Source organism: Ylistrum balloti, unplaced genomic scaffold (genome assembly GCF_031769215.1).
Source record: "Ylistrum balloti isolate Yb309-2 unplaced genomic scaffold, AGI_CSIRO_Ybal_v1 Utg370298, whole genome shotgun sequence".
Lineage (NCBI taxonomy): Eukaryota > Metazoa > Mollusca > Bivalvia > Pectinida > Pectinidae > Ylistrum > Ylistrum balloti.
In genome coordinates, this window is record NW_026782224.1 from 1,003,734 (window position 1) to 1,107,214 (window position 103,481).

Here is a 103,481-nt window from a genome sequence, read left to right on the forward strand (position 1 = left end):
ATATGGTAAATGTATATATGACTGTTCTGAAAGTTCGTTTTTAACTTGACAGATTTCATACAGAAGTTGGCAAGTCCCGTTACAGAAAGCAAAAAAGTTCAAACTTGATAATGCAATCTTGTTTCCTGGACATTAAGGTATTACAAGCTTATAAGATGATAGCTTCCTCGGCATCAAGTTGTTGATACTGCCAGACACTATATTGATATGGCAAAAAAAAACAGAAAACAAAACTTGGAACTAGCCAACAATTTGTCAACATAATCACCTGTCGTCGCTTATATCCATACCAATTTAACAAACTATAACACATTGGTACATTGGTAGAAATCTGTGTATCTTCAATGACTATTTATGATAGCCAACATGAGAAATTCATTGGCCTAATAATCGATACTGGCAACAAACATGACTCCGGATTGATTCCCGTCACGCTGCTCTACATACACCGCACGTTTGTCTCTCGCGTCGAAGAAAAGAAAACAATGCGCGTGCGCGGTAAAATGGTTTTGCAGCAGAAGCAGACGACATATAGCGTTTCTCTCAGTTACAGACGATGGTGGTGCGTCAGGTGGATTTGCAGGATGTCATGGAAATGTTTTGGAGGGTGACAGCAATTCTACTCCTGTTGTTCGCCGATACGAACTGGTGAGTACCTCTATTGAGTATTTTGAGGCTCAAGTCCGATGTTTTCTCTCCAGTGGCCAACACTCGGTCAGACACCACATACGCAGAGATTGACGTGAAAGCTTACTCCCATACATTTCTCCAACTTATTGGCCAAAACCAATTCAGAGTATTGACAGGGTTGCAGAAATTTGCTTGCTGTTACTTTACTTTATTCATTCTTTTAGCGTCGAAATGTCAACATTAATTCATTGAAATGAACATTGAGTTACGTCTCATTCGTTCGGATATGTTTCTTCACACAAGAATCGAAGACCTTGACAGGCAAGCAGTGCTAGTTTTTGTCCGAAATTGGAAGTCTCGAAGGATTTCTCACCATTTCAAGCTGTGCACACTAGAGGTGATATTTTGTCGGCGGACCATCGGGAGCTTGATCAAGGGAACAATTGTCTAAACATTTTATACAGAGAACAGTTTATATGTCTTCAGATTTTATCCACTTCCATTAACTGATACAACACTGTGTTTTACCCTGTCTAACTGTGGCCCTGTTATCAGATGTAGACAGTCACCGCTTTGTTAACCCTAAAATGCTCCGGGACATACCCACAGTAGGTATCGATGCAAGCTCGGGCTTAAAGTAACTTTCTGTTGTTATAAAGAGATGGTCACCAATTACTGGCGTTGGCATGAAATATTTCTGATAATTTTTGGTGATAACATTTACAATATGTTTGGGAATATGAAAATGGAACGGACTTTCTTGTAGACCCAAGAACCGGAACAGGAATGTAGTCTTTTTTCGAATTATAATGTATTGAAATCAAATCTAATTCGCGAATTGAGACGATTTTGTTGGTAAATCTGGACACCTAGAACTGAACCTTAAACATTTTTATATAAATATTGTCATACATAACTAATCCTTGGCCGAGAAAGCTTTCTAAATATTGACACCGAAGTCTGGTCTTGGTATTTATGATTGCTAATTGTCAGAATTATGAAGACTTAAAATTATTTCCGTTGTACAATAGTTTTTCCTCGCCATGAGGAACCCAAATTTTGATTCGAAAGATAGGAATATTTTTGTTAAACACGCAATAATGAAAAAATATTAATCCGGTTTTCCGACTTGATACTTATATTGGTACAAATGTTGTCAACAAGTGATGCTGCAGTGGTTGTAGACGACAGTAAACATTGGTCTGAGAATTCTTGTTTCGTAATATGTAGTCACCCATACTTAATCCTATTGTAAGCTGACTGGTCTTTTGATTTTCAGCTCTCATTTTTTAAATGAATAGAATAACGGAATATCATTTGTATTCCCTCTTAGAGATATTCATGTCAAGATATAATTGTAATTTTTTATAACTTGAGGCTAGGTTTGAAAGATTTTATGATTTATTTCAACTATACATTGAGGAACAACGCCATATCATATAAAGATAAAACCACATGTAGATATATAAATTAGAGGTACTTATATTGTATATATTAAGAATGTAACGATCAATGATATTACTTTTTAACGTTTCTTTGGTTTCAAAAGATTGAATTGTTTCAAGTTCTAAGCATTAAACAGTATTGTAACCGGGTTAACTAAGTAAACATATTTACAACAATTAGTCACATGATTGAATATAATGAATTATGATCAAATCATTTAACAATTCATTTGTTTCCCTGAAAATTTTTTGAATAGTTCAGGCTCAAAGTATTGAGAGTGGTGCGACTGGTCTTATTGATAAACCTTTAGTCTTTTATAAAAGTTGTGCTTTAAACTCAACCAAGATTTCGGCAACAAGAAATTCAATCCTTCTCGTGATTATAAATTTCTTTTTTTTATTTTTTTGCTTTTAAAATAAGCATTCTTTGTTCTTAGAGATATAAACAGCGCTACAAGCTTATAATTGTGACCTACACTACTGCGTATATCGCTAAAACAAATCCAAAACATACCTGCGCGTGATTTTGTTGTCGTATTTTGGTAGCAAATATTGTGATAGAATATTGACATAGTCATAGATATTAATTAAAATATAACGTTAGACATGTACGATGCCCATTTGTTTCAGATAATAACTCGTCTCAGCTATATCATCTCTATATAAACATTTATAGGAGCAAACTTTCCAATAAGGATCATCTTCGACTTTTAAATGTCAAAAAGATGAGGTAGAGATATTGGTTAAAATTACATTTCATCAGGTATCATATTTTCATAAGCAACAGCATGGAAATGATTTTGTCAAAGGGAACAGGTTATTTTCTTATATAAGGTTTATTCTGGACAAACCCCAAAACTAAACTTTTATGAGCGTTTCTGACTTTAGCTTGTAAGATAAAATGTGGTAATAATGACATGTTAAAATTTCCGTTAATGTGCATTTGTATGTCAGTTACAATTGTGTTCTTGTCGACCACGATCGTTATAAATATTCCCTAACTCATTGTGACATCCTTTCGTGGAAGGGTACACAGTGTACTGCGAAAATCACTATAGTGTTTATCTGTTAGAACGTTTGCGACGTAGAGTAATCTGTTCAACGTGTACATTGTACCAGTGAATGTCAAGTTGTTGTCTGTAAAAATTAAATATCACCGATTTCCTTTAACCTTTTAATCATGGGAAGTTCCGAAGCATACTATTTTTATCATCGTTCTTATACAATTGATACACACTTTCATTGCTAAGCTGTACTGCAATGTATTTGCATTCAAATGTCACCTGCTAGTACGACACTTATCGAATTTATTTTTTACTTAAATATCCAGTGTATTGCACCATTATCAACCATGTCTATTTACAATAAAACTTTTCTGGATTATCCAACATGATTGCATTGCTTTTTCTCCATTGATGAAAATGTAATTTACCAACGCCTATCCCGTCAGGCATTGTACAGCCCGGATCTCCTCATGGCGTGTGTTTCTACTCCAAGTATTAGCGTTTGCCTAGGTATTTGAAAGTTTTAGTTTTAGATTTAGATTTTATTATTACATTAGAGATAACTATGTCTGAATGCTATGTATGAAAAAACTGTAATTCATATTCAGGTTTAATTAAACGATGACATGGTGTTCACAGAAGATCGATTAACACGGGGAAATAACCTGGCGACAGTGCTGAAACATACGTTGGAGAAAAAGTGCTGATGGCATTGTATAAAGTTTCATTGATGACAAGTTTAAAAGTGTACAACATCAGCTAAATGAATGAAGCTCGTATGAAATTCCTAACAAATATATAAATAATATTACCGAGCACGAACAAGGGTGTGATTTTACATCAGTCACTGAGAGGTCAACCATACATAACATGGCATGATATCATGACGTGACGTAAAATCGGTTTGTTTATACAGCTTGCGAACTCATGTCGGTTATAAAACGTTCTGCTTCTACATGACAAGCTAAGTAAAAGTTCAAAAGATATGTTTTATATTTCCACCTTCCAAATTGTTTGAGATAGTCATATTTTTTCTTTACAACAAAAAAGTTTGAAAATGAAACATTTTTCATACTTTTGTTTCTTCGTAGAATTTTCCTGGTTTTTCATTGTGTGTTATAGGATATTAGGCTCGATGTTGTACGGTTGGGAAAAGATCACATTTCTTTCATTCTTTCATTGCCTTATATGTCACGGCAAAAAATGACATATTTTCAAACTTATGAAAAAATTTTATTTTTAACCTACTCATAAAGACCAATAACAGGGTACCCCAAACCTAGCGTACAGGAGCTCCGTCAAATAATCATATCTAAATATGTCCCACCCGACACTGACAGCCAAAACCTAGCGTACACGAGCTCCGTCAAATAATCATATCTAAATATGTCCCACCCGACACTGACAGCCAAAACCTAGCGTACACGAGCTCCGTCAAATAATCATATCTAAATATGTCTCACCCGACAGCATTCAGCATTTTACATTCAAGAAATATGCCTAACATTATTATTATATCTATCTGTCATTCAGATTACATCTATATTGAATATAACTACAATCTGACGACCCTTCGATATCCATATTTACATTTCAGATCCTATTTTTTTAATACCATCGTTTTTATATTTGATCAAATTATTAATGTTTTGTCCGTATGTTTGTCTACTGAAACAGTGTCATCTTTTAAATCCTAATCGTCATTTCAACCGTTACCATTCATTAGAGTCACAATACATATGTATATAGGGTGCCACAATGTACGGTGGAGGAGATTGATATTAGGGTGCCACAATGTACGGTGGAGGAGATTGATATAAGGGTGCCACAATGTACGGTGGAGGAGATTGATATTAGGGTGCCACAATGTACGGTGGAGGAGATTGATATTAGGGTGCCACAATGTACGGTGGAGGAGATTGATATTAGGGTGCCACAATGTACGGTGGAGGAGATTGATATTAGGGTGCCACAATGTACGCTGGAGGAGATTGATATTAGGGTGCCACAATGTACGCTGGAGAAGATTGATATTAGGGTGCCACAATGTACGCTGGAGGAGATTGATATTAGCTGTGTCCACCTGTTTGATCAGAGATGCACCATATGTACTTAAGAGAAACAACAATGACTAACATGGGGATATTTTAAGTAAAAATACATAGTAGATTAGACACAAACTGATCTAAACTGATTCACAGTACAGGTACATCTGTAACGGCTTCATGATTCATATTGTTATAAGACCTGCACAAAAAGTGAAAGTCACACAAAAATTTGACTTTAAACTAAATCATGTTGATAAAAAAAAAACATACATATTACAAACATACAAAGGAAATTTCCTGGTAGAGGTAAATCCTGATTCTGGTAACCATGATAACGACTTAGATGGAAATAAAACATCAATGCGAGACAGAAAAGCTGGAGTTTAACAGAAAATGTCATTTTAACTGCAATGGGTTGATAAAGGCATAAAGTTGAGAGTAAACATACTATTTTTGTCGTTAGTATGCATTGTCCTTGAAGCCTTTCTATTTACAGCATATATATGTGTTGTGGTACGTCTGATAGTCGAGGCAGTAATCATTGTTTACTCATGGCCATTGTGCAGTGCTATTTAGTTTGTAGACAGATGGAAATTTCATCCCTAATGGTACGTAATATTCCATCGATTTCTGGGGATATATTAAATGCCAACATTACTAGACTTTATATGTCTGATATGTAGCAAACGTTTTTTGGCCTTTTATTGATGTTTATCCCTGAACAATCTTATTTCACTATTAAGTAGCTTTCCATTGAATTTCAATCTAATAATTTTCCATCTTTTTTTCCGATCATAAGTATATGTATATAATGAAAAATTTTATTATGCAATATGAAGCTCATTAAATGGACCACATTTTACGAACAATAACCTGATATTTTGTCATGATTCGCGTTTTTCCTATGATTCGAATAATAATGTATATTTTGAATAATTTTACTTCTGTGTAATGTCGTTAGAGATATTTCACACTCACAAAATATCTTACTTCTCTTTAAACAAAGCCACGTCCGGTGATTACAAATGCAAATATGTAAGGTGTGTGAACCATTTAGAAGTAGATTCTTTTATTTAAGTGAGTTCCATTAATTAAGGCAAATGAGCTGTCATCACGCATGCTTTTATCTGAGTGAGTTACATGAATTGAGGCAAATGAGCTGTCATCACGCATGCTTTTATCTGAGTGAGTTACATGAATTGAGGCAAATGAGCTGTCATCACGCATGCTTTTATCTGAGTGAGTTACATGAATTGAGGCAAATGAGCTGTCATCACACATGCTTTTATCTGAGTGAGTTACATGAATTGAGGCAAATGAGCTGTCATCACGCATGCTTTTATCTGAGTGAGTTACATGAAAATACATGAATTGAGGCAAATGAGCTGTCATCACACATGCTTTTATCTGAGTGAGTTACATTAATTGAGGCAAATGAGCTGTCATCACACATGCTTTTATCTGAGTGAGTTACATGAAAATACATGAATTGAGGCAAATGAGCTGTCATCACGCATGCTTTTATCTGAGTGAGTTACATGAATTGAGGCAAATGAGCTGTCATCACACATGCTTTTATCTGAGTGAGTTACATGAATTGAGGCAAATGAGCTGTCATCACGCATGCTTTTATCTGAGTGAAATACATGAATTGAGGCAAATGAGCTGTCATCACGTATGCTTTTATCTGAGTGAGTTACATGAATTGAGGCAAATGAGCTGTCATCACACATGCTTTTATCTGAGTGAGTTACATTAATTGAGGCAAATGAGCTGTCATCACACATGCTTTTATCTGAGTGAGTTACATGAAAATACATGAATTGAGGTAAAATGAGCTGTCATCACACATGCTTTTATCTGAGTGAGTTACATTAATTGAGGCAAATGAGCTGTCATCACACATGCTTTTATCTGAGTGAGTTACATTAATTGAGGCAAATGAGCTGTCATCACACATGCTTTTATCTGAGTGAGTTACATGAAAATACATGAATTGAGGCAAATGAGCTGTCATCACACATGCTTTTATCTGAGTGAGTTACATTAATTGAGGCAAATGAGCTGTCATCACGCATGCTTTTATCTGAGTTACATGAATTGAGGCAAATGAGCTGTCATCACACATGCTTTTATCTGAGTGAGTTACATGAATTGAGGCAAATGAGCTGTCATCACACATGCTTTTATCTGAGTGAGTTACATGAAAATACATGAATTGAGGCAACTGAGCTGTCATCACACATGCTTTTATCTGAGTGAGTTACATGAATTGAGGCAAATGAGCTGTCATCACACATGCTTTTATCTGAGTGAGTTACATGAATTGAGGCAAATGAGGGATCATCACACATCCTTTTTCTTAAGTGAGTTACACCGATTCAGGCTGTGTCAAAAGACCTATCTTTGTAACATGCCTAACTGTATTCTTTCTAGGATAAAGTCATCCATGAACACGATTTATATAATGAATTTCCAATAAAACAAAACTAACAATTTTAGGTCCCACCTTACAACTGACGTCAACTGACGGACAAACTCGTATCACTGGGGTTTTAAAGATGCAGGTTGATGTAACTTTATGGGAAGTTTAATGGTTGCCATAGTTACCTAATTAAGAAAACATAAAAAAAACACCAACATGGTAAAATATTTTATTTCTTTGTGTGAATGAAGCTGGACATGCTTCATTCGAGATTGTGACTTTGCTTACTTAAATGGACCAATATTTACATGTTTGGTGTCCTCGATGAAACAGAAGACGCTTACTCTTCCGGATCTCATGTTCTTATTCTCCTCATACGTTTTTCAGGAAACTCCGTGTAAATCTTTCTTTTGTCCATATTGTGCCCTGGGTCTATGGAATTTGAGTTTGGTTTATGATTATGCTGACATAATGATATTTTCTTGATGTTTTTACACCCGTTTCCTAAATACAAACCGGTTTCGAGTATCCTCAGTGAACAATATTGATAAGCGATGTATAAGATGGCACATATACAGGGAATGATATACTTAATTATATACGTCGCATTCTTCTGATATACTTGATAACAACAAAAATAAAATGATAACCTTTGTTGTTATCAAGTACACTGGAATCAGTTGCAATACCACTTTACAACAGGAAATGTGTTGTGTTATGAAGTCATTATACTACTTTCAGGGCGTCTGATACTGTCCCTCTGTCTAACACATCGGCTATTATACTACTTTCAGGGCGTCTGATACTGTCCCTCTGTCTAACACATCGGCTACAATAGAAGACATGCTGGAAGGTTATGACATCAGACTTCGTCCAAACTTTGGAGGTAAGCATTTAACAAGTCATCTTTGTATTTTTCTAACAGACTCGGTTATCTTCATATTTCACAGACAAAATATTCCATGATAAATATACCAGATATTATGTAGGAAAGTCAGTGACTACAAAGGTCAGACTGACCACGAATGTCAGCGACCACGTGGGTTGTTTGAAATTCTTCATTTGATAGTGGCATGATTGAAGTTCTTCTAAAATAATCAGACATATGACAATTAGGAAGATGATTTAATCATGGAGCCAATGTATCTTCCCATTAAGCATTCGATATTTCTTCAGATTACTGCTGTGATGTAGTTTTAGTCATTGTTTTGCTGTGTTCAACCTTGATTATGTATTAAAAGGTGTTATTCATCTTAGGTTTATGTTCGAGCATTTATCAACAATGTAACACTTCAGATATGTGTTTCGTAACAAGGTTACAGATGATAAAGGACGTTCTCTACTCCTATAAATGATATTATAAACTCGGTTTATACAGCAAAAAATCATTTACACTGGAGAAGGCTTGCTGCACAATAATTTTGATCGTTGTTGTTGTTACAGTAAAACTCATAACCCATAAACAATAATACATCAGTTATCTTGTTACGTATGTGTCATTACGATTGTGTGTGCATGCAATCTTGTCGTTCATAAACAGATTGGTAGCTGTCGTTTAACACAGATCTCAAGGTCGTTTTCCCAGTAATACGTTCAGACACGCACACTAGCTCAAGAATCACTAATGATACAGATCAAACCAGAATGTCATTAGTTAAGACCTGTTTTAAACACAATCAAGGTTGTGATTGCACTATCAAGAAAATACATTTATATGCAGTAGAATGCACTCGTTTTAACTTCACATGACCCCTTTCTCTGTCACCGGGGAACACAGGACCTTGGCCTGCATGTAAATAGGGTTCATTAGTTTTGGATCGCTTGAATCCGAATGGCAACAGCAAACAAGCTAAAGACGCCCAGCATCATATCACGTAAAGAAAATAGATTTCTCAATGAGATCCCTCTGACGATCATTAAACATATTCCGTTTGTCACTTTGCGACATCTTGCACGAAAATCGTTTTATTGAGACCAGACCATTGGAATTCGTAACAACTGCGACATGTAAATACCAAAGGTTGGAGATGCAGGGATGTTGTTATCCAGAAATGGAAAGTTCACAATAGGAAAATTGGAATCATTGCAGCTTGGCGGAAAGTGGTCAATGCTGGTTTCGTTGATCGTTGATTCGAGATAATGGGTTGATGTAGAAATCATCTGTGGTCTTGTTGATTTCCAATTCTGGTAGGTATACACGATGGACATTGTCAATATTTTTTTAAACAAGTCGTCAACAATATATCTGAAAGCGAAGGCCTTCTTTTGGTTTGTGTAACCTGTTTTAAAAACCCGGTTATATTTAGTCACACATGAAAACAAAATCAAGTCAACCAGAAGAGAGTTAGTTCCTATATGTAGCCCAATAACCAGGTGGAAGATCTTACCACAAAACTTCCTGTGAAGTTTTTAGCAATTATGTGTAAGTTCGGATCTTTATCATTAATAGGACGTTGAAATAATTGTAATACTAAATAATGATTATGAAAATATCTTCCTCGGGAATATTGTATCACGTACATGTGGGATTACCTTTGTTAACAAGCAGTCCTGCATGCAGTTCATGTTTATGATAATCGCTTGCTTGATCTGCAAGCATCATGGTACATCTGTCATGTAAATCTTCAAGTGTTGATTTCACATTGGACTCATTGACCTGTGTTTTGTTTTCAATTTGGATTCCAAGCTGCTAATTCTTTTAAGAATGATAAACTGAATACATTTAACCCACTCTGAAAGTGAATCGAAAGCAACATGCTTAACCCACTGGCATAGTTTTCAACGGACTCCATTAATGTTGAAATTCATATTCCCATGAATGAATGGGAATTAATCTCTCGTGGTTTAACATTTTGTATAATGTATAAAACGCAAGTTACTTTGTGTCTAGTTATCAGTAGTGATGGAACAAGAACAAGCTGACGGAGGGGTACCTGTAGTTTGTAGATCTCTACAATAACATACCTGAGTACCTGAATGGTGAATTTTGTGTTATTTCTATACAATGTTCAGATGTAATGAAACGAGGGTTTTTGCAGTATATTTTTAATTATCACTGTAACACGTAACACGGGACGGCTCTCTCTCTCTCTCTCTCTCTCTCTCTCTCTCTCTCTCTCTCTCTCTCTCTCTCTCTCTCTCTCTCTCTCTCTCTCTCTCTCTCTCTCTCTCTCTCTCTCTCTCTCTCTCTCTCTCTCTGTTTGTGTGTGTGTAACTATATATCTATCTGTGTGTGTGTGTCTCTCTCTCTATCTATCTATCTGTCTGTCTGTCTGTCTGTCTGTCTGTCTGTCTGTCTGTCTGTCTGTCTGTCTGTCTGTCTGTCTGTCTGTCTGTCTGTCTGTCTGTCTGTCTGTCTGTCTGTCTGTCTGTCTGTCTGTCTGTCTGTCTGTCTGTCTGTCTGTCTGTCTGTCTGTCTGTCTGTCTGTCTGTCTGTCTGTCTAATCTGGTGTGTGTGGTGGTGTACGTGTGGTGGTGTGTAGTATTTATGTGTGTGGTGGTGTGTATGTGTATGTGTGTTGGTATGTATGTGTATGTGTGGTGGGGTGTAGGTGTGTGTGATGGTGTGTATGTGTTTATGTGTGTGGTGGTGTGTATGTGTGTGTATGGTGGTGTGCATGTGTATGTGTGGTGGTGTGTATGTGTATGTGTGGTGGTGTGTATGTGTATGTGTGTGGTGTGTACGTGTGTGTGTGGTGGTGTGTATGTGTATGTGTGGTTGTGTGTATGTGTATGAGTGGCGATGTTTATGTGTATTTGTGTGGTGTGTATGTGTGTGTATGTGTGTGTGGTGGTGGTATGTGTACGTATGTGTGTGTGGTGGTGTGTATGTGTGGTGGTGCGTTTGTATGTGTATGTGTGGTGGTGTGTATGTGTGGTGGTGGTGTATGTGTGTGTAAAAGTCGTGTGCGGAGGAACAATCAATCTAAAACCTCATTTACACGATGGTCATAAAAATATCGACTATTCTTCCTCTTTAAAGCTAGCTTTTCCCACTTAAAGCCACACAAATATCGAATAATATATAAAGTATTTACTGTTGGGACTACATGGATTCATCACCATCTGGTATGATGTCAAAATGTAAGGGGCGGCTGGCGTCGCTTTTCTACGAAATCTCGTACCTATCCTGTAGTATTTGCCATTCTGTTGGGTGTCAGTCTAAAACTGGTTATCGATAAGTGAAAGACGGTGTATTTCACTCTCTGATCAGGTTTTAGTTCTAATCTGTCTATATCTCTAACGGGATGAACGCTGGAAGAGTTTTTTTATGTAGGAAAAAAATCCAACGTTGTTACAAAAAGAACTATTCACATTGTAAAGGGAAAATGATATTTTGTATTTTAAGAATTCTTACCGATCGACAATACAGAGAAAAATCATAATGATAAAAGAGATATCATATATTTATATTTACCAAACGTTACCATATATATTACAAACGATCATTAACAAACAGAACGCTGACGGGCTGTTAGTGTGTTCTTTCATTCCTGATGTCGGCATCAACTGACCTAGAATGATAATTCGATTTTCCTCAAATATCTATGACAATCTTATTGCCGAAACTCGACTACAGTTTTTTTTTTTTTTTTTATCTTTTCAGTCGTGTGTTAAACTGTGATACGTAAGGGATACAGAGTGTATTGACGTAACGTCTGATAATAAGTAATTGTATTACGTAAGTTTCTCTTCGCCTCTAAATGTAGAAGACTCCAGGAATATCCATCTAAATAACACATCCTAAAGTCAACCCATTAAATATACCATCACCACGGTATCTGTGTTAGATACCAACACCACGGTATCTGTGTTAGAGACCATCGCCACGGTATCTGTGTTAGATATCGTCCTACCATCACCACGGTATCTGTGTTAGATGCCATCACCACGGTATCTGTGTTAGATACCAACACCACGGTATCTGTGTTAGAGACCATCGCCACGGTATCTGTGTTAGATATCGTCCTACCATCACCACGGTATCTGTGTTAGATACCAACACCACGGTATCTGTGTTAGATACCATCACCACGGTATTTGTGTTAGATATCGTCCTACCATTACCACGGTATCTGTGTTAGATACCAACACCACGGTATCTGTGTTAGATACCATCGCCACGGTATCTGTGTTAGATACCATCACCACGGTATTTGTGTTAGATATCGTCCTACCATCACCACGGTATCTGTGTTAGATACCAACACCACGGTATCTGTGTTAGAGACCATCACCACGGTATCTGTGTTAGATACCATCGCCACGGTATCTGTTTTAGATACCATCACCACGGTATTTGTGTTAGATATCGTCCTACCATTACCACGGTATCTGTGTTAGATACCATCACCACGGTATCTGTGTTGGATACCATCACCACGGTATCTGTGTTAGATACCATCACCACGGTATCTGTGTTAGATACCATCACCACGGTATCTGTGTTATATACCGTCCTACCATCACCCCGGTATCTGTGTTAGATACCATCACCACGGTATCTGTGTTAGATACCATCACCACGGTATCTGTGTTAGATACCATCACCACGGTATCTGTGTTAGATACCATCACTACGGTATCTGTGTTAGATATCGTCCTACCATTACCACGGTATCTGTGTTAGAGACCATCACCACGGTATCTGTGTTAGATACCATCACTACGGTATCTGTGTTAGATACCAACACCACGGTATCTGTGTTAGATACCGTTCTACCATCACCACGGTATCTGTGTTGGATACCATCACCACGGTATCTGTGTTAGATACCATCACCACGGTATCTGTGTTAGATACCATCACCACGGTATCTGTGTTAGATACCGTCCTACCATCACCACGGTATCTGTGTTAGATACCATCACCACGGTATCTGTGTTAGATACCATCACCACGGTATCTGTGTTAGATACCATCACCCCGGTATCTGTGTTAGATAACGTCCTACCATCACCACGGTATCTTTGTTAGATACAATCACCACGGTATCTGTGTTAGATACCATCACCCCGGTATCTGTGTTAGATAACGTCCTACCATCACCACGGTATCTTTGTTAGATACAATCACCACGGTATCTTTGTTAAATAACGTCCGACATTTACCCTTTTTGTCTTTGAGGGATAACAATCTCTTTCACCGGCATCAATTTCAAAATGACGCCATTTGATCACGACTTTGACTGTTTTAGACAATTCCCTGCATTGGCGCATCACCAATGTGAGAGAGCGATTCACAAGGTAACATGCGTCCTTCCATGTTTTATCATATTTACGTTTTTGTTTGTTTATTGCCCTGTTTTCAGAATTTTGTTGAATTGTTGACATTCAGTATTCCTTAATTGACAAATGAAATGAAGTAGTTATATGTTACTGATACCATCAACACAATCCTGACTGTACAAACGACTTTGATGCTTGTAACGTGAAATGTCTGCGGTCATTACCTTCATATTACGTCATACATTGTATTTAAATGTTTCAATTAATAAGAATTTTATTATCCAGTACCTTTCCATTACGCACAACTATATATATATCGCTGTTCTAACACCAGAAACGGAATTCAATTGCTGTCTGACTTCATGAGGGAACCATGAGCCCTACATTATCTGCACATCAATACCCCAGCGCGTGCCGGAGACAAATTGACCACCGACACAATGTAGTAGGTGTTACGGACTAAATATTAGTGGTCAAGACTGACCATCACTGTTTGTCTAAGTGGACCCGAGAAAACAATGATTACAAGTATACATGGCTGAGCTCGGATTGTGAGCAACACTTTGAGCATAGTTTTATAGAATCTGAGATATTTTTAAGAAGGCCTGGTTGTTCCAGAGCTACATGTCATCATTACGGGAATGAATACAACCGATAAAATCATTGGAAGTAATGTCCTTTGAAACTTGAATATCGATCATTGGCGAAATGATGATGGATGAAAACAAAAAATGTCATGACAACCTCCATCGACAACAACAATTGTCAAGTGTTATAGGAAGTATTACAACGGACTAGAATGCATCATTCTTCAAATTAAAAAAAACACACAAAGAAACATGGTCATTTTGCTGCTGTCTCACAATGTTGACTATTTCTCTCTATTTTCATCTTGTCGGTTGTTGTTGTTGTTTTAAGTCTGGGATCGTATTTTCATCTTGTCGGCTGTTGCTGTTTTAAGTCTGGGATCGTATTTTCATCTTGTCGGTTGTTGCTGTTTTAAGTCAAGGATCGTATTTTCGTCTTGTCGGTTGTTGTTGCTGTTCTAAGTCTAGGATCGTATTTTCATCTTGTCGGTTGTTGTTGCTGTTTTAAGTCTAGGATCGTATTTTCATCTTGTCGGTTGTTGTTGCTGTTTTAAGTCTGGGATCGTATTTTCATCTTGTCGGTTGTTGCTGTTTTAAGTCAAGGATCGTATTTTCGTCTTGTCGGTTGTTGTTGCTGTTTTAAGTCTAGGATCGTATTTTCATCTTGTCGGTTGTTGTTGCTGTTTTAAGTCTGGGATCGTATTTTCATCTTGTCGGTTGTTGTTGCTATTTTAAATCTAGGATCGTATTTTCATCTTGTCGGTTGTTGCTTTTTTAAGTCTACTTGGTTCTTGTTTACTTATTTTCTCGGACAGGATATTCACTTTGTCGGATACTATTTTGTTTTCACTGTCTGTTCTAGTTTTTTCTCCTTTCCTGTTCTTGTTGCTTTAATGACCAATCGGGTTTCATTTCTGTGTTTGTCAAGTTCTTGAATTTTGTTGTATGTTCTCAGAATTTTTTTTGTAAATTTAATTTACTTAGGTTGTTTTCGCGTCTCTTGTTTTTGTTGTGTTCGTGTCACCGCAGATTTGTTGCGTATATGTCTCTGCTTATTGTTTTCGTGTCTCCTCGGTTTTTTTCCTCCAAGGTTCTTTTTGTGTTATATCTTCTGCGCTATTTTTCTACACATCCGATTTTTTTTTTTTTTTTTTTTAGCCTTCTTGGTTCTCGTAATCATATCTTTTTATTGCCTTAGTGTCTTTCCGGTTTTTGTCCGTTTTCGTATCGCCTTCTCCTGTTTCCGTACATCCGCAAGTGTAGTTGTTTCCATGTAGCCTCGGATCTTGTTGCCATATCACTTCGGGTCTTGTTGTTGTCACAATGCCTGCTTATGTATTCATGTAATCTCGATCTTCTTGTCGTGTTACCTAGGCTTTTGTGCGTGAGTTTGTATTGCTCTCTGTTGTTTTCGTGATTCCGTAGTTCTGGTCGTTTACATGTCGTCTTGGATACTTTCCCGAAGGTTCTGTTTTCTTTTTGTGCCTTTTCCGCTCGCGTTGTCTTCTCGGTGCTTGTTTACTTGTAGATATCTGTAATTTTCATGAGACTTAAATTTCTTGTATATGTTTTATTTTTTATTTATTGTGTCTTCTCAGCTTCTGAAACACATCCTGAGTCTGACCAGGATGATATCTATCAGTCAACCCAGCAGAAACTCCTGGTACATCCTATGATTTTATGGTGATGATAACGTAGTTTATAGAGAAAACTGTACAATATATGATCTTTAATATATAATTTGATAACAAAGCTGACTTCGTAGGTCAATACGGCACTTACGCCAGAACACTTCTGCCAGCATGCGGAGTCAGCTTTCGTACAAATGTTCACACGAAATCGATGCTTCTCTGTGAAAACAAAAATCCATCATTAGATTGAGTACTCTCTCGGCTGCGGCTACTTGGTACAACGTCGAGGTAATAAAATATTTTCTCATAGTTTATTGAAGCTGATATGACAAATCCGCGTATCTATTGTAATTTAAACATTGTAGAATGTGACGAGTGTGTATCTGAATTTCCTCATCTGTGATTTCCTAGACAGATCACGTATATTGAACAATGTCAAGGCTGCGTGATGCAATACCAGACTATATAACCGTGTTAAACAAGAAACAAGAAGATACCAACATGTCAATACAGTCATACTCCAAACTCAAATTCAACAAAATTTGGACAAAGTTGAACAAACGAGATTTAACGAAGACTCTTGAAAAAAAAATCAAGTAGAATAACACCGGGTGTTCCAGAAGAGTAAGCGTCCTCTTCTTCATTGACGACATCCGCCATGTAAATCTTCATAAATCAGGAGCGAATAATATGATTAATGAATGCGAACTCGAAAACTAAAACAAAATCTTTCTATAATAACACAGCTATCTTCGTTATCTCATCGACCAGGCCTTAACCATAATGCCAGTTATCTCACCCTTGTCGTAACCATAGTATCAGTTATCATCTCACCCTTGTCTTAACATTAGTATCAGTTATCTCCCCCTGGTGTTAACCATAGTATCAGTTATCTCACCCTTGTCTTAACCATAGTGTCAGTTATCGCACCCTGATGTTAACCATAGTATCAGTTATCATCTCACCCTTGTCTTAACCATAGTATCAGTTATCATCTCACCCTTGTCTTAACCATAGTATCAGTTATCATCTCACCCTTGTCTTAACCATAGTATCAGTTATCATCTCACCCTTGTCTTAACATTAGTATCAGTTATCATCTCACCCTTGTCTTAACCATAGTATCAGTTATCATCTCACCCTTGTCTTAACATTAGTATCAGTTATCATCTCACCCTTGTCTTAACCATAGTATCAGTTATCATCTCACCCTTGTCTTACCCTAACCATAGTATCAGTTATCTCACCCTTGTCTTAACCATAGTATCATCTCACCCTTGTCTTACCCTAACCATAGTATCAGTTATCATCTCACCCTTGTCTTAACATTAGTATCGGTTATCATCTCACCCTTGTCTTAACCATAGTATCAGTTATATCATCCTTGTCTTAACCATAGTATCAGTTATATCATCCTTGTCTTAACCATAGTATCAGTTATCTCACCCTTGTCTTAACCATAGTATCAGTTATCTCCCCCTGGTGTTAACCATAGTATCAGTTATATCATCCTTGTCTTAACCATAGTATCAGTTATCTCCCCCTGGTGTTAACCATATTATCAGTTATATCATCCTTGTCTTAACCATAGTATCAGTTATCTCCCCCTGGTGTTAACTATAGTTTCAGTTATCTCACCCTTGTCTTAACCATAGTATCAGTTATCTCCCCCTGGTGTTAACCATATTATCAGTTATATCATCCTTGTCTTAACCATAGTATCAGTTATCTCACTCTTGTCTTAACCATAGTTTCAGTTATCTCACCCTTGTCTTAACCATAGTATCAGTTATCTCCCCCTGGTGTTAACCATAGTGTCAGTTATCTCACCCACATCATACTGTGGCCTTTGACGAGCCTGTCGGATTGGAATCTTTACGATACAGTGTTCCTCGTTTCGTTTTCCTAAAGATCGATTTAATATCAAGCTAGAAATTGTATTCCTCGTCATATTTGTTGTAAATGTTGCGCACATGACAAGTTAAATTTCTGTGTAGTGTACTTTTATTTTCCTGATGTTTTATACACAAACAGATAAATTGACTGGCCGTGCGTATTCTCAACCAAATCCTTGCTTATTGTCTACCATGCCCGCCCTCCCAACCCCGAGAACCAAATGTCTTCAAAGCAATGTCTGCCGAACGAGCTATCAGCATACCAATTTATCTCAACTGAATTCAACATTTGGAATTCCGTCCTTGTTTTCCTTTTCTTTATATGCCATATCAGGATTACTCCGCTGGTCAGAATGGTATCATCAATCCTTTAGGCTGAAAACAGAGCGGTTTCCGTCTCACAAACCAGCGATGGAAATTCCGATCAGAGGCAACTTCCACATTGTAGAAATGATGTTTTGGACCGACAACAGTTCAATCAAATTGATGAGAAATGTCAGAAGACAGGGATTCATGTCTTGGTATCATCGCTACCGGAGCCGGATTCAATGATCCAACCAATTGGTGCTTAACCCATATTGTTAGTCAGTATCGTTTTGCTATGTTGTAGATATTGGTGTCACCCATTGATCAACATTTATGTTCTATACGAGACAAATCTAGCAAATGAACAGAAAGAACAATTGTCTTTGAAAATACGATATCTGAACCATAACGTTCCCAGTTCAAAGAATATGGTTACTGTGAAAGAGGTGGGGATATATAGCAGTACGTGAACCTTTTTCTTCCTTCCGTTCACTCACCAGCCCCACCCCCTCCCTCCCTCCCTGAAGATGACAATTACTGTCCTTATTTATGTCTACGAGCTACGTAAAATGTAATGATATCGTCTATGTTTAGGACTGAGAGTGTTTAGAAAGCTTTGTGATAAACAACAATATATACGTTAATTAATGTATTACTTTGATTGACCCACCTTTATGATAAGAGAACTTTATTGAATATGGTAAAACACGATGAACCGAATTCCATTATGTAACCCGAGACACTTAGGTAAAACATTCAAATAAAACATGGGCATATCATTGATAGCTTCACATTTTACAACTCACATCTTGCATTAAAAATGTCTTGATTCCAGCTTAACACAGCTTAGCAGATAAAAAAAAAACATAAACTTCAAATTCATTGAAGTACTGGTTTTTCATATGACATGTACAACGATCACGTACAAAGTGTCTACACTGCCCTTCCAGCAAATGTTATAATAATAATTTATTTATTCAGGATAAAGATGTACGTATTTGTATACAAAACATATGAATATATGGCACATATAACATGTTATACATAATCATGAATAAGTTGTTTGCTACATCTTTAATGTATCAGCTAGTGATATTTGTAAATAAAGACAAAAGTACATATATCCTTGGATTTCCCAAAAAGCGTTGAAACATAAGCTTGTTTGGTATACTTTTAATATAATCTGGAAGAGGATTCCATTCTTTTGCGCCTGTAAAGTAGAATGTTGTAGATTCTTTACCTTGTACTGATGGGAGACTGAAATTATATGCCGAGGATCGAGTATTTTGTAGACATGGATTCTTGTTAAAGGAAATATACATTTAGTTTGGAGCCTTTTCATGGAAAGCATTAAACATATGATTCATTCTGATTTGACTAACCCTATAATTAATGTCTAACATGTTTGTACGCAAAAAAATCACTGCATCTTATACTGTGCCTATTTTGAACATTCAAAATAAATCTTATTACTTTGTTTTGAGCTACCTGTAATTTATATTTTAGTTTTTTTGACAAACCTTCATACCAACCATCATTGGCATAGTCGAAATGACAAAGAATCAATGCCGAGCAATTAAGATTATGTTGACATATTGTTTCAGAATATATTTTACTTTTTCTGCATCATAAGTTAAGAATGTTTTATATGTAGAAGAATGTGGCAGATCATGTTCTGAAGGCAGACATTAGTTAATACGCATTGAAACGACAAGTAAAGGGGTGAGGTTAGATACGCTTTCCTTGTGGAGTTGAAGTTGACCCATCTAAATAAATAACTTCCCTGATATCGCTGTTCAGTTTCAGTCAGAATTGATACATTCGTTACTTGCATTCTTTTGAAGGGGTAGACGTGTCACACGTGTGACATCATGCAAGGAACCTCGATTTTGCTAATCGCAGTCGTCGCCGTCTCTTGTGGCAATATAACCGTAATTCTCGCCCTGGTGAAATCTGCGTCTTTCCTTGGTCATAGAGCAATCGTGTATTTGTTCAAGGACTGTTTGTTATCTATAACGTGATTACTTTTGTCGTAGCGGGCAAGCGTTCAACAGCTTCATGACATTTTGAAATGCTAAACACGTCAGAGGGATACTTCACCCATCTGTCCAGGTGCTGTTGTTTGTGATCGTTTACTACACAAAGATTCTAGTAGAGTTGCAATGTTGTTCCATGTTCTGCCTGGTGTCTTCGAAAGAATCCTTAATTAATGGTCAGCTGTCATTTGAATGTTATGTAAGATTTGTCGCGGGGACGTATTTTCTGCTAAACTTTTTAATGTTTTCTACCTGGTTTTTCGAACGCTTGGCGCGAAGCCCAGTAACTGTTGTTCGTTTTTCAGCATTGACGACCGCCTTCTACTGTTACACAAATAAGATCAGTGATATTTGAAAGGAACCAATCATGCGTCTTTCCGGGATTTGCGTAGAGTTTATTTTTCAGTACATGTAACGTTGTGTGAAGGAGTGTTCTATCTCTATCTATAGAGGTGAAATCTAACAATAAACGAAATTTCGATAAAACTCCTGTGACGATAATTGTCAATATCTCGTTAATGCGATTAATTTACCAAAAAGTTTCAAAAATGCTAATTGGTGTGAGTAAAATTGCACAAAATTATTATCAACGTTAAATCGGGGCATCGTCAGACCTAACACAGCCTTTGGAAGGTTCATATAGCCAAACAACTTACCAGAAATATTATATCGTATAAGGGACAAGTTTGAAGTATAATGAAGCCTTTAATGACGATAAAATGGTGTGAACTTTAATGTTAATGTACAATATGTTTCTATCCAATATTCATTACTGGTATGGTTCTATATCATTTCCGGATTTTTCCTGATAAAGCAATACAGGTAGGTATAACTCATTTACAGCTAAATGAATTGTCGTCATCTGGTTTAGCATCTATATCAGTTCCATTTGTAGAATTAAGGAAATGTTGATATTAAATTGACTAAAGTGCCGAGGAACAACAACACAAAATACCAACATGTCAACATGACCATATTACAAACTCTCAATAAAACCAGGACAAATATGAACAAAACAAAGACTCCTGAAAAACGTGCGTAAACCTTGGTCAAGCCAAGTTAGCAATATCGAGTTCTTAATTAACAAGTATACAACAACATAACCAACAGACAATCTAACGAGTATCAAAAACGTCCAGACTCATATCGCACGAAAAAATAGCATATTTATCGATGAGATAACTATCTGCTAAACTGCCCCAAATTTTGATCGATCTGCATCTTTTGAAACCATGCGTTGCTAGTTTATCCGTCGGTCGACGATTTTTGCATGAAAATCGTGATAAGTGGAACATGCCGTGAATATCGAATCAATTGCGACATATATACACCATAGGTTGGGGATGTTAGTATGTTGCTATCTGAAAATGGAAATTTTACAATAGGGAAATTGAGTTGATCATGCTTATCAAACAGTTTGATGGGAAGTTGTCGATGTTGTAGGAACAAATAGAGATAAGCTACTGAAGAGTTTGATCCATAGTATTGTTCTCGTTAATTGTATAATTAATTATATTACACTTCACGGTGGTTCTGCCATACTGATTATTTTTAAACATAAACACATATCAACAAAAATCCTTTCACACTAATACAACCTTAAATGTCTAACATCCTAATAGGAACTAAGCGAAATCCAATACCTTTCTGAGAAACTCAATGTGGAATATTATTGTTAATGACTAAATATCACAAGAAATGTGCTCATGGTTATATCAGAATAATGCCTGGTCGCCACGCTAATTTATCATATCATGTACCTATTGTCCTGAACCCTTTTCAAGATTCATACAACACAAACAGGTACTTATACAATTGTGTCGCTCCCCCCAGTGTTCCAAGTGCAAGTATTTAGCAGCAAAAACATATAACGGGCTGTTTGGAAGGAATTGTAAACTAACCTGTTGCAGATTTTCTGTAAAAGACGTAGGTACAAAGCTAGGCTATACGTTTTATAATCGATTAAATACGAGTGTTGATTGATACGTTGGGTGCCTCATATTTAAGGGATTGACTTTTAGCAGACATATTGCATTATATTTTTCTTGACCATTCAGAGAGACCTAACTGCATTTGTAACGTCATCATCTGACCGAAAGAGAGTACCGGAAACGGCCTTTTTAAATTTTGGAAACAGATAAAAGTCTGGTGGAGCGAGATCAGACGAATAAGGCAGATTTTCCATCAATTCAAAGCCACAATCGTTAATGACAGCCATGGCAATGAGAGACTTGTGAACAGGGGCATTGTCCTCGTTAATTAATATATCGTTACTGAGTTTTCCGCGGCGCTTGAGTTTGATATTTTCTCTAAACAACATAAGAAGTGATGCATGATATGTGTCATTAGTTGTTTGGCCCTATTGCGAATAATCTACCATCAGAATACCATCCGTATCCCAGAATACCGAGGCCATAACCTTTCCAGTTGATGGTGTAGTTCTTAGCCTTCTTTGGCGGGGGAGAACCACGCTGTTTCCATTTTTAAACTGTTTTTTGGCTTCTTGGGTGAAATGATGGACCCACATTTGTATGCTTCTGATCAACTGACAGAAGTCTTGATACCATATGGACCGAGAGTCTTCTCATTGCAAGATCTTCCGTAAGAAGGGAGTGTACCCGTCCCTGTGAAATCTCATCTGTATTGGCTGCATATCTCTCTGTAACTCGTCTATCAGTCATAACGATATCACAGACTTTATTGACCAACTCTAGGGTTGCAATAATGACATGCCTTCCAGGACGAGCGTCATCCCCAAGGCTCGCTTTAATGCCACAACCCCCATTCCCTAGTGTTTCTACCATCTCAGTATGGATATTCTTAAGTACTATACCCTTCTTAGGCCAATATTGAATCACTGCTCTTTCTCTGATTTCGTCAGCCATCATCAATCAGTCCTCGTAGATCAATTCAATATTTGCATATCATGTAAATAAACAACGGATCTATTTTACTTCTTTAAAACCAAAAAGCAATTTCAAAGACCTCGATGTCAAATTTAGTCCTCCAATGAATCATACGTTGGGGGTAAGTACAACATTTACAAACTACCTACAGAGCCATCTTTTTATCAATTTTCATTATTGTAGCATTTCCGTACCCTAAACAACAGAACTTTCATCATGCATTTTCAAGGTTGCTTTCAGATTTTCTTGGTATAAGGTGAATTAAAAAAAAACAAACAAAAAAACCTATTGAAATACATGTATGTAAGTTAATGAACATTTTGGACAATTTGATGGTACTTTTCTTTATCATGAAAAACTATGCTCTGATTTTAAAATATTGAAGTTGACATCAATACAAATGTGATGACTATGTTTAATAAGTCAGGAGACACATACCCCAGAACATCTGGTGTTACGCATGTCCTTCATTATACGTAAATCTATTTATGTTAATGTTTATTGATTTTTCGCTATAATTATTGTTACATATTCGTTTCCTTACTCTCCTGTGCCTGTCTAACATTGACATCGGATTCCATCGATGTAAGACCTTTCTTCCCTTAATTTTTTTCCACTCAAGTGTTGCGAAAATTTTGAAATTGAATTACCATTTTCCAAAGAAATTTTGAAGTTTCGAGCTTTGTCTTGATCACGTGTAGAATCTTAATCTGAAGGAACGGCACAATGGTTTTAATCAATGATTTCATTTAACAAGAGTTTTTAGATAATCGATCCTTGTATCGTTGGGGAAATGACATGATTTCGTTTATATCACCCTTGTCAGACATATTCAAATCGTTCGAGTCAATGACGTGACACTATTTACAGCCTGTGGAATATTACCATAATTGTGTTACGTTGCCAAAACTGGTGATGTGACATTCTAACAGTACTGGGGGACGTTATAAGGCAGTTTTCTTAACTTATCGGACATGTTTGGCCGGTTTTACAAATACCTACTACAGGTTTGTTTACACATAATAACTTGACATTAGCGAATATGCTCCATACAGTAAATGCATCTGAAACTGTTTAATAAGATATGATTTGATAAAGTGCGTTTACTCGTTTACAAGGAAATATAGTACAGAAATATTGACATAACGCCTTACGTCATAAGAGGTATTTTAAATTGTGACGACGTTATTCTGTATGAGGGGATACAGAGTCTGGAAGCCATTGTTAGCTCGGTACATCTAACACCATACATGTCACTATACACCATTATCATCTCTTACACCACGGTTTATGTCTCACATAAAATCGGGGTTTAATCAAGACATAAACCAGACTGAAATAAGTTTTCTGTGACATTTGAAGAGGGCGACACGTCCGGGGAAGTAACTAAGGATTTCTGTACTGTACTTCACTAATGTCAACGGAAGAGATTCCCGAGGGGTTACATGGCGGTTCAATAAATACTAAAATGTTAGACAGTTAATGGAAAATGTTATCAAACTCTGTCACACAGCTCAAATTAATCATAAATAAGTAGATAGAATTCAGGAATACGTCTGTCTGGTTCGATTCATTATCATATGACATCCGTATATCTGTCTGTCCGGATGTACACTCAGTGCAGAAATGTATACATTAGGAAAGGGAACCGACATCTTGGACTAGAGATGCCATGTTAGGTCATTCAACCTTGACCTTGCACGGCAATACATCATGTTCAAGGTCTGGAACAATTTTTTTTTCCAGTCTTTTCAAGTTTTATCGAATTCTATGTATACTGTTTCTTTGGCTTTTACAGTTAATTCCACATCACCGCTGGAATTTCATGTATGGCTTCAGAATCAATAGCAAAGTCTAGGCAAGGAATCTATAGGGTTTCTCATACAATGTAGTTTGTAGCCCTATATCAACTCTGGTAAAAGGTTTTTTTTTCTCTTGACTTAGTCCGTATCAACACACATGCTATTATAATGGATTATCTCGTTTTTTCCTTACATTCCGACGTTTCTTTGTACTAATACCTGTTTTTTCAGTGGATTCTATCTAGTGCAATCTTTCTTTCTGTAGTTATCCTACATGAACCCGCTTTTTCACTCAACTCTGGTCGACATATAAAATTATCATCTTCTTTTTCTGTATTAAGAAATCATCTTGCTTTCATGTTGATTATTTGTGGGCAATATTCATACCTTCCTAAAGTTTTCATAGATTTGCATTATATCGTAAATCACTGGTGATCATGAATGACCAGGAGACAATTCTAATTTTTACATGTTATCTGATGGAAACTTGTAAATAACACAATGACGTCTGAACAAAAATAATGGCCATTTCAACATTGTTATCTGGAACGAAACACGGTCTGTCCATTCTCGACAGTTATTGTACAAAGCTGTTTCCACTTCAAGCATCATTTGAAAAATGTTACCTAAGGTTCAACACAGTCTGTCTAGACGATGACGATATGATTTAGTTAAAACGAGAATACGTAAAGGTATACTATCTGTAGAAAAGTCATAGTGGTGTCTCAGTGCGGACAACTACATTACTCACTGACAAAGTAAATAGTCCCTTCAATTCCATTTATCAAGCATATCACCAGATATTTAATCACCTCTCCTATAAATAACAATTACATACGTAAACTCTCTCATGACAGCTAGAAACAAACTAAATTGCTTTCGATAAATAAAACTTTTTAACGCATCATCAGTAAGTGTTTGAATTCTCCTTGTATCAACTGTTCCTACTGGAATCATTTTTTTTTTAATAAATCATTCATCACGGAAAATCAGTGTAAGCCTTACCTTGTCGATCAACCCACGTTATATTTGATAGTTAGCCGTGATATAATTACTGTCTGTTGTTCTCTCAAATAGAAATTAGATTTTGGGGAATTCCATTTTATCGTTTCAATGAAAACAAATAACACTGACTGACATTGAAATCCAGAAGATGTATAATGTTTCGTAGCAAATGTAGCAGCTTTTAATGGGTTATTTCTGTACAGGCCCGGATGAGGGCCGACTTGGATGACACCAAAACACATTAAACCTCATACCAACGTTAATCAATTTCTTGGAAATCCATCATGGAAAAACGTTGGCATTGATCAAACTAACTGATCAGGCATATATCAAAGGATTCTTCTGCGCATGAGCACGACTGCACATTTTATATAAAAGTCATCATACCATATCCGAGATATTGTCTAAAGGGAGGTTCCACCGGGGACTGTGCCGTTTCTTTAATTTCAATATATTACATTTTTCGTGACATTAGAATACTATTGTAAAATACAACTAACCATCATAAATCTGTAATTCTGTAAATGAGCAGGTGTATATCAGTAACACTGTCGCTTGTCCCCCTCAGCGTGTTTCCAAGACAGTAACACTGTCGCTTGTCCCCCTCAGTGTGCCTCCTAGACAGTAACACTGTCGCTTGTCCATTCAGTGTGCCTCCAAGACGCAGTGCTGTATAGACGTGCCAATCAGGAAACATGCTTGATGACTGACAGCGAGAAAATTGTTTCTTATGCCACTTGACAAGTTTATTTGACACTTTGGATGATAAACATGAATACGTACCTTACCACAATAATAGTTGATGGTACGATATCATGCCCAGAGTACCTATACTTAAACATGTAATTCGCTTGTTTGGATATATACAGTTTCATATGTTAAAGGAATTTAATGAGGTTGTTAAAATAGGGAGAATAGTGGGAAAGTTTCCTTATCAATCATATTAAAGAAGAACTCACACTGCTTCTGGATATATGCCGTAGTGGTTACATATCCCATGTTTATGGAAGTGATGAATCCCAATTCAGACGACAAACATGATGTTATTGAAGTTAACATACGTTACCCTTAAGACTGCGGGATGTTGCTTCATCGACAACAATCACGATGTGAACCCTGGGCAATCAAACTAAACAATATTACGTTCTCAAATGCAAAAATGGTATAGAACAAAGGAACCAACAGTCCAACTAACGAGCACCAAACTTTCCAGGGATATTTTCTAGTGAAGTTAGATGTGTTTAATGGTCGTTAATTTACCCAATTGTTTGGTTATCATTAACATGGTACAAGTATAGGAACGAAACATTACTTACCGTAAGACACCTAGCGGGTGTCTTCAATGAAACAGAAGACGCTTGTCCTTCCACAACACTTCTGACTTATCCTACCTGTACTGTACACAGTGATTACCATGTTTTCTTTCTTCATTGTTCCCTCGGTGAATCGGTTTTAAGCTTTCCTTTCTTCATTGTTCCCTCGGTGAATCGGTTTTAAGCTTTCCTTTCTTCATTGTTCCCTCGGTGAATCGGTTTTAAGCTTTCCTTTCTTCATTGTTCCCTCGGTGAATCGGTTTTAAGCTTTCCTTTCTTCATTGTTCCCTCGGTGAATCGGTTTTAAGCTTTCCTTTCTTCATTGTTCCCTCGGTGAATCGGTTTTAAGCTTTCCTTTCTTCATTGTTCCCTCGGTGAATCGGTTTTAAGCTTTCCTTTCTTCATTGTTCCCTCGGTGAATCGGTTTTAAGCTTTCCTTTCTTCATTGTTCCCTCGGTGAATCGGTTTTAAGCTTTCCTTTCTTCATTGTTCCCTCGGTGAATCGGTTTTAAGCTTTCCTTTCTTCATTGTTCCCTCGGTGAATCGGTTTTAAGCTTTCCTTTCTTCATTGTTCCCTCGGTGAATCGGTTTTAAGCTTTCCTTTTTTCATTGTTCCCTCGGTGAATCGGTTTTTATCCTACCTGTACTTTACACAGTGATTACCATGTTTCCTTCCTTCACTTTTCCCTCGGTGAATCGGTTTTAAACTCGAATAAAGATTTTAACATGTTGGTATTTTCTTTTTTTCCATTAATATAATTTGTCGTTGGTTATTGTTTAATTCATGTAACGCGATAATGCTTGCTAGTAAAAAGGTTAGCTTGCTAGTAAAAAGGTTAGCTTGCTAGTAAAAAGATTAGCTTGCTAGTAAAAAGGTTAACAACCTAGTAAAAAAGGTTAACATCCTAGTAAAAATGGTAACTTCCTAGTAAAAAGGTTAACTGGTTAGTAAAAGGTTAGTTTGCTAGTAAAAAGATTAGCTTGCTAGTAAAAAGATTAGCTTGCTAGTAAAAAGATTAGCTTGCTAGTAAAAAGGTTAACAACCTAGTAAAAAAGGTTAACATCCTAGTAAAAATGGTAACTTCCTAGTAAAAAGGTTAACTGGTTAGTAAAAGGTTAGTTTGCTAGTAAAAAGAATAGCTTGTTAGTAAAAAGGTTAGTTTGCTAGTAAAAAGGTTAGCTTGCTAGTAAAAAGATTAGCTTGCTAGTAAAAAAGTTAACAACCTAGTAAATAGGTTGATAACCTAGTAAAAAGGTTAATAACCTAGTAAAAAGGTTAGTTTGCTAGTAAAAAGGTTAAATTGCTAGTAAAAAGGTTGAGTGACGAGCATATCATCGTCTAACTGAATCAATCTGGTACAGTATAGATAAATTCCAGAACATGCTACGGATTTTGAATCAAATGTTCTAACGTCATGCACACAATATGTGTTAACATACTATTCATTTTTTAATAGGCGAACGACTGGACATTGGAATAGAGTTGATCATCGCTAGCTTTGACACAATATCGGAAGTGGACATGGTAAGTACGGATTATCTGTACGTTTGTATCATAGATCACTGTATTGGTAGGGGTGTGTTGCCTTACTTCCTATATAGGATATTGTTAATACGTTATACTAAAATTACTTGTATTAATTTAAAAAGATAAAAACTTTGTGTATCGTATATACAGAGAGAATTAATCACTTAACATGACATGATATATTTGTTTGTCATGTTAAGTGATTAATATATATATATATATATATATATATATATATATATATATATATATAATATTGTTAATACGTTATATTAAGATAACGTGTACTACAATATAAACAAGGTCGTAACAATTGTCCACATTAAATGCTTTTTGAGAAGTTAACAGGTAAAAGACAAAAAATGATAAGTTTTAATCAATCCTACATTTAAGTATTGAGTGTACGCTGTTTGTATTGTCCACATGAACGACATCTGAGTGAGATCAATAGTCGTGACGTCATCGCGCCATATTTATACTAATGTTCGTTATTATCGTAACTGTGATAGTAACGTGTTTATTCACATTTCATTAATAGTTTCAACATATTTGCGTGTCTGTTTAATTAAGATAGTTTGAGATAATTGAAGATAAAGCATCCTTGTATGTTTATATACTGGAAGAGCTTACTAAAAATCATAATAACCTGATTGAATTAACATATGTCAACATGACGTCAACATCAACATGACGTCAACATCAACATGACGTCAACATGACCGATTCTATTGTTTTTCTATCAAGACCCCTGTGATTACAATTCATATTCATTTCGAAGCCTAAATGCAAACTGTTACTTTTTCTAGACCTTGGAAAATTCATTAATCAGTCTAGTGATGGAATGTACTTGCCGTACTTTAAATTTTTTTCTTATTACTGGTGTGACATTTGACTTTAGAAATCCTAACAGTATACTCTAAAATAGGTTTCCTTGGTAACGAAAGCGCGGGTAATTGCAAGCATGGACACGGTCGTTTTCATAACTTTCCTCTCTAATCATACATTCTTTCGTCGGGAGAGAATTGACATGGTGAAAATAAGACCGGATAAAACGGATTTATGCTAATATTGTCTAAAATATTATATTTATGAAATCTGAAATATGCCTTAGTGGTTATTTACTTATAGGTTTGACATTTGTGAGGTTTTTAACTTCGTCACTATAACAATGGAAAGCATATCACGGTAGTTATACAGCCGGTCATCAGTCGACAGACGTTGTCTTGGTCAGGAACGATATGATTACCAGGAGAATTCATCAATTTCTAGTGATTTTAACCTTGAGAAGCCAGACTCTCCCTGTTCGTCATGATCAACCGGTAGCTTGACAGCTAAATGGCTCATCAAAATGAAGGGATAACCGACCTCGGACCTTATACACAGCTAGGGTAAATCATTTGGAATATTCGCCTTGAAATATATCAGTTATTCAATTATATGATGTTTCTCGTAGGACTATGTACATGTAGATATGGTACCGTAAACGGGATCAGATGAAAAGTAAATAGGAAGGAATGCTTACTACCCATAACGGTTATGGGAGTAATCGTTTGACTTGGCATTTTTATATTTTGCTGATCCCTATAGTAACAGTTTGTCAGTAACCTTCTCTAGTTACATAGTAATATTTTGTGGATCCCTATAGTAACAGTTTGTCAGTAACCTTCTGAGTTACATAGTAATATTTTGTGGATCCCTATAGTAACAGTTTGTCAGTAACCTTCTCTAGTTACATAGTAATATTTTGTGGATCCCTATAGTAACAGTTTGTCAGTAACCTTCTCTAGTTACATAGTAATATTTTGTGGATCCCTATAGTAACAGTTTGTCAGTAACCTTCTCTAGTTACATAGTAATATTTTGTGGATCCCTATAGTAACAGTTTGTCAGTAACCTTGTCTAGTTACATAGTAATATTTTGTGGATCCCTATAGTAACAGTTTGTCAGTAACCTTGTCTAGTTACATAGTAATATTTTGTGAATCCCTATAGTAACAGTTTGTCAGTAACCTTGTCTAGTTACATAGTAATATTTTGTGGATCCCTATAGTAACAGTTTGTCAGTAACCTTGTCTAGTTACATAGTAATAGTAACAGTTTGTCAGTAACCTTGTCTAGTTACATAGTAATATTTTGTGGATCCCTATAGTAACAGTTTGTCAGTAACCTTGTCTAGTTACATAGTAATATTTTGTGGATCCCTATAGTAACAGTTTGTCAGTAACCTTGTCTAGTTACATAGTAATATTTTGTGGATCCCTATAGTAACAGTTTGTCAGTAACCTTCTCTAGTTACATAGTAATATTTTGTGGATCCCTATAGTAACAGTTTGTCAGTAACCTTCTCTAGTTACATAGTAATATTTTGTGGATCCCTATAGTAACAGTTTGTCAGTAACCTTCTCTAGTTACATAGTAATATTTTGTGGATCCCTATAGTAACAGTTTGTCAGTAACCTTGTCTAGTTACATAGTAATATTTTGTGGATCCCTATAGTAACAGTTTGTCAGTAACCTTGTCTAGTTACATAGTAATATTTTGTGGATCCCTATAGTAACAGTTTGTCAGTAACCTTCTCTAGTTACATAGTAATATTTTGTGGATCCCTATAGTAACAGTTTGTCAGTAACCTTGTCTAGTTACATAGTAATATTTTGTGGATCCCTATAGTAACAGTTTGTCAGTAACCTTGTCTAGTTACATAGTAATATTTTGTGGATCCCTATAGTAACAGTTTGTCAGTAACCTTCTCTAGTTACATAGTAATATTTTGTGGATCCCTATAGTAACAGTTTGTCAGTAACCTTGTCTAGTTACATAGTAATATTTTGTGGATCCCTATAGTAACAGTTTGTCAGTAACCTTGTCTAGTTAGTAATATTTTGTACATAGTAACAATACCTTGTCTAGTTACATAGTAATATTTTGTGGATCCCTATAGTAACAGTTTGTCAGTAACCTTCTCTAGTTACATAGTAATATTTTGTGGATCCCTATAGTAACAGTTTGTCAGTAACCTTCTAGTTCTAGTAATATTTTGTGGATCCCTATAGTTACTAGTTACTATAGTAATATTTTGTGGATCCCTATAGTAACAGTTTGTCAGTAACCTTGTCTAGTTAATAGTTTGTGGATCCCTATAGTAACAGTTTGTCAGTCTAGTTACATAGTAATATTTTGTGGATCCCTATAGTAACAGTTTGTCAGTAACCTTGTCTAGTTACATAGTAATATTTTGTGGATCCCTATAGTAACAGTTTGTCAGTAACCTTGTCTAGTTACATAGTAATATTTTGTGGATCCCTATAGTAACAGTTTGTCAGTAACCTTGTCTAGTTACATAGTAATATTTTGTGGATCCCTATAGTAACAGTTTGTCAGTAACCTTCTCTAGTTACATAGTAATATTTTGTGGATCCCTATAGTAACAGTTTGTCAGTAACCTTCTCTAGTTACATAGTAATATTTTGTGGATCCCTATAGTAACAGTTTGTCAGTAACCTTCTCTAGTTACATAGTAATATTTTGTGGATCCCTATAGTAACAGTTTGTCAGTAACCTTTCTGTACATAGTAATATTTTGTGGTACCTTGTCAGTCTAGTTACATAGTAATATTTGTGGATCCCTATAGTAACAGTTTGTCAGTAACCTTGTCTAGTTACATAGTAATATTTTGTGGATCCCTATTAACAGTAACCTTTTGTTACATAGTAATAGTAACTATAGTAACTTCTCTAGTTACATAGTAATATTTTGTGGATCCCTATAGTAACAGTTTGTCAGTAACCTTGTCTAGTTACATAGTAATATTTTGTGGATCCCTATAGTAACAGTTTGTCAGTAACCTTCTCTAGTTACATAGTAATATTTTGTGGATCCCTATAGTAACAGTTTGTCAGTAACCTTCTCTAGTTACATAGTAATATTTTGTGGATCCCTATAGTAACAGTTTGTCAGTAACCTTGTCTAGTTACATAGTAATATTTTGTGGATCCCTATAGTAACAGTTTGTCAGTAACCTTCTCTAGTTACATAGTAATATTTTGTGGATCCCTATAGTAACAGTTTGTCAGTAACCTTCTCTAGTTACATAGTAATATTTTGTGGATCCCTATAGTAACAGTTTGTCAGTAACCTTGTCTAGTTACATAGTAATATTTTGTAATAGTAACAGTTTGTCAGTAACCTTGTCTAGTTACATAGTAATATTTTGTGGATCCCTATAGTAACAGTTTGTCAGTAACCTTCTCTAGTTACATAGTAATATTTTGTGGATCCCTATAGTAACAGTTTGTCAGTAACCTTCTCTAGTTACATAGTAATATTTTGTGGATCCCTATAGTAACAGTTTGTCAGTAACCTTGTCTAGTTACAGAGTAATATTTTGTGGATCCCTATAGTAACAGTGTGTCAGTAACCTTCTCTAGTTACGCAGACAGTTTAATTATATGACGAGAGGAAGAAACCATACGGTGCATTCCTAAGACAGTAAGATTTCAAGGACGCAATGGGCGGGTCGATGAGTTCAGGGCTTCCTTTATCTCGACCAAACCGTGACCCAACATTCGCAGACAAAGATGGCCAATTTCTTTGGAATTACAGTGTCATTTGATATAACCTCGTGTCTAAAACGAATCTGACGTCAAGCCTTGAAAGGCTCTAAACCTTGAACGAATTACATTTTCGATTTGAAGACGCCCATGCCGGCACGTGGTTTTGTCCAGACTCCGTGGCGGCATTCGAATCCTATCTGTTCCAAACGCCAAGCGACAGAACAGACGGCTAGACATTTCTATCTTCCACGCGTCACTTACAAAACTATTCATATGTTTTGGGTAGTCATGGTTCAGACCATGTACAACAATGTTTTTATTAATACATATTACAAAGTAAGTAAAGGCTGACCTCTCGAGATAACCACAAGTTGGGAAGTTTTCGAACTGTCCATTACCCTATTACCGCGAACCTGTGTACATTTTCTCGCTATTTCGTGCGTAACGTACCCCGTTCCGCGGTTTATAATGATCACGTTGATTTCCTATTTTAGGAATTAATTCATGTAACATCTATATTTCTATTACGTCGAGACGTTGAACTATAAATGGCGAGTTTGCTGTCCACGCCTTCTCTCTCCCGATAATGTGATAAACAGAATCTTCAATTGCAATCACAACACTATTTTGTTCCTTTCAGATTTTCGAAAACTAATTAACGTATTAATTTCTGGAAATATACCTTTCCCTCGTGACATAACCAATAACATACACGATTTCCTGTAAGTCAGATTACTGGTATCGTATGTCATCGTTTCTCTGTTTAACAAAACAACCCTCTTAGTCGCGGTTCCATAGAGTATACCGGATATTCTCAACCTCTAATTCGCGGTTCCATAGAGTATACCGGATATTCTCAACCTCTAAGTCGCAGTTCCAAAGGGAACACCGGATATTCTCAACCTCTAAGTCGCAGTTCCAAAGGGAACATCGGATATTCTCAACCTCTAAGTCGCGGTTCCATAGGGAACACCGGATATTCTCAACCTCTAATTCGCGGTTCAATAGAGTATACCGGATATTCTCAACCTCTAATTCGTGGTTCCATAGGGAACATCGGATATTCTCAACCTCTAATTCGCAGTTCCAAAGGGAACGCCGGATATTCTCAACCTCTTAGTCGCTGTTCCATAGAGTATACCGGATATTCTCAACCTCTAATTCGTGGTTCCATAGAGTATACCGGATATTCTCAACCTCTAATTCGCGGTTCCATAGGGAACACCGGAAATTCTCAACCTCTAAGTCGCAGTTCCATAGGGAACACCGGATATTCTCAACCTCTAAGTCGCGGTTCCATAGGGAACACCGGATATTCTCAACCTCTAAGTCGCGGTTCCATAGAGTATACCGGATATTCTCAACCTCTAAGTCGCGGTTCCATAGAGTATACCGGATATTCTCAACCTCTAAGTCGTGGTTCCATAGAGTATACCGGATATTCTCAACCTCTAAGTGGAAATACTATTCCGGAACCAAACACTTATATCACTTTTGTACTGTCACGTGACCAATAAACGATGTTCTCGAACCAAACTCTTATATTACTAGACAAAGTGACTGGTTTACTCGTAATTTGTCACATAACTTCGTTATAATATGGAACAACACTTTACCTGCTGGAAATATGTTAACAACCAAATTTGAACAGTTTTCGTTTATTTGTGATAACTAGAGAAGTGTGAACAGCAACAGGATTTCGTGTAATTGACGTTCAGGCCTATAATGAATGATAACTGAAATCGTCACCATAAAGGAGACGGTTAATATGAGGAATACTCAATGCTTCAGCGCTGAACGGACCATACAGTATACTAATCCCTGTCTCTGACCTGGGAATTGACTCGAGCACGGTCTCATCGATATCAAAGTCTGATTAATTATACCAATTACTCACAGCTTCAATTTATCTGTGGGGCGCTGTGTTAATACGACAATCCAGTGGCCGAGAGACACGACTACACCAGTGTATTTGAACAGTCTTAGGAGAAGCTTAAATGCATGCCCCCAGCCCCTCCCTACTTTCCATTAGATTTTGTTACGTTAACTTCATGTTGACGATTTTGTGTTTCTCTTATAATCACAATATGCTACGTCAGCATTTCAAAGAAATGTTTTTCAAAAGTTTTAATTATGGAATTGTCAGGATATTGTCTGTATCTATGACAAGTGTATAAAATCTAATATCCGAGATAGCATAGGCAGCAAAATAATAAAAAAAGTACCACACATCAGAGCATTGTATAAACGGTAAAGGCATGTGTCTTGTTTGTCATTGCAACTACTTCAGATAGCACCGAAACGCGTCATGTTGACAGATCCTGTTTGCTGAAATCATCTGCTCGCAGTTTTCTGTAATTAGAGATTAGAAATAATTGTACGTGTGGGGAATTTAATGTGAATTTTACTAAATTCAAGTAAACTGTATATATGGTACACATGCTGTCACGTGAAGCTTTTTAATGCTGAACTCATTGTAAATACCTCCTATGTTAATCAATAGCAGTGTATTTAAATGACAACGTTCTTCCCTGGTGTATAATTCACTCGCAATTTATATGCCAGTGTTGAACGAACAAGTTTTACCCTACCATTGCAAAATTCTCGCACATATCTCGGCTCGTTTGAAGTTCTTTGTTTCGTTTTCCTGTTTTGTAAATCGTTAATTTTTACACAACACATCAGGTATAAAGTAGTTCGAAGTATCAGTAGCCTTACAGACTCGCAACAACTTAATTTATAGTGGTAAAGGAAATTAACACGAACTCGGTGCTACATCGGCTTAGATGCTTATTTTCTATAACTGTTTTCCTGATCTACATCTCCACAGCAAGAAAAATCCGTCTGATTTCTCGAATCTCGACAATCTCTAAATCAATATGTCTTTCTCGCCTTTTATTTTAAAGCGTTCCTGCTTGAAATACCACAATAGCAATGTACGTACACAGTTCAAATACTGAAGACTTCGGTGAAATGCACACTTCTGAATATGAGCATTTAGAATATTGAATGTACAGTACCATATTGACGATCGCACGCATACAAGAATTTCAGTATTACGATCACTTGAATGTAAATCTAGTAACGGTATGTTTACCATCATAAAACAGGCGGTTTTTATTTTTATGTAGAGTGTTACCGTTTTACAGCCCAATGGAAGACGTGCTTTCCCATTATGATAAGTGTTTCTTATTGCGGTTACCATTCAGCTTCAGAAGTGTCAGATAGATTGATTGGCGATAGAAATCGAGGTCAAACCTCGACCAGCGGTGGTTTACGTAAAAAAATCTAGGTCAAACTTCAACCAGTGTTGGCCTACTTAGAAAATCTGCATAAAACATAGGCCAAAGCTGGTCTACTGGGAAAATTTAGGTCAAACATCGACAAGCACTGGCCTACTTAAATAAATTCAGGACAAATTTCGTAAGTGCTGACCATCTTAGAAAATCTAGGTCAAATTTAGACCACTGCTGGCCTACCTAGCGTTCTAGATAATTGTCACGGTATTCACAAAAGATGGTTCCTAGCTTCATAAAACACGATATTTTAGCCGTGCATGGGTGGATATCAATATAATAGTACATATAGTTTACAACAGAGCGATAGTTACAAGTCAAACAGCGATGGAAAGACAAAACGTTTTCTACCAATTTACTTATGTGTCCAAGCACTTATATGTTGTTAATTAAGTAATCTACTTCCCAGAATGTTTAAAATGGCAGCAACTATACGGATTCTTTCTAGACTTTTCCAAATAAACCTACCATTTCCGCCGATTTCGCGAGATTTTTGCTTCTTGGTAAGTTTACAAGGACAAATCTAGAGAGGATCCGTATCGTGGCGACTGTTGTAAATATGCTGGAAAGTGAAGCTGTTTGGAAAGATGAGCGTAACTACATCGCCGTAATGCCGATCCAAACACAGGTTGCTAGAATCCCGAGTTTTTATTTTAGAGAGGAATTCTGATTATCGACCACGCCCAATACTATCGCAGACTAATGGCCGGACGACAACTGATTTCAGAGAGGCACTTTTATAGGGGGGGGGGGGGGGCTACTGAAATCAGGCGACTATCGATTAGGTTATGATCTCAGGCGATTTTATTAGTGTGTAGCATGCCTTGTACCTATAGACGACCTTAATTCCGACAAATCTTTAAGAATGTGCTGGTATTGTCATTTCATACCATAAATGGCCTACCACAGATACGTTATAATATACATTTATGTTAACAGTCATATACAGTGAAACATCTTCTATGCGAGTCTCTTAAATCAACTTTAATACTTTAAATTGTAGTAAAGGTCATTTTTCCCTAATATGTAAATATTAGGTCAATGTTCTGGTAATCTTGAAGTAAATATTTAACATTGTTGTAAAGACGTAAGATCCGACAATCAAGGGACCATTTAACGAGAATATACATCAAGATAGAGTTTAAATCTCGAGGCAGCTTCACTGTTAGCAATCACACTGTCATATACATTCTGTTTATTTTGAAGAATGGTTACATAGTTTAAGACAAAGAGAAATCATCCATGTCAGTTCCCTGATTTTATGACAGGAGAAACGTCATTTATAAGATATATCTGTAGGAATTAAGTAGTTAGCTGTGTGTCACAGAGCGTTAGTGATGATACATTCCATGTTCGTTTAGAGATGTTTTTAGGATGATTTGTAACTATTTTACATTTGAATTACGTCACTTGTGTTATTTCCTGGGGTTTGTTTTTCATCTTGAGGAATGCTTGTTATCTATTTTAAAATTTCATTATCGATGAAATGGCTTGTTATGGAATTTGTTGCCGCCAAATGAAGTAAATTTCCCGCAAAACTCAGTAAATATCACCTCAAGACAGTTGTTTGATTATATTCATGTCCCACAGTTTGTTGCTCTGTGGTATACCAATATTCATGTCCCACAGTTTGTTGTTCTGTGTTATACCAATATTCATGTCCCACAGTTTGTTGCTCTGTGGTATACCAATATTCATGTCCCACAGTTTGTTGTTCTGTGATATACCAATATTCATGTCCCACAGTTTGTTGTTCTGTGTTATACCAATATTCATGTCCCACAGTTTGTTGTTCTGTGTTACACCAATATTCATGTCCCACAGTTTGTTGTTCTGTGTTACACCAATATTCATGTCCCACAGTTTGTTGTTCTGTGTTATACCAATATTCATGTCCCACAGTTTGTTTTTCTGTGTTATACCAATATTCATGTCCCACAGTTTGTTGTTCTGTGTTACACCAATATTCATGTCCCACAGTTTGTTGTTCTGTGTTATACCAATATTCATGTCACCCAGTTTGTTGTTCTGTGTTACACCAATATTCATGTCACACAGTTTGTTGTTCTGTGTTACACCAATATTCATGTCACACAGTTTGTTGTTCTGTGTTACACCAATATTCATGTCACACAGTTTGTTGTTCTGTGTTATACCAATATTCATGTCACCCAGTTTGTTGTTATGTGTTATACCAATATTCATGTCCCACAGTTTGTTGTTATGTGTTATACCAATATTCATGTCACCCAGTTTGTTGTTATGTGTAATACCAATATTCATGTACCACAGTTTGATGTTCTGTGTTACACCAATATTCATGTCCCACAGTTTGTTGTTCTGTGTTACACCAATATTCATGTCACACAGTTTGTTGTTCTGTGTTACACCAATATTCATGTCACACAGTTTGTTGTTCTGTGTTACACCAATATTCATGTCACACAGTTTGTTGTTCTGTGTTACACCAATATTCATGTCACACAGTTTGTTGTTCTGTGTTACACCAATATTCATGTCACACAGTTTGTTGTTCTGTGTTATACCAATATTCATGCCCCACAGTTTGTTGTTCTGTGTTATACCAATATTCATGCCCCACAGTTTGTTGTTCTGTTTTATACCAATATTCATGCCCCACAGTTTGTTGTTCTGTGCTATGCTTAAATGCATGTCCCTCAGTTGTTTCATGTTTTTTGGCTTACCAAGGTATATGGTCCACAGTTGTCTCCCGTTCTGTGGTATACAGATATACACACCCTACAGTTGTTCCTTGTTCTTACGAATACCTAATAAATGTCCCACAGTTGTGTTACATTCTGTTGTTTACCTATATACCAGCCCCACAGTTGTCTCCCTTGGTGAGGTTCATTCACAGATTACAGGGCAGGCGAGTTTCTGCCGCACCATGGTAAAAGATGACATAAATGCACTTTTCCAAAAAAGGAGATGACATGATACAGTGCACGTGACTTGTACTTTATTACATAAAGCAGCGTCATAGAAAATAGATGCTTTAGATAACTTACATCACCTGTCAGTTTTTTTCTTTATCATTAGGTCATTTGGTGGCAGAGATGCACCCAAGTGTTTTACTGCCGTAAAGTTCTCTCAAATATTTTTGGTGTTTAAATTGCAATTAAATCATCGTTTAATAAATCAAATATTTGTTTCCTTTCTAAGGATTCATTGCTACAGTAGCCTGTTGTGTTATGATGTATTGATAGTCAACAGCTTCATATTTCATATCATAGCTTTCCTAGAGATTATCACATCAATGAGATCAGCTGATAACAGCGCCCCCGTCAGTACGGAGGTGACAGCGACCCTACGAACCAGTAATTCTTCTTTCCGGGACAATTACACGAGGACGTCCAACCAAGATTTGAACTGAAATTTGAAATTGTTTTGATAGGTCACCGAGATTTTGATTATATGAATTGTCAGTCATAGAACAAGCCAAAAGCCTGGGACAGTATATCTCTGCCGAGGCACTCGCAATCGCTTTTTATGGCGCTGGAAATTGAAAATAACATCGGTTTTTGTCACTGCGTCACGTTGTCTAACCCGAGCGAAAGCCGAGATTATTGCAATGACATACTAATTAAGAATGCCAAGTGAGGGAATATTTCCAATTCATGGCGAATCACAGGACAGTATTACGCCTCGAACACACATTGAAGTGTTGTACGGAGCGCCTATACTGCAAATACGTGGTCACATACAACATGGTAGTCATTTAATTTACATCCCTGAAGAAGCAGTAAAATCGGTTTCACTGGTCTCTGTAACTGAAACACTTAAATCTTTCACAGTTATTATTGTTTGGACATTTTTAAGACTGGATTTTGTTTTTACGACTGCCGTAAGGCTGTCGGTGTGTGAAAGGTATTTTTACAAGGTTTAGGGTTTATTATTTTTAACATTATGCTGTGAAACATGTATTGATATTGTTATGAAGTGTATATCATGGCACGAAGTTATTGATTTTATTGTCAACAGTGATGACTTGTATTTTTGACACTGATCAAAGTTTAAATTATAGATCATATTATTTACGTCAGATTTGGTTACAAAGTATGTCTTTTGAAGAATTCTGTGATAATGTTCCCTTTAGGCGTTACAAAGGACTGTCTATATATCCATGTCCTGTATTGACCATGCATATACATTACCAAAAAAATCCAACTACGATAGCTGTACAAGATAAGTCGTTCTATTGGTTATAATGTGACAGTAAGATACTGATAAATTCCTACCAAAGACACATTAACTGACTGTGTCCCGTTCTGTGATTTTTTAAAATTCCATTTAAGGCTTAGTGTACTTAAATTCTTGTCAGAAAAAAAGCATCAATATCACTAGAAGACAAATTGATTTGTTGTTTTTTTTTTTTTTTTTACATAAGGAGAATTTTATTGATCATACCTCTTACTTATTGACCTCCTGCACAGCACTTGAAAACAAGGTCACAACAAAATCTTCTACATCGGTCACTAACTTCATTCCTCACTAACAGTAACAGACACAGCTTTCCGTTGTCTTGTGTGATGGGTGTGGTTTAAACATATTTTATTTGTATCAATACATACAAGAAGGTAGGCCACAAGTTTTCAATGTTTTAGCTACGTGAATATGAGAATATAAACAACAACAGACATGAAGTTTACATATCGTTGTTGATTCATTATTGGACAGATTGTTCAAAATCTCAAAATTACGTTAAAAAAAATGTCAACAGCTTACAATAGGTTTTACGAGATACAGATTGATGTGAATATTTTGTTTGCAATCACGATCTCAAATGTTAATATTCTGGGTCATTGTATGTTATTGCGATGGATATGTCCGATTGACTTGCGCAGTGCTCTCGTTTTTTTTGACCTCGTTCTGATTTCGAGATTTCATCATTGAGGATTTCTAAGTCATGTCAACTGTGGCATTATTTAATCGATATTTGAGTAGAATTTACTAATTTGATTACTTGTCGTGATTCTTTTTACTTAAAACTGTAAGTAGATAAAAATGCTTATCCCTCTGATGATTAAAGTTTATTGCTGTTAACATCTACAGCACTATGTTCTAATACCATCGTGTGAGTGTGGCTTTCAAACCCTGGAGATATGCATGGTTACTCTGATATATACTTAAAGAAAACAAACTCAGCTTTAATTGAAAGTTAAATACAATATCATATTACTTGTCAAAAGCTAAGCCATTACTCTGTTCCTTAATCAACAACAATATTAATTAAATATACCAGAAAGCTTCATACAGTGAAAATAACAGTACTGCTATTCCCGTCGTACACGAAGAACATGTACCAAATTTATACCTACTTCAAGACATTGTCTCACATATATATGTCTGATGATGAATCGCACTACAAATGTTAACTGCTGAGTTATGGTGTAAGCCTGTGGAATTGGATTTCCATGTTACGACCAATTTATTACAGCGATAAATTAAAATAATTTCCCAAATGACTCGTCGTCAATAGCTCGCTTAATTAACACGATCAGATTTTTTTGCTGTTTATTCGTCCATCGATTTCATCGCTTAGGCTATTTTTTGAACAAGAATATTTTTTTTAACTTTATCCGCTTTTCGTTAGAAGTGGAATTACCTTCTGTATATTTAGGTACATATCAATATCAGGCATCAGGTTACTGTAATATAGTATTGCTAATGAAAGTCTAAGAACTTATGTTTTCTACTTGACGAGGATATAACAACAAGGAAGTGTTCCTTGTACAAGATGTAACACATTAACACCTGCGTTTGAGCACGTTCAAAGGAGATATTATGATATCATGCACGTACAGGTTTATGTGTTGTTACATTGGTGCAGCAGGTATAAAACTATCAGGATACCTTTAATGATGATTGTAAAAACCTGGTTACCTAATGGTTTGTAACAAATTATCACACGATAGAAAGAAATGACAGTCATAAAACTTCATCAATTACTAGTAAGACATAAACGATCCTATAGAGGTGTGACAGATATATCAAAACTGCTGACAGTAATGTTACACACAAGTACAATATCAAGATATATCAATTTATCAGTTGAATAGTTTGTACACCTGTAATACACCCCATGTATGATGAAATAATACTGATACACAGTTTCCTGTAATCTAGTCTTTGCATCTAGTCATCCTTATCGTGTCACATCTGATAAACACTGAAGTATGACTAGTTCTTTCCTAAATCACGGGTTATGTCTTTCCTTATCAAATCATTGCCGTTTATTTCACTGTCTGGGGACTGTCGAATGCGTTCTGATATATATATATACCTACCACTGGTTTCCTTGGATATATTTCATTTTGGTTTATCCAGGAACGATGAACGCCAGCAAACACCAGTTAAATCTAGTTACTGGAATACTGTATGACTTGGGTGTCCGTCTTTGATATTGGTGGTTCTAATTGGTGGTTTTGTAAAAATGAATATTTTTGTCTACAAATGCAATGTAACTACCGCCTACGGTAGAAAGTTATGTAAAGATAACAATCATGGGCCTTCTGTAATGTTATCTACTGCACCCTATTGTCTCCTTCAAGACTTCAACAGCCAAAAATCTATGTTCAACATAAGACTGTGTGATCTGTCACAGAGGGCCACCTTATCGATGCATATACTGTTAGATAAAAGTAGTTGTAGGCGAAACTATCCTAGTAGTTTCTACTTTGTGTCTTATAGCATTACAACATTTATAACAGAATGTTATTCGCTAGGGTATGTTCATCTGTGCACCCGAATGTAATTGACTGGATCTATAAGTTTTTATTTATGAATCGTCTGTTGCTTAAAACCAATGTATGAAACCTATTAATGAATTCTTTATATCTGATAACCAAGCTATGTAGTCACGATTTACATCTAGGTAGTCTTATGTAACCTTGATTTAAAACAAACAAAAAGCACAAAATGGAAAGAAAACAATTGACATCTTCGTGGTGGTAATTGTTCCGGGATACCTAGCTCTTCTTTCCCTTCTTTCTTCAGACCTTCTTGGCAAAGAAGTTGTTGTCATGGTCAATCGATATAGTATATACTATGCAAAGCGTGAATGTTGTGGTCCCAGGTCCAAGGTTCTCCAGACCTTCTTGGCAAAGAAGTTGCTGTCATGGTCAACCGACATAGTATATACTATACACACAGATTGAATGCTGTAGTCCCAGGTCCAAGGTTCTCCAAACCTTCTTGGCAAAGAAGTTGCTGTCATGGTCAACCGACATAGTATATACTATACACACAGATTGAATGCTGTAGTCCCAGGTCCAAGGTTCTCCAAACCTTCTTGGCAAAGAAGTTGTTGTCATGGTCAACCGACATAGTATATACTATACACACAGATTGAATGCTGTAGTCCCAGGTCCAAGGTTCTCCAGACCTTCTTGGCAAAGAAGTTGTTGTCATGGTCAACCGACATAATATATACTATACAAAGAGTGAATGTTGTGGTTCCAGTACAATACATCGTTTATAGATATACGGAATAGTGTTTAGATTTTCTCACAATTACGACTTCAATAATAAGCTGAAGAATAAACCTAATGCTATTCTATTGTGTTTGTAATTCGTCTTACTCTTTCAGTAAAAAGAAAAGCTCCACCAGCATCTACTCCATTTTTGATGAATAAGACATTTCTGTAAAAAAAAAAGCTAACCATACTTAAAATGTCTTTCAAATCATAAATGTAATCATTTTCATAACCTTAATTTTGTGGGAATTGTTTTTTATCAGTTTAAAGTAAATGTTGACAAATGTGACCAGCCGAACATACAATACTACTAACGCCTACAAGTAGCATATATTATGTTAATGATCACTTCTGATACAGCAAAAAGACTACAATGCTTGTACGAGACATTTGTTCTCCAGACTACTGTAACGTATACAGGGAGCGACATGACTTGATTGCTGTACAGAAGGTGACTTTTTGTACATTCTCACTATAACAAAGAGATTGGAAATATACATTTTTCCACATAGAATTAAATAATAAAAATAAAAAAGAACGACCAGATTACAGCATTTTCAGATTTTTAAAAAGTGCATTGTGATACCATGACAGAAAGTCAATCGCTGTAAAGATTGTGAAAATATTGCTCTACAAAACCGAAGGCAACTTAACTGTACCATAATAATCATAGTCAGTTTGATTTTTTAGAATACTAAATCACATGGAACGATTTACTCTTTATTTTTAAATCAATTTAAGACTTGTGCATTAGATACAGAACTACTTGTATCATCCAGTGCTGTAAGCTTGTACAAAACACACACAACTGAATAGCACCTTTTGATAACTTAGAGTTAGGGACAGTAGAGTCAAACAATGAATCTAACTGCATCATACACCTATTTCGCCCTTCTTGGACTCGTCAGTGATTCTAAGGGTCTAAATTCTGAAAACTAGGAGGCGGCAAAGGATAATCCTAAGTGATCGGAAAAAAGGTCAAAATCTCGGCGAGGAGGTGATGAACAAAGCGCACGCAAAATAGATAGATCGGCAAATTCAAACTGGCATCAATGAAAGGCGTGATAAAAATGAATTGATTATTTTTTCATGAACAGAATACAAGAATACAACAGATCCACTATTATTTTTTTAAAAAGCGAATTTTTATTCATGATATTCAATCAAGTTTTCCAAACGCATTGGTGCGGTTTACAGCAATTTATGTAGACGTTTAATCTTTTTTTCATGTATCAACAATTACAAACCTTTCAAGGATCATCTGACTTACAAGGTTTTTCGTGGTGTTTCTTCATTCGCTTGGAAAAGGAATTATTTTGCTTACAAAGTAGCACAAGACAACAACCTTTATCAAGAAGGAAGCATGAGCACACACTCTATTAGGTACCAGAAGTCTAAGATCTATCTACTTTCCATCCATTCATTAATGTTCTCCATGATGGGCAAGCTGGATATCACATTTAGAGAACTTTTGGTTGACAGCCAGTGTATCACATACCGTGATGTTTATGACTTTGGTAACCTTGACCACTTGGTTATGTGTCCGGTGTGTGTGCTTTTCTCAGTTATCATCCAGGTCAGGTCTGTAATTCTAGGACGCGTTAGTCATGTATCTGACTGCGGTATCCGACAATACATGTATATCAACATGTTTGTTTCAAGCTTCTGTCTGAGTGCATATTTTGCGATGATAGCGATCAAAGTTTCAGCTATGTCATGGTTTTAAACTTAGGCGTCGGTTATATGGTACAAGGAAACAGTATCGTTGTGTATGATAAGATAATACATTGCCATGACGACCAGAGTCTTTGTATGTGTATAAGGCATGTATTTGACATGATCTGAAGTATGGTATGATCATTCTATATGTAGACGGTGTGGAACTAGACAATTCGATAAACAGCTAAAGGCTAACACCAACAGACTGAGACATGGTGAAACGATTATAACATTATCGGGGCCTCGCTGCAGATTACAAAATTAGATCCAATGCAAAATGCATTTTGGAGAAGATTCACAAACTAATTTGTATTCATAGAACATCTTTGTAAGGATAACAATGTGATTGACATTAGTGTCCTTATGCAGTTAAACATCATAATGAAAAAATCAAAGAAAACATTGTTTTAACGAATACGGCGTCCTTGATCCTTGATAGGGTGATGGGACTGTTGTTTAAACAGTAAACTGAATGCTGACAAACAGAATATTTCTTTCAGTCACATTTCGCTACATGTGAAAAAAACCTTATCCTATGTTACAAATCTGGCGAAAACCAAAGTTACGTTGACAAGTAATTTTTCACTAATATTATTTCCATAAGCAGAACGATATTTTGGTCCGACGTGCTGTATAAGCCACCAGTACATTATCACGAGATCTGTTACACCACATCACACTTTCGTTCCCAAGATTCAGAAATTGTGTACTTTTTTTGTTCTTCAATGATAATAAGGAATACTTAAACACATGATTTTATGTTATCGACAAAATTTCAAAGGTGTATTATGCAATAGAAGGATTTATTGAGAGGGATTAGATTCGGTTTCCCAAATAGACACATTTCCCCAAAACTGTATGATGAGCACGATGATATCGTTTTCGCTATTGTGGATTGTCTAGTTAGCAACAGGTCAACTTATGATGGTATTTAAGAGATGCTGACCTGACCATTGTCATAATAAGAAATTTTCCTTATGTGATATGCAATTAGACGTGATTGGTGCTCGTAAGTTCTGATTTGAGATCGGGACATTACAGCTCATTCTTTCTTTTGTTTTACGAGAGTCTCCATGTATATCAACTTTTGGTCATATCTTCGCTTACTTTTATCGAAAGAGAGTTCGAATTTCTTTCAATTTTGTTGACAAATCAGCATTTTCTGTGTGTGTTTTTTTTTTTTTTTTTTTTGGGGGGGGGGGGGGGGTTTGTTTGTTTGTTTGTTTGTTTTGTTTTGTTTTTTTTGTTGTTCATAACCTTTCCCCAGTGTCATTATTATCCATAACAATAAAATATGTACAGAATATTTTTAATAAATTCAAACACGTTATTATTCAGGAGAGTTTTTTTTCTCTAAAATCGTACATTCCCTGTTTTGATATGTATAAGAAAACACGAATATTAGATTCAGTTTTATTTTTATTCTGTATATAAATGCACATTTGTGTATGATTTTTCATTTTCTTATTTTGTGTATCCATTACGCACATGTATATGATTTTTCTTCTTCATTCATTGTAATGTATATCAGTTTTTTATCTAAATGTTTTCACCGATAACCGTCATGTATATGAAAGTTATGCATTATGTTCCAAAATACAATTTCTATTATACTTATTCAAATAAACTTCAACTTATTAAAAATTATACAACTAAAATGAGATTTAGCTATTAAAGGTTCCCTTTTCTAATATTTATCACTTTTATTAACTCTATATTCAATAACATATCAACACCAGTATTCTCCTTACAAATTTCTATGAAGACTTAAAGAATATTTTGGGCCACATTTTGATATCAAAGCGTTAGAAATCGAGTTGCGTTAAACGCCGGATGTTAGACCCCTTAATTGCTTTAAAGAGGGCAGGAGGTACATGGCCTGTGTTGCTATTTTGCTGTGTTATCAATGTGCCTAAATTAGAATTCCGATCTTCTTTACGAGAACATTTAATACGTGACATTATGTAATTTGCGATCTTATGTGACACGAGTTTGTTATGATAGAGAAGTACAGCATAACCTTTGATCTGTGTATACCTGTTAAACAAGAATATCATTATACATTGGACCTGTTGATATAACACAAATGTGACCCTATATTCAGCATAGCCAATCTATAAGACGAATATTGAACGACGTTGATTACAAGCAAAATGCTCGATTGGGAATATTATTTTACAAAGTCTTCCAGCTAGGGAATTCAAACACATCTAAAACACTGATTAAGAGTTGTTTTCATTATTAGGTTTTGGATCTGAACCGCACTCTGCAAAGGATTTGTTTCTCGTGTGCCTTGTTAATCCACATAAACCTATGAAATACATGCCTGGTTTGCTCTTTATTACCCACTCTTGCAGAATACATACATGGCAGAGTTAAATGTGGCGTGACTGTTCATTTCTTAAACAACACTAATTCGATTGGTTTCTGTCGCCCTAATGCGGTGTACGATATGTTATTACAAGTATATATAATATGAGAACTATGTGTTACAATCAGAGATCAGAGAATTCTAGGTCTCTCTCTACAGGGATAATGTATTAATACCGCTATGAATTGGTCATCAATTGTCCATACAACCCAAAAGACCCAATGTTACAATTCATCAGTGTCTGGTTCATCAACTATTTCTCTAATAAATATGATGTTACTAATACACGTGGTGTACTTATTAGGAAGTCAATTTGTTGATCACATCTGTCACGTGATATGTATAGTAAAATGTATATCAAATTTGACGATATGTTACATCGAATCGTGTCGGTAAAAATCTTTAATCAAAGATATATTGTGTATGTTGTGTTGATGATTGGTGGGTTTGTCCACGAATGTGATTGTAAACTTGCCCTTATCTTGCTAAGTTTCTTGTTCCCGGAATATTATTAAAATGGTGTCACAGACTGATTGTCTTTAACGTTAAACAAACACGAGTGATTTTAACATGGTAAGTCCTATATCAGTAAGTGAATTCCCGTGAACTAAAACTGAATGGAAGGATTTAAAACAATACACTCATCCTTCCATTTGTGTGGTTCTAACATTCATTTCATGCACTAATGATAACACAAACCGATGTAGACTTTTGTTCTGTTTCGGATTTTTAGTTCTAATTATCACGATTTTCATGTAAGAAGTAGTCAACTGACTAGCACATTCGTAACACAGAGTTTCAAAAGATACAGGTTTGTTGGCTTATCACGGCTTAGTTTTATGTTCGTCATAGTAATCTTGTCGAAAAATGTCCTATTTCTTTGTCCGATATGAAGCTGGACGTGTTTAATGCTCGTTAGTTTTCATGTTGGATCCGTTGTGCGATATGAAGCTGGACGTGTTTGATGCCCGTTAGTTTTCATGTTGGATCCGTTGTACGATATGAAGCTGGACGTGTTTGATGCTCGTTAGTTTTCATGTTGGATCCGTTGTGCGATATGAAGCTGGACGTGTTTGATGCTCGTTAGTTTTCATGTTGGATCCGTTGTACGATATGAAGCTGGACGTGTTTGATGCTCGTTAGTTTTCATGTTGGATCCGTTGTCCGATATGAAGCTGTACGTGTTTGCCTGTCGATTTCCTTGTTGTATACCTTGTTCTCATTTGAGAACACGGCATTACTTTCTTGGATTTACCTGATGGGTGTCGTCGATGAAACAGAAGACGTTTACCCATCCTGAACACTTAGCCTTATTCTTCTTTGATCTTGTCAGGAGTTTTAGTGTAAATTTTGTTCACATTTTGCGCTAGTTTTATTGCCTTCGAGTTTATTATTATGTTGATACGTTGATATTTTCATTTTTTAATCACACAAAGGTCACATGTTATGGATATGTCAGGATATGCCCTTTTCAAATATGTTCTCTCAAGCCACATCTATAAAATCGTCTGTGTAGTCGTATTCCAACCAGTGCCATGTCAAAACCTCATTGTTAGAGGCTATGGTTGGCCGTTCCCGAAAAAACAATTTCATCTAATCACACGGAGACTTTTTTAAGTGTCGTATTTGTCCTTTGTTCGCAAGGGACACGACCTACATAGACACGCTCATAAAACTCATTCCAGGACGATTTAATCTATGGTTATTTATACAGGCTTGGGACCACTTGTTCTCCCTACTGTATATTTTATTTGTTAATTTTACATAATTGATTTCGCTTTCTGTAATCTTAAATATTCATTTCATTATTAATATATTATGTTGGTATGAACAATTACAATTTTAAAAACATTTGTCAATGTGTAATTGGGTCCTAGACAAGTAACATATTAGTATAGTCACTTAAGGATGTATATAACAATGGGAATAAAGACTGGCGTCATATCTCTGATCTCCTATAAGTTTTTGTGATGTCAGCACTTCTTTTCAGAACAAACCATACGAGGGTGTCCGATTGGTGAATATACGTTCATTATGTACATAAGAAACCATACGAAGGTATCCGATTGGTGAATATACGTTCACTATTTACAGTGGAAACCATACGAGGGTGTCCGATTGGTGAATATACGTTCACTATTTACAGAGGAAACCATACGAGGGTGTCCGATCGGTGAATATACGTTTCATTTACAGAAAAAAAACATATGAAAGTGTCAGCGCTGAATATACGTTTTTATTATTTTAAAGAAGAAACCTTATGAAAATTCTAGAGTGACGAATGAAACTCCATTCACAGAACATGTCCTCGGTCTTTGATCATCCTGTATATGTTTTACAACACTTGTCGCTCTTGTCTTTATTTAGGATCATGATTTTCCGTCTATGTGTTTCTTTGTCTCTTTTGTTTCAATTTGTTTAAGACTACAAATGTTATCAAAGTTCTCTGGAAAGGAAATTTTCCAATATAGAAATCTTGGATTTCATTTCAACTTAACGTACTGTGTTTCCAATCAAGTTGGCGATCACTGGGCAGTCTCCATGGCTGGAGCGAGTCAGTAACCTTGCCCTGACGGCGTGACACCTGTCAGATATGACATTGATTGAGATGTACGAGGCAAGCAGTCTGGTGAAACATTACTATCCATTCCTCGTTATCTCAAAATCATATCTCGATGTAATGTTACATTTTATGGTATTTCACTGTACAAGACTTACTTAAGATAAATATAGATTTTTCGTCTATGTAAGGCCTCATTATAGGCATCAATTTCTTTCTTTGTTCCATTCTGCTCTTGATAATCCTGATTTTGTCGTACTTCATAGTGATCTCAACGAAATCTATTTGTGTGATATAAAGCTGGACGATGAGATATGAAGTTTTAGGTCACGCCTTCGGAAGCTAGTTCTACAACAGTACAGTATTACAACAATATTTCAAAATGATAATAATCCTGTTCTTCTGATTTATTATGTGTTATGTTTATTATGACGAATCTGATGCAAAATTCCGGCAATTGAATAAAAAAGACAAAAGTTAAATTTAATTTCATTTACCTTGCTGTACATCGTGACATAGCGTGGGTGGTTGTCAAACCAAGCATCACAAACATCTTCATTGTTGTTGGAATAATGCAAACTCACTTTCATTAAGACAAGCACTTAATCGGTATAATCATATTATACTTGATACACGAGGTGAATATCTAATCGCAGTGATTATTTTTTTAAACTCAATAATTCAATGATATATTAGGATGCCTTTGACACGATCAATGTCGTTTCCTTATTATTTTAAGGTGTTTTATTCTTCTTTCAGCAGCCCGTCGTATACCGCCGCTACTACATTGATTCTTTCATGCATTAATGATATATAGGTTGTTGTGTGGAGCAGGGAGTTTCACGTGCTATACATATACGTATTTAGTTGAAGTGAAATCCGCCGAGGCGCCTCCGAGGCAAACCAATTAAGCCAAGGATCGGAACGTCGTCAACTGCCGTAGTTGGTGTGAAGGTCTATCTTTGTCCATTAATGAATAGATATATCCCGAGCGTAAAAATGGTTTGGCTTTCATAGTAGAGAGGCGGTTAAAACCATTAAAAGGATTACCTCAGCGCAATGAATATCTGGGTCGCGTGAAATGTCCTGTTTTTTCACAACACGCACCCGCGCTCCCAATATTACTTCTGAAATCGTCTGACATTGAGTCGTAGCAGGGGTCCTGGTTTGCTTTCCGAAAGCTAAGGCAGGTCTTTTGCATCGAATGTCTTGTTCAATGGTCCAACGAACGAAAGAAGGCGCCGTGGGAGCTTCATTCCTGTAGCGTTATTTTGTGAGTGGAATCGCTACAAATAGATTGGGTCATTTTCTCCCGTCTTAGATTGGTGGGATATCGGCATGCTATTGGTCACCTCGCCCATTATTATTCAGCACAGGTCATCAATCTAATCCGCATTGCATATTTTCAAAGACTTAAATCTTCCTCCTGGAATGGTTTATGGTTTCCAGATCAGCTTAACGATATTGCCTCTCCACACTTCATACATCTTAAATACAAGCTTTACTCCTGTTTCCTTAACCCACATTATTTACAGCATTACTACTAATGAAGGTAGAAAACAGGCAGAGATTTCTCACAAAGTACACAAAAACGAAATTGTGAGCCACGGACGTGTAGGAAGGTAATTTTGTTTGGGGAACGTTACAAAAAGCTACCATAACCCTGTTTGCAGGATTGGAGTTGGGCTATGAGATACGGATGGGACCGTCTTGGGACGTTGTTAGGTTTTATCATTTTGTTCGGTATTGATTGCTTGCATTGCAACTCTTTTGTGAGGCGCGAGGTTTAGGATTTTCATCATTTAGATCTTTTATAGTTGTATATAAGGTTTCAGATTTAACTAGAAGAGAAAGTTTAGATATCAAGGACAAAGCAGTCGTAATGAATGAGGTGTATACCTTAGATAATAAACAGCTAAATCGTTTGTTTCATATCACAAGCCTCATTAGCATGTAATAAATATCGTCTTGAATTTGCTATTTCGATTGTTGATGCTTAAAGGATTCAGGATACATACAGCATACTTACCGGGTACTTACCACATACTTACCGGGTACTTACCACATACTTACCGGGTACCTACCACATATTTACCAGGTACTTAACACATACTTACCGGGTACTTACAATATACTTACCGGGTACTTACTACATACTTACCGGGTAATTACCACATGTATAATAACCAGATACTTACCGGGTACCTGACGCAAACTTTCAGGGTTATCTCCGGACACTAACAGGGTACCTATCGGTACATACCGCATGATCATCGGGAACTTAATGAATACACAGCGGTACATACAGAGTTCTTACCGTATATTAACAACATTCTTACCAGATGGTTTCAGTTTTAAAAATAGATAAATGCTTATTTGTATTTTGTCCTGGAGGTTGACCTTTGTATCCACGAAGCCTGCCTTTAATCACTTCAATATCAAAATCTCGGTTTTTCATATCAATGAACACGTGGTTACCAATTGCTAACCGTTTCTGTGTAGTCTCGTATCATTCTTATATACCAGGCCGTGCTGTACACTACGCAGAGCACCACATTGGTACGTGCCGAAACATAGCTTTTCGTCATGAAATTACGTTTGTACATATGTTATATCTCGTTTTATTTGTCAAATCCACATCAAAACGGAGAACCTCTTCAATATAAAAGTTTAGATCTAAACCGACTAAATGATGGAAAATACAACGTCTCTACTACTTCCGTGCGTGTTACGCTTTTGTCCTGTGCAAGTTTTTATTCATTTTTCTATATTTTTTTCATTTTAATAGGATCGCTTATTTCCTGTCATTTCAAAGCAGGTAGAATATGGAGTAACATTCAATCCTTATGAAATAAATGACAGGACCATTATAGAGGAATGCACGGTCTCAGTACCTTATAAATATACTTTGATCAGAGACAGGTTCTTCTGACTCTTTATTCACCATCTCTTATGGTCAGGAGCTTCTAGATAAATCTTTCTTAAGATCTCCAGCAATAATTCACGATTGGCATCATGACTTTGTCGGTCTTTAACAATTATACTGCCGTTGAAGACGCGTTTTATTTTGTTTTTGTGCGAGTTCGGTTGGTAATAGTGTGTGCGGTGACCTCTTATGGTTGATTCTGTGTAATTCTTTCAGTAATTATTAGTGATTGGTGCATATTTCCCGTGGTGTGACCGGCGCCAGTGCTCCAAAAGTAAATGTGGTATTCTAGCTTTCATCAATAAAGTTTGGACTCTCCTTAGCGCCTGCTGCGTCCTTCCTCGCCCTTTCTAGACGCAATCACCGACACGAGGCTTTCCTCCGAGTATTCCGGTCGCTTAATTCAGACCTTTGGCTGTCGGAGTTGTAATGTCAATTTAGAAATTCATTTCCCGTTACTGTATACCACCATTATATATTTATATTAAGTTAACTGGAGAAAGCAGAAGTACGTTTTACACATCAACATCTAATCAACATGCCATATTCTCCCTATCAAATCAATCCTACCGCTTTTCTAATATCAGCGTTTGTTTCATTTGATGTTCTGCTTTGTTCTACTTTTCCGTGTTTGGTATAGAGTTTAACCTAGATTTTTACTGGGTTCAGGTTAAATGGTCCAGTTTTGACATCGCTTGCGACGAAAACTCGCGAAAGCGTCACTTTACACATGTAGTAGTATTTTTTGGGTGACAACGGCGGTGACCCTATCAACATTTCATTCTCTTGAATAAAAATTTTAAAAAGTGCAAATGACTGCCTTGACGACAATTCACTATTCGACGAATGGACGAAAGTGTAGATCCAGTATTTAAATTGTCATGACGCATTTTGGTCCCGATGACACTTTTATACCGTAAAAAGGCTGAGGGACGGCTGCTTCAGTAATATGTTTTAAATAGTTTACAACATCTATGATAGTATAGGTACAAGAATGTCAATGTAACTCACGCCGTACCAGAGGACACGATAAAAAGATCGTTAAATAGAAATTACGATTGGAATTAAGGAGACAATCAGAATGTGGGGATTCCGCTCAAAATTGTATTTGAGTTTGAAGTTATGTTAGACGAAAACTGGAAAATAATTGCTTTGCAGTTTAATCTCTGTACTGTATTCATAAAGCCATGTACATTTCATTTTAAATAATTGTTTATATAAGATAGGGATATATAGAGGTTCTGCGTCCATTACTTATCCTTTTAAACGTTTTCATATTGCAGCAATATATAAATATCAAAAGAACATATACCTGTTGCTTGCGTATTGTATACTAAAATCTACTTAGGTGTGTTATTTAGAGGAAGAGGAGACATCAGTATGCTTCGTACAAATCGAAGCCTCGATTTCATTTTTAATAATTGCCTTATGTTTGTGTTGACTTCAGTTTCTGTTGATTTTTGTTGTTATACACAGGTGTTTGTTGTTTTACACCGGTGTTTGTTGTTTTACACAGGTGTTTGTTGTTTACACAGGTTTCGGTTGTTTTACACAGGTTTTTCTTGTTTTACACAGGTGTTTGTTGTTTTACACAGGTGTTTGTTGTTTACACAGGATTCGGTTGTTTTTACACAGGTGTTTGTTGTTTTACAAATATTTTCGTTGTTTTACACAGGTTTTTGTTGTTTTACACATATTTTCGTTGTTTACACAGGTGTTTGTTGTTTACACAGGTTTCGGTTGTTTTACACAGGTTTTTGTTGTTTTACACAGGTGTTGTTTTACACAGGTGTTTGTTGTTTTACAAAGGTGTTTGTTGTTTACACAGGTTTCGGTTGTTTTACACAGGTTTTTGTTGTTTTACACAGGTGTTGTTTTACACAGGTGTTTGTTGTTTTATAAAGGTGTTTGTTGTTTACACAGGTTTCGGTTGTTTTACACAGGTGTTTGTTGTTTTACACAGATGTTTGTTGTTTTACACAGGTGTTTGTTGTTTTACAAAGGTGTTTGTTGTTATACACATATTTTCGTTGTTTTAAACAGGTTTTTGTTGTTTGTTGTATTACACAGGTTTTTGTTGTTTACACAGGTGTTTGTTATTTTACACAGTTTTTTGTTGTTTTACACAGGTTTTTATTGTTTTACACAGGTTTCGGTTGTTTTACACAGGTTTTTGTTGTTTTACAAATGTGTTTGTTGTTTACACAGGTTTCGGTTGTTTTATACAGGTTTCTGTTGTTTTACAAATATTTTCGTTGTTTTACTCATGTTTATGTTGTTTTACAAATATTTTCGTTGTTTTACACAGGTTTTTGTTGTTTTACACAGGTTTCTGTTGTTTTACACAGGTGTTTGTTGTTATACACATATTTTCATTGTTTTACACAGGTGTTTGTTGTTTTTTGTATTACACAGATTTTCGTGTTTACACAGGTGTTTGTTGTTTTACAAAGGTGTTTGTTGTCATACACATATTTTCGTTGTTTTAAACAGGTTTTTGTTGTTTGTTGTATTACACAGGTTTTTGTTGTTTACACAGGTGTTTGTTGTTTTACACATGTGTTTGTTGTTTTACACATATTTTCGTTGTATTACACAGGTTTTTGTTGTTTTACACAGGTTTTTGTTGTTTTACACAGGTTTTTGTTGTTTTACACAGGTGGTTGTTGTTTTACACAGGTTTTTATTGTTTTACACAGGTGTTTGTTGTTTTACACATGTGTTTGTTGTTTTACACACATTTTCGTTGTATTACACAGGTTTTCGTTGTATTGCACAGGTGTTTGTTGTTATACACAGGTTTCTGTTGTTTTACACAGGTTTTTATTGTTTTACACAGGTTTTTGTTGTTTTACACAGGTTTTTATTGTTTTACACAGGTTTTTGTTTTACAAAGGTTTTTGTTGTGTGTTGTTTTACAAAGTTTTTAGTTGTTTTACACATATTTTCGTTGTTTTACACAGGTTTCGGTTGTTTTACACAGGTGTTTGTTGTTTTACACAGGTTTCTGTTGTTTTACACAGGTTTTTGTTGTTTTACACAGGTGTTTGTTGTTTTACACAGGTATTTGTTGTTTTACACAGGTGTTTGTTGTTATACACAGGTTTCTGTTGTTTTATACAGGTTTCTGTTGTTTTACACAGGTGTTTGTTGTTTTACACAGGTGTTTGTTGTTTTTCAGAGGTGTTTGTTGTTTTACACAGGTGTTTGTTGTTTTTCACAGGTGTTTGTTGCTTTACATAGGTTTTTGTTGTTTTACACAGGTGTTTGTTGTTTTTCACAGGTGTTTGTTGCTTTACATAGGTTTTTGTTGTTTTACACAGGTGTTTGTTGTTTTTCACAGATGTTTGTTGTTTACACAGGTGTTTGTTGTTTTTCACAGGTGTTTGTTGTTTTACACAGGTGTTTGTTGTTTTACACAGGTGTTTGTTGTTCTACACAGGTTTTTGTTGTTTTACACAGGTGTTTGTTGTTTTTCACAGATGTTTGTTGTTTACACAGGTTTTTGTTGTTTTACACAGGTATTTGTTGTTTTACACAGGTGTTTGTTGTTTACACAGGTTTTTGTTGTTTTACACAGGTATTTGTTGTTTTACACAGGTGTTTGTTGTTTTTCACAGGTGTTTGTTGTTTTACACAGGTGTTTGTTGTTTTTCACAGATGTTTGTTGTTTACACAGGTTTTTGTTGTTTTACACAGGTATTTGTTGTTTTTACACAGGTTTTTATTGTTTTACACAGGTTTTTATTGTTTTCACGCGGGGTTTTGTAAGGTTAGTAATGCTTATTTTGTGTTTGGGTATGAGCTTCTATACATAATTATTGCATTATAGATATGAATTCCTCAGAAACATTCAGTGATGTTATAATATTATCTTTACCTACTATAGTTGGTAAACACTACTGACTAAGACATATGACTTTCAAGGTCATCCATCTGTTTAGATGACAGCAATCTAACCTAGAAAAATGTTATTGCAACATGTTACATGTCTTGTGACTGTGACTGTCACCTGACCAGGTCCTAGATTTGTAACCGATAGGGGTCTAACATGCATGCCTGTCAGCTGATATAAACAGGGCCACTGTGACTTCACTCACTAGATAATTTGATTTATAAAATGTCCCTTTCTACTGGAGGTCTAACATTGACTGAACAGCTAACTCTACTCAGCCTTAGTGCAAAGAGGAATATAATTTCAAGTGTTTATAAGATTGACACTTGTTTTATTTTATTGAAAATTGATCTGAAAATTTATGACGGCGTTGGCTATTAAATGTCGCTTAAATCATTACAAAATTACAATTGTGGCCCACGCATTTGATACTAAAGTATCTTGAATGGTTGGTTTTGGTTAATTATTGTCGTTACATCATAACAAATCATCAATAGAGCTGACTAGGATTTCTGATAGTTCCTTAGAATAATGGGACAACCGCTAACCCTTTAAGAAAGAAAACGTTTAGCAGGTATATCCCACTGTTTATAATCTAACATGCAGGGAGCGTCCAACAACGAGGTAACTCAATGTAACTTTAATAGGAATTCTCTTTTTTATATCTTTGTTGTGGTGCCAGTGTTTCCAGCTGTTTATCCAGGTAAATTGGAGACTTAATTCAGAAAGGGTTAATCTTTGTTCACCAGATACAACACTGCCATCACACCAGTTAATACCAGTAAACTTCTTCATGTTTTAAACGTTAATTAGGTTTACCACCTTGCTAGAGGAATGCTTAAGTAGATGAAACAGATTGTCCAGTCGACATATTAACATATTTTGAAAAAACACCAAAGTGATGTTTAAATATTTGGCTTCTATCTAAAGCCAAATTATTTAAGGGATATTGGTATGAGATAAGATTTGTTGTGCTGTGTTAATACATGCAGAATCACGGTTTTCTGTAACATAAACTTTCTTCTAGATAAATCATCTTTCCATGTCTTTTTCCCAGCAATATCATTTTAGCTTCATAATACAATTATATATTGATAAGTACACGAGAACAGCTCTTTTCAGTAATGCACTTGAATTTTAAGATAAATATTATATATGTATATATATATTTATTTATGATTTCAATAATGGCCACCGGCGTCAGTCAATATTACCACGATCAAAGGCCTTAGACTGGATAATGTTTTATCAAAAGTTTTTTATACAATACTTATCATCGCTAGTTCAGGGTTGTATGCCGCTAATTATTAATATAATGTGAACATGAAGTTGTTAATAACAGACAACATACATATATTTATTTAAATGAAAATGCAAGACTGTATCATTAGAACCCTTAATATATTGTATGTTGTTATTGCTTTCGGGACGTCTTTTCAGTGTTTCAGTGATATACACAGAGAGAGGGGGAGAGAGATGGGGGGGGGGGAGAGGGAGACAAACAGACAGACAGAGACAAAGAAAGAGAGAGACACAGAGAGACAGACAGGCAGAGGCAGGGAGAGTGAAAGAGAGACATAGACAGATAAATAAAGAGACAGACAGAGAGGGACAGTAAGACAGACAGACAGACAGACAGACAGACAGAGACAGACAGAGACAAAGACAGAGAGGACAGAGAGATACTCCATCACCGGTTGTACAATATGTTAATTAAACTATCATCATGTATGTTATTCTAGAAAGATAAATTATTGATTAACAGAATCTTCCCCTACAAGGTAGGGGATGATTATTTTTCTTCCGTCATACTTTTTCTCGGAGAGCCTGAGACTCAGTTTGTAAACAAACAGGTAAAAATACTGTTCATATGTAGCAGACGACGTGTGTAGAAGTAGTTCCGGTTCACTTCTGGTGCACGCGCTATCTGTCATACCCTAGGGGTTGACAGAGAAATCTTGAACAAGTAAAACGGGTGACAAGCCTGTGAATGATGGGAGATATATCATATGAACAAAACACCAATCTGTACTTCCATTTTAATGGTACAAGCTATAACGTCAGTTCGACATTCTTGGAAACATCTTGTAAATTCGGGTAATAAATACCGGCATAATTACATACAACTTGTGTGAAACTGATCCTATTTCATCAATAATTGTGACCTATTTCTGATCATTGTGACATTGAAGTTATACCCCCCGTCAATATTGTATAGGACTGTAGCACGTTTCTCCAATCACTTGTCCCTGATCCGGTCAGGAACCATATGGTTTAATCATTATCAATATAGATTTCTTTAGGCCGTACAAGTTCAACCTTGTCTCACTATTTTTACGACAAATGGCACCAGAGAACGTCCATGCTTCCTTTAAATTAGCCTTGTACGATGGCAACCAAGCCAGTATATAGATGGCTGCTAAATGTGTCTACAAGTGACGCTGATCGAGTGGACTGTGGAACCCTCGCTGTTCACTCCGGCCTATCGATCACCGTCCAGTGCTGGACATCAAAATTTCATGTAAAACATTGTGTTAGCCACGGGTCAGCATCACTGATGAATCGTACAATTTATTTTTGTAATTATGCTATAAATTAGTCGTACTAATGTCACTTACACATACGTTATAAACACGATTAGACGAATCTCTCGTCAAAACTTTCAAATTACTGTTGACCACAGATAGCGATGTACAAGAAATGTATAGTTGCTTCTCGTCCCGTACAATATTTCCTACACAAAAACAAACACATCAGGGCCCCTCGATAGACTGTCACAAAGAAATTTTTGGTATGTTCTATTTGAGTCTTTCTTATACCAGTAGTACTGTTAAGTAAATACATTGTTCTTAATGCTATTAGGCCGGTCTTCAATTTGCGTGAAACAACTTGGATTATCACTAATTGAAACAGAAAATATTTAACTTACAAAACCAATCTAGCAATAGTATTATTGTCCTCTTTCTTGAATATAATTCCAATGTTCATATTTTGTTCCATAAGTTATCAAATTTAAGTTAGATTTTATTTACATGTTGATGTCCATCCATCCATCCATCCATCCATCCATTTACGACATAACTAACCAATGACAAATAGTATTGCGTACATTTAATGAAACCTAGATACATACCAATCACGAGATACATGTGAAAAGTTATGAACCTTCAAATAATATCAGTGCAAAGGAGAGTTTTTACATACAAGTCACGAATACCCTGTCACATGACGCATCACAAGAACTTGTAAACAACATACTCACAGGGAGGCCTTCAAAAACAACCCGGAAGTTGTTTTTTTAAAAGCACAGACATGACTTATACGAACTCTTTGACTAGACGTCTTGTGTGGTGTTTACGTGTAATTGTGTAGTATACTTGCCGTGGGCGTATAACCAGTGTTAATAAGACTCCCAAGGGCTTCGCACTCTGAGAGGGTGATCTTCCAACATAAGTAACCAGTAGAGGTTAATTGCAGACGTAAATAACATTTTTATAATTAGATGATAATATAATTTGAATATTTGAGGAACATTAGACAATTTTGTAGAGATGACTTTTCAACTGAAAAAAAGAAATTTAAGACGATTATTTTGGATAAGCCCATCCTCATCTTCTTTAATCTTTCGAGATTGAATAACTACCATTTTTTTCATTTCAAAGTATTTTATTAAATTAACAAGATTTAATGGGAATTGGACAACAGGCAACGCCTATACAAGCCTTTTCTCTTATTCAATATAACATGACTTATTAATTATTAGGAATTACTAATAACCTCCAATACGACAAATACACGTTACAAGTACATAACAATGGTATACAGGTAGTGCAGGTTAATGAGAAAAGGCATAAAGGGATCCCCTAACCATGGTAACGATCTATAAACACTTTATTTATTATATTTTATTTATTCTGGTGTAGGAAAATGTTACGCTATAAGGTTGTTATTTTTGCTATTTAAAAAATGAAAAAAGTTGCGGTATATACCAATAAAAGATTGTCAATAGTAACGAACTGATGACAGATAATATTTCGGAAAAAATCTTTGTGATTTAATTTACAGTAATCAATAACATTAAGGGATAGCGTTGTTTATCAGTCGAATGTTGCTGGAGATATATGTTTATCAGTAGAGATATATGTTTATCATGTTTATCAGTGGAGATATATGTTTATCAGTAGAGATATATGTTTATCATGTTTATCAGTGGAGATATATGTTTATCAGTAGAGATATATGTTTATCAGTGGAGATATATGTTTATCAGTAGAGATATATGTTTATCAGTGGAGTGTTGCTGGATATATATGTTTATCAGTAGAGATATAGAGATATATGTTTATCAGTGGAGTTTATCATGGAGATATATTTATCAGTAGAGATATATGTTATATGGAGATATAGTGGAGATAGAGATATATGTTTATCAGTAGAGATATATGTTTATCAGTGGAGATATATGTTTATCATGTTTATCAGTGGAGATATATGTTTATCAGTGGAGATATATGTTTATCAGTGGAGATATATGTTTATCAGTGGAGATATATGTTTATCAGTGGAGACATATGTTTATCAGTAGAGATATATGTTTATCAGTCGAATGTTGCTGGAGATATATGTTTATCAGTAGAGATATATGTTTATCATGTTTATCAGTGGAGATATATGTTTATCAGTAGAGATATATGTTTATCAGTGGAGATATATGTTTATCAGTAGAGATATATGTTTATCAGTGGAGATATATGTTTATCAGTGGAGATATATGTTTATCAGTGGAGATATATGTTTATCAGTGGAGATATATGTTTATCAGTAGAGATATATGTTTATCATGTTTATCAGTGGAGATATATGTTTATCAGTGGAGATATATGTTTATCAGTGGAGACATATGTTTATCAGTAGAGATATATGTTTATCAGTAGAGATATCTGTTTATCAGTAGAGATATCTGTTTATCAGTAGAGATATATGTTTATCAGTGGAGATATATGTTTATCAGTAGAGATATCTGTTTATCAGTAGAGATATATGTTTATATGTTGCTGGAGATATAGTTTATGTGGAGATGATATATGTTAATCAGTGGAGATATATGTTTATCAGTAGAGATATCTGTTTATCAGTAGAGATATATGTTTATCAGTAGAGATATATGTTTATCAGTAGAGATATCTGTTTATCAGTAGAGATATATGTTGATCTGTAGAGATATATGTTGATCAGTGGAGATATATGTTTATCAGTGGAGTGTTGCTGGAGATATATGTTTATCAGTGGAGATATATGCTTATCAGTGGAGATATATGTTTATCAGTAGAGATATATGTTTATCAGTAGAGATATCTGTTTATCAGTGGAGATATATGTTTATCAGTAGAGATATATGTTTATCAGTGGAGATATATGTTTATCAGTAGAGATATATGTTTATCATGTTTATCAGTGGAGATATATGTTTATCAGTAGAGATATATGTTTATCAGTAGAGATATATGTTTATCAGTGGAGATATATGTTTATCAGTAGAGATATATGTTTATCAGTGGAGATCATGTTTATCAGTGGAGATATATGTTTATCAGTAGAGATATATGTTTATCAGTGGAGTCGAATGTTGCTGGAGATATATGTTTATCAGTAGAGATATGGAGATATATGTTTATCAGTGGAGATATATGTTTATCAGTGATATATGTTTATCAGTAGAGATATATGTTTATCAGTAGAGATATCTGTTTATCAGTAGAGATATATGTTTATCAGTGGAGATATATGTTTATCAGTGGAGATATATGTTTATCAGTAGAGATATATGTTTATCAGTGGAGATATATGTTTATCAGTGGAGATATATGTTTATCAGTGGAGACATATGTTTATCAGTAGAGATATATGTTTATCAGTAGAGATATATGTTTATCAGTGGAGAGACATATGTTTATCAGTAGAGATATATGTTTATCATGATTATCAGTAGAGATATATATATGTTTATCAGTGGAGATATATGTTTATCAGTAGAGATATATGTTTATCAGTGGAGATATATGTTTATCAGTAGAGATATATGTTTATCAGTAGAGATATATGTTTATCAGTGGAGATATATGTTTATCAGTAGAGATATATGTTTATCAGTGGAGTGTTGCTGGAGATATATGTTTATCAGTGGAGTGTTGCTGGAGATATATGTTTATCAGTAGAGACATATGTTTATCAGTCGAATGTTGCTGGAGATATATGTTTATCAGTGGAGATATATGTTTATCAGTAGAGATATATGTTTATCATGTTTATCAGTGGAGATATATGTTTATCAGTAGAGATATATGTTTATCAGTAGAGATGTTTATATGTTTATCAGTGGAGATATATGTTTATCAGTAGAGATATATGTTTTATTGGAGATATATGTTTATCAGTAGAGATATATGTTTATATGTTTATCAGTAGAGATATATGTTTATCAGTAGAGATATATGTTTATCAGTAGAGATATATGTTTATCAGTAGAGATATATGTTTTATAGAGATATATGTATCAGAGAGATATATGTTTATCAGTAGAGATATATGTTTATCAGTAGAGATATATGTTTATCAGTAGAGATATATGTTTATCAGTGGAGATATATATATGTTTATCAGTAGAGATATATGTTTATCAGAGATATATGTTTATCAGTGGAGATATATGTTTATCAGTAGAGATATATGTTTATCAGTAGAGATATATGTTTATCAGTGGAGATATATGTTTATCAGTAGAGATATATCTTTATCATGTTTATCAGTGGAGACATATGTTTATCAGTAGAGACATATGTTTATCATGTTTATCAGTGGAGACATATGTTTATCAGTAGAGATATATGTTTATCAGTCGAATGTTGCTGGAGATATATGTTTATCAGTAGAGATATATGTTGATCAGTAGAGATTTATGTTTATCAGTGGAGATATATGTTTATCAGTGGAGATATATGTTTATCAGTGGAGTGTTGCTGGAGATATATGTTTATCAGTAGAGATATATGTTTATCAGTGGAGATATATGTTTATCAGTAGAGATATATGTTTATCAGTGGAGTGTTGCTGGATATATATGTTTATCAGTGGAGATATATGTTTATCAGTGGAGATATATATATGAGATATATGTTTATCAGTAGAGATATATGTTTATCAGTAGAGATATATGTTTATCAGTTTATCAGAGATATATGTTTATCAGTAGAGATATCAGTGGAGATATATGTTTATCAGTAGAGATATCTGTTTATCAGTGGAGTGTTGCTGGAGATATGTCCACTGTTGTCACTAAGCGTGACATACATCAGGGAACCATGCGTGCAGTTATAACATCTCCTATAGTTTGTGTTACTAGCTACACATTAATGTTTTTACTCGTTTGTGGTGGCAATTTATACTAGGAAAGTAACAAACGTAATCAATCAATTAAACAATCATAGAAGATGAAATATATATATATATAAGATTTCTCCGATATACCCCATGTGATATAACACTACTATTGGGTTTTCTGCTATAGGTTTCGTTAACGTGGACAACCGCGGGTCAAAGTCATGGATCCCTTGTCTATAGTATAAACACTTGACCTGTATCTTGGATTCGGCTTAATTTTCTTTTTTCACCGTATTAAATGAAAAAAAAACTTTTCATTGGTCAACTAATCAATGGGTTCCTTTGGAAATGAAATTGTCTATATCGGTTATAATACAGTTCTTTCACCCGTCGTCTTATATCGCTGACTAGACGCTGAAGATTGTTCTGGGGAAACTTCTGTCACTCCTGATTTAATGCGGTTGACACTTTGAATCCAGTGCGATAACATTTTGTCCTAGATAGAATCCACACATCCTCAACTGGGTTAATGTCTGGTGGTACTGCAGACCACGGGGGCGTCTCTGTCACTATTTGTTGAAGGTAGGTTTGCACTAACCTGGCTCTCAGTGGTTCGGCATTGTCATCCATTAAGATAGCCGATCTGCCAATAGATGTGCATCAAAATGCGGAACATCTAAAGGTCGGAGGATCTGATCACACTACTTCTGCCCATTCAAAGTTCCAGTTAGAAAAGAAACATCCCGAAACAGTTACACAGCCACCTTCAAATGCTGTGCCCAGAATGTGATCTGTATCCCCTCAAACACGAGCTCTATCGTCAGTCTGACTTAGTAAACACCAATGTTCATCAGATCAGTGGACTAATATTCTTGTTGTCTTTTGTCCGGTAATCGATCACGTGTCCATTGCAGTCTTGTTTGTTTGTTCATTCCAGTAAATAGTGGACGTTATACTAGTCAGCGACAGTGAAGTTAGTCTAGTGTCCAATCGTCTGTTTATATGACACCGACCAACAACGCGGCCGACCAACGCGAACATTGACATTCCCCCATTCTCTGAGCATGTTGGCAGTAGTGAATTGGGCTCACCTTGCCTGTCTTCCCAGATGTTTATCCTCTCTATCTGTGGTCGCTCGAGGTCTGCCACATCAGGGCACTCGCCAATATGACCGGATGGTTCAGACACTGCATTGATCTAAAAATATGCACTTGGCTGTGTGTTGGGGTTCCTTACTTGCGACTAAGTGCATGTTTTGTAGCATAAACATCGGGCAGGTTTACCACGAACATATAGCACATAGTCACAATCTGAACCTAGCCGGTTTGAATGGACAACAGCGAGTGAGAATTTACGAAAATAAAAGAGAGTGTGAACACCTTTAAGCCCTGGTGAAACATGTAGTCGCGAAGGCAATCATTTCCTACTTTACATGTAAACTCTGCCACCACAGATGTACATAAAGAGTTTATTCCTTTGGATGCCATGGGTTTGATTTCACCCACTGTTATTTTCGTCCTAAAAGCATAACATTTTTTTCAGTTTCAGCAGACATTTTTGTTCGCTTTTCGACAATTGAATTGGGACACTGAAAAAATAATAAATGGCTCTGGCTGGACACTGGTCGTGAGTCGAGAGTCTATTCCACTGTACTCTCATTGTATGTTAGTATTGCTGTTAAGTGTCAGAAGTAAATAGCTTAGTAACGAGTAAATCAATTTCAAAAATTCTGATTAACAATTAGCGCTTGAAACTTTTCTGCTGTCAGTGACAGATTGTTAATTCAATCAGCTGATTTCTTCTTGTATGTTTGGTTACGTTTTGGATGTTAAATTGATCGGGAGACACCATGAAGCGTCTATAATTCAGCTGTAAGTGCCGGTTTGTCAGGCGCACTATTTCTGGAGAAAAGCGACTAATGAATGTTCCATTACACCATTAGACACTCCAATTAGAGGCAATTATGTCATTAACGGGGCACCCACATGAATCCTTCACATTAAGGAGAATTAAAACATTGTAAAGGAAATAGATTGAATTGTTGAACAACTAGGAAAAAATGCAAACCCGTGAAGTGAATCTAAAAACGAAAGCAACATCCTACCAGATTGAAACTGAAATTATTATACAAACTATTTATACCTGCAACAGTCACATGTGATAAATGACGTGTGATTACCAAGACGTGATGGGATACATCATAACGACACAAACGTGTTGACGAAAAACAGACCGGAAATTTGACGACTGTCACACATGTGACAAGAGACGGAAGTCAGATATGACGGCAACCAGGCACGTGACAAGGAACAGACCGCAAATATGAGGGTAACCAGACACGTGACAAGAATCAAACCACAAATATGACGGCTACCACATGTGGTGACATGAAGTGTATTCTAATATCGATTATTTCAGTATGACGATTGTGGTTTTTACTTTTGAAAGGTTGAAGAATGACATGGTACATACTTTATCACACAAATATAACGCTATGCCAGAAGTATATTATATATATTACACCGAATTGCTATTTTGTGAGACTAAGTGCACCAGTACTGTTCAGCTTAAATGTCACCCGAGTAGATATAACCGAATCAGTGACAAGGCAGTGAACCCACGTCATCCAGACATAGGGGATGGGACGGTGTCTGAAACGGAATATCTGCTTAAACGGATAATAAAATGGCACGTCCATCACAGCTAACATATTCGTGATATGCGTGCATGGCGTGAAATTGTTAAATCTCTGTCTAGATGTACAGGGATATACCAGAGATCGGTGTCAGCCAGGTCTCAAACACGGACTACATCAGTGTTACATTGTACATGTATTGTACAAGCCCTCTCTTGCTGAAATTGAGGTGATGAAATCGGGTAGAAAGTAATCAACACAGTAGCTAGTTACAGAGAGTAACTCACGGTCCATTGTCTTTGATCAGCGTCCTGTATCCTGTACTATATTTTGACGATAAAATTACGAAGTACAATACATGTATCATTCCAATCGAACCATGAGACCCGATAATCAAAGCAGGGTGTATGTTTACATCATTGTCAAATGTACCCTATGTTTTGAAAACAGAGTGATAGAATTGTGGAAAACAGTCTATGCACAGCTCTGTTAAACCCTATACACGACCCTGATACTGCCTATATAAGGCCTGTGCACAGTTTGTGTTAACTTTGCTCATGGCCTTGATGAGGTAAGGTTCAGCTCTGATACAACATATGTCCAGTTTATGCCCAGTCTAAGTACAGCCTATAGTGTAAGGTGTACAGCCTATGTACAGCCTATAGTGTAAGGTGTACAGCCTATGTGCAGCCTATAGTGTAAGGTGAGTTTATGATAGCCTAAGACAAAGTATCCTCTACAGTGCATGTCCTGCCTAGGATAGTACACCTAAAGAACAGCCTTTGTACTGCCTATGTGAAGCCTATAGTGTAAGTTGCAGCTACAGATAGGTTATCTTACGAAAAACCATATGATTTCCATGTAAGCAATCTTAAGCAGGAAGGGTTTACACAATATTTGTCATATATAATGTCCTCTATTCCTCCTTGTCTCCATTACATTACTCGTATTTCGTTGTTGTCGAACATTGTACAAAAGACAACACAGTGAACAGCACTTTTCGATACAGAGTACCAAACTGAAACGACTGCACCCACTATGGATCGGAAAAGATAGTTTACTTTGTAGAAAATTTAAATTTACAGTAGAGATATTAAAGTCATCACGGATGTCGCAGAATTAAGAGATGATTTGAACATTTTGGTGTACGTTTAAATTGACAGTCGGATGATGAAGAAGTATGTCGAGTCCTGTGCAATATATCAGATAAGCACAGTCTATAAACGTCGTTTTATCTAAAGATGATACATCACCATTACATACATATAAAAAAACCCAAAGCCTTTGGTCAAAAGTAAATGTATTGCATTGTGTTACTGTATAAAGCATGTTATCACCATAGTGGTGCGTGGATACTGTGGCTGATCAGAGGTGGACTGACCAGAGGTCAGTAGTGCACCCGATTCATCACTTTGGCCATTGATCGTACTGCCAAACTAATATCGTTCAGCTTATCAACGCAGCATCAGTGCTACACCGTACACGTACTACTATGTATATCTACAATCGACATGAACTAGTCCTAATTTGATTGAATCAATCCCGGAATGTCTATAATTTGACCAGATACAAGGCTCGAACATTTCATATGCAAATATTGGTGCAATAATTGACAGAGCAGGTCAATAGCTAGAGGAGGTGCTGATTAACTTCGGACATGAAAGCCTGACGGAGAAAGGTGGACAATACGACATGACACGCGGGAAGGGTCGATGGAGATTTAGGTCAATAGATTTGGCGTTCCTGCTTCCTCCTTGTAAACATTCTATAGCAACCATCCTAATGGTTTATAGCAATACATTGCACGTTGCCCTGATTGTACTTTAAGGATTTGTACACAATTAGATGTGTAGCTTGCAGAATACTTTTGAAGAAATGAAATAAAATCAATACAGAAATGTAAAATAAACAAGAATATAACAAAAAAAAACATGTAATATCAGCATGGCCGTAACATTTGTGTATAACGTTGGCGCTGAAAATAATTCCAAATTATTGAAAATCTTAATTATTACTGAAGGTGTTAATTCAAAGCTTACTCGATGTTAATGTAATACAGTAACATTCAGAAACCTTACAGTTGACATGAAAACAACATCTCAGGATTTAAGCGATGTATGATAAATATGATGAGATAAAGGTGTGCCCGCTACCTCGACCTAATGGTGCCCACCACCCTGACCTAATGGTGCCCGCCACCTCGACCTAATGGTGCCCGCCACCCTGACCTAATGGTGCCCGCCACCTCGACCTAATGGTGCCCGCCACCCTGACCTAATGGTGCCCGCCACCCTGACCTAATGGTGAAATCTTTCCTTCAGCGATATCATTATGATTCCATGTTTTCGATACTCAATTCTCCTTTTATATAACATCACTTGGATTGACCAAGGTTTCCATGACGACTGTCGTCGATGAAACAGAAGACTTTTATCGCTCTACCTTGGTCTTATTTCCTATGCACTTTTCGAGGGAACCTCTTGTAAACATTCGCCTGCCTCTGTCCTTTTCCCACCTCTGACTCTAAACGTTTCCTGCCTCCGGTTTTGTTCATTTTTCGTTTTTCTTTGTCCATTTTTATCTGCCTTTGTCCTTTCCGAACCCTTCTGTATTTGTCCACTTTCAGCCTGTGTCTTATTCATTTGTCATCTGTGTTTCTTGTTTTGCTCTCGTTTTCATGTATTTCGAGTTATTTTTTACTAGAACATTTTGACTACTTCCGTTTTTGTTTTAAGAATACATGATCACCATCATAATGTAGAACTTAAATCCCCTTACTACTTATGTTTTTATTTGCAGGACTACACGATTACCATCTACCTGAACCAGTACTGGGCCGATGATAGACTTGCATTTGCCCGTTACAAACATGGCACGCCAATGACTTTGACCGGAGACTTCGCTGAGAAAATTTGGGTCCCTGATACCTTCTTCGCGAACGACAAGAATTCTTTTTTACACGAAGTGACAGAGAAAAATAAAATGATACGGCTGTATGGAAATGGATCTGTTGTTTACGGTATGAGGTAAGATTCTTGCTGCAGTGTGTATTTCAGGGCTAAAATAAATATTTTTGTTATGTGAGGGAGAAGACATATAAACAGCGGTTTTAAAACAGTACATATGATGTGACAGATGTTTTTGAAAAGTTTTGAATAAAATGTTGTTGAACATTTTAAAAGAAAAATCAGGGCGGGAAACTGGTAAATAATTGTATTACATTTACACGAAGGATGTGACTAAACATGTAAAATCTATCACCAAGGTTAAGTAAAAGTAGCGCCATGAATGGTTATGTAAAATAGTGGTGGTTTTTCCCACTCTAAATATATATATATATATATATATATATATATATATATATATAAGAACATATTATCATGCCGGAAATGTAAGCAAATACGCATTAAAATTCATCACTACATACTTATATTACAGAAATATTACGGCAGGTTATCGATTCTGTATTCATTCGAAAATACAGTTAGTGAATGACTCGAATACAGAAGTTGTTTACGTCCCCGTTTATGTGATATCTACTCTGTAATGTCGAAGTTATCGTCAAGGTTGTTACAGACAACATAAGTCAGTATGTTAAGTGTAGCTGTACAGACTTTACATGTGATATCTACTCTGTTATGTCGAAGTTATAGTGAAGGTTGTTACAGACAACATAAGTCGGTATGTTAGGTGTAGCTGTACAGACTTTACATGTGATATCTACTCTGTTATGTCGAAGTTATAGTCAAGGTTGTTACAGACAACCTAAGTCGGTATGTTAGGTGTAGCTGTACAGACTTTACATGTGATATCTACTCTGTTATGTCGAAGTTATAGTGAAGGTTGTTACAGACAGCATAAGTCGGTATGTTAGGTGTAGCTGTACAGACTTTACATGTGATATCTACTCTGTTATGTCATGTCAAGGTTGTACAGACAATAAGCGGTATGTTAGGTGTAGCTGTACAGACTTTACATGTGATATCTACTCTGTTACATAAGTCGGTATGTTAGGTGTAGCTGTACAGACTTTACATGACGTCATGTAAACAATAGCTTTGAAGAGACACGTACAAATCAGTTTAGTAAAAATCATTTCTGCTGTGATCGGAACTGTTATGTCGAAGTTATAGTAAAGACCTTGGTGTGTAACATGTGTATCTGTTAATCAGTGAATCCTTTGTACACTTTGAAGGAGCAGTTTAGTAAAAATCATTTCTGCTGTGATCGGAACAACGATAAAGACCTTGGTGTGTCTGGTATCAATCAGTGAATCCTTTGTACACGGAGCGAGTTCTAAGAGCTGTCGTTCCCACAACCTTTCTAGGATTTGTGGCCGGTATTCTGAACACTCGTGTATAAATGTTATGTCATTATTATGTCCGCTGAACCTTACAAATACCACTCCCAATTCTAATAGATGATTGCCATAGCTAATCCTACTTCATAGCCTCTTCTCATGATCTATGGCGAGATAAAATGACTTTAAGAAATTGCCTTTCAAGAATAGATATCTGTAATGATGAATTCAATTATATTTGCACAAAGCTAAGCGCCGGGAGCCGAGACCGTGTGCTAAATAACCCGTTTGAATGACAGTTTTACAATGGCGACCATACTTCTATGCTGGATATAAACTCGCGTTCCAACACCAAAACTATTTTTTTTTTCTTTTTTACTTTTGCCGTTCCACCAAAAACAATTGTAATCATAATTGAACATCGGCGGTCCATCAAATATTCATATAGGCCATTTTATAATTGTATTCCATCTGGAACATAGTACTTTTGATCTTATTTTCCAGTCCAGCATGTGCAGTACAAAGACATACAGCGACCATAAATGAAATTCTCAAACTAACTTTATAAATTGGTACTCTATCATTCAGTAGATAAATTTTGAGCACGCCCTACCTTTTGCGTTTAATTCCTTAGAGGAGGTATCAGTTCGCTATTGTTTCCAGCTACCATTATCGTATGACCTGCAGTCTGTTTGACAGTCTCATTAGATACCCAAGACTAACATCCTGTTGCTCAGTCCAACCCACGAACAAACGGAACGAGAAATAATCATATCAGCCTGTTTAAATGGAGTACAGAATTATTAAACTCACCTCCATGAATCATACTTGGGCAAGGCAGTCTTCCTGTGTATGAGAACATTACTTTATTTGTTATAATCGGCTTCCATGTGTTTCTTTTTGAAATACAGAAGACAGGGAGAAGGAAATGAGTGTGTAGTTGATGTCCTATCACAAAAGATTAAAACATATCTTATATTTACAGATTCACCACAACTCTGGCCTGCATGATGGACCTCCACAACTATCCTCTAGATGTTCAAAACTGCACCGTGGAAATAGAGAGCTGTAAGTAGGCTATGTATATCTTTTGTCCGCCCATTTGTTTGTTTGTTGTTTTTTTTTTTTTTTTTTTGAGAATGTTATACATTCAAATATACACCCAGTTCTATAATCTATTGAACTATAAGATATTATAATATACGTACTCCCGTCCCTGATATAAGTATGTATATCTTCAGAACCCCGTTCATGGTGACAGGCACTGGTCGACAATTTATCTGTCTATCCAAACCAAATGATGCTGTACCCCTATTTGTTGGTTTTAATAACATGTTTGATGTAGTCCTAACGACCTCAGATTCAGACAATCAAAGTATAGGCAATATATAGCTTTGTTGCATTCCCGTATCGCCTTGCTAAACACGAACATATGGCCCAGTATACCCTGTTGTCATCATTCTGTTATCGTTGTTCAGTTAGGTATGGGTGTTATGTTAGAAAACGATATATAATTACGGAAAAGACTCGCCTTAATTACCTCATCCTAGAAATGTGTCATGGGGTTTTGTTAACGACTTGGCACGCCCAAAGTACATGTACTCTAACGGTAACCAATATATCGCGAGGCTCACACAATCTGTTCTCAGCATTGCTGAAGTTTTAACACAGAATCACGGAGTTTTTTCATTGAAGATTTCCTATATCACCAGTAGCTGGTAACAAAGCCAAAAATGACAACACAATCATAACCTAAACTCATATTTAAATAGAAATTGATGGCGAAAAAATTTGCTGTGCTTTTCACCTATACTTAACCTCGTACCAAAAGGTCAATCCTTTCCTCAAACATGATAACCAGCCATTGAAGCAATTCATATATAACATATCTTAACTACACAGTACAAACTTATATTTTTTATTTATTTGAGTTTAACCGAAAAAGGACTTCTTTAATTCGAACCCTGCCGAAAGCCAGAAGTTGACCTTTGACACATTTTTACTACTATAAATAGCAATGCGATTGATCGCAATATACAAAGGACCAATACTACCACTCTGTAACTCTTGGTTACTGAAAAGATGCCATTTGAAAATTTTAACAAAGTGACCCTTATGACCTTGAATGTGGGTCAATAGCAATTGAGCACTGAATGCTAATGACAAAATTTAACCACTTGGTGGGTTCGGTTAATAAGCACATGTCATTTATCTTAGAGATTGCATGTAGTGCACGTTGTTGATTGCGTCACTGAGGTGTATCTTTATCTGCAAAAAAGTTTAAAGAAACCCAACATGTCAACACAATCATAATCCAAATCTCATCTTCAATAAAACTATGGCAAAATATGAACAAAAGACGGAGACTCCTGAAAAAATGTATAATGAGATTAATATCAAGTGTTTCGGACGAGTCTTCTGCAAACCATTGTCCAATTCATTTGATTATACATCTGTTTATTTGATCTAACGACGGAAGTAACTTTTTTTTTGCTTTATATGATGAGTTCGTCTATCCCTATCTCTGTTCACGGCTGTCTCTGTTCACCGATTGTTCACGGATGTCTCTGTTCACGGATGTCTCTGTCACCTGGATGTCTCTGTTCACGGATTGTTCACGGATGTCTCTGTCACCTGGATGTCTCTGTTCACGGATTGTTCACGGATGTCTCTGTCACCTGAATGTCTCTGTTCACGGATTGTTCACGGATGCCTCTGTTCACAGATGTCTCTGTTCACGGATGTCTCTGTCACCTGAATGTCTCTGTTCATGGATGTCTCTGTCACCTGGATGTCTCTGTTCACGGATGTCTCTGTCACCTGAATGTCTCTGTTCACGGATTGTTCATGGATGTCTCTGTCACCTGGATGTCTCTGTTCACGGATTGTTCACGAATGTCTCTGTCACCTGGATGTCTCTGTTCACGGATTGTTCACGGATGTCTCTGTCACCTGAATGTCTCTGTTCACGGATTGTTCACGGATGCCTCTGTTCACAGATGTCTCTGTTCACAGATGTCTCTGTTCACGGATGCCTCTGTTCACGGATGTCTCAGTCACCTGGATATCAACGTTAATCATTTCCCCTAGCATTAAGGATACTAGTAAAAAAAAAACCTACTTAACGAACACCTGCACGAGATGTTGACCTAATTAATCTGTCAATCTTAGGTAACAAATCATCAGATTTCCATACATCTTTAACCTTTCGACATGTTCAATTTCAATATTTCCATTGGTAGTCAGGACCCAGTTGCTTGTTTTTCTTCTCAATTCCCTTTTTCATTGGCAATAATTTTAAATTTTCATTAACCACTGATTAACTCTGACCGCGCTTTGAGCGACTGGGTTCAGATTTATAGTGGCAAGTGGCAGCATTGTTATGTTATCATTGTAACTATGTAACACCAGATGTTTGTCAGCACTCTAGAGACTTCATTCCTTGAGGAATTTTCACCAAACGTCATACAATACTAGAAACAAATTGTCAGCAGTATGGCGACTTTATTCTTAAAGGATTATCATCAAACTTCAAACGCATAAATCGTTAAAATATTCTGGACAATTTAAGGTCTCAGGGTATTTGGTCAAGGTCAAGTTCACTACACTATTTTTAGACTACTATTGTCAGCGCCCAAGTAACTTCATTCAAAATTCATATACATAGATCATCTAAATACATAGAACCAGTATAAGCTTCCGAGATGTTCGGGCAAAGTCAAGTTCAGCGCTCTAGCAGCTTCATTTCTTGAGGGATTCTCATCCAACTTCACACACTGTTAAATCACTCAATATCTACTAAGTTGCAAGGTCATTGTTTTGTTTTAGAAAAATAATTGTCAGCACTCTAGTGCCACTTACATGATTTTGACCAAACCTCACACAATTACAATTGACCATAACAAATAAATTAACATTGGTGCTAAAATAGCTTTGCCACATTTTCACATTCCTTTATTGCATCCGACACCAAACAGCACAATCTTTACAAATAATTACAGTGAAATAGCTTGCGATATTGATTTAGCAATACTTAAAATTCACGGACGAGGACAAACGAATCTTTTCCCAATAGATAAATTGACAAACGATGACAAAATATCTTATTCAAACTCGACAAAAGAGGACAAAATATCTTATTCCCGACAAATAACTCAAACTCGACAAAATATCTTATTCCCGACAAATAACCCAAACTCGACAAAACTCGACAAAATATCTTATTCCCGACAAATAACTCAAAATCGACAAACGAAAGATGAATATAAACAAAACCGACATAAACTTTAAAAAACACACACACACAATCACTTGAATCATTCATCAAATTAGGTTCACGTGTTTATATTGTGAATGTTTGAATAAGAAATAGATTGATGTAAAGCCATATCTAATTAAGATGGTAAATGTTTAGATCGGTACATAACACTTGGAAATATAACTGTTGTTTTAGATTCCTTTGTATGCAATTAAGGATTTCAATTTGTGTATAAAAATGTTCACCTTAGCAGACACAAAAAAGCAACATCAGAACAGAGCTACTCACCAAACCGAAGTGAATATAGAGTGTAAGAAATCAAATATTTCGTGACAAAAGAGTATAAAGCTTCTATAATAATCGTTAGATGTATCAAGTTTTGTCACGATTGCATTGGCTGGTTTGTCTGGTCTCTTGGTAATCTAATATCAGAAAGGTAACCAGCCATGTTCTTATATATAGCACTCAATAAATCACGTGCCACAGCTTCGTCTGCTCTCATTTGTCATACTCTGGATCGAGTTCAAATCGACAAATCGAGTGTTCTTTACTTTATCAACCGTACGTGCTGATTTGTTTGATTATCTACGAAGTCTTCGCGAATTTCTTACGTCATCAGGAAAAGAAACGTGACTGCTGTATATCACTGAGGAGAGGTTAATTATTAGGATTTTTAAAGATCACGGGGTATATCCGATTGTTTAAAACATATCAGGAACCACCCAAGAGCTGCTGTACATCAAGGACTGAATCTTTTCCAGAGCGAAGAGAGTGGTATCTTCGATGTATTTTAGGAAACAGTCGCGGAGATCTTCTGTACCTCATTGCATGTTTGAGACGACACTTTCGGGCACCTGCATGATCGAAAGTCTATTCTCTCTTAACTGTTTCGGCAACACTTATGGCGGAGTTCTAGTGTACCTCACTGCATGTGTGAGACGACACTTTCGGGCACCTGTATGATGGAAAGTCTATTCTCTCTTAACTGTTTCGGTAACACTTATGGCGGAGTTCTAGTGTACCTCACTGCATGTGTGAGACGACACTTTCGGGCACCTGTATGATGGAAAGTCTATTCTCTCTTAACTGTTTCGGTAACACTTATGGCGGAGATCTTCTGTACCTCACTGCATGTGTGAGACGACACTTTCGGGCACCTGTATGCTTGAAAGTCTATTTCTCTTAACTGTTTCGGTAACACTTATTGCGCAAATAATTAGGCAGTTAATGTCTTCATATATATTTTTGCTTTCCAATCCATCAAACGTCGTTCCGACTAAAACAGGATCGTTAACCTAACATCACAAACCCTTTAAAATATCGGGAACATTTCTCCGTATAGACATTCTACACTGCACCCTCTGCTCTGTCTGTATAGACATTCCCTACTATACCCTCTGTCTGTATAGACATTCTACACTGTACCCTATATCTGTATAGACATTCTACATTGTACCCTCTATCTGTATAGACATTCTACATTGTACCCTATATCTGTATAGAAATTCTACACTGTACCCTATATCTGTATAGACATTCTACACTGTACCCTATATCTGTATAGACATTCTACACTGTACCCTCTATCTGTATAGACATTCTACACTGTACTCTCTATCTGTATAAACATTCTACACTGTACCCTATATCTGTATAGACATTCTACACTGTAACCTCTATCTGTATAGACATTCTACACTGTACCCTCTCTCTGTATAGACATTCTACACTGTACCCTCTATCTGTATAGACATTCTACACTGTACCCTATATCTGTATAGACGTTCTACACTGTACCCTATATCTGTATAGACATTCTACACTGTACCCTCTCTCTGTATAGACATTCTACACTGTAACCTATATCTGTATAGACATTCTACACTGTACCCTATATCTGTATAGACATTCTACACTGTACCCTATATCTGTATAGACATTCTACACTGTACCCTCTCTCTGTATAGACATTCTACACTCTATCTGTATAGACATTCTACACTGTACCCTCTCTCTGTATAGACATTCTACACTGTACCCTATATCTGTATAGACATTCTACACTGTACCCTCTATCTGTATAGACATTCTACACTGTACCATCTATCTGTATAGACATTCTACACTGTACCCTCTCTCTGTATAGACATTCTACACTGTACCCTATATCTGTATAGACATTCTACACTGTACCCTCTATCTGTATAGACATTCTACACTGTACCCTCTCTCTGTATAGACATTCTACACTGTACCCTATATCTGTATAGACATTCTACACTGTACCCTCTATCTGTATAGACATTCTACACTGTACCCTCTCTCTGTATAGACATTCTACACTGTACCCTATATCTGTATAGACATTCTACACTGTACCATCTGTCTGTATAGACATTCTACACTGTACCCTCTGTCTGTATAGACATTCTACACTGTACCCTCTATCTGTATAGACATTCTACACTGTACCCTCTATCTGTATAGACATTCTACACTGTACCCTATATCTGTATAGACATTCTACACTGTACCCTCTATATGTATAGACATTCTACACTGTACCCTCTATCTGTATAGACATTCTACACTGTCCCCTCTGTCTGTATAAACTTTCTACACTGTACCCTATATCTGTATAGACATTCTACACTGTACCCTATATCTGTATAGACATTCTACACTGTACCCTACTGTATAGACATTCTACACTGTACCCTCTATCTGTATAGACATTCTACACTGTTCCCTCTGTCTGTATAGACATTCTACACTGTACCCTCTATCTGTATAGACATTCTACACTGTACCCTCTCTCTGTATAGACATTCTACACTGTACCCTCTGTCTGTATAGACATTCTACACTGTTCCCTCTGTCTGTATAGACATTCTACACTGTACCCTCTATCTGTATAGACATTCTACACTGTACCATCTATCTGTATAGACATTCTACACTGTACCCTATCTGTATAGACATTCTACACTGTCCCCTATATCTGTATAGACATTCTACACTGTTCCCTCTGTCTGTATAGACATTCTACACTGTACCCTCTATCTGTATAGACATTCTACACTGTTCCCTCTGTCTGTATAGACATTCTACACTGTACCCTCTATCTGTATAGACATTCTACACTGTACCATCTATCTGTATAGACATTCTACACTGTACCATCTATCTGTATAGACATTCTACACTGTACCATCTATCTGTATAGACATTCTACACTGTACCATCTATCTGTATAGACATTCTACACTGTCCCCTATATCTGTATAGACATTCTACACTGTTCCCTCTGTCTGTATAGACATTCTACACTGTACCCTCTATCTGTATAGACATTCTACACTGTACCCTCTGTCTGTATAAACTTTCTACACTGTACCCTATATCTGTATAGACATTCTACACTGTTCCCTCTATCTGTATAGACATTCTACACTGTACCCTCTGTCTGTATAAACATTCTACACTGTACCCTCTATTTGTATAGACATTCCACACTGTCCCCTCTGTCTGTATAGACATTCTACACTGTACCCTCTATCTGTATAGACATTCTACACTGTCCCCTCTGTCTGTATAGACATTCTACACTGTACCCTCTATTTGTATAGACATTCCACACTGTCCCCTCTGTCTGTATAGACATTCTACACTGTTCCCTCTATCTGTATAGACATTCTACACTGTACCCTCTGTCTGTATAAACTTTCTACACTGTACCCTATATCTATATAGACATTCTACACTGTTCCCTCTATCTGTATAGACATTCTACACTGTACCCTCTGTCTGTATAAACTTTCTACACTGTACCCTCTGTCTGTATAAACTTTCTACACTGTACCCTATATCTGTATAGACATTCTACACTGTTCCCTCTATCTGTATAGACATTCTACACTGTACCCTCTGTCTGTATAAACATTCTACACTGTACCCTCTGTCTGTATAAACTTTCTACACTGTACCCTGATCCTGTTACGAGATTTCTTACGGTATCGTTTATTCTTCGTCTTTCAGATGGCTACGACTTCCACGACCTTTACCCTCATTGGCGGAATGGAAAAGACTCTGTCCAAGGAGTCGATAAGGTACAGCTGCCTCAGTTTGATATCGTGGAGTACCGGACAATAGAGAAAATAGAAAGTCTGTCTACAGGTTGGTATATCAAGCTTGGAAAATCACCGAAAGGCGAGCAAATGTTTTGTTTTAAGTCAGAGAGGTCGGGTTTAGACGCAAAACATTACACGTCCGCCCTACATGTTGGACCTAGTAAGAAATATAGGAGACGTTAAATTGATCAGTATTCGATAACAGGCGTGTTTTTTTCGGTTTCGATAGCATCCTTGTTAACTTCAATATATCATTTATCTCCTCGTGTTTTTAATCACTTATAGAAATACATATCGTTATCAGCTACCGATTTAGACAAAGTCAAGGAATACGTTATTTGTTTCAATTATTTACGATCTTCTGTTCGCTGGCACATTTCCCCTGATGGTGACATTACCCTTTCAATTTTAAACGGTACAAATTGTTCCAGATTTTTTCACGTCTATACGCTGAGAGTCACAATCCACCGGGAGCACGTGGCGCTTTTATTTTGTCCATATTTTATTTTTACACTTTCACAAATACAAGTTTCACACATTCATTCTCAAGGTATGTAATGAGTTGACAGCGAGGCACTTCGTCACATTAACACCTTAATACTGCGATAATGATCATCAAGCTATATATGTGTACTGATGTATAGCGTGTAGACAGCCGCTCCTCAACACTGAGGTCGGATTTATGCACTTTAGCAAGCGATGCGACTTAAAATCCTGTTTCTTCCATAAATACTATTGTCACTCACTGAATTTGTGTCTCTTACGTTACATTTGTGCACGTCCATACACATAGAATGTCTATGATCTTCTTTGTTAAGATAAGTTTCAATTAGACAGCTTTATTTAATAAAACTGTTAGTGAGACAAACTAGTATCGTCGGTTTTGTAATTGTTCAGTCATTTGTCTAGGTTTCTTCTCGCAAATCTCAAATGTCTGGAATGAAATATCATTTTGTGTAATCCGCATCAATATTGAAATGGCTAACAAATTTGCTGAATTATTTTGAAATTAAGAAAGATTTCGCTTTATCTGATCAAACACGATCCTCCGTCACAATGTCCGCTGACCACGAAAACTAACAAATCTACAAGAACATGAATATTGTTAACACTTAGAATGAATTTAAGTATTTCACCAGAGTTACACATTCTTCTTTGTTATTACCGTTATAGAAATCTGATACATAATCAGAACAAATCTACATTGATATTTTTCTTAGAGTCATAATATGAATAAAGGATGTGACGCTACAAACAAACCAAATATGGATCGATAATTAGGGCATACAATTAATGTTCTTTATTAAGAAGCTGAACAGCTGGCGCCATGTCAATATTAATAAACAAATAAAAATGATTTTGAAATTTAAAACAAAACAGTAAATTTAATTATGAACAAATGTCATTAATCTATAACTTTGTAATACTGCAAATTATTTCTGAACAAATTTGATAACCAGCACATTATACATGTTCTGATTGCAGGAGACTATCCAAGGCTGTCTTTGAGTTTCAAGCTTCATCGAAATGTCGGCTACTTTATATTCCAAACGTACCTGCCATCAATCCTAATTGTGATGCTGTCCTGGGTATCATTCTGGATTAACCACGAGGCCACATCTGCCAGAGTGGCACTAGGTAGGTACACTATAAACCACGAGGCCACATCTGCCAGAATACGACGTGGTTGATAAACCACGAGGTAAACCACGAGGCCACATCCCAGAGTGGATTTGGTGTTTAGTGGCACTAGGTAGGTACACTATAAACCACGAGGCCACATCTGCCAGAGTGGCACTAGGTAGGTACACTATAAACCACGAGGCCACATCTGCCAGAATACGACGTGGTTGATGTCGTGATTTGGTGTTTAGCGTCAACAGTTCCAACTTCTCCATTTCTAGGGAAGTTACAGTGTCTATTTTGTTACGTAGTATTACTGAATTATATCGTATGATTTAGATTCCTACATGACTAGTGGCATTTACGTTGATGATTTTGACATTACAAGCCCAGTAATTGTTTTTATCAGTTATTTGCCTCTGTCCTTCCAGAGTGAGCAGTACTGACGAATTGTTAGGTTACTTGTTATATAAGAAATGATTACAAATTAATTAAGAAAAAGTGTAAATGCTCGAAATTTAGAAAGTATGTTGAACAATTGTCCATAGCAATTTCTAAAACATACAAGAAATACCGGTAATTGACCAGGACACTATGCACACCACTGTTGAATCAGTTTCCACTACATATATAGTAACTCTATAATTCGCGATTTCTGAGATAGGTGTTCCAAGCTTTCACATTTTCTATAATACAAGGCATGGACAGAGTAGTGCCAATTAAAAAGGATTTTAATTTATCGGCTCTATTCTACTGCCTTCTGCAATATCTTATCAGTTATATTATACATATCCCTTAATTGGATTTCTGTACGGGAGACGTTACGTAACCGTCCTGGTGCAAGCGTACCGTCGCCAATGAAGACATTTCCGGAACACGTCTTCCTTTTAGGTCGTAGGTTATACTCAGTCGCTTGTTTTGTATTTTGTCCCCGCGTTTTATCGATTTTAACTTCAGTTTACGGCTTTTGGACAACACTTTTTGCTCTCTTGCTATCTTTCCTTGTAAAGCGCTTGGCCTTGATATCACCAGTCTCCCAGCTGCGACTGGCGTTTCTCTGCCTGATTGAGATTTATCACGAACAATTCTGTTTTGTTTGAATTTGATTTCGCCATATTTCATTCCATCCAGAAATTCATGTCCAGGACTCGCGCTTACAATGTAATTTAAATATGATTCCGCGTGATCTCAGTCTTAATGTTTTGTATATAGATATTGACTCATGTTGAAGGTTGTTGGGTACAGAAAATTTATAAGTATAACAGGGATGAAGACTCACGAGGTAGACATTTTACGACGCTGATATCATGTCTTAAGGACTTCGCCAAGCAGTGTCAGTTAGTAGCAGTTGTTCGATGCACGAGGCAGAGATAAACAAATCAATACCTAGCTATTCAATAAGTTTTATTCCGACAGCTCGGTTTCACAAAATACGTCGTGAAGATTTAGTACCAATGTTCGCCATATTGACAAACTGTATCATATCGACCCTACTTACCCCTCACACAAAAAAAAAATAAAGTAAATGTAGCAGGTGAAAACTACTCCTGTTTTAACTTGGGTGTGACATTTGCCTGAGCAGCATGTGCTATCATATACATTAGTATATATCACTTTATTTCAAAAGAAACACCAACAGAATGTTTCATCGTTTGTTGAGGTTCGTGACATGTTCTAAAGGTTTTTTTCCAAGAGTCAGTCGTGATGTTTCCAAATGTATATATCATGTATAATACGCAATCGAAACTTGGCTTCAAACACCAAAACAGCTCACATCGGATAATATCTTCAGCTTGTCAAACTAGCGAGGAAGTCACGACATATACATGCATAACGTGGTTTACTTGACTTAAAGTGGAATAGCGTATGTAAATCACGTGCATACAAGCGCACTTATATAGTCACGTCATCGAAAGGATGGTGAGTAAGTACGTAGAATAAGATATATTCCCTTACTGTATATCGGAGTCCTACTTTCGGATAGCTCGTGAGAATTTTTTTGATGTAAATAAAGCATTGCCCCGGTACAACAATTAGATGATTGTTCAATGTTAAGCATACAGTTGTCTACAATGAGTTTATGCCATAGCTAGCAATCACTTAAACTGAGTCACAGTAACAGCCACAGTAGAATACCAAAATGTCAACAATATCACTAGGACAAATATGAACAAAAGAAAGAATTAACCGGAGACTTCACGGTACAAGGATACTAAGACCAAATGTTCCTAAATAGTAAGCATTTCCTGTGAACGTGTCAAGAAGACATTTTTGGTAACGCTAACCTCCTCATGGTATTTGCCATTTGTTATCATAATATGTTGCAACAAAGAAAACGCTGATATGCCATCTGAATTTTGAATCGAACTCAGAATCGATAAAACTAGGGCACAATATGAGGAAAATAAATATATACACGGAAATGCCTGAAAATGTATATGGAGAATAAAGTGTTCCGGAATAGTAGGCGTCTTCTGCTACACGATATACATCATGTAAACATTGGTCAAATCAAGTTATGTCACGTTCTTAAAAGATCAAAATATATACAACAATGGCACCACCAGAGATGTTGATGAGAATGTCTGGCTTTAGTGTACAGGAGATGTTAGTGATGAGACAGTAGTATGACTTTAGTGTACAGGAGATGTTAGTGATGAGACAGTAGTATAACATTAGTGTACAGGAGATGTTAGTGATGAGACAGTAGTACGACTTTAGTGTACTAGAGATGTTAGTGTACAGGAGATGTTGGTGCTGAGACAGTAGTATGACATTAGTGTACAGGAGATGTTAGTGATGAGAGAGTAGTATGACATTAGTGTACAGGAGATGTTAGTGATGAGACAGTTGTATGAGTTTAGTGCACAGGAGATGTTAGTGATGAGAGAGAGATGTTAGTGTACAGGAGATGTGATGGTATGACTTTGAGACAGGAGAGTTAGTATGACATTAGTGTACAGGAGATGTTAGTGATGAGAGAGTAGTATGACATTAGTGTACAGGAGATGTTAGTGATGAGAGAGTAGTATGACTTTAGTGTACAGGAGATGTTTGTGATGAGAGAGTAGTATGACATTAGTGTACAGGAGATGTTTGTGATGAGAGAGTAGTATGACTTTAGTGTACAGGAGATGTTAGTGATGAGACAATACTATGACATTAGTGTACAGGAGATGTTAGTGATGAGACAGTAGTATGACTTAAGTGTACAGGAGATGTTAGTTATGAGACAGTAGTATGACATTAGTGTACAGGAGATGTTGGTGCTGAGACAGTAGTATGACTTTAGTGTACTGGAGATGTTGTGACAATACTACGTGTCAGAACTTGAGGTGTCAGGATTTCCTTTGTGTATATGTATGGTGGATACGTGATTGAAAGCAGTTCCAAACAAAGAAATGCCTTAATGAGCGCCAGGAAATAAAGCATATTGCATCAGCGCCTTTTCCTGATTTCTGCCAACTGCTGAAATTAAAATTAATTTCCAAGTTTTTGCTAGTATGACTGGATTCCAAGCAAATCAATATGCAATCCACATGTGAGGTTACGATAGGAGAAACAAATTGCCAGCGTGTTCTCCCAGGAGCCTTATGATAATTCTTCACGAAAAACAAAAAAACGTAAAGTACATTTACCTTCACTAACAGAAACTGTGGTTGGGCCATCATGCTGTTTTATGATTTGATTTGAACCACCAAGAAGAATTATGTAATCAAGGCGTAAGTAAATACAATCGTTATGCCATACAAACGGCCACCAGATGCTTACTAACATGTGGGCTTGTAGCATTATATTGGGTTTTCATAACGTGTTTTTACTACGCTATGTGATTTATCGGTTGTTGGAAGTTGAGGAAACAAAACCGAGATTGTTGGCTTATTCGGTAGATGTTTTGTTTAATAGTCACATTTATGTCAATGGAGGTATCCGTTTGTATTCCGTCTCAATCCTATAAACGACTGTTTTAGGGAAATTGGGACAAGTCTCGGAGGGAGGATGTATAGTAATATCTCGTGGCTGCTTCTCTGTAATAAGTGCATTGTGCATATACCGCAACGAATTTTATATCCGGGTTTAATGCGTTAGAGCACAGCTTGTAAGATACAACCAAAAAAGATACAGAGTTTATATTTTTAAACATGATTAAAAGTCACACAAGACAATATGATAAATTGGTGTAAATCTAGTTTTCTGTTATTATTGGGTAACACTACAACAACTCTTGTGTTTGTTATTTTATTTCTAATCCAACATTCACAGTATACTGTGTGAAAAGCTAGACACGCTGCTGCTGGAAATAAAAACTGACAGTTAACTGATGTACCTCCCGCGCACATCAGTCATAGCAAAACAGGTGGAGATAAGTGCGGCGGGGATCGGTTCGGGAGAGAGAGGCAGCGTCAAGTGACAGATCATTCTGATTTACATATTCTAGAACTACCAATATGTCTTTATCCTGTTTCAATAAAGGACGTGGGACTGTTTTACAGCTCTTTTTTTAGATTGTAATTCAAAAACAATGGAAAGCGTACAGCACAATTTGAAATTTTACTGAAACAATAAGGTTTTGTACGATTGCCAAGCAACGTGAAATTACGATATATTTATTGACAGAAGTTTGGCGTTTAGAGCGAACTTGTTTAATGACAAGTAGATACAGGAAAGTTTAATGGCAAGTTTCTAGTAAATCATTAATTCTGACAGAGATTACTTAAGACAAGAATTTGTCCTCGGTTGGTTATTTATTAGGACAATAACGCCATATTAAGACAGTGGTTGTATAGTGTTAATATATGTATATATCATCAGTCCCTGGTCATTAATTTCGTATTTATTTTCTGTCCCCTATGTATTCGCGTGAAAGTTAAGGCATAATATAGAATTGGCTATGCATTTGCATCTGCATATATCATCATGTATCATTAGTTACTAGTGAGTATTACCTGAATAATTACAGGTGTCAACACCGTCTTAACTGTATCTTATACATCAATAATTAATTACAGGTATCACCACTGTCCTAGCTGTATCTTATACATCAATAATTAATTACAGGTATCACCACCGTCCTAACTGTATCTTATACATCAATAATTAATTACAGGTATCACCACCGTCCTAACTGTATCTTATACGTCAATAATTAATTACAGGTATCACCACTGTCCTAGCTGTATCTTATACGTCAATAATTAATTACAGGTATCACCATTGTCCTAACTGTATCTTATACATCAATAATTAATTACAGGTATCACCACTGTCCTAGCTGTATCTTATACATCAATAATTAATTACAGGTATCACCACTGTCCTAACTGTATCTTATACATCAATAATTAATTACAGGTATCACCACCGTCCTAGCTGTATCTTATACATCAATAATTAATTACAGGTATCACCACTGTCCTAGCTGTATCTTATACATCAATAATTAATTACAGGTATCACCACTGTCCTAGCTGTATCTTATACATCAATAATTAATTACAGGTATCACCACCGTCCTAGCTGTATCTTATACATCAATAATTAATTACAGGTATCACCACTGTCCTAGCTGTATCTTATACATCAATAATTAATTATAGGTGCCACCACTGTCCTAGCTGTATCTTATACATCAATAATTAATTATAGGTGCCACCACTGTCCTAGCTGTATCTTATACATCAATAATTAATTACAGGTATCACCACTGTCCTAGCTGTATCTTATACGTCAATAATTAATTACAGGTATCACCACTGTCCTAACTGTATCTTATACGTCAATAATTAATTACAGGTATCACCACCGTCCTAACTGTATCTTATACGTCAATAATTAATTACAGGTATCACCACTGTCCTAGCTGTATCTTATACGTCAATAATTAATTACAGGTATCACCACTGTCCTAGCTGTATCTTATACGTCAATAATTAATTACAGGTATCACCACTGTCCTAGCTGTATCTTATACGTCAATAATTAATTACAGGTGCCACCACTGTCCTCACTGTATCTTATACATCAATAATTAATTACAGGTATCACCACTGTCCTAGCTGTATCTTATACGTCAATAATTAATTACAGGTGCCACCACTGTCCTAGCTGTATCTTATACGTCAATAATTAATTACTAGCTGTATCTTATACGTCAATAATTAATTACAGGTATCACCACTGTCCTAGCTGTATCTTATACATCAATAATTAATTACAGGTATCACCACTGTCCTAGCTGTATCTTATACATCAATAATTAATTACAGGTATCACCACCGTCCTAGCTGTATCTTATACATCAATAATTAATTACAGGTATCACCACTGTCCTGACGATGACGACGATCAGTAATGGGGTGCGGTCCTCCCTACCTAGGATCTCCTATGTCAAGGCCATAGATATCTACCTGGTCATGTGTTTTGTGTTCGTATTTGCCGCTTTGTTAGAGTATGCTGCCGTGAACTACACATTCTGGGGAGCTAGAGCAAAGAAAAAGACGAAGAAGTTCAAGGATGGCCTGATCACAATACAGCATCCTGTGGAAGACGAACCTGATGTAAATACAACGAACATCACACGCTGAACTAACAATTTATATCCATTCGAAAGAGCTTTCTCTAAGTGCATGTACTTCATCAATTAGGCAAACCATGCAATTATTTCTTAAATATTTTGAAGACATATTTCATTTCATTTATATCTAAATTGCTTAAAACGTTTTCCACAGCATAATACATGTTTACACTCAACAGTCACTATAAATATATATTTAAAAACTAAAACACAAAATAACACATCCTTACCATCATTAATCATAGATTTTCTATCCAGAATTTAATATGTAGTAGTATAGTGTTTGTGTCTACGTTATCGTTTCAGGTGGTCGATGACAAACCGATAGAATCAGAGGAGGTACAAATGTCACCTATAGTGGCCATTCGGAACTCACAAGGGACTAAAATTACTATAGAGGAGGATCACCTGGAAACTGCACCAAATATCCCGGACCTCCCGCGGACTTGTATGTCACGTGGCTATTTACACGATGACTTAGTGAGGAGAAAACATAACACAACAGTAAATAAAAAGAAAAAGTATTACACAAGTGTTAAACACAAAGCCAAAAAGTGCAAAGTGAGGTTCCCGAGGGTGAAGGACGTTAATAACATTGACCGCTACTCAAGGCTACTCTTTCCTCTTCTCTTCCTCCTCTTCAATATGTGTTACTGGGGCTTCTATCTCTTCTAGAGGCACTATCATGTCTAACTCCATACATCCATCGTTGAAGAAAATAACAATACAATGTAAGGAAATTCCAGGCAAGGTGTAGACGATCCTTGGGATTCGATGTCAACAGTGGAATCAGCATTCGCTCAACTTTTAGTGCGATTTCCCATCTGACAACACGAAGAACTGCATACAGCACGGTTTTAAGGGTTCTGTGCAGAAACATTTTCACAGACCAAAATATTTAGGGAAAAAATGTCGCTTTCTAGTTACAAAGATGTACAGCGATATTACTGTTATGTTCGGGAACTGAGGGAAATGATTTCATTTTTTTAATCAAATGAAAGAAAGAAAAATAATTTCCCTGGCTTCCAATATGTTGATACATATCTAACAGACACTGGATGATCCACGCTTCGACAAGACGGTATGAACAGTCTGTTCTATCATTGTGTTGTTGATAGTATGATTATAAACAAGTGTCTGCACGTATGAGGGTAAATGTTAACCAAACACCATAACAACGCTTATATGTACAAAGCTGTTCATGTCTGTTTTCATCTTTAAACATTTTCTCGTTTCATATATTGCAATAACCTAACATATTGAAGCATTGTCTTTTGATTTTTTTTTTCATTGTCTATGAGCAATACTTCTCAATCAGCAATAGCATTAATTGTGTGTGCTTTCTTTATCTTTGCAATGTTATCATGTTTTGTATATAAATATGTCCCCTTCACCAGCGCACGGAGTACCAGATAAATATATTTCTCACATACTACACCTTTTTTGTATTTCTCTTCATTGTTGCTTACAGAGGCTGTGAGGTAGTATTTAGCCATGCCACAGAGCACAGCAGAAACACCCATCACACTATCGACTGGCGGAAATAGAACTCTTCAGTATTTGGTTTCCACTAATCACAATAATCTTGCCAGGATCAGTTTCCTCTTCAACACGAAAGTGTAGTTGAGAAACCGAAATATTTTTTCACTGAATTAAAGTGAAAATTACAATTTATATTTCAACAAAATATAATCTTATGTTGATAAAAGTGAACGTAAACAAAACAGCAGAAATACACGACACACGTAACACCCTTAATCAGAATCAGAGAAATATACCAATATAACATAAACGCAAGTCAAACTTCGGTATTTCGAACTTCAATATTTCGAATTTCTCGGTATTTCGAACTTTTACATATCGAATTTCTTGCTATTTCGTTAAGAGAGGGAAAATATTTTTAAAAATCCAATGAATATATAATACAGTGACTACCAAATGACGCCAAATTGTAATATATTTACACACAAAATCAATTTATCACATTTTTGTAAATGTGGGAAATTATCAGTTTGGTAAAAACATTTATAATTATCACTGTAGTGATGTTATAACAATTCCTACGTCATCACTGGTCTTCTGACGTCATAGAGCTAATGTTTTCCGAACTTTTATCAGCACTGTTTTGTTTCATGTTTGAATCGGCTTGTTTAATATGTCTTTACAGATATTATAAAAAAAAAGAACGAGATTCCCCGTCGTAAAACGTGTATAATTCAATCAAGGGACAAAATATATCTATAATTTGTCATACTCACAAGATCACTTATATATTTTATTAAACAGGAAACCATTAAAAAGTTTATCTTTTTTTATCAATTTATTTACTAATTTGATGAAACTTATATCATCACTGCAGTGAAATGTTTACATGAACAAGGATGATACAAAACTTGATTTGACGAAATAGAATTGTGCTTTCTAGTCACCGCATTGAAATTTGCCGATTTTCTTGTTGAATAAATTAATTTTTCAAGAACTATTTCCAGAGTAAGTTTTATTGCACTAAGTATTTAAAAACGTTTTAAATTGATGTTTGCTAAATAATTGCGTACGATTGCAGAATTACACAAAAATCTATTCTAAATGGCGTCGTCTTCTTGTCAAACGAATTTATGGACACCGGTGTGTTTTATACTTCTTTTCTTCACTTGCATTTGTAACATAGCAATTAAATGTCGTAAATTAAGTATTTCCAATCGTTTTTCCCAGCAACCGTACTTTCCAGCATATTTACAATGGCTGCTATTAAACGGATTCTCTCTAGATTGTTCCTTGTAAACCTACTGTTTCCGCCACTCTCGCGAGTTTACTTTAGTTTTTTGGTTGGTTTAAAAAGACAAATCTAGTGAGATTCCGTTACTGGTGGCCATTGTAAAAAATTGATTGGAACATTTAAAACATATATGCAAGTTAGCATAAAAAAGTTACATTTTCACATCGATGTAGCCTTCATAACAATCGCTCTGTTGTAAACTATATCAAACATTGTCTGAAGGCCTATTCATACACGGGTCGCTCACAACTTTGTGTTTTCATGTAGAGAGGAACTATCGACAGTGACCAAGACAAAAACAAAATGGTTGGCAGATAGTCAGACCCCTCCGGACTAGATGTACATCTTATAGTACACAACTACAGCATAAACACATATCCAACATATGGGTATAAATAAGTCCCTAACCATTCTGTGGTACATGAGCAGTGAAGTGTCAAAAGCAGTTAAACAGTCTTTCAAAAAAATAGAAAGGTCTACCTACCGATCTCAAGTTTTTGGGGGCAGAAACAGGAAACACATATTTTTTTCTGCTGAATATCAAGAGGGTCATTTACAACGATAGTACATTTGAAAACTAACGCCTTTGAAAACGATCTGTGAAATATTTTAATCTGTGGTGTATGAAAACAAAATCTACAATTTTCAGTCAAATATTGACTTTAAATGGAAATTTTTAATTTTCAAACCCTTATTTGACACCCAAATTTCAAACGAGCCTACCCAAAATGTAGGTGACCTTAAAGAATGTTCCTGTTAAAACTAACCACTGAATGACCAGAAAATGACCACAGAATGACCATAGAAAGAATGGTCCCTATTAGCATCTATCCTTTCTTGGAACAACATCAAACGGAAGTGCAATGGTTCTGGAATAAAGCAAGTGAATTTATAGTCAATATGAAATGCTATAAAACAGGTTTGCTGTTTAGTAAGTGACATCCATAACCGTTGTAGTAGTGTATTAATACGTGTTTCACTTGGCGTTCTATTGATGCTAGATGTGTGAAAATTTGAAATGTATTGAATTGTGTGATTATGCCCCTCTTCGGTCAATTTTTATTTTCGTCGTTTCCTAGGTTTCATTATCAAGGTCCTTAGCATCACTGACGCGTTCTGGAAGAGCTGAACAACTGTCTGGTGCAGTTAAATTGATTGAATGACTCTATTGCATCTAACGCCCAATTTGTATATTGGACGGTGCTATTCGCTTGTGTGTCTTTAGTGCATGTTTGATCATCCTTCATGTGTGTTCGCTTGAGCCGATAGATTCGTTCTTGTCATGTCGGACACCTATAAACACAACAGGAGCCATTGTGGACTACAAAACCATATCGTATCTAGTTATTCAGTAGATTTAGTACTTGATATAACCAGACACACGGCGATAACAGTCCAAAAAGTAAGTTAGCAATGACGTCACTAGACGGAAGTACTAACTCGAATATTGTATTCACTTAAACTACGTGAACACCAGTCAGAACATTTAAAATGTATATGATACGAAGTACATGTGTTCACAGAATTAAATTATACTTGTTTACAAATAGATGACCATGTTGTGTAAAACACAACATTCCCTACCAAGTGATGACATTCGAGGAGACAAACACACCAGAACCATCAGATCTATGTTGTTTGTGTCTAATGATTAGATAGGATCCATCCAGAAACTGAAAATACTGACATATCAGTGGGCTTAATTAAAATTTGATAAAACGAGAGAAAAATGTTAACAGAAGAAAGATTTACACAGAGACCACTGAAAAAAATACAAGAAGAATAAGGCCAGGTATTCTTGAAGGCCTTTAAGAGTAAGCATCTCCTGTTTATACTATCCACCATGTACATCTACACCCATCCAAGTCACAAGAATGATATTCCATCGTCATCATTATCGTGATAAAGAAAGCAAACTACATCTAGAGACTGTTATCATATCATCAACTTTGATTCTTGGATGGAAATGATATCGGGACAACACATTTAAATATGACCTAAACACTTTATATATTTAATCTGAAGTACGGTTGTACCGTCAAACAGGCCTATATTTAAGTGAAGTCTATGATTTATGATATGAAGGTCGTAACATATATTCTACCAAAATAAAACAGCTAGATTAAACTTTGTTGTACTTTCCATTTTAATACGTAAAAAAAATTCTTTGATTTTACACTAAATCTTACTGGATTTGATGCTGAACACAGGGGTATGGGTGATGTACTTTATCTGCTTTCCCGACAACCACTGTTTGCACACCAGGCATATCTTAAGTGAACTAATATGATAAAGTAAATTTTGATTCTGTTAACCTAATGTGAATAGAGTAGATTATCTTTCCAGGTTGGTGACATCATATAAAGGAGAAGCGTACTTGCGAGGAAGAGACTTCGGAATAAAACCAGATTACACTTAATTACACCTCCTACGGTACAAATTATGTAAAATACAGCTTTTACGGTGAAAATGACAACCTTTCGTCATTTAATTACAACATTAGTTTAATAGCTTATCAGAGCTAAAAAGAAAACAATTTTCCAAACAGGAGTTAATTGATTTGGTGTGTTTTCCAAATACGGGAACGTCAATTACCAACCATCCGCAACCCAATTTTCTGAGTAGCTGAAAATTCTAATGACTTTATGAAATTGAGAAAGCATTCAGTCTCAATTTTGGAGTCCCTGGAAACCAATAAAGACCCGTAACATGTCATGAAAGGTTATGAAATATTGAAACGTTAATTTTTGACGTAGTCACGATCCATTTATATCTGCTCTGTCGCCTGGAAAAAAATATTGACAGCGTGTTCATGTCAACACTAAAACAATGGGCTCAGACCGTCCGCCCACGTGGCAGTGTCATGATGCAGTTTAATTCATTTTTTGGCTCTACTTTATCTAAATCTAAATTATTTAAAGGTGCTTCTCACTTGTGTGTCTTACATGAGGTACGACATGGACCATATTAAATTTACCAAACTGTACAGGATTTATATGAAATTGGCTATGATATTGACTTTGGTTTGTTGTGGGTTTGAAGTGACATGTTTACATTGGGTTTTTTTTTTATTGGAAAAAGGAAATGGAATGGAAAGAACCAGTAAAGAATGAATTGCTTGTAACAATAGATATTTCCTATTTTTTCTTTTGTCTGACGGATTCAGCGATGTAGGTTTTAAATGCTCAGATCCATTTTACTACTGAAACATATGAGATGGTTTGTGAATGGAGACCTACTGAGAAAAAACAAGGAAATCACAACATAACTCAAAGTCAATCAAACTAAGGCAAAATGTGAATAAAAGAATGATTTACACGGAGAATCCTGAACAAGTACAGAGAGCAGGTGTTCCAGCAGAGTGAGCGTTTTCTGTTTCATCGACGATGCCCGCCATGTTAATCATTTCAGATAACAAGGCATACAACAACGGAACCAACAAGCGTCAAACACGACCAGTTTCATATTGCACATTCTCAATGAGATCACTATGACGACCATAAAACTTCCCCATAATTTTCATCAATCTGCATCATTTGAGACCTTGTGTTAAGAGTTTGTCTAACGTCTTTTTGCATGAAAATCTTGATAATGGGAACAGGCACTGGAATATCGAATCAACTGCAATATGTAAACATATAGGTTAGGGATGCAGAAATGTTGCTATGCAATAGGGAAATTGAAATCGTCACGTTTATCATACAACTTGTTGGAAAGCTGTCCATGTTGATATCTCTATGGGAAAAGATCGAGATAAGCCGGTTATGTTGAAGAGTCTGTCGTGTCTTTAATTTTCAATTCTGGTGGGTATATACGATGGACGTGGTCAATAAATTTGTTGTTATTTAAAGACGTCATCAATATATCTGAGAGTGAAATTAAACGACTTTGCAATGTTTGTGACCTGTTTTTATAAGCTGTTCTATAAATTCAGTCACGTATGAAAAACAAATCGGCCAAACAGATGGGCACAATTACATCTTACGCACAGCTGGAAGATATTGCTACCAAACTCGACGAAGATATTGTAAACCAGAAATTAGATATTTTTTATGATTTCGTCCTCTGTGTATTTCCTCTTTAGTTTGGACACATTTTCACGAAATACGTTTCAGCATTGTTCTCTGCTATATATTTGTAACGCTATGGAACGGTATGTGAATCAATATCGACTGTCATTATGTACAGGTTACTAACTGTAAAGTAGAAACCATTTTTCTCAGATCGTGGTAAATTTGATAAATAACTACTTACTAGAATCCTCTTGGTTTTTAACATAAACACATCAAAATCAATTTACTGAAAACTAGTATAAAATGTTTAACGAAAACTGAAAACCATGATGTATATTCAGTTATAAGGATACAATGAATTAAGCAACATTTTAAAAGTTATGAAGCAATGTCAAGCTTAATATAATCAATAATGACTGGGAATGTACATTAATTAATTCAATATACATATAAAGATCCATAGATGTAAATTAATTGTATATCAAAAATAATGACATGTACACAAAAAATTCTTACAATGGTTTTATTAAAATGGTGTTGCGAATAAAAAAAAATGAAAATTACGTATTGGATTGTATGATAGCGAGTGGATTCAAACATATATGTGAAACGTTATAGTATTACAAAGTACGGGAATATAGTATTACAAAGTATGGAATATAGCATTACAAAGTATGGAATATAGTATTACAAAGTACGGAATATAGTATTACAAAGTATGGAATATAGTATTATAAAGTATGGAATATAGCATTACAAAGTATGGAAAATAGTATCACAAAGTACGGAATAAATTAAATCACCATGAAGTAAGCTAATCCAACAAATAATGCAATTTCTGATAATTGTGTTTACTCGCCAAATGTAACGAGGGGATCGGACATACATTTAACACTCAGTGACAACACACTTTCCTTAACACGAATAATTTCCGTTGCATAAATTCTTAAGGGGCGACTTAATGTGGTATCGGATCTGAGGTTTTTGCTATAACTTTCTAAACATCTATCTCTGTCTGACTCCCTTGACGTTGTTTCACTTTCGGTCTTTAGTTGAGGGCAAGTAAATAAAAGTGGTAGTTCACTCTCGATGTTAATCCCTCAGAATTGTCGTAGTTTTACGACTGGATTCGCCTGGTGACCTTTGGCAATACTTCAATGTGGTATCACCGCATCAGTTCCGCACCATCACAAGGAGGCTCACGCTCAACACTCGCGCTTACCACATACATGTATGTGTAGAAAGCCGACCTAAAATGACGATAGATGTGGAAAGGACGTTAAACAATATAAAACCAAGCTAACTCACAAACGCCAGGACGCCATGATCATATGTATCTGTCACAGGACGTTGTTCTATATATAACACCCAACTAACTACCTCTCAAACACCAGGACGCCATGATCATATGTATCTGTCACAGGACGTTGTTCTATATATAACACCCAACTAACTACCTCTCAAACACCAGGACGCCATGATCATATGTATCTGTCACAGGACGTTGTTCTATATATAACACCCAACTAACTACCTCTCAAACACCAGGACGCCATGATCATATGTATCTGTCAAAGGACGTTGTTCTATATATAACACCCAACTAACTACCTCTCAAACACCAGGACGCCATGATCATATGTATCTGTCACAGGACGTTGTTCTATATATAACACCCAACTAACTACCTCTCAAACACCAGGACGCCATGATCATATGTATCTGTCAAAGGACGTTGTTCTATATATAACACCCAACTAACTACCTCTCAAACACCAGGACGCCATGATCATATGTATCTGTCAAAGGACGTTGTTCTATATATAACACCCAACTAACTACCTCTCAAACGCCAGGACGCCATGACCATATGTATCTGTCACAGGACGTTGTTCTATATATAACACCCAACTAACTACCTCTCAAACGCCAGGACGCCATGATCATATGTATCTGTATCTGTCACAGGACGTTGTTCTATATATAACACCCAACTAACTACCTCTCACAGGCCATGATCATATGTTGTTCTATATATAACACCCAACTAACTACCTCTCAAACGCCAGGACGCCATGATCATATGTATCTGTCACAGGACGTTGTTCTATATATAACACCCAACTAACTACCTCTCAAACGCCAGGACGCCATGATTAGGACGTTGTTCTATATATAACACCCAACTAACTACCTCTCAAACACCAGGACGCCATGATCATATGTATCTGTCACCTTTATATATTTACCTCTCAAACACCAGGACGCCATGATCATATGTATCTGTCACAGGACGTTGTTCTATATATAACACCCAACTAACTACCTCTCAAACACCAGGACGCCATGATCATATGTATCTGTCACAGGGCGTTGTTCTATATATAACACCCAACTAACTACCTCTCAAACACCGTCTTTAAATGACCATACCTTAATGAAAGGACGTTGAATAACATTAAACCATGATTGAGTGTTATGGATCTGACCATCACTTGTCCCTTTAATTTTGTTTGACGAGACAGCTGCGATTTGATTGGCTGACTAATCTCTTTGCATTACCTTCTGGACTTATCCAAGTCTGTCGAACTGTCCGTGTATCGATGTACTTATCCAAGTCTGTCGGATTGTCCGTGTACCAATGTACTTATCCAAGTCTGTCGGACTGTCCGTGTATCGATGTACTTATCCAAGTCTGTCGGACTGTCCGTGTACCGATGTACTTATCCAAGTCTGTCGGACTGTCCGTGTACCGATGTACTTATCCAAGTCTGTCGGACTGCCTATGTTGTGACCGAAAACCCGTGTAACAGGGTTAACGTTTGCCATGACGATTTATTACGATATATAGAAGAGCAAAGACAGATTTTGTAACAATAAATTGTCAAATAAATTAGGTTCAAATTAACGGGAAATTTTGTACCTCTGCAATCACACTAACTATGGTCAAACACAAAGCGGAGCCTTTTCCTCACAGGTTCTCGTTAAAGAGTACAATACAGACAGTCATTACGTGAGAAACATTTACAAAAGACACAAGTGGACACAAAGTGATCAAATAAAATTTCAAAATTTAGCAAATTTAGTTAGTTTCATATATATACGATAATTTATAAGAATATCACGTCCACATGTTTACTCTGAACCGCGTCACTATGTGTATGAATGAAAACGTTGCGTGCAGGTTATGGCAAAATACGAGATAAATGAATCACAAAATTGTACTCATTTACATAACCAGACAATGTTATGTCCATTTTCTATTCCCAGTGCTAAAGCTTTATCAAATACAAAATTAAAGCAGTATATTTCTTGCATAACCTGGAACCATTAGACCAGACGGAAACGGCAACTGTACATAGTAGAACAAAGTCTGTTCCTTAGCATACTTTCAATAAATCAAATACAGTGATAAACTTCACGAATATTATACACTGGTTGTGAGGCTGGTTATACAAAACATGTCAACACAAGGGTAATCCAAACTCAAATTCAATAAAATGATGGCAAATAATGAACAAAAGAAAGATTTTTCACGGAAAAAGTACAAGGAGAATAAGACCAGACATTCCGGAAGAATAAACGTATTCTGCTTCATCGACAACACCCGCCATGCAAAAACCTTGGTCAATAAAATTATGTCATCTATATTAATCACTTGTCTGTGTGAGGTGCAGTGATGTCTCGATGTGGTAAGAATATTGAGTGCCATCTGTCATACAAAAAATCGAAAAACTGTATTCATAACGTTTTGCTTCCGATCGCGGGATCGAACCACATGCTAATAGGTAAAAATCATGAGCATCATCACTGCGCCATCCGACCATCAGGTATCACCACAGCACGTGGAGTAATAACGTAAACACGCAAGGAAACGATTGTTTAACAGGAAGTATACTCCGACATTGGTGACAAGTGGTCGTGTGTATGGTTCTCCTAGGTAAACCCTTGTTTTTACCGTGTTCCATCCACATATTGCACCCGGAATCTGCATAGTTTTGTGTATTTTATTCACTTTGAAATGACTCGGATAGGAGTAGCTCGGGGATATTCCTATACCTCGTACAGGAACGCCGGATCTACTGGGCCTTTTCCACGTCAGACGGGGTAAAACCCTTGCCAACATGCAGACATGGTATAACGTATTTCCGAGATTACGACAGTGGTGTCTAGCGTGGTTTGTACTTGATTTGTTAGACATCAGTTCTGTACATATCTACAGGACTCGTCTCTCTACAGGGGACCGCTGGAATACTGCCTAACACTATCATCGCTTAACGTTAGCAATCAAACGGGATTTCCAATAATGGCCCTACCTTTCATTATTATTTCGGCAATATTCGACATGAAGTGTGATAAATTGAATTGAAATTTAATTAATTTTGTTCATGTAAGAATATTCTAGCCTCGGCATTCCCTTGGCTCACGAGCATCACCCGCAAGTGTGACACGAATTCGGGAAAACCTTGTGCCAACCTTGCTGGGACGTCAATAATCACGTGAATTATGTCCAATTGCGGTCAACTTCTCAAAGGTTGCACATGAAATGTACTTTGCAACCTTCGCCCATTTGTATCCAGTGAAATGTTCGGATGGAGAAGTGAAAGTATAGATCGAACGGCGCTGTATTCGATATGGGATAAAGGACACTACAATTCAGATCTCGTGCATTCACGCGTGACCGAACGGACTCAACTGTGACATAATTCATTTCGAATGCCGTTCATCTACGAAAGAGATACTTCTTATCCCAGAAAAAGATAGCTCCAAAAGCCCTGACCATAGTTTATATACAAGGGAACAAGCTTCAGGACGAGAAAACGTGCACTAGATCTGGTGAAATCACACTGACATTCCACACTTACAATAATTTACATCGATCAGAACTTTAAGTTGGGCCAATCAACTTGCCGATAACCGATGCGAAAATGTCCAGACAGAAACAGATTTGTAACGATCGCTTGTTCGTTCGGAGTGCCTCGAAACTATGCGTTATGTAAAAAGTTGTTTGTAGATGTTATATCAATGTGAAAAGTAATCCTAGAAAAATAAACTATATTACTTTCACAATTGTAAAACAAGTTTTTTCCAACTTAAATTTCATCAGTTTTTCTGTTCTACAGTGTACCGGCAGGTCACGTCATACCTTTTCACGCCCATTCGGGGAATCGAACTCTTGACAGCTAGATGAAGAGTGATTGCGTTACTACTGCATCACACGACAGTGGTAGTAAAGTATGCGTAATGTCGGTTTTGTGCCGGTATACAGGTATGTGGTATCAAGTAGCTATGTCCCCACCTTCCATGGGGTACAACTTGTCCCGGTATATCGGTATGTGGCACCAGGTACCCCTGTCCCCACTTGCCCTGGAGGTACAACTTGTCCCGGTATATCGGTATGTGGCACCAGGTACATCTGTCCCCACCTGCCCTGGAGGTACAACTTGTCCCGGTATATCGGTATGTGGCACCAGGTACCCATGTCCCCACCTGCCATGGGGGTACAACTTGTCCCGGTATATCGGTATGTGGCACCAACCAAGTACCCATGTCCCCAGGCCCTGGAGGTACAACTTGTGCCCTGCCATGGGGGTACAACTTGTCCCGGTATATCGGTATGTGGCACCAGGTACCCATGTCCCCACCTGCCATGGGGGTACAACTTGTCCCGGTATATCGGTATGTGGCACCAGGTACCCATGTCCCCACCTGCCATGGGGGTACAACTTGTCCCGGTATATCGGTATGTGGCACCAGGTACCCATGTCCCCACCTGCCATGGAGGTACAACTTGTCCCGGTATATCGGTATGTGGCACCAGGTACCCATGTCCCCACCTGCCCTGGAGGTACAACTTGTCCCGGTATATCGGTATGTGGCACCAGGTACCCCTGTCCCCACTTGCCCTGGAGGTACAACTTGTCCCGGTATATCGGTATGTGGTACCAGGTACATCTGTCCCCACCTGCCCTGGAGGTACAACTTGTCCCGGTATATCGGTATGTGGCACCAGGTACCCATGTCCCCACCTGCCATGGGGGTACAACTTGTCCCGGTATATCGGTATGTGGTACCAGGTACATCTGTCCCCACCTGCCCTGGAGGTACAACTTGTCCCGGTATATCGGTATGTGGCACCAGGTACCCATGTCCCCACCTGCCCTGGAGGTACAACTTGTCTCGGTATATCGGTATGTGGTACCCACCTGCCATGGAGGTACAACTTGTCCCGGTATATCGGTATGTGGCACCAGGTACCCATGTCCCCACCTGCCATGGGGGTACAACTTGTCCCGGTATATCGGTATGTGGCACCAGGTATCCCCACCTCGGTACAACTTGTCCCGGTATATCGGTATGTGGCACCAGGTACCCATGTCCCCACCTGCCATGGGGGTACAACTTGTCCCGGTATATCGGTATGTGGCACCAGGTACCCATGTCCCCACCTGCCATGGTGGTACAACTTGTCCCGGTATATCGGTATGTGGCACCAGGTACCCATGTCCCCACCTGCCATGGGGGTACAACTTGTCCCGGTATATCGGTATGTGGCACCAGGTACCCCTGTCCCCACTTGCCCTGGAGGTACAACTTGTCCCGGTATATCGGTATGTGGCACCAGGTACCCATGTCCCCACCTGCCATGGGGGTACAACTTGTCCCGGTATATCGGTATGTGGCACCAGGTACCCCTGTCCCCACTTGCCCTGGAGGTACAACTTGTCCTGGTATATCGGTATGTGGTACCAGGTACATCTGTCCCCACCTGCCCTGGAGGTACAACTTGTCCCGGTATATCGGTATGTGGTACCAGGTACATCTGTCGCCACCTGCCCTGGAGGTACAACTTGTCCCGGTATATCGGTATGTGGCACCAGGTACCCATGTCCCCACCTGCCATGGGGGTACAACTTGTCCCGGTATATCGGTATGTGGTACCAGGTACAACTGTCCCCACCTGCCCTGGAGGTACAACCTGGAGGTACAACTTGTCCCGGTATATCGGTATGTGGCACCAGGTACCCCTGTCCCCACCTGCCCTGGAGGTACAACTTGTCCCGGTATATCGGTATGTGGCACCAGGTACCCATGTCCCCACCTGACATGGGGGTACAACTTGTCCCGGTATATCGGTATGTGGCACCAAGTACCCATGTCCCCACCTGCCATGGGGGTACAACTTGTCCCGGTATATCGGTATGTGGCACCAGGTACCCCTGTCCCCACTTGCCCTGGAGGTACAACTTGTCCCGGTATATCGGTATGTGGCACCAGGTACCCATGTCCCCACCTGCCTGGAGGTACAACTTGTCCCGGTATATCGGTATGTGGCACCAGGTACCGCTGTTCCCACTTGCCCTGGAGGTACAACTTGTCCTGGTATATCGGTATGTGGCACCAGGTACCGCTGTCCCCACCTGCCCTGGAGGTACAACTTGTCCCGGTATATCGGTATGTGGTACCAGGTACATCTGTCCCCACCTGCCCTGGAGGTACAACTTGTCCCGGTATATCGGTATGTGGCACCAGGTACCCCTGTCCCCACCTGCCCTGGAGGTACAACTTGTCCCGGTATATCGGTATGTGGCACCAGGTACATCTGTCCCCACCTGCCCTGGAGGTACAACTTGTCCCGGTATATCGGTATGTGGCACCAGGTACCCCTGTCCCCACTTGCCCTGGAGGTACAACTTGTCCTGGTATATCGGTATGTGGTACCAGGTACATCTGTCCCCACCTGCCCTGGAGGTACAACTTGTCCCGGTATATCGGTATGTGGTACCAGGTACCCATGTCCCCACCTGCCATGGGGGTACAACTTGTCCCGGTACAACTTGTCCTGGTATAACCCCCCCCCCCCCCCAACCCCAACCCCACTCTACTGCTACTCCAGACCACCCATTTTATCCGTCAAAACTAGAAAATTAGAAAATCTTTTTCACAGCTACTTCTGGAACACGGCCAGTTCACCTTCGTGTTATTATCATCATATAAATTTGCCATTTGTAAGTTTTCGAACGAAGCAATTCAGGTCTTTTTTGTTGCACAGGAATATGTGACGTATGACACAACTGACAGGATGTTCTGTAGAAGGCACCAGTTAAAACAGTCTCTCTCGGAGTACATTGCGGTACCCGAATAACACGTCAGTTACAGAGGTGTATTGTGGGATGACAACTCTGGT

At 36.7% G+C, this 103,481-nt stretch overlaps 1 protein-coding gene across 1 annotated transcript; it reads left to right on the forward strand.

Moving 5' to 3' along the window:
* Window positions 1-556: 556 nt before the first annotated feature.
* On the forward strand, window positions 557-89,179 carry LOC132553119 (gamma-aminobutyric acid receptor subunit beta-like). The gene is made up of 9 exons (XM_060217331.1): window positions 557-648; window positions 8,347-8,438; window positions 28,719-28,786; window positions 70,419-70,645; window positions 72,905-72,987; window positions 80,216-80,353; window positions 81,793-81,945; window positions 88,246-88,487; window positions 88,811-89,179. Exons 1-9 carry the CDS (start codon window positions 557-559, stop codon window positions 89,177-89,179), a joined length of 1,464 nt encoding a protein of 487 aa, XP_060073314.1.
* Window positions 89,180-103,481: the final 14,302 nt, after the last annotated feature.

Coding starts and splice junctions, on each gene's coding strand:
- LOC132553119 (XM_060217331.1), top strand. CDS start 557: ATGGTGGTGCGTCAGGTGGATTTGCAGGATGTCATGGAAATGTTTTGG. Junction 8,439..28,718: donor ACTTCGTCCAAACTTTGGAG/GTAAGCATTTAA, acceptor ATTTTTTAATAG/GCGAACGACTGGACATTGGA. Junction 72,988..80,215: donor CACCGTGGAAATAGAGAGCT/GTAAGTAGGCTA, acceptor TTCGTCTTTCAG/ATGGCTACGACTTCCACGAC.